At 44.5% G+C, this 117,500-nt stretch overlaps 5 protein-coding genes, 1 long non-coding RNA gene and 1 pseudogene across 11 annotated transcripts; 3 read left to right on the forward strand and 4 right to left on the reverse strand.

Annotated features, from left to right (window-relative positions):
* Nucleotides 1-6,586: 6,586 nt before the first annotated feature.
* On the reverse strand, nucleotides 6,587-19,190 carry tmem200b (transmembrane protein 200B). 3 transcript variants are annotated; one of them, XM_046326625.1, is made up of 3 exons: nucleotides 19,030-19,190; nucleotides 18,701-18,821; nucleotides 6,587-8,636 (listed from the first exon to the last, which is right to left on the reverse strand). In XM_046326625.1, the coding sequence occupies exon 3, from the start codon at nucleotides 8,602-8,604 to the stop codon at nucleotides 7,249-7,251; it is 1,356 nt and encodes a 451-aa protein (XP_046182581.1). In that variant the 5' UTR covers nucleotides 8,605-8,636; nucleotides 18,701-18,821; nucleotides 19,030-19,190; the 3' UTR covers nucleotides 6,587-7,248. The 3 variants fall into 3 exon arrangements, with proteins under 3 accessions (XP_046182581.1, XP_046182579.1, XP_046182582.1); XM_046326623.1 differs by having other exon boundaries at nucleotides 18,701-18,934; XM_046326626.1 differs by lacking the exons at nucleotides 18,701-18,821; nucleotides 19,030-19,190 and adding an exon at nucleotides 10,788-10,985.
* A 1,238-nt stretch (nucleotides 19,191-20,428) lies between these two features.
* On the reverse strand, nucleotides 20,429-32,364 carry LOC124012715 (annotated as a pseudogene).
* Nucleotides 32,365-35,508: 3,144 nt separating this feature from the next.
* Nucleotides 35,509-44,229, forward strand: xkr8.3 (XK related 8, tandem duplicate 3). The gene is made up of 3 exons (XM_046326628.1): nucleotides 35,509-36,217; nucleotides 37,291-37,478; nucleotides 42,227-44,229. The coding sequence occupies exons 1-3, from the start codon at nucleotides 35,895-35,897 to the stop codon at nucleotides 42,973-42,975; spliced, it is 1,260 nt and encodes a 419-aa protein (XP_046182584.1). The 5' UTR covers nucleotides 35,509-35,894; the 3' UTR covers nucleotides 42,976-44,229.
* Nucleotides 44,230-49,681: 5,452 nt separating this feature from the next.
* On the forward strand, nucleotides 49,682-58,895 carry LOC124012719 (XK-related protein 8). The gene is made up of 3 exons (XM_046326629.1): nucleotides 49,682-50,126; nucleotides 55,115-55,305; nucleotides 57,206-58,895. The coding sequence occupies exons 1-3, from the start codon at nucleotides 49,807-49,809 to the stop codon at nucleotides 57,934-57,936; spliced, it is 1,242 nt and encodes a 413-aa protein (XP_046182585.1). The 5' UTR covers nucleotides 49,682-49,806; the 3' UTR covers nucleotides 57,937-58,895.
* LOC124012724 lies at nucleotides 50,725-53,281 on the forward strand. The gene is made up of 3 exons (XR_006834761.1): nucleotides 50,725-51,317; nucleotides 51,658-51,917; nucleotides 53,066-53,281. It is a non-coding gene; the product is annotated as an uncharacterized LOC124012724 (long non-coding RNA).
* Nucleotides 58,896-64,514: 5,619 nt separating the features above from the next.
* Nucleotides 64,515-104,298, reverse strand: LOC124012714 (eyes absent homolog 3-like). 4 transcript variants are annotated; one of them, XM_046326622.1, is made up of 18 exons: nucleotides 102,258-104,298; nucleotides 96,335-96,432; nucleotides 94,485-94,534; nucleotides 91,717-91,811; nucleotides 90,424-90,493; nucleotides 85,122-85,360; nucleotides 82,853-82,999; nucleotides 82,501-82,571; nucleotides 79,171-79,357; nucleotides 78,008-78,177; nucleotides 77,695-77,778; nucleotides 76,170-76,259; nucleotides 75,646-75,704; nucleotides 74,375-74,526; nucleotides 71,849-71,963; nucleotides 69,334-69,455; nucleotides 68,729-68,829; nucleotides 64,515-66,362 (listed from the first exon to the last, which is right to left on the reverse strand). In XM_046326622.1, the coding sequence occupies exons 2-18, from the start codon at nucleotides 96,392-96,394 to the stop codon at nucleotides 66,282-66,284; spliced, it is 1,893 nt and encodes a 630-aa protein (XP_046182578.1). In that variant the 5' UTR covers nucleotides 96,395-96,432; nucleotides 102,258-104,298; the 3' UTR covers nucleotides 64,515-66,281. The 4 variants fall into 4 exon arrangements, with proteins under 4 accessions (XP_046182578.1, XP_046182575.1, XP_046182577.1 ...); XM_046326619.1 differs by having other exon boundaries at nucleotides 71,840-71,963; XM_046326621.1 differs by having other exon boundaries at nucleotides 71,840-71,963; nucleotides 96,335-96,435.
* A 583-nt stretch (nucleotides 104,299-104,881) lies between these two features.
* On the reverse strand, nucleotides 104,882-115,434 carry LOC124012717 (serine/threonine-protein kinase Sgk1-like). Its single transcript, XM_046326627.1, has 9 exons — nucleotides 115,207-115,434; nucleotides 113,227-113,302; nucleotides 110,074-110,146; nucleotides 109,634-109,819; nucleotides 109,229-109,473; nucleotides 107,222-107,441; nucleotides 106,726-106,881; nucleotides 106,303-106,392; nucleotides 104,882-106,074 (listed from the first exon to the last, which is right to left on the reverse strand). Exons 1-9 carry the CDS (start codon nucleotides 115,274-115,276, stop codon nucleotides 105,913-105,915), a joined length of 1,278 nt encoding a protein of 425 aa, XP_046182583.1. The 5' UTR covers nucleotides 115,277-115,434; the 3' UTR covers nucleotides 104,882-105,912.
* Nucleotides 115,435-117,500: the final 2,066 nt, after the last annotated feature.

The following is a 117,500-nucleotide window of genomic DNA, read 5'->3' on the forward strand; positions in this document are numbered from 1 at the left end:
ACAGACAGCAAGGTTTATACAAATCTCCGCTGTTGAAAACTAAATGTTAGTCTAAAAGAAATGTGAGATAATGTCAAGATGCTTTTTATAGTGGAGATCAAGTTTATAAATTGCCTGGCTGGGCTGATGAGATGGTGGATTGCGTAGTCAGACGGAACAGAGTAAATAGGCATTTTAACGTCAAAGATTTAGCCGGTGGTACCAAGTGGCATAGACACCGGCTGCAATGCGGTTTTAACCAATCAGCATTCAGGATTAGACCCACCCGTTGTATAACACTGAGTTCTAACTGTAGTACTTGAGTTACAACCTTAGAAAGTACTCAACAACACGATCTCATTATTCTAAAAGACCTTAGAAACACTACTGAAAGAGTACTTTCTAAGTACTCCTACACACATTTCAGTGCTCTTTCTAAAATCACAAAACCCTGTTCACCCACAGGGTTACATAAATTGCCGTAGTTTCCTCTAGCATGATAAATAGATAATACTAACGAGAGAAAGACTGAGGACTTTGGAGAGCATCGTCTGTGACTAATCAGCTGAAAAGGTGATAGACCGAGGCATCGGTCTGTTGATCTTTAACCCCTGACATCATGCAGACAGCCAGAGAGACCTGGGTTACATCCGAATGGCACCCTAATCCCTACATAGTGCGCTACTTTGATATAGGGATTAGGGAGCCATTTGGGACACACCCTGGATAATCTCTGCTGGCCAGATGCTAATGCATCAGAGGCAGTACCTTGTGCCAATGGAAGACAATTTATATGCATCTTCACCGGACAAATCATATTATGGACGGTTTGCAATATTCTCACTGGCATTGAACCGAATGTAAATTCTTCCAACTGGACTGACAGACAGTTTAGCAGCTAGAAATGTGGAATGTGGCCAAGCACAAAGTGGGCCAGCACAAAGTGGGCCAGCACAATGTGGGCCAGCACAAAGTGGGCCAGCACAAAGTGGGCCAGCACAATGTGGCCCAGCACAAAGTGGGCCAGCACAATGTGGCCCAGCACAAAGTGGGCCAGCACAATGTGGCCCAGCACAAAGTGGGCCAGCACAAAGTGGGCCAGCACAATGTGGCCCAGCACAATATGGCCCAGCACAAAGTGGGCCAGCACAAAGTGGGCCAGCACAATGTGGCCCAGCACAATGTGGCCCAGCACAATGTGGCCTAGCACAAAGTGGGCCAGCACAATGTGGCCCAGCACAATGTGGGCCAGCACAAAGTGGGCCAGCACAATGTGGGCCAGCACAAAGTGGGCCAGCACAAAGTGGGCCAGCACAAAGTGGGCCAGCACAATGTGGGCCAGCACAAAGTGGGCCAGCACAATGTGGGCCAGCACAAAGTGGGCCAGCACAAAGTGGGCCAGCACAATGTGGGCCAGCACAATGTGGGCCAGCACAAAGTGGCCCAGCACAAAGTGGGCCAGCACAATGTGGCCCAGCACAAAGTGGCCCAGCACAAAGTGGGCCAGCACAATGTGGCACAGCACAATGTGGGCCAGTACAATGGCTTGTTGGTGGTGTAATCACCGTGCCCCCCCTAACCCCTCCCACATTATGTCATCCTCCACCTAGTTGTGATTTTGGCAGGAGAAGGCCCTGGGTCTTGCCTGCTGGCTTTATGAGCTGTTAGAGTCGCAGAAGCCATCTTGTAAACAGCCAATTAAATGAGAAGAGATCACGAGAGACTGCATACCTACCCGGAAGGAACCATCAAATCTAATAAGGGGAGAAAAAGTTGGCCTGGGAGAGAGAGGCTCTGCTGAGGATAATTACAGCTGGGGAATTTCTCCTTCCTCCCCCCCCTCAGGAGGACTGCTCCAACACGAGGCTGTGATGTGGGGACAGATCTGATCTACACAGACACACAGAGGAACTTGTGGTTTTGTAGATGTACTGTAGGTGAGTGTTATCTAATTCAAGGTCATAGGATGTCCTCTGTCGAAGTCTTTAGTATAGATTAGAATAATAGTAGATAGGAAAGTGCTTGTGATACGAGAGATTCCTAAATTCTGTTCAGACTTCCATTTTGTTCCATTTGAATGCCTTGTGTCGTGGTAAACCCATGCTGATTGGCTCTGGTGACAACTAGGAGGCTCATTGGTTCACATCCCAGCAGAACATCCTCAAGCTGGGAGGAACAATGAGACGCGAAGCCCCTGTTGAGTGAGGAATAGGGTCATCAGTTTGGCACACAAATAAAGATACCATATAAATACCCCATCCGAAGGTTGTAACCTTGCCAAGGTGAACCAATGAAACCACTGACAACACAAGGAAGTGTTTGTTGTTGTTGCTTTGCCTTATATTTGGAACACAGACATGGTATGTGAGTCTACGGGGTCAGACACAGACAATAATTGTTCTGTCAGACCTACTGATATTACTTGGTAATACATTTAGAACACAAATTGTCACACTGACATGGCACACAAAACAGGCAACACTGACGAGAGAGAGAGAGAGAGAGAGAGAGAGAGAGAGAGAGAGAGAGAGAGAGAGAGAGAGAGAGAGAGAGAGAGAGAGAGAGAGAGAGACAGAGAGACAGAGAGGACTGTGGCATTGAAAATACAATGGCGCCTTCTCTCCACATCAGCCTGTGTGTGTGTGTGTGTGTGTGTGTGTGTGTGTGTGTGTGTGTGTGTGTGTGTGTGTGTGTGTGTGTGTGTGTGTGTGTGTGTGTGTGTGTGTGTGTGTGTGTGTGTGTGTGTGTGTGTGTGTGTGTGTGTGTGTGTGTGTGTGTGTGTATCTTGTCCTAAGGGAACCAGACATGTCTTAATCACGTAGCCCCACACACCCCAACTGCATGCTAAAACATTGATCATTTCATTCCACTAAATCAAACAGACTGAGACAGTGCTGTCCTCCATTCCCTCACCTCTATTGGACGAAGAAAGGGGTGACCCCTCCTCGTAAACATTAGGCCCGTGTCCCAAATGGAACCCTAGTCCTTATACAGAACACTACATAGGGAATAGGGTGTCATTTGGGACGAACACAAGATGCACTCTATGAAGGAAGCAGTGAGAGAATCAACAGGCCGGTGGACAGGAGGGAGGGCTTTCTCCTCACCGCTGATTCCCACTGGGGAATTACCTGGGGATGCATCTCAAACAGCACCCTGTTCCCTATGACAGGATTCCCCAACCCTATTCCCTATGCCAGGACTCCCCAACCCTGTTCCCTATGCCAGGACTCCCCAACCCTGTTCCCTATGCCAGGACTCCCCAACCCTGTTCCCCATGCCAGGACTCCCCAACCCTGTTCCCTATGCCAGGACTCCCCAACCCTGTTCCCCATGCCAGGACTCCCCAACCCTGTTCCCTATGCCAGGACTCCCCAACCCTGTTCCCTATGCCAGGACTCCCCAACCCTGTTCCCTATGCCAGGACTCCCCAACCCTGTTCCCCATGCCAGGACTCCCCAACCCTGTTCCCCATGCCAGGACTCCCCAACCCTGTTCCCTATGCCAGGACTCCCCCCAACCCTGTTCCCTATGCCAGGACTCCCCAACCCTGTTCCCTATGCCAGGACTCCCCAACCCTGTTCCCTATGCCAGGACTCCCCAACCCTGTTCCCTATGCCAGGACTCCCCAACCCTGTTCCCTATGCCAGGACTCCCCAACCCTGTTCCCCATGCCAGGACTCCCCAACCCTGTTCCCCATGCCAGGACTCCCCAACCCTGTTCCCTATGCCAGGACTCCCCAACCCTGTTCCCTATGCCAGGACTCCCCAACCCTGTTCCCTATGCCAGGACTCCCCAACCCTGTTCCCTATGCCAGGACTCCCCAACCCTGTTCCCTATGCCAGGACTCCCCGATCCTGTTCCCTATGCCAGGACTCCCCGACCCTGTTCCCTATGCCAGGACTCCCCGACCCTGTTCCCTATGCCAGGACTCACCGACCCTGTTCCCTATGCCAGGACTCACCGACCCTGTTCCCTATGCCAGGAGTCCCCGACCCTGTTCCCTATGCCAGGACTCCCCGACCCTGTTCCCTATGCCAGGACTCCCCGACCCTGTTCCCTATGCCAGGACTCCCCGACCCTGTTCCCTATGCCAGGACTCCCCGACCCTGTTCCCTATGCCAGGACTCCCCGACCCTGTTCCCTATGCCAGGACTCCCCGACCCTGTTCCCTATGCCAGGACTCCCCGACCCTGTTCCCCATGCCAGGACTCCCCGACCCTGTTCCCCATGCCAGGACTCCCCGACCCTGTTCCCCATGCCAGGACTCCCCGACCCTATTCCCCATGCCAGGACTCCCCGACCCTATTCCCCATGCCAGGACTCCCCGACCCTATTCCCCATGCCAGGACTCCCCGACCCTATTCCCCATGCCAGGACTCCCCAACCCTGTTCCCTATGCCAGGACTCCCCAACCCTGTTCCCTATGCCAGGACTCCCCAACCCTGTTCCCTATGCCAGGACTCCCCAACCCTGTTCCCTATGCCAGGACTCCCCAACCCTGTTCCCTATGCCAGGACTCCCCAACCCTGTTCCCTATGCCAGGACTCCCCAACCCTATTCCCTATGCCAGGACTCCCCAACCCTGTTCCCTATGCCAGGACTCCCCAACCCTATTCCCTATGCCAGGACTCCCCAACCCTGTTCCCTATGCCAGGACTCCCCAACCCTGTTCCCTATGCCAGGACTCCCCAACCCTGTTCCCTATGCCAGGACTCCCCAACCCTATTCCCTATGCCAGGACTCCCCAACCCTATTCCCTATGCCAGGACTCCCCAACTCTGTTCCCTATGCCAGGACTCCCCAACCCTGTTCCCTATGCCAGGACTCCCCAACCCTATTCCCTATGCCAGGACTCCCCAACCCTATTCCCCATGCCAGGACTCCCCAACCCTATTCCCCATGCCAGGACTCCCCAACCCTGTTCCCTATGCCAGGACTCCCCAACCCTATTCCAGGACTCCCCAACCCTATTCCCTATGCCAGGACTCCCCAACCTGTTCCCTATGCCAGGACTCCCCAACCCTATTCCAGGACTCCCCAACCCTATTCCCTATGCCAGGACTCCCCAACCCTATTCCCCATGCCAGGACTCCCCAACCCTATTCCCCATGCCAGGACTCCCCAACCATGTTCCCCATGCCAGGACTCCCCAACCCTGTTCCCTATGCCAGGACTCCCCAACCCTATTCCCTATGCCAGGACTCCCCAACCCTGTTCCCTATGCCAGGACTCCCCAACCCTATTCCAGGACTCCCCAACCCTATTCCCTATGCCAGGACTCCCCAACCCTGTTCCCTATGCCAGGACTCCCCAACCCTATTCCAGGACTCCCCAACCCTATTCCCTATGCCAGGACTCCCCAACCCTATTCCCCATGCCAGGACTCCCCAACCCTATTCCCCATGCCAGGACTCCCCAACCATGTTCCCCATGCCAGGACTCCCCAACCCTGTTCCCTATGCCAGGACTCCCCAACCCTATTCCCTATGCCAGGACTCCCCAACCCTGTTCCCTATGCCAGGACTCCCCAACCCTATTCCCTATGCCAGGACTCCCCAACCCTATTCCCTATGCCAGGACTCCCCAACCATGTTCCTGGAGAAATACCCTCTTGCAGTGAAATCCTACAGGACGGTATCTCTCCAGGAACAGGGTTGGAGTCAAAACCTACAGGAGGGTATCTCTCCAGGAACAGGGTTGGAGTTAAAACCTACAGGAGGGTATCTCTCCAGGAACAGGGTTGGAGTTAAAACCTACAGGAGGGTATCTCTCCAGGAACAGGGTTGGAGTTAAAACCTACAGGACGGTAACTCTCCAGGAACAGGGTTGGAGTTAAAACCTATAGGACGGTAACTCTCTAGGAACAGGGTTGGAGAGCCCTGCCCTATACAGACCACTGCTTTTGACCAGAGCCCTATGAATGCAGGTCAAGAGTAGTGCACTATATAGGGAATAGGGTGTAATTTGGGACACACACTTGGTAATAACCAGGAGAAGGACAGCAAACGGACAACATAGTACGTGAAGGGATTTATTACCCATTCATAAGCCCTACATAACCCATTCATAAGCCCTACATAACCCATCCATAAGCCCTACATAACCCATCCATAAGCCCTACAGAACCCATTAACAAGCACTACATAACCCATTCATAAGCCCTGCCCTACATAACCCATTCATAAGCCCTACATAACCCATTGATAAGCCCTACATAACCCATTCATAAGCCCTACATAACCCATTGATAAGCCCTACATAACCCATTCATAAGCCCTACATAACCCATTCATAAGCCCTACATTACCAATTCATAAGCCCTACATAACCCATTCATAAGCCCTACGTAACCCATTCATAAGCCCTACATAACCCATTCATAAGCCCTACATAACCCATTAACAAGCAATACATAATACTTAATCAATGCTTATGTAGTGTTTATGAATGTGTAATGAAGTCTTTATGTAGGTAACCTTCAAATAACGTGTTATCAACCAGTCATTAACTATGTGTTTATCTGATCCACAGCCAATTAAAACATTATTCTGCATAACTATGTAGATGTAGATTACACATGACATCTGTATCACCATGCACTTGTTTTGGTCTATGGAACATGTGTTTTATTGTACTAGCTGTTATCAGAAGCACATCTGAGGCTCGCCGACAGATTTGAGTAGTTTGGTTTTTAAATAGATTACACAGTGAAGACAGTCCCTCGTTATAATGCGTTTTCCACCTCCCACATTCGGATGTGCTTGTTGTGTCCTGGAAACAAGCAATGCCTTGGCAATGAAAGACAAATTGATTCCTTCAGTGTTGCCAAGTGTCAAGTCTAACTGTCACCCAGTAAACAGACTGGGAAATGTCTCCAACGTATCTTTGACAGTATGGAGTATTGTTCCCCTCTTAAAACAGAATGTCTGCCAAACTGATCCCATTGGTCTGCAGTCCTCCAACGCTTGTGTTTATATATCCACGCCATGGGAAGTCCGAGAAACAAGGTTTCTAAAAGGTTTGTATCTTCAGATTTGGAAGCTGCTCGACACTGTGGAGAGGAATTCGGTGTTGTACATAAAAGGGTTTCTCGGGTTCAGGAGTCAGTGAAAACAGTGTTATAATCCAACAGAAAAAGCTCCTACTCCTGGTCGTCGATATATCAGCATCCATGAGGGTCTTTCTTTATTTATAAGCTGCTTTTAAAAAACAGACAGAGGACCTTGATATGGGGCCATATTGAGATATGGGGCCCTTACTGGGTCTCATTGGAAAGGCCCTGAGCCGAAACTCTTATCCCACTGAGAACACTGCTGCTCCAACTGGTCTAGCAGTCTGTCCACCGAGTCCTCCTTATTGTCCAGCTTCAGGTACCTGCGGGCACAGCCCAGGTCTAACCGGGGCCAGCTGCGATGCCTCTGTTCCTCTACGGGGGTGAGCTCCGGGGTCTCCACACATCCAACCATGTTCACACACACGTCCAAGCTGCGCTCCCTCCGCGTGGGCTTGTGCTGCACTATCTGTGGGTCCGCCCCAGGTCCCCCAGGTCGCATGGCCCCTTCCTGTAGACGTATTACAGTCTGGGGCCCGTGGGGGCCTGGGTTAGTCCTGTAGCTAAGACTGTAGGAGCGCCTGGGAAGCATGGCTGTGACCTCCGACCTCTCCCAGTCGTCCCCTCCCAGAGTGGACATGGAGCTGGCTGACACCAGACAGTTGTGGAGCTTAAAGAGGTGAGCGGGCTGGGGGTCTGGGCTGGAGCCCCCTACGCCTGGCTCACCACCGCCCCACAGCGTGTTGAAGTCTGTCTTGCTGGAGTTGCAGGAGTTGGAATGGGATGAGTGGAGGGAAGGGGTGGAGGCTGACTCCTGGTGGTGTAGAGCCTCCGTCTGTACGGTGGCCTGCTGGTACGTATAGTCAGCCCTCTCCTCCTCCTCCCTGCTGTCTCTGGTCGTCTGCAGCAGGGGCTCTGAGCTGGCCAGCTGCTGCAGACAGAGGATGTTAAGGTGGGTGGCAGGCAGACTGCTCACCCACTGGTAGTGTCTGGCCATGGAGTTGGCTGCTGACATGTCTGAGAGGTCGGCCGAGGGCACGGCCGCCGACACCGAACAGATGACGCTCTGCATCTGGGCCAGCAGCATCTGGGTCTCTCTGTCGCGGTTCTCGTACAGCACCGTGTTGGCACAGATGAGGATGAACAGCCCCACGCCCATGATGACTGGTCCCAGGAGCTTCATCCGCTCACTGTGGATCAGACTGGCTGTGGTCAGGAGTCTCTTAGCCCCCAGGTTCCAACCGGATGACTGGGGCTCAGAGACACCCTTACCTCTACCTCCTGCTGCTCTGTCCACAGAACCAGAGCCTTGTTGTCCAAGTCCAAGGAGCTGTGATGATCGGTGGGACCGGTAGGGCCAGTACCCAGCCACTGCCAGAGCCGTGCCCACCACCACCACAATGAACCCCAGCACTAGGAAGGCTCCTGGCACAGAGCGGATCCGCAGCTTGCCTTGGATCAGGCCCTCCTTCTTCTTCCGGCCCCGCAGGCTGAAACCAGACATCCGTTGGCGTGGGGAAGGAGAGCTTGGCGTTGGGCCCCCGGGGGCCCCGGCCTTCTGGGTCTTCATGGTGCGGCTCGGTCCAGCGCCCTATCGGAACACTGTGGAAGAACAGCAGGTTAATAGAAGAGACTACTAACGTGGCTTCTGCTTCCTGTATAGTTTTATACTGTTGTTGATATTGTTCACCTCTCTCCCTCCCTCCCACCCAACTCCCTCTCCCTCCCACCCACCCACTCTCCCTCTCACCCTCTCCCTCCCTCCCTCCCTCCCGCTCACCCCTCCCTCCCTCCCTCCCTCCCTCCCTCCCTCCCTCCCTCCCTCTCACCCTCTCCCTCTCACCCTCTCACCCACTCCCTCCCTCCCTTCCTCCCTCTCACCCACTCCCTCCCCCTCCCTCTCTCCCTCCCTCCCTCCCTCCCTCCCTCCCTCCCTCCCTCCCTCCCTCCCTCCCTCCCTCCCTCCCTCCCTCCCTCCCTCCCTCCCTCCACCTCAGCCTCCCTCCCAGCCTCCCTCCCTCCCTCTCAGCCTCCCTCCCTCCCTCCCTCCCTTCCTCCCTCTCAGCCTCCCTCCCTCTCTCCCTCTCTCCCTCCCTCTCAGCCTCCCTCCCACCCTCTCAGCCTCCCTCCCACCCTCTCAGCCTCCCTCCCACCCTCTCAGCCTCCCCTCCCTCCCTCCCTCCCTCCCTCCCACCGTCCCTCCCTCCCTCTCAGCCTCCCTCCCTCCCTCTCAGCCTCCCTCCCTCCCTCCATCTCTCCCTCCCTCTCCCTCCCTCCCTCCCCTCCCTCCCTCCCTCCCTCCCTCCCTCCCTCCCTTGTTTCTCTTTTTAATGTAAAGTGTGTTATGACCCCATGTTAAATGCACTTTAAATAAACTTAGACTTGACACTGCGGAAACTGCACTGTATCCTGTAAACAATGAACTCCTTTTCCTCGTAGAGACGATCGTAGGTTCTGTTCTCACTTTCATACTGCGGAAACTTTGTTGCTCTATTGTTCTCCTGTAAAAACAGCTTCTCAGGTTTTTGATATGTCACACAACCAAATGTTTCCCTGTTGAGACACTTTGTTCAAAATGTTTAATATAAGAGGGAGATAAAAGGTATTTCGTTAATGTTTTTATTCCTTTGGAGATTAACAGATTTATTACCACGTTTTGCATCACAGCAACCTTATTTTTTCTCCATTTTAATCTTCACAGAAAATCATCAAAGTTAGATAACTATTTTTAACAAACCGTTCCAAACCTTTCATGTCGTTGGCGAGCTTGTAAATTGTAAAGGTACAAACAAAACCCGGGGAAAACACTTCTCTCTCACGTGGCGTTCTACTTGAGTGCACATATGACCATAAACAAGGTGAAACAGCTTAAAACGCTTTAGCTGCAATTAAGCTGCTAAGCAACAATTCTTTTAAAACCTAGTGTCTCTAGTACCAAGATGATCTGATAACAGTCAAAACACATGAAAGTCAAGTACATTTTTAAAACGTTGATTCCTTGGGCCTCCCGAGTAGAGCAGCGGTCTAAGGTACTGCATCGCAGAGCTAGAGGAGTCACTACAGACCTTAGTGGAGCAGCGGTCTAAGGTACTGCATCGCAGAGCTAGAGGAGTCACTACAGACCTTAGTGGAGCAGCGGTCTAAGGTACTGCATCGCAGAGCTAGAGGAGTCACTACAGACCTTAGTGGAGCACTAAGGTACTTCGCAGAGCTAGAGGAGTCACTACAGACCTTAGTGGAGCAGCGGTCTAAGGTACTGCATCGCAGAGCTAGAGGAGTCACTACAGACCTTAGTGGAGCAGCGGTCTAAGGTACTGCATCGCAGAGCTAGAGGAGTCACTACAGACCTTAGTGGAGCAGCGGTCTAAGGTACTGCATCGCAGAGCTAGAGGAGTCACTACAGACCTTAGTGTAGCAGCGGTCTAAGGTACTGCATCGCAGAGCTAGAGGAGTCACTACAGACCTTAGTGGAGCAGCGGTCTAAGGTACTGCATCGCAGAGCTAGAGGAGTCACTACAGACCTTAGTGGAGCAGCGGTCTAAGGTACTGCATCGCAGAGCTAGAGGAGTCACTACAGACCTTAGTGGAGCAGCGGTCTAAGGTACTGCATCGCAGAGCTAGAGGAGTCACTACAGACCTTAGTGGAGCAGCGGTCTAAGGTACTGCATCGCAGAGCTAGAGGAGTCACTACAGACCTTAGTGGAGCAGCGGTCTAAGGTACTGCATCGCAGAGCTAGAGGAGTCACTACAGACCTGGTTTCGATCCCGGGCTGTATGACAACCAGATGTGATTGGTAGTGCCATAGGGCGACGCACTACTGGCCCAGCGTTGTCCGGGTTAGGGGAGGGTTTGGCCGGGAGGGTCTTTACTTGGCTCTTCATGCTCTAGAGACTCCTTGTGGCGAGCCAGGCGCCTGCAGGCTGACCTCAGTCCGTCAGGTGAACGGTGTTTCCTCCGACACATTGATGCGGCTGGCTTCAGGGTTAAGAGGGCGGGTGTTAAGAAGCATGATTTGGCGGGTCATGTTTCGGAGAAGGCATGGCTCGACCTTCGCCTCCCGAGACCGTTGGGGAGTTGCAGCGATGAGACCAGATCGAAATTGTGGAGAAAAAAGGGGGTAAAACACCAACAAAAATAAGAAAAACGTTAATTCCTTTGTCACATAATCAACATGTCCTGGTCATTTAACAAAACATCTTCTGCATCCCAAATCTTACCGTATTCCATACAGTGTGTTTCTTTTGACCAGAGCCATGTACAGTGAATAGAGAGCAATAGTAATGGCTCTTATTGTAGGCACCAACTCCTTATTGTAGGCACCAACTCCTTATTGTAGGCACCAACTCCTTTTTGTAGGCACCAACTCCTTTTTGTAGGCACCAACTCCTTATTGTAGGCACCAACTCCTTTTTGTAGGCACCAACTCCTTTTTGTAGGCACCAACTCCTTTTTGTAGGCACCAACTCCTTTTTGTAGGCACCAACTCCTTTTTGTAGGCACCAACTCCTTCATGGTTCATTGGACAAAGCCTATGGAAAATGAAAATAGAGTCTTTGTGGCGTTTTTGGGATAAAAAATTAGATCTTATACATTTTCTTTTGAGATCATCTTCATCAGCTAACGTCACTTTCTCTGAATTTTGAGGCATTTTTGTCATTAAAAAAACAAAACACAAAAAGACTTCATTGTCCATAAAAGTCATGTTACGTGACTGGACTAGTCTCATAGAACAAAACGTATAAGATTTCCTAAGCCCGTGTTAACCTCAGACCTTATTTTCTAAGTTTATCCCAAAAACACCATTCTTTCCTCATTCCTTTTCCCCATAGGAATGGCTAAACAGAGGTAACTCCTTTCCATTTTGTTTTTTTTTAGGACCGCAAGCAAACGAGCTTTATAGGGTGTCGTTTGGACTCAGCCTCACTGTGGCCAGATAACACAGAGAAAAACAGCAACGCTGGACTGAAATGGTGGAACTGGCACATGGTGAAGACATGTCTTTTCCACTGTTAGGTAAATATTCATACACAGAGACAGACGGGGGCCATGGGGCCACATCCTTTGGCATGAGTTCATCAAAGCACTTTAGATATGGTTTAGAATGAATGATGAAACCCGGCACAACTTCATAGGCTCCGTACTGGTCTCCCAAAGGACTTCTTTAGTCATAAACTATATGTAAATGAAGTGGCAGAGTCTGGTAGCAGCAGTTGTGATGTGTGTGTGTGTGTAGCATGAATGTGTATGTGTGTGTGTAGCATGAATGTGTATGTGTGTGTGTAGCATGAATGTGTATGTGTGTGTGTAGCATGAATGTGTATGTGTGTGTGTAGCATGAATGTGTATGTGTGTGTGTAGCATGAATGTGTATGTGTGTGTGTAGCATGAATGTGTATGTGTGTGTGTAGCATGAATGTGTATGTGTGTGTGTAGCATGAATGTGTATGTGTGTGTGTAGCATGAATGTGTATGTGTGTGTGTAGCATGAATGTGTATGTGTGTGTGTAGCATGAATGTGTATGTGTGTGTGTAGCATGAATGTGTATGTGTGTGTGTAGCATGAATGTGTATGTGTGTGTGTAGCATGAATGTGTATGTGTGTGTGTAGCATGAATGTGTATGTGTGTGTGTAGCATGAATGTGTATGTGTGTGTGTAGCATGAATGTGTATGTGTGTGTGTAGCATGAATGTGTATGTGTGTGTGTAGCATGAATGTGTATGTGTGTGTGTAGCATGAATGTGTATGTGTGTGTGTAGCATGAATGTGTATGTGTGTGTGTAGCATGAATGTGTATGTGTGTGTGTAGCATGAATGTGTATGTGTGTGTGTAGCATGAATGTGTATGTGTGTGTGTAGCATGAATGTGTATGTGTGTGTGTAGCATGAATGTGTATGTGTGTGTGTAGCATGAATGTGTATGTGTGTGTGTAGCATGAATGTGTATGTGTGTGTGTAGCATGAATGTGTATGTGTGTGTGTAGCATGAATGTGTATGTGTGTGTGTAGCATGAATGTGTATGTGTGTGTGTAGCATGAATGTGTATGTGTGTGTGTAGCATGAATGTGTATGTGTGTGTAGCATGAATGTGTATGTGTGTGTGTAGCATGAATGTGTATGTGTGTGTAGCATGAATGTGTATGTGTGTGTGTAGCATGAATGTGTATGTGTGTGTGTAGCATGAATGTGTATGTGTGTGTAGCATGAATGTGTATGTGTGTGTGCATGAAGTATGAATGTGTATGTGTGTGTAGCATGAATGTGTATGTGTGTGTGTAGCATGAATGTGTATGTGTGTGTGTAGCATGAATGTGTATGTGTGTGTGTAGCATGAATGTGTATGTGTGTGTGTAGCTGTGTATGTGTGTGTGTAGCATGAATGTGTATGTGTGTGTGTAGCATGAATGTGTATGTGTGTGTGTAGCATGAATGTGTATGTGTGTGTGTAGCATGAATGTGTATGTGTGTGTGTAGCATGAATGTGTATGTAGCATGAATGTGTATGTGTGTGTGTAGCATGAATGTGTATGTGTGTGTGTAGCATGAATGTGTATGTGTGTGTGTAGCATGAATGTGTATGTGTGTGTGTAGCATGAATGTGTATGTGTGTGTGTAGCATGAATGTGTATGTGTGTGTGTAGCATGAATGTGTATGTGTGTGTGTAGCATGAATGTGTGTGTGTGTAGCATGAATGTGTATGTGTGTGTGTAGCATGAATGTGTATGTGTGTGTGTAGCATGAATGTGTATGTGTGTGTGTAGCATGAATGTGTATGTGTGTGTGTAGCATGAATGTGTATGTGTGTGTGTAGCATGAATGTGTATGTGTGTGTGTAGCATGAATGTGTATGTGTGTGTGTAGCATGAATGTGTATGTGTGTGTGTAGCATGAATGTGTATGTGTGTGTGTAGCATGAATGTGTATGTGTGTGTGTAGCATGAATGTGTATGTGTGTGTGTAGCATGAATGTGTATGTGTGTGTAGCATGAATGTGTATGTGTGTGTGTAGCATGAATGTGTATGTGTGTGTGTAGCATGAATGTGTATGTGTGTGTAGCATGAATGTGTATGTGTGTGTAGCATGAATGTGTATGTGTGTGTGTCTGTGTATTTCCAGTTCAAGGGTTCAGCAGTCTGATGGCTTGTAGATAGAAACTGTCTCTGAGCCTGTTGGTATGAGGCATCATGCTCCGATACTGTCTGTCTGACGGTAATGGAGAGAACTGGCTGGTGGCTGGGATGTGTGGGGTCCTTGATGATGCTGCGTGCATTCCTCAGGTATCGTTATGATTAGATGTCCTGGGTGGGTGGGAGCACGGTCCCAGTGATGTCCTGGGCCATCTTCACCACCCACTGGAGGGCCTTGCGGTCGTGGAATGAATAATTCTCCTACCAGGCCGTGATGCAACCGGTCAGGAGACACTCAATTGCGCAGTGGTAGTATTTGGAGAGGACCGGGGTGACATCCTGAATTTCTTCAGCCCCCTTAGGAAGTAGAGACGGTGTTGCGCCCTGTTGACAAGAGTGGTGGTATTGTCGGTACATGACAAGTCTTCTGTGATGTGGACACCGAGGAACTTAAAACTTGTGACTCTTTCTACTGCAGTTCCATTGATATGGAGTCTCAGAGCGAGGGTACTGGAGTCTCAGAGCGAGGGTACTGGAGTCTCAGAGCGAGGGTACTGGAGTCTCAGAGCGAGGGTACTGGAGTCTCAGAGCGAGGGTACTGGAGTCTCAGAGCGAGGGTACTGGAGTCTCAGAGCGAGGGTACTGGAGTCTCAGAGCGAGGGTACTGGAGTCTTCTGGAGTCTCAGAGCGAGGGTACTGGAGTCTTCAGAGCGAGGGTACTGGAGTCTTCAGAGCGAGGGTACTGGAGTCTTCAGAGCGAGGGTACTGGAGTCTTCAGAGCGAGGGTACTGGAGTCTTCAGAGCGAGGGTACTGGAGTCTTCAGAGCGAGGGTACTGGAGTCTTCAGAGCGAGGGTACTGGAGTCTTCAGAGCGAGGGTACTGGAGTCTTCAGAGCGAGGGTACTGGAGTCTTCAGAGCGAGGGTACTGGAGTCTTCAGAGCGAGGGTACTGGAGTCTTCAGAGCGAGGGTACTGGAGTCTTCAGAGCGAGGGTACTGGAGTCTCAGAGCGAGGGTACTGGAGTCTCAGAGCGAGGGTACTGGAGTCTTCAGAGCGAGGGTACTGGAGTCTCAGAGCGAGGGTACTGGAGTCTCAGAGCGAGGGTACTGGAGTCTTCAGAGCGAGGGTACTGGAGTCTTCAGAGCGAGGGTACTGGAGTCTTCAGAGCGAGGGTACTGGAGTCTTCAGAGCGAGGGTACTGGAGTCTTCAGAGCGAGGGTACTGGAGTCTTCAGAGCGAGGGTAGTCCCTACTGTGGAATGTAATTTACAACACTACTTCGAATCCCATCCTCATTTAGTTTGGCTTATTTGACCTCAGTGGAGACGCAGGGCTGGTTTTGACAGCCACTACATCCTAAATGGCACCCTAATGCACTATAAATGGAATAGGGTGCAATTTGGGACACAACAAAACAGCAATTCAGTTCAGTCAGAGATGTGGATCAGAATTCTGTTTTCAATGATCGATTTAGGCCCTGTGCACACTCAGATTGTACAACTGATGCACAACACATTACGGCCCTGTGCACACTCATGTTGTACAACACATTGAGGCCCTGTGCACACTCAGGATGTGCAACACATTTGACACAATAATTGTGATGCAACAGAGAGTTTGGTATGAACCACTATGCCTACAAAATAATTGTTTACACAATGTTTGTGTAGGGCCTAATATTTTTTTTGTGTAGAAAAACAACCATTGTGTAAAAAATGAGTTGAACTTGTGTCCAGACCAGAGAGGTACAGGTTCAAATGCCATCTGGGTGATCTGGATAGTTAAAGATGCACTATGCAGAAATCGCTCCACCATTTCCTGGTTGTTAAAATTCTAATAGTTCACCTAATTTTACAAAACTTTGGGTTTTACAAAACCCAAAGTAAAAGACGCAAAAACAAAACATTAGGACGGGAATTGTAGAAATAGAGCACATAGAATAGCTCTACCGCTTCTTAGGCGTGCGTTCAATGCGAATGACAGATCTATAACTAACATTTCTATGTGAATTTGGTCTGGTTGCCCAAAAGTGTACAAATAGCAGCTTTAAAATCATGTACGGCTGCTAATTCCACTCTCACTGAGAATAGTTCCCTGGCTGCGTGAAGAAAGAACATTCCTTCTAGTTGCCTGGCTACCTGGAGCAAGAACATTCCCTCTAGTTGCCTGGCTACCAGGAGCAAGAACATTCCCTCTAGTTGCCTGGCTACCTGGAGCAAGAACATTCCCTCTAGTTGCCTGGCTACCAGGAGCAAGAACATTCCCTCTAGTTGCCTGGCTACCTGGAGCAAGAACATTCCCTCTAGTTGCCTGGCTACCTGGAGCAAGAACATTCCCTCTATTTGCCTGGCTACCTGGAGCAAGAACATTCCCTCTAGTTGCCTGACTACCTGGAGCAAAAACATTCCCTCTAGTTGCCTGGCTACCAGGAGCAAAAACATTCCCTCTAGTTGCCTGGCTACCTGGAGCAAGAACATTCCCTCTATTTGCCTGGCTACCTGGAGCAAAAACATTCCCTCTAGTTGCCTGGCTACCAGGAGCAAAAACATTCCCTCTAGTTGCCTGGCTACCTGGAGCAAGAACATTCCCTCTAGTTGCCTGGCTACCTGGAGCAAAAACATTCCCTCTAGTTGCCTGGCTACCAGGAGCAAAAACATTCCCTCTAGTTGCCTGGCTACCTGGAGCAAAAACATTCCCTCTAGTTGCCTGGCTACCAGGAGCAAGAACATTCCCTCTAGTTGCCTGGCTACCTGGAGCAAAAACATTCCCTCTAATTGCCTGGCTACCTGGTGCAAAAACATTCCCTCTAGTTGCCTGGCTACCAGGAGCAAAAACATTCCCTCTAGTTGCCTGGCTACCTGGAGCAAAAACATTCCCTCTAGTTGCCTGGCTACCAGGAGCAAGAACATTCCCTCTAGTTGCCTGGCTACCAGGAGCAAGAACATTCCCTCTAGTTGCCTCGCTACCTGGAGCAAAAACATTCCCTCTTGTTGCCTGGCTGCCAGGAGCAAAAACATTCCCTCTTGTTGCCTGGCTACCTGGAGCAAAAACATTCCCTCTAGTTGCCTGGCTACCAGGAGCAAAAACATTCCCTCTAGTTGCCTGGCTACCTGGAGCAAAAACATTCCCTCTAGTTGCCTGGCTACCTGGAGCAAAAACATTCCCTCTAGTTGCCTGGCTACCAGGAGCAAAAACATTCCCTCTAGTTGCCTGGCTACCAGGAGCAAGAACATTCCCTCTAGTTGCCTGGCTACCAGGAGCAAGAACATTCCCTCTAGTTGCCTGGCTACCTGGAGCAAAAACATTCCCTCTTGTTGCCTGGCTGCCAGGAGCAAAAACATTCCCTCTTGTTGCCTGGCTGCCAGGAGCAAAAGCATTCCCTCTAGTTGCCTGGCTGCCTGGAGCAAGAACTATCCCTCTGCTCATATGGCCACTGATCATAAATGAGTGAGGCAAACCAGACCTCACCTTTCATTTGCTAGCTGTTTTTTCCACTCTCACTTTTAATGAGTCAGGTACAAGCAGTACTACATGACAGTGGAATAAACTTAATATTTTGTTTAAATTATATAAGAGATGTATTAAGTTATATAATTATCAGGTAAAGTGACTTTGGTCCCAAGACAGCCTCTTATAGCATGGAGAGAATAGGAACGTACCTTTGACAGTCCACTCTCAAAATGTAAGTCACGTGACCGTTTCTGCGTTTTTACTGTTTCTCTTAATTCCCCTCTTGGTAATCGACAAAACACTCAGGGCAATATTCTTCTACTGAATCCTGTTCCTAGGCATGTATGACGCACGGTAAATAATTATTTTGATGATTTCCAAGCTCATTGACTATGCAAAAGAGGTCCACATACTATTTAGGAGTAGGTCCATGCGTCGTGCTTGCAATATCCTTCCGTTATTATCTACATGTTTTATCTGCACTGATTAGCTTACAAATATTGCGTGCAAAAACGCTATTATGCGCACTCCAAATGAACTATATAATACTCGACTACTTTATCAATTAACTGTATAATAAATTGAGTACAATATACCTTGAAGACCCATATTGGGATCATGTTACAGATATCCAACCCCCCTTGCAAATAACGGTTTTATATCGGTCGCGTCATAGCAGGCTACCGGGGAGAAAACGATGGAGCGCTGCTACATTCCTTCAGTCCATTGCCCAGTCTCATTGTGCACTGGTCAGGGTTTGCGGGGAAAATGTAATCTTGTTTTTATTTCCTCTAAATTACAGATCAAATCTCCCAAATATCATACAGTTGAAATAGGCTAATAGGTGAGGGGAAACCAGACAGTGACAGCTTCACTGATTGTCTCGAACTTCAGTAGGTGCACGGTGTCAAAATATTTTTTACCTTCTGACCTACCAGAAAAGTCTACATTTAACGTGAATTGTCTGAAGTTGGCGCTCTCCTCCAAAGATTCCGCTACACTGTAACAATAATCTGTCCACAACCAGTTGAGTGATGATAGCCTACTTTTGAATGTTTATACCGGGTAAAAGTTATAGTCTACTTGCCTTTGACGCAGAATTCTTCGGTTATATTCATTGTCCCCCGACACATATCGATACAGTATCGTTTGGTTTGTTCTGTCATGTAGCCTTAGGATCTTGTCCGTGAAGAAGCAATTTAATTAGCCTATAATTTAAACCAAAACGGAAGGATCAAGGATGAGTGTGGTTCTGCTGCTCGCCGTCTCCTATAAAACTCTCTTATTCAATACGTTTTCTAGATATCCTTGTCGTTCGTTACTGGGGAGAAGAAAAAAAAGCATTTTCAAAAGCATTAGCCAAAAATGACGCTACATGTGGCCGCCCTCCTCACAAGACAGACGGAACATTCCCACCTCTACTTTTCTTTGACGCTTCCATTCCTTCTCCAGCCGTGATGCTATGCGCACTGCACTTCCGTGGAAATGGAGCAGTGGAGCAGGCTGCTCTTCAAGGATTATTCCATATGCGCACTGTTGACTGACTGACCGACGATCTTAATCGTAGCCAACCATTAGAAATGGTCTCAAACATATTTAAATATGGAAGGCTAAACTCATTTATAATTGGTGGTCAAGTTGTTGTGCCTGGTAATTCGATCAGATTTATATGCCAATTCAGTATGGCCCTACAATTTGTAATGAACTTTAATTGCTGCAATTGATGTGATAATTGAAACCAAAACATTGGAAAGGAATATATTTTATTCCCATGGTTACTCATTGCTATTTACCATTGCTAGTGAGGGCATTTCTGTTAGCATGAATACAGGACTGTCAAATTACTGCCATCTTGTGGCTAAGGGGCAATTACCCCAGACCTTTATGGTCCACCATAGAGCCCCACCATGGAGATGTCATAATACCCATAAAACCTAGAGGTCAAACAGGGAAATGATTCCAATCGTTTTCCCACCATTCCATAGAGGATTTTAGAAACACTTAAAATAAGGGCTGTGTTTCATGTAGGCTAACCCTGGCGTGATGTATTGATAACCATGTAAATCTCTCTCGGAGAAGGTGACTTTAATATAATATATTAGTCTTTTTTTACTCTGATTCAAAAGTAGACCATGCAAAACTACAAATCCCTGCACATCAGTTCTGACAAATTTGCTAACAGGTATTTTGTCAATTTTAAACTTGCACCACAGTTCACAGAATTGTCCACTTAAAGAAATTGAGCCAATTTATTCATTACTACATTTTAGATGGTAAGAATCTCTGGATTAACTTTTGACTTGAGTCGGCAGTGTCATCCAGGTCTTGGCATTTCTAATTTATTAATGATAGTCACATTAGCATTTCTTTTTTTTGGGGGGGGGGGGGGGGGGTTGTAAATACAGGCAAATGTTGAAGTCACCCGGTCCTAGAGAGTTACAGTTATAAAAACCGCCACGCCATGTTAAACCTACATGAAACACGGCCCTTATTTTAAGTGTTTCTAAAATCCCCCATGGGGATAATGAATGGTGGACAAACAGTTGGAACAATTTCCCTTAATGACCGCTAGGTGTTATGGTATTATGACTCCAACTGTGGTACTCTATAAAACAGACATTCTTGTTGCCCCTATAGTGGTGTAGAGTTTCTCTGGTCCCACGGTGTCATGTGCTGAGTGGAGGAACATGTACTCCGTCCTGGAGCAGAGGTTGGTTCCAACAGTACTAATCTCAGTACCCAGAACTGCACCAATTTGATCAGTGTGACATGTTCATGCAACCAAACTTATTTTAGAAACCAAAAGTCAACTCCATTTGAGATCAGGATTTTTATTTTATTTTTTAAAAGTGGTAAAAAGGATTTTCCACAAAATGAGAAGATACAACCGAACAAAACAACCCCCATCCTTGCACAACATTGACAGCTCGGTATGCTTAAGTATATCATTAAGGTCAACGCACTTACTACAGCACTTGAAACGTACAAAAAATCTATCCAAGCAAATACCCTCCAACTTAGGTCGCACATTTTCATATTTGTATTTTTACAAACACCTCAATTAAGAGACAACAGTACTGGGAAAAAGATCCAGAATGACAAGCACTGTATATTTAAAAGAATTGGGGAAGACACCTTGAGCATGAGTGCCTGTGCCTGGGTTTTTCATACAACCATTTATCAAAAATACTAAAAGAAATGTGACCAAAAAAGAAAGCTGGGGGGGGGGGGGTTGCTGGGGACGAGAAGAAACAGAGGGGGGAAACGATGGATGGGAGCTGTTGGTATCCTAGCTCAGGACTGTGATCGAGAACGGGAGCGAGAACGAGATGCGGAACGAGATTTGGAGCGGGACTCTGAGCGGGAGACGGAGGGGGAACGGGAACGGGCTTTGGCCAGGGAGGGAGATGGAGATTTGGACTTTGACTTGGATTTAGGTTTGGATTCAGTGGGCGTATGGGAGCGAGAGCGGGGAGCCCCCTTCTCGACTGCAGCTGCCTCGTTGTCACTCTTGGCCGGCTCACGGCTCTTGGAGCCTGACTTCCTGGAGCGATCCTTGGCTGCTGATCTAGAGCGAGAGCGAGAACGAGACCTGGACTCATCCTTCCTGCTCTTCTTCCCTTCTTTCTTGCTGCTCTTTTTGCTCTTACTGCGGCTCTTACTGCGGCTCTTACTGCGGCTCTTACTGCGGCTCTTACTGCGGCTCTTACTGCGGCTCTTACTGCGGCTCTTACTGCGGCTCTTACTGCGGCTCTTACTGCGGCTCTTACTGCGGCTCTTACTGCGGCCCACATCCTTGGCCTTGTGTGCACCGTTGGTGCGCTCCTCCTCTCTGCGGCCCTTGGTCTTGTCCTTGTCCTTCTTGCTGTGGGAGCGACTACGAGAGCGGGAGGCAGCACCCCTGGGGAACAGGAAGGAGCAGACAGACAACCGGTCAACTAAAATGTCATTGAACTACGGCCATGTAAAAATGGCCAACACCCCAAGCAATAGCTGGCCATGACATCTGCTGACATCTGGGTAGGGGGACAAAGTCCACATTGGAGTCAAGAGCTCTGGGTAAGTGGACATTTACTACACAGTGACTTGAGATACAGGTGATGTCCCTCAGAAAACGACTAAGTACAGTCGCAGTAGATAAGGGCAGAAGTAGAGTGTAATAAATGGCACCCTATTCCCTATATAGTGCACTAATTTTAACCTAAGCCCCAGTCAAAAGTAGTGCACTGCATAGGGAATATGGTTCTATTTGGGACACATTAAAGGGGTCAGGGATCACCCATGAGTTAAACGTTGCCTGCGCTCTGGGACTCACCTGGAGCGGGAGCGACTGCTGCTGTCACTGCGGCTGCGGCTCTTACGGGACCTGCGGCTCCTGGAGCGAGACCTGGAGACCGAGGGAGGTGAACAGAAGTTAAAAAGGTAAGCCATGTGCATGAAAGATGCTTGAGGGGTTTAGGGTGAAGTGCAGTCAAATGGAAGTGTGAACTGGTGGGAAAAGCAGTGCATTGTGGGGGAGGGAGCACAACTGAAGAAACCAGTCCTTTGTTTTAATGAATGCATTTTGCTCATCTGATTAAAGATGGTCCATTGAATAATAACTACTCGTTATGATTTGCAGCTCGGTCTCATATACAGTGGAAATCCCATCCTCTTCTAGAAGGCCTACTCAGTGTTGGACACGACCAATCAGGCTTTGTTTACACAGGCAGCCAATTCTGATATTTTGCCCAATTATGGGTAACAGATCCGATTGGTCAAACGACTAATTAGTGGCAAAAAAAAACTAAAGTTCTGTGAATTCAGCCTTAGCTTTAGTCACTGATCAGACTGATCACCTTGCATCAAAAATAACTATGAGACTTGTAAACAATAATACCGACTTAGCTACCTGGAACGGCTGCGTGAGTAAGAGCGCTTGCTGCGCTTGGCCCCGGGGCGGTCCTCAATCAGCCGGATCTTCCTGCCGTTCACCTCTGTGCCGTCCAGCTTCTCCAGGGCTCTCTTCATGTCAGAGTACAGCCTGAACTCTATCACGCCCTCGTTCCTGCGTCCTTTATTGGTGTCAGCATATGTCACCTCACCCGCCTGCCTCATGTAGTCCTGGTGAAGGAAGAGAAAGGGTTGGGATTTGGCCAGCAAACCACAAAGATATTAACGAATTAATAAATATAGGTCATTTTATATGGTATACATTATATACACATTTCATGTTATATATGTATTTTGTGAACGGCTAGAAATGTCTGATTTCTAAAGTTAGTTCAAGCATGACAATTATGGGCATTTAATTCAATGACGAAGGTGCACAAAGATGGCGGATTTCAGCTATGACGTCATTATTTAAGCACTACCCACAGAGTTAAAAAAAATAAGTCTCACGACATGGTAAAACGTCTACAATCTACTGCCGTTTCACGTTTTCCAAATTGCCGCCATCTTGGGATCATGTATACCGTGACAATGAACATACCTAAACAAGCGTCACAGAGAGCAGTACGATAGGGAGAACACAGTAAACTAGGCATGTGTGGTAAGTGCATGGGGACCTCCATCTTTATACACCTCCGCTACTGTAAAACCATTGGGCCTTATGACTAAATGTACATGTAATAAGGCTATAGCATGTTTCTCTCCAAAACATGACCATAGGATGCAGAAATCATAATGAAGAAAGAGTTGTTTTTTAAATCTTTATTTAACTAGGCAAGTCAGTTAAGAGGTGGCAGGGTAGCCTAGTGGTTAGAGTGTAGAGGCGGCAGGGTAGCCTAGTGGTTAGAGTGTAGAGGCGGCAGGGTAGCCTAGTGGTTAGAGTGTAGAGGAGGCAGGTAGCCTAGTGGTTAGAGTGTAGAGGCGGCAGGGTAGCCTAGTGGTTAGAGTGTAGAGGTGGCAGGGTAGCCTAGTGGTTAGAGTGTAGAGGCGGCAGGGTAGCCTAGTGGTTAGAGTGTAGAGGCGGCAGGGTAGCCTAGTGGTTAGAGTGTAGAGGCGGCAGGGTAGCCTAGTGGTTAGAGTGTAGAGGCGGCAGGGTAGCCTAGTGGTTAGAGTGTAGAGGCGGCAGGGTAGCCTAGTGGTTAGAGTGTAGAGGCGGCAGGGTAGCCTAGTGGTTAGAGTGTAGAGGCGGCAGGGTAGCCTAGTGGTTAGAGTGTAGAGGCGGCAGGGTAGCCTAGTGGTTAGAACGTTGGATTAGTAACCGGAAGGTGAATACAAAATTAGGCTACATTAATTAAGTTCAAATCCGAGCTGACAAGGTACAAATCTGTCGTTCTGCCCCTGAACAGGCAGTTAACCCACTGTTCTTCGACAGTCATTGAAAATAAGAATTTGTTCTTAACTGACTTGCCTAGTTAAATAAAGGTAAAAAAAGAACAAATTCTTATTTTCAATGACAGCCTAGGAACAGTGGGTTAACTGCCTGTTCAGGGGCAGAACGACAGATTTGTACCTTGTCAGCTCTGGGGATTCGAACTTCCAACCTTCCGGTTAGTAGTCCAACACTCTAACCACTAGGCTACCCTGCCGCCCCCAACATTCCTGAATAACCCGTCGCCACCATACCTTCAGGTCCTGCCAGCTGCAGCGACTGGACAGGTTCTCAACGATCAGCCGATAGTCTGTCCTTGCCGGTGGGCCATATCTGTCTCTGCCACCACGCCCATACCCACCCCCACCTTCAAAAGTAACAAGGATAGAGCAACAGCAATTAGGGCAAGGGGGCACACCGAGAGGACAGCCTCAACACTAATCTCCAAGCTACATTATGTAAACAATGGCCACAAAAAAAAATATGGGAGAAATTTAAATAGATTACAGATGGGGGAAAGTAATGACAAAAACAAGCTAACCAAAAAGAAACAAAACAAAATCAAATCATGTGTGTAGGTTAATTAATGTAGACTAGAAACCTGCACATTTCCATCAGGAACACTGACATAATCTATTCCTCATCTAAACTACTAAATTATTAACTGATGAGTCACGCTTGGGTAGAACTGAATACAAAACTCTACATAACTTAAAAAATGAAAAGCTAAGAAAAAAAAAAAACTACATAAAAACCTGACTGAAAACAGTACTTACGGTGACTCTAATGTTTAACTTAACTAGCACATCTAAATATATTAGACATTTCACATTTGTTTCAGGCACCTATAAGAGCTCAACCCACATCGGTTCCTAACCCAATGGCATCCTCACCACCCGGCCTGGGACTAATGGGACAAGCGGTCTTCATTCACATTGGCTCCCTTTTTTGGTCTGCCCAGGGGCCCAGAATGGTCAAACCACACTCTTGGTTGGAAAGGGGACACCATGGCCAGGCCAGCAATAGGGGCAGGCAGTCAGCAAAGGACTCTTTCAATTAAAACATTGGAGGTTCTTTGTTAAATCTTTACCTTTATTATTCAACATTCATTTAATTAAAACAAAATAAAAAATAATCCTGAATAAAACAAGCAGATTACACCATTCTCAAATTACTCAAAATAGTTAATTTATTCTAGTCAAAATCACAGAATTTATCAGCAAATGTTCTAAAATGGTAGTGAATCTCAAGCTAGATTCCCCCTGACAATTTGAATGAATACGAGTGCATTTGTTTCCTCTGTGATAGGTTCAAAATCAAGCACGCTGTTTCCCAAGATAACGGCATGTCATTTGGTGGTTGTGGTTCATGTAATTTTAATTCCAATCATCAACTCAAAATAAAAATAAAATCTGTTCTCTACACCCATTATTCAAACAATTACTGTTAAGTACCATAAAAGGGTTTATTTCAGTAGTACTAGCTTGTCCGTGATGTGACTACGTCTGCAATACAATACCGGTGTTGTCTTAAAAAAGGAAAAAAAGAGGATGGGCCTTCCCGGGTGGCGCAGTGGTTAAGGGTTGGGTTCCCGCCCAGGCTCTGTTGTAACCGGCCGCGACCGGGAGGTCCGTGGGGCGACGCTCAATTGGCCTAGCGTCGCCCAGGTTAGGGAGGGTTTGGCCGGTAGGGAAATCCTTGTCTCATCGCACACCAGCAACACCTGGGCCGGGCGCAGTGCGCGCTAACCAAGGTTGCCAGGTGTTACGGTGTTTCCTCCAACACATTGGTGCGGCGGGCTTCCGGGTTGGATTAGCGCTGTGTTAAGAAGCAGTGCAGCTTGGTTGGGTTGTGTATCGGAGGACGCATGACTTTCAACCTTCGTCTCTCCCGAGCCCGTACGGGAGTTGTAGCGCTGAGACAAGATAGTAGCTACTAAAAACAATTGGATACCACAGAATTGGGGAGAAATAGGATACTTTATGTTGTCAATTCATCTCATGGATACCATTTTTCATGCCCGTGTCCAGCAAGCCAATGCTAACTAGTGTTAGCGCAATGCCTGGAAGTCTATGGTATCTGTGAGCATGCACCGTGTACACTAATTGAGACTAGGAGTGACCTAATAGGCCGGATTTAGAACAGAACCCTTGGCAGCCACTCGTCCCAGAAACTAGGGGAAACTACAACAAATAAGTTAAATATGTCCTCTTAAGTCACGGGAAAACAACTTGAGGTGCAACTAATCAAATCATAAAAAGGGATGGAATCCCAAAATATAACGGAACACAATTATATGAACTACAACCCCCAAGGACAAACTCGAGATACGTAGTAGTCTCCTATCCTACATGCCCTGCCATGTTGGCCTCCTCAATCACATTTCAAATCATGTTAAAACACAGCTGCATTGTAAACTTACTTCTTCCACCACCACCACCTCCTCCTCCTCCTCCTCCCCCTCCGCCGCCGCCTCCTCCTCCTGAGCCGTAGCTGCCGTCCCGCCGCGGCCCCTTTGTGTGTTCCACAATAACCCTCTCCCCACACAGGTCTTTCCCATTCAGGTCATACACAGCATCATCTGCATCGCGGGGGGTCATCAAATTCAACAAAGCCATACCTTTACACAGAGGAGACGAAGCATGTTAGGCCAGAGACATGGTACAGATTTGGGATCCAATTATTTGACTAAATCTACTGCCAGACTCAAATGTATATGATACTTTTCCAAAATCACAAAGTAACATTTGAATCGGTCCCACTCAGACACATTGATTTGATAAAAACAGAACATTTTCCCCAATTCCAACGTTCCACCTGCAACTCGCGATGGGCGTTGAGAAGACTGGCAAGTTCCAAGTTGAGAATTAAGCAGGGGTGAAGTGTAAAAAAAAAAAAAATTGTTAAAGTAGATTATATTTCTTCCCAGTACGGGAGCTCTTTGTGAAATATTATTAAATCATAGAATCCCATATAGAATCCCTATTAATTTTAACTTTTAAAAATGCATTACCTTTTATTAAGGTGGCATAAACTAGAGCTGACCCATTTAGTCGACAGGCTGTTGGTTGACCGAGATTTCTTTAGTCGAGCAGACAAATTCTCTCTCTTCTCTTTTTCAAACACTCATGGTGTACAAGACACCCGCCTGATTCACACTGAGTGGACTGATCCATTGTGGAGGCCGTTGGCGGTGGCACAGCCCATCAGTCTTAAAACATGTGCTCCTGAAATTGTATATGGTTATATTACATAAGAACAAAATGGTGCAACACTAATACAAACAATTTATATCAAATGCACTTTCTCCCTCGATGAATAGTGGTCTCTGTCCACGGTTCTGAAACACTTCAGTTCGCCTGTTGAATTGGCGCCTTTTCCTAGACCATATTCCTATGTGCATAATAGCAAAGTTAACCAAGATATTGGTGTTGAGAACAATACAGTGGAAGTAGCAGCAGAATGAGATGAGAAAACAGCCCTTGCCTTATTGTCTAAGAAAAGCGAGAAGAGGGGAAACCAACTTAAGTGTATAAATCAATAGCCTAACTGTTAAAATGTGCCTGGCTTTATAAATCAAAACATCTACAGAAAAAAAGAAAGATCCTGCTTATGTGTGTTTAAAAGCCGACTGATTCCGTGAGCACTAAGCCTCACGCAACGACACGGCAAGTAAACAATTCCACAGCTGTTTTTACACTTTTTTTGCGTTTTGCTGTAGCAAATAAAGGCGTTAGACTTCTTTGTGTTGGAACAGCCTCTGCGGTATTATTGATTTAGTGTTCTTTAACGCGGTTCCAAATTGCCTGGGAAATTCTATAATAATGCTACATTTTCTTGATCTTCTTCTTGCCATTATTATGATCATACGTAACATGGGATACTAAAACGATTTGTCATGGGTCCTGAGATACTAAAAAAAAAGGTTCTACAGCTGCAACATCGAGAGCATGGTTGCATCACTGTATGGTACGGCAACTGCTCGGCTCTGACCGCAAGGCACTAGAGGGTAGTGCGTACGGCCCAGTGCATCACTGGGGAAAAACTGCCTGACATCCAGAACCTCTACACCAGGCGGTGTCAGAGGAAGGCTCCCAAAAAATTGTCAAAGATCCCAGTCACCCCAGTCTAAGACTGTTTTCTCTACTACCGCATGGCAAACGGTACCAGAGTGCCAAGTCTAGGACAAAAAGGCTCCTCAACAGTTTACCTTGTTTATACAGCACCTGTTTGGCACAATATGTACGCAGAGCTGGCTCCTTACCTTTTCCCCTTTACCTCCTGAGCAACCAGTAAACATACCGGTTTCTCGAGTTTGTAACATCCTCTGTAACATCCTCTGCATCCATTTTGCTGCCACGTGTGTTACGGTGTTCAAAGTTGGTTAAAAACCAACTTATTTACGTGATTATGATGCTATAGGTCAGGTGCTATTCAGACGGGATTAGTTTTACAATGGGAGGTTGGGTAATGTAATTATGTGCACATTTTAGTCCCGTCCGAAACTGCCACGTCAGTAATTTTTATAATGGCAGGAGTGTAATAATCCCAGCCAGAATAACCTACTGTTTTTTTGGGGGGCAAACTCCAATACTATCCCTGTGACAGTCGACATCCCTGTGTTTTAAGAGAAATGTCTGAGTATGACCGGTGTTGATCAAGGTTTTCGCAAGAAAACAATAACGGATTTGATAAATTGACATAAGTGCTGCGAATGACACACACACACACACACACACACACACACACACACACACACACACACACACACGTCAGAAGTCTAAATACAGTAAGGTTGGAGTCAGTAAAACTTGTTTTTCAACCACTCCACAAATTTCTTGGTAACTATAGTTTTGGCAAGTCGGTTAGGACATCTACTTTGTGCATGACAAGTAATTTTCCCAACAATTGTTTACAGACAGATTATTTCACTGTATCACAATTGCAGTGGGCCAAGAAGTTTAATAAAACTAAGTTGACTGTGCCTTTAAACATCTTGGAAAAGTCCCGAAAATGATGTCATGGCTTTAGAAGCTTCTTATCGACTCAAATGATCTTAATTAGCCTATTGGAAGTGTAACTGTGGATGTATTTCAAGGTCTAACTTCAACACCAGTGCCTCTGCTTGACATCATGGGTAAATCACAAGAAATCAGCCATGTGGTAGACCTCCACAAGTCTGGTTCATCCTGGGGAGCAATTTCCAAACGGCTGAAGGTACCACGTTCATCTGTACAAAACAATAGTACGCAAGTATAAACCCCATGGGACCACGAAGCAGTCATACCGCTCAGGAAGGAAACGCGTTCCGTCTCCTAGAGATGAACGTACTTTGGTGTGAAAAGTGCACATCAATCCCAGAACAACAGCAAAGAACCTTGAAGATGCTGGAGGAAACAGGTACAAAAGTATCTATATCCACAGTAAAACAAGTCCTATATTGACAACCTGAAAGGCCGCTCAGCAAGGAAGAAGCCGCTGCTCTAAAACCACCAGAAAAAAGACAGACTTCGGTTTGCAACTGCACATGGGGTCAAAGATCATACTTTTTGGAGAAATGTCCTCTGGTCTAATGAAACAAACATAGAACTGATTGGCCATAATGACCATCGTTATGTTTGGAGGAAAAAGGGGGAGGCTTGCAAGCCAAAGAACACCATCCCAACCGTGAAGCACAGGGGTGGCAACATCATGTTGTGGGGGTGCTTTGCTGCAGGAGGGACTGGTGCACTTCACAAAATAGATGGCATCATGAGGTAGGATAATTATGTGGATATATTGAAGCAACATCTCAAGACATGTCAGGAAGTTAAAGCTTGGTCACAAATGGGTCTTCCAAATGGACAATGACCTCAAGCATACTTCCAAAGTTGTGGCAAAATGGTTTAAGGACAACAAAGTCAAGGTATTGGAGTGGCCATCACGAAGCCCTGACCTCAATCCTATAGAAAATGTGTGGGCAGAACTGAAAAAGCGTGTGCGAGCACGGAGGCCTTCAAACCTGACTCAGTTATATCAGCTCTGTCAGGAGGAAATGGGCCAAAATTCACCCAATTTATTGTGGGAAGCTTGTGCAAGGATACCCAAAACATTTTACCCAAGTTAAACAGTTTAAAGGAAATACTATCAAATTGGGTGTATGTAAACTTCTGACCCACTTGAGAATGTGATGAAAGAAATAAAAGCTGAAATAAAACATTCTCTCTACTATTACTGACATTTCACATTCTTGTGGTGATCCTAACTGACATAAGACAGGGAATTTTTACTAGGATTAAATGTCAGGAATTGTGAAAAACTGAGTTAAACTGAGTTGAAATGTATCTGGCTAAGGTGTATGTAAACTTCCGACTTCAACTACATGCATGTATGTATGTATGAATGCTACACGTAGCCCATTTATTTATATGCATTACGCCGCCACTATAGGGAAGATGGTTCAGAAACCAAGCTGGAGTTCAGTGTGGCCCCATCACTTGGACATGTTGAATCTGTCAAATTTGTGTGTGTGTGTGTGTGTGTGTGTGTGTGTGTGTGTGTGTGTGTGTGTGTGTGTGTGTGTGTGTGTGTGTGTGTGTGTGTGTGTGTGTATATATGTGATTCAGCCTGGATTCGAACCACATCGTATTTTGGAGGGTATTTCCACATGTTTAAATCCATTCGTACATTTTCCATGCAACTGACATGTGGCAATGATGTTTTAATTATTGTGATAAGCTAACATTTTACCAGTAGGTCATATCCCCACTATTTATTTAGCCGGTATGGCTTACTTTCCCCTAAGTAGTAATCAGCATGAAACGGTTAGTTGAAAAATTGCTGCCGTTGCTAAGGTGTACCGGCTGTATGGAAGCATGAACTTACCACCGTCACAATATATGGCTATGCTGCTGCTATAGTTGTGATACTTTGCGGTCCTGACTGTGTGTACTAGGGTTGAAGGGTGGGAACCCGGTTACTGAGATTTACCACCCAAAACCACTCCCTTTTCCCAGGATAAATAACGGTGAAATAATATACCTAGACAGTTAAGAACAAATTCTTATTTACAATGCCGGCCTACCCCGGCCAAACCCGGACGACACTGGGCCAATTGTGCACTGCCCTATGGGACTCCCAATCACAGCCAGATGTGATACATTTCATTTAACAGTTGAAAGTGAGGAAGGAAGCAACCATAGAGAAAGAGGTAGGCTAATAACATTTGGGGAAATATTTAGAAAGGTATATAAGCGGCAGCCTACTAATTATACCAATAGGCCCTATTATATTTAACTAGGCATGTCAGTTAACAAATTCTTATTTACAACGACGACCTACCCCGGCCAAACACAAACGATGCTGGGCCAATTGTGCGTATCCCCATGAGACTCCCAATCACGGCTGGATGTGATTCAGCCTGGATTCGAACCAGGGACTGCAGTGCCTTAGACCGCTGCGCCACTCGGGGGCCTGAGTCTGCAATCAATGCAGGGTGCTAACCAAATTCCATCTGCAAACATGGTGCAGTTTTGAGTACAGTTAATAACGTTAGACTGACTAGCCATGTCGAAATAGTGAGCATTTTGTTTTTATAAACCCATGTAATATTAGTAACGGGCTTTGCAAATGGGGTCTCATCTGATCCACCAGACACCAAATATCACCATTAGGTTGGCTTTACAGCAAACTAAGTTACAGAAGAGAGAAAGTGTACACGTTGCCAGCTATGGGGGTAAGTTAACTAGCCTAACGTCGTTAGCAGATAGCTAGCATGCCAAACGTAATTTCAAGGTGCCTGCTAACGTTACCTAACTAAGATGTTGGCTATAAAACATGTAACTAACTACCTTTTATTATTATTATTTTTTTAAAATAGGAAGCGTCTAGTACTCAAAACAATTAGACGCTAACGTTAGCTAGGTGCTAACGACAGCTAACGTTAGCTAAAACTCGTTAACCGAAATTGGTTAACAAACTTTGGTTGTCTAGCAAATATCTTATACATTTACAACCCATACAAATAAATAATACGTCAATCGGGTTGCCAAACTCAAACAATGTACGAGAATTGTCAATAAACGGCGCTTCAACAGGCCTAGCAACTAGGCCACGAACTCAACGCGGTAAGCTAGCGGTAAACTAGCGGTAAGCTAGCGGTTAGCTAGCGGTTAGCTAGCGGTTAGTTAGCGGTAAGCTAGCGGTTAGCTAGCACAGAACAACGACACGGAGAGCGGCGTTCATTTTGTTACCCGTTTTTCAGGTCAACTTCAAGTATCTTCCCATAGCCTTTGAAGAACTTCTCGACGTCCTTTTCCCTCGCTCGATAGCTCAATCTTCCGATGTAAACTCTCGACATTTCCCCTGTGCTGATTTTTGTGTAACAGTCACAGGAACAAAGACACAGTTGCGCGGTAGTGGGAAAAGGCACATATATTATACACGCTATTCTGATCAAGCGCAGAAGTGGGCGTACCATCAATAGTAGGTCCAAGGATCTTTATACTGCTGTTCAAATGTAGCAAGTTTGCAATTACAATTGGTTATGTCTTGTGTGCGCCCTGTTAGTTCATTCACTTTCCAATGTTCAGTCCATATATATATATATATATATATATATATATATATATATATATATATATATATATATATATATATATATATATATGAACAACATTCCATTTTTATTTATTTATTTTTAGGCCATATTGATTGCCATTGGGTCTTTTGTATGTCAATGGTGTCAACATGAATCCCAGTTTAATTCCAGAATGACCTTAACATGTAAATGCGATAACTGTGTGAATAAACAAGGTGAAGTTGACTTGTCTACCTAGTAGTGTCATTGATTTCTATATAATTGAGTAGTATAGATGATTATACAGTGGCTTACGCAAGTATTCACCCTCTTGGCATTTTTCCTATTTTGTTGCCTTACAACCTGGAATTAAAATGTATTTATTTTGGGGGGTAGGGGGGTTCTATAATTTCATTTACAAAACATGCCTACCACTTTGAAGATGCTAAATATTTTTTTGTGAAACAAACAAGAAATGAGAAAAAGAGAACTTGAGCGTGCAAAACTATTCACCCCCCCAAAGTCAATCCTTTGTAGAGCCACCTTTTGCAGCAATTGCAGCTGTAAGTCTCTTGGGGTATGTCTCTATAAATTTGGCACATTAGCCACTGGGATTTTTGCCCATTCTTCAAGGTAAAACTGCTTCAGCTCCTTCAAGTTGGTTGAGTCCCGCTGGTGAACAGCAATCTTTAAGTCACCCCACATATTCTCAATTGGATTGAGTTCTGGACTTTGACTAGGCCTGTAGAAAAGGCCCATAGAGTTGGTGGAATAATCCTTTAATTCATTGCCACTTACTCGGCTGGGCCAGGGGCGCTTTAATTAGGTCAGGTGGGAAATGTCCGACAGATCTCAACTCCATAAAAGGAGTAAATTGCCATCGCCTGATCTCGCTGCTTTCTCTTCCTTAACTCCGTCTGATCCAGAGGTTCTGTGCGTCCATGAATCCACTGACTCTGTTACCTTTCATCTGAACTATCTGTGGCGATCGGGGGAGTGGGCCATCAGTTATTGCTTATAGTTATTACCGCGGAGCGCGGCTTGGAGCGCACGCTTCAAACATATTGTGTAATGTGAATTGTCAATGACCACGGATCCTCATAGACCAATTATGCAATCGATATGGTTAATATGTATTGAAATGAATTATATGTACACATGAAGACAATAAAAGGGTGAAATGAGAAACGTCATTGTTTGCTGACTGATCGACTTTGATACCAAACTAATGGGGATTATAGATTGAATAACCATTCACTATTGTTTTTTTTACTCCATGATTTATGATATAGTTACGAGCCTAAATGACTTATGGATTATTACTATTGACTTCTTAATGAACTGGATTGTTGATTTCCCTAATTATGTTAATCATGAATGATTGTTATGATATCATCTTTGGGATGAGGAATTTGATCAGATACATGTTATTTGTTTCCTTTGTGATGCAGCACAGACTACTAGGTAAATCTACCACTTTATGGTTAAAGGAATTCCTGCCTCAGTCTCATCCATTCCTCTGTCACCTGACACATGACCACCTGTTCACCTTCACTGTCAGTCATCCTACCTGTCCAGCTACCCACACAGATTCTACTAATATTCAAGGCCATTCCAAGACATTTAAATATTTCCCCCTTAAACCACTCAATTGTTGCTTTAGCAGTATGCTTAGGGTCATTGTCCTGCTGGAAGGTGAAACTCTGTCCCAGTCTCAAATATCTGGAAGACTGAATTTCCCTGTATTTAGTGCCATCCATCATTCCTTCAATTTTGACCAGTTTCCCTGTCCCTGCAGATGAAAAACATCCCCACAGCATGATGCTGCCACCCATGCTTCACTGTGGTGTTCTCAGGGTGCTGAGAGGTGTTGGGTTTGCACCAGACATAACGTTTTCCTTGATGGCCAAAAAGCACAATTTTAGTCTCATCTGATCAGAGTACCTTCTTCCATATGTTTGGGGAGTCTCCCACATGCCTTTTGGTGAACACCAAATGTGTTTGGGGAGTCTCCCACATGCTTTTTGGTGAACACCAAAAGTGGTTGCTTATTTTTTTCTTTAAGCAATGGCTTTTACCTGGCCACTTCCATGACGCCCAGCTCTGTGGAGTGTACGGCTTAATGTGGTCCTATGGACAGATACTCCAATCTCCGCTGTGGAGCTTTGCAGCTCCTTCAGGGTTATCTTTGGTTTCTTTGTTGCCTCTCTGATTAATGCCCTCCTTGCCTGGTCCGTGAGTTTTGATGTGCGGCCCTCTCTTTGCAGGTTTGTTGTGGTGCCATATTCTTTCATTTTTTTTTCAATAATGGATTTAATGGTGCTCTGTGGGATGTTCAAAGTTTCTGATATTCTTTTTATAACCCAACCCTGATCTGTACTTCTCCACAACTTTGATTTTTGTGGTGCCACTTGCTTGGTGGTGTTTTAAATTATTTATTTTTTACATTTCACTTCACCAATTTGGACCAGTTTGTGTATGTCCTTTACATGAAATGCAAATAAAGATTCATTTAAATTACAGATTGTAAATGCAACAAAATAGGAAAAAAGCCAAGGGGGATGAATACTTTTGCAAGGCACCGTATATGGTTGCTTAATGCATAGTTGTTCACACATGTGTATTGGGAATAATCTGATATGGGATGGTCAATGCAAAGATAGTTTTCTTTCATTTGTACCCCTAAAGTCATCCATCTTCTCTGGCCACCAGATTAGACTACAATCACCATTGTTGTTTTATCGGGATGCACAGGCACTCCAGATGATTCCTACATGTTGTTGTGGGAGGGGCTTCTATACATTTGGATGCTGATCGTTGTGTGGGACACACGACACTGGCGTCAATTCAAACTGGGCTGCGTTCAGTACGAAGAAACGTACTGCAACATTCAATTCAACGGAAACGGTGCTGTTCAGAACGAACATTTCAAAAACGGGGAATGGCTGAATTGTGGGTTGGGGAACACTGTCAGCATGGCCGCTGCCCTTAAAACACGTCACGCTTTGCTTCAAGCCACACCCACCAACCGGAGCAAACGTACCTCCAAGTCTGTTCAAGAACTTTGAACCTTTTGGGGAAACTTGTCGTTCTGTATAAACCGTTAAGCTACGTAGCAAACGTTCAATCCAACTGAACTCACCTCTTGAGATCAACTTTACAATGGAGATGTGATCGTTAGCTACAATGCCTGTCCTCGCTTCATTGTTGCATTCAAATGTAACTACAAGTTGTGTTCCATGTTTACTTTTCCTAACGGATGCATTGGACAACATGCGGGAGCTGACATTATTCTTTAGACTTGTAAAATTCGACAGCTCATGATAGCGGATAGCTTTCGCTAAAGATGGTACAACAAATGCATGAAGCAAGACAAGCTAACGGAAAAACTTTAGAGAGCGGCGGGACAGGGGGTATTTAGCTATGGATAGCCCAATGTTTTCGAAGTACTCATGGCTCGATTTTATTTTCTCGGTAGTCGGTGTGTGTACCTTCTTGTTTGACGTGGGATCCGACATTTGGGTCGCTACGGAGTTCTACTCGCGTGGGGATTTCTTCTGGTTCGGGGTGTTGATCGGCCTTATGATCCTGTCTTCGGTAGTGGTCCAGATGTTTAGCTGGTTCTGGTTCAAATACGACCGCGAACTGGAGGGCTTCGATGAGCAAACTGCCAAGAATGTCCTCTTTGGAGGCTGCGTCAAACTTTCATTCCTGCTACATGTACTTCAGCTCGGATTCTTTTGCAGGTACTTTTAGTTTGACACTTGATTGCACGCACGTCATTGTCACGTGGACCATCTTTGTTGACTACACCTTGTTTATCACAGTGTACTAGACACAGTCGTCTAAAAATACATCATCTACATCGTTTGAGAAATACATAGTAATTGATTTGTTCTATGGCTACAGTGTAGTGCATCATTTTTTTGGGCTTCATGAAACTATGCATTGTATAATATTTGTATTATTTGGTCATATAATAATTTGGTCATATTATAATTATATATATATATATATATATATATATATATATATATATATATAATTTCCTCAGAAGTTTTTTAAAATGTAGCCTATGAAATTGATTTCCTAAAATGTATAATTTCCTTAGTCTCGTTAATACTGAGAGGCTCGCTGAGCAGCTCATGTACAGCTAAGAACATTAGACTTATGTAGAAAACATCAAGTTACCCAACTCACAGGTGTGTCATCATGATGGAATGGACATACAATGTAATAAGTGCACAGTAACACACATGATAGTTCATTGGGAATTCAAACTATTTGGGCGAAGTACAGGAATGATCCTACAGATTTGTATACTTTTCTCATTGTGGTGTGAATACTGAGGCTCACAGAGCAGCTCATGCACCACTAATAGCATGTGACTTGTGTAGAAACCAATCAAGTTACCACTCCGGTGTGTCAGGTATGTAACCATACCCAGTAGGCTCTGTCTTGACAACCTCACTCCCCACCTACACAGATGTTAAGTTCCTAAGTGGAAGACATTGTTTTGAATGACATAAATAGGCCTATGTCTGCGTCCTGTTCTCTGACAATGATAGGTGTCTTCTGGATTATTGCCGCTTAGTAACACACAAGATGGCAATTCAAACCATTTAAGTGGTATAAGGACCCTACAGCTCATGATGGTGCTCTGTTTCGTCAACTTACTTCCCACCTACACAGAAGATAAGTTAGCTAAGTGGAAGACATTTTTTAGAATGATGCCCATGTGTGTGTGTGTTCTATTGTCCCTGACAGGTGTTTCTGTTGGTTATTGCTGCTCATACTAACAGACAGTGTTTGTTCACAGACACATCTCAGCCATATGGCAGGGCTTCCGTGTGTGGTGGCGACAGGAGCAGGGCTCTGGGTACGCCGTGTACCTGACCCACGACCTGAGCATGCTGCGCCTCATCGAGACCTTCTGTGAGAGCGCCCCGCAGCTCACCCTCATGACACACATCATGCTGCACACCAACAAGGCCAGGACGGTACAGTGTGAGTCACCTCTACACACACCTCTACACACACCAACAAGGCCAGGACTGTACAGTGTGAGTCACCTCTACACACACCAACAAGGCCAGGACGGTACAGTGTGAGTCGCTGTCACCACTACACAGTACACACACCTCTACACCTGGGGTTCGTTCCAATTGGCACCCTTTACTTTAATAAAAACAATACAAACCTTAAAGGGTTCTTCGGCTGTCCCCATAGGAGAAACCTTTGAAGATCCCTTTTTGGTTGGAGGTAGAACCCTTTTGGGTAACATGTAGAACCCTTTCTACAGATGGTTCTACATGGAACCCAAAAGGATTCTCCTATGGGGACAACCAAAGAATCCTTTTTTCTAAGAGTGTATTCCATTATTGTGCACTACATTTGAGCAGGGACCATAGAGCTCTGGTGGAAAGTAGTGGACTAAATAGGGAAGAGTGCCATTTGGGATTACATCCCTGTTATTCTGGACACCGGACTGCAGTAGAAATCACCACTGATGCTGTAGGTCAGGGGTTTACATTCAGTGGATGGTTGAGGGTCAGAAAATAGTTGTAATTAATTTGTGCGCCGCATATTGACGACAAGAGGCCTAAACAGATAGGGAAATACAATCGGACGGAATGTCATAATCACATACTATGCCTCTCTATGTATATGTGTGCGAATACTTGGGAACATATTTCCTAAATTAAAATAATTTTAGATAATCCCCCCCAAAAAAAAAAAATAATAATAATAATAATAACATATTTGCTCAGAATGTTTTTTGCGGAGGGGATGGGGATTCAGCAAATAAAATCACCCGTGACCCGAATTAGGCCCGCAGGTCACCTTTTGGTGAACACTGCTGTAGGCTATTAAAAAAAGAGGTCGACCGGTTAATCGGAATGGGCGATTTAATTAGGGCTGATTTCAAGTTTTCATAACAATCGGAAATCTGTATTTTTGGACACCGATTTGGCAGATTATATTTTTTTATTTACACCTTTATTTAATCTTTATTTAACCAGGCAAGTCAGTTAAGAACACATTCTTATTTTCAATGACGGCCTAGGAACGGTGGGTTAACTGCCTCGTTCAGGGGCAGAACGACAGATTTTCACCTTGTCAGCTCGGGGGATTCAATCTTGCAACCTTACAGTTAACTAGTCCAACGCTCTAACCAGCTGCCTATCATTGCACTCCACGAGGAGACTGCCTGTTACGCAAATGCAGTAAGCCACGGTAAGTTGCTAGCTAGCATTAAACTTATCTTATAAAAAAACAATCAATCATAATCACTAGTTAACTACACATGGTAGATGATATTACTGGTTTATCTAGCATGTCCTGCGTTGCATATAATCAATGCGGTGCGTATTGTTGCTCCAATGTGTACCTAACCATGAACATCAATGCCTTTCTTAAAATCAATACACAGAAGTATATATTTTTAAACCTGCATATTTAGCTTAAAGAAATCCATGTTAGCAGGCAATATTAACCAGGTGAAATTGTGTCACTTCTCTTGCGTTTATTGCACGCAGAGTCAGTGTATATGCAACAGTTAGGGCCACCTAATTTGCCAGAATTTTACGTAATTATGACATAACATTGAAGGTTGTGCAATGTAACAGGAATATTTAGACTTATGGATGCCACCCGTTAGATAAAATACGGAACGGTTCCGTATTTCACTGAAAGAATAAACGTCTTGTTTTCAAGATGATAGTTTCCGGATTCGACCATATTAATGACCTAAGGCTCGCATTTCTGCATGTTATTATGTTATAACTAAGTCTATGATTTGATAGAGCAGTCATTCAAACAGCACTTTTGTGCGTTTTGCCAGCAGCTCTTTCACAAGCACAGCGCTGTTTATGACTTACATTTACATTTAAGTCATTTAGCAGACGCTCTTATCCAGAGCGACTTACAAATTGGTGCATTCACCTTATGACATCCAGTGGAACAGACTTCAAGCCTATCAACTCCCGAGATTAGGCTGGTGTAACCGATGTGAAATGGCTAGCTAGTTAGCGGGGTGCGCGCTAATAGCGTTTCAAATGTCACTCGCTTTGAGACTTGGAGTAGTTGTTCCCCTTGCTCTGCATGGGTAACGCTGCTTCGAGGGCGGCTGTTGTCGCTGTGTTCCTGGTTCGAGCCCAGGTAGGAGCGAGGAGAGGGACGGAAGCTATACTGTTACACTGGCAATACTAAAGTGACTATAAGAACATCCAATAGTCAAAGGTTAATGAAATAGTCCTATAATTCCTATAACCTAAAACTTCTTACCTGGGAATATTGAAGTCTCATGTTAAAAGGAACCACCAGCTTTCATATGTTCTCATGTTCTGAGCAAGGAACTTAAACATTAGCTTTCTTACATGGCACATATTGCACTTTTACTTTCTTCTACAACACTTTGTTTTTGCATTATTTAAACCAAATTGAACATGTTTCATTATTTATTTGAGGTTAAATTTATTTTATTGATGTATTATATAAACTTAAAATAAGTGTTCATTCAGTATTATTGTTATTGTCCTTTTAAAAAAAATGTTTATTTTTAAATCGCCCAATTAATCGGCATCGGCCTTTTTTGGTCCTCCAATAATCGGTATCGGCGTTGAAAAATCATACTTGGTCAACGTCTAATTGAGAACAATCTGAATCCAAGGGCAACACTTAGGGTTGGGATTCTTTACTATACTGTAGTCCTGCTGTATGTCCTTATACCAGGGGACAGGTTCACACTGTCACTGACACTCCGTACAGTGGTCCACATAATACATTTTTCAAGTGTATAAATTACCTTCATTGTGTCCCTCTGTAAGTTTAGCAATAGTTTACACAATCACATAGCTACATATTGTGTTTACACAACTTCCTCTCTATATCCCCTTCCTCTCAGGTTTCAGTTTTCTTTTGATTGTATGCTAGTGTTGAGCGATTAACTGACATTTCTGTTATTTTTTTGTTTTTTTAAAACTAATTGACCGACGTTGGTTCAGTTATTTGAATTATATTTTTTCTGCTCTATGTGCAATTTCTGTAGAGATAAATCAGATAAAGCCTGAACTGTGCGATGTAGTAGGGAGTTGTAGTTTCCAACAGGCCAATATTCTACATAGTTTAGCACAGAAAAAGTGGTAATTAACTACAATGACCATTATCTATTGCGCGTCCGCTTAAACTTGTCTGGTCTGTGTGGAGCAGACATGGAGACTGAGAGAATAGAGAACCGCGATCGAGAGGGATAGAAAGCTGTTGCTTCGTGAGCCTGAAAGTACACGGTCTAAGTGATTGACAGTTGGTATTCAGCAGTTATAATAGTATGCCTTATTTACTTTGAAGAACTATTAAAATAGTGATTTTTGTCAGGCAGCAGCTCTATAGAGATGAGATGACTTGGAATGAAATAATAGTCATCAAATTAAACATATTTTATTAAAGTAAAGTTTATTTTATTTAACCTTTATTTAACTATGCAAGTCAGTTAAGAACTCATTCATATTTACAATGACGGCCTAGGAACAGTGGGTTAACTGACTTGTTCAGGGGCAGAAGGACAGATTTTTACCTTCTCACCAAAAGGCCTCCTGCGGAGACAAAGTATTGTGACTAACTGATGGTTGATAAGCGATAAGTACTAACGGGCAGTCACTACCATCGTGGGACTTATTTGATTTATTTCACCTTTTATTTAACCAGGTAGGCTAGTTGAGAACAAGTTCTCATTTGCAACTGCGACATGGCCAAGATAAAGCATAGCAATTCGACACATACAACAGAGAACTGGAAGGAAAGACGACCAAAGGAGGAATTGGCTTTGGGGGTGACCAGTGAGATATACCTGCTGGAGCACGTGCTACGAGTGGGTGCTGCTATGGTGACCAGTGAGCTGAGATAAGGTGGGGCTTTATCTAGCAGAGACTTGTAGATAACCTGTAGCCAGTGGGTTTGGCGACGAGTATGAAGCGAGGGCCAACCAACGAGAGCATACAGGTCGCAGTGGTGGGTAGTGTATGGGGCTTTGGTGACAAAACGGATGGCACTGTGATAGATTGCATCCAGTTTGTTGAGTAGAGTGTTAGAGCCAATTTTATAGATGACATCACCGAAGTCGAGGATCGGTAGGATGGTCAGTTTTACGAGGGTATGTTTGGCAGCATGAATGAAGGATGCTTTGTTGCTATATAGGAAGCCAATTCTAGATTTAATTTTGGATTGAAGATGCTTAATGTGAGTCTGGAAGGAGAGTTTACAGTCTAACCAGACACCTAGGTATTTGTAGTTGTCCACGTATTCTAAGTCAGAGCCGTCCAGAGTAGTGATGCTGGACGGGCGAGCAGGTGCGGGCAGTGATCAGTTGAATAGCATGCATTTAGTTTTACTTGCGTTTAAGAGCAGTTGGAGGCCACCGAAGGAGAGTGGTATGGCATTGAAGCTCGTCTGGAGGTTAGTTAACACAGTGTCCAAAGAGGGGCCAGAAGTATACAGACTGGTGTCGTCTGCGTAAAGGTGTATCAGAGAATCACTAATGGTTTTATTCTGTGTTAGTGTTCAACCCACATAATGCATAGTGCATTTAAAAAAAAAATCTAAACCAAAATCACATAGCCATGATTATTTTTGAATAATCAAATCAGTACCAAACCGAACTCAAAAAGCATCGCCCAGCACTACTATGTGCTCAACTATCTTTGGCCTATAAACTTCCTCTTTGTCATTTCTCTGATAGTTTTACATCTCTTTTGTAGGTGTGAGTGTCGTGGCGTCAACTACTTCCATAGCCTGGATGGTGGTGGATTATCACCGTTCCCTGCGTTCCTTCCTCCCAGACAAGGCCAAGCAGGGCTGGGGCTCCTCAGTGGTCTACTTCCTGTGGAACCTGCTCCTCATAGCGCCGCGCGTGGCAGCAGTCGCCCTGTTCGCCACAATTCTGCCCTCCTACCTGGCTGCCCACTTCCTGCTTATCTGGCCAGTGCTGGTGTTCTGGGTGTGGCGGCAGGAGACAGACTTCATGGACAGCGCCGGTGGAGAATGGCTCTACCGGGCCACCGTAGGTCTCATCTGGTACTTCAGCTGGTTCAACGTGGCGGAGGGAGGGACCAGAAGGAGGAGCATCATCTATCACTCCTTCATGGCTACGGACGGGGGGATTCTGCTTGTCACATGGTGGTTCTACAGAGACCCGGTCCTGACACAGTCCTACGCCCCCATCCTGCTGGCCACTCTGCCCCTCACCTACCTGATGGGAGTCCTGTTTAAAACACTCTACTACTACTGTTTCCACCCCACGCTGTGGATGCCCTCTGTCAGGGAGGCAGGGTTAGAAGAGGAGCTGCCTGATGGTCAGGAGATGGTGTTCAGATCCATCTCCCAACAAACTGGTACTCCCCGGTTCCGTAACAAGAGGATGGCAAGCCATGCCACTCACTTCTACTCCGAGGAGGAAGCCAGGAAGCCCAGTAAGATAAACGGGCGCGAGGCCAACACTGTTGTCTGACTGGATGTGCTTGAACGAGGCTCTTATTTACATGCAATGATGGAGTGATGGAATGTCTGGTGTCTCTTTCTACACCATCCTGTTTTTCCATGCTGCATTTTTGTATAAATAAGGTGCTGCACAGACTTTGTTTTAATTAGCATATTCTGTGAAACAGTGATAAGGTCACTGAAGTTTTGTCCCAAATGGCACCATATTCCCTATATAGTGCACTACTTGTGGCCAGGGCCTATAGGGATATGGTCAAAAGTAGTGCACGATGTAGAGACTAGGGTGCCATTTGGGATAAAGTCTGAGCAGGTTCCATTGATCAATAATTGGAGTTGTCATGAAACAGCTATTGGGTTATTCAACGAAATTAGTCCTTTTTGGGTTCTGTAACTTAGTGGGAGAAAAACAATGTTTTATTTCACTCAATTGTAACATTCTGTCACAAAGAGCACATGTTCAACTTAATAAAAAAACATATTTTCCCATCTCAAGAGGTTAAATAACATTAAAAAAACTATATTAAGTGGCAAATAAAGTCACAGGATTGATGACTTTATATTAAATCAGCGATAGTTCCCCTTGTGACAGGGGGAATATAAGCTTGTGTGCAACAGGGAGAGGCAATTGAATGCAAGCTTCACAAAACAATTGAAATTGTAAAACATTTCTAGCTTGTCTATCCACGGGTAACAGGGTTGATGTCTTATCCTCGAACCACTCAGTTTTCCACCACAAAACACCAGAAAATGGCCAAAACAAGTAGATTCAGCTCACCTGCTCTTACACTATTAATGTTCAATGTACAAAATAAAAATATTGTTTTCATCATATTAAAATGAGAGTTCAGATCAAGAAACAGTATTGACCTTAAAATGAGGGAAAGAAAAGTAAAAATCTTCCTAGATGTCAAAATGGTTTTGTACTTTCGCAAGTCTTCATTTATAATTAAAGCTCAGAGTTGATAGAATTTTCTATTCGGTCAATATTAAAGGGATACTTTGGGATTTTGGCAATGAGGCCCTTTATCTACTTCCCCACACTTAGATGTGGATACCATTTTTTTATGTCTCCATGTCCAGTATGAAGGAAGTTAGATGTAGTGTCGCCAGCCAATGCTAATTAGCGTTTGTGCAATGAATGGAAGTCTATGGGTATCTTAAGTTAGCATTTGTAAGTCGCTCTGGATAAGAGCGTCTGCTAAATGACTTAAATGTAAATGTAAATTTGCACTAGAGCTAGTTAGCAACTTCCTTTAAACTGCACACAGAGACATAAAAATGGTATCCCACGAGTTTATCTGACTCTGGGGAAGGCGATAAAGGGCCTCATTGCCAAAATCTTGAAGTATCCCTTTAAAGGACACTTAATTTAATATAACAGGCTTGTAAAATTCAATATTGGTGCACAGTTTCTACATAAAATCTCAAAATACCTAATTGCGCGTGAAACAACCCTGCTACCGTTCACGATGCCAAAGGTAATTTGAAGAATAAGTAATGGTACATTTGTATCCGTTATTATCATTGTGTGAAAAGTTTGTATTTTTATTTGGGAGATTTGTTACCCATCTACAGGGTTCTGAAAGTTATTTGACATTGTTGTTTGCTATTTTTGAATGTACGATGAACTATCACGTTCCTTCGCTTTCCTGTTGTAACTGTTGTGTTATTTTTGAAGTCTTTGTCTGTATCTCTGCCGACAGTGCATCCACTAATGTCTGTGATGGTCACTCGTCCACCAGCTTCATTAGTCTTTTTTTCTACACACAGCATCAAATCTATGTAGGCCACACTGTATGTACACATGGATGGAACGTCAGTACAGTGTCCCCTAATGGCACCCTATTCCTGCACTACTTTTGACATTATGTTGTGGACAATGTTCTGGATGTTACGGCTCCCGAGTGGCGCAGCGGTCTAAAGGCACTGCGTCTCAGTGCTAGAGGCGTCACTACAGACCCTGGTTCCATTCCAGGCTGTATCACAACCGGCCGTGATTGGGAATCCCATAGGGTGGCAAACAATTGGCCCAGCGTCGTCCGGGGTTTGGGTTTGGCCCAATGAAGGCCGTCATTGTAAATAAGAATTTGTTCTTAACTGACATGCCTAGTTAAAAAAAAAACTGTATAGCCATACCTGTGGCCTTGTGAAGTTATGTTCCTAGAATGTTAAGATTTCTGTGTGAAACATTATTGGATACTGCAGAATGGAACCAAATATTCCATATTTTAACTGTCATCTCATTCGTTCTGCACATGATTGTTATTACACAGTGTGTTGTGGGGAACCTATTCCCCCGAAGGTCAACAATTCAGCCTTTCTCTTACCTCATCATTTAAAGGGCATGTAATGCTGGGCTATTAAAATCATAAGACCATCACAAAGTTATGTAGTTTCATGACTTATCTTTTGTGTCGTTTATGTCTGTGGTTTCAATGTTATTTTCTTAGAAGTTCCTCAAGTGCTCTTCCGGGGCTTCACCTATTGACATCATCAATACATGAGTATAATATAATCTCCTATGAGTAATGCTCACACATATCTGTCTTCAAACAGGATGTAAGTTAAAGTGTACTAGATAGTATTGCATTGTTGTACCTGAGGACCCATAGTGATGTCAGTAACGTTATCTACCTGAGGACTCGTAGTGATGTCAGTAACGTTATCTACCTGAGGACCCGTAGTGACGTCAACGTTATCTACCTGAGGACCCGTAGTGATGGACCCGTAGTGATGTCAGTAACGTTATCTACCTGAGGACCCGTAGTGATGTCAGTAACGTTATCTACCTGAGGACCCGTAGTGATGTCAGTAACGTTATCTACCTGAGGACCCGTAGTGATGTCAGTAACGTTATCTACCTGAGGACCCGTAATGACTTCAGTAACGTTATCTACCTGAGGACCCGTAGTGATGTCAGTAACGTTATCTACCTGAGGACCCGTAGTGATGTCAGTAACGTTATCTACCTGAGGACCCGTAATGACTTCAGTAACGTTATCTACCTGAGGACCCGTAGTGATGTCAGTATCGTTATCTACCTGAGGACCCGTAGTGATGTCAGTAACGTTATCTACCTGAGGACTCGTAGTGATGTCAGTAACGTTATCTACCTGAGGACCCGTAGTGACGTCAACGTTATCTACCTGAGGACCCGTAGTGATGGACCCGTAGTGATGTCAGTAACGTTATCTACCTGAGGACCCGTAGTGATGTCAGTAACGTTATCTACCTGAGGACCCGTAGTGATGTGAGTAACGTTATCTACCTGAGGACCCATAGTGATGGACTCGTAGTGATGTCAGTAACGTTATCTACCTGAGGACCCATAGTGATGGACTCGTAATGATGTCAGTAACGTTATCTACCTGAGGACCCATAGTGATGGACTCGTAGTGATGTCAGTAACGTTATCTACCTGAGGACCCATAGTGATGGACTCGTAGTGATGTCAGTAACGTTATCTACCTGAGGACCCGTAATGACTTCGGTAACGTTATCTACCTGAGGACCCGTAATGACTTCAGTAACGTTATCTACCTGAGGACCCGTAGTGATGTCAGTATCGTTATCTACCTGAGGACCCGTAGTGATGTGAGTAACGTTATCTACCTGAGGACCCATAGTGATGGACTCGTAGTGATGTCAGTAACGTTATCTACCTGAGGACCCATAGTGATGGACTCGTAATGATGTCAGTAACGTTATCTACCTGAGGACCCATAGTGATGTCAGTATCGTTATCTACCTGAGGACCCGTAGTGATGTGAGTAACGTTATCTACCTGAGGACCCATAGTGATGGACTCGTAGTGATGTCAGTAACGTTATCTACCTGAGGACCCATAGTGATGGACTCGTAGTGATGTCAGTAACGTTATCTACCTGAGGACCCGTAGTGATGTCAGTAACGTTATCTACCTGAGGACCCATAGTGATGTCAGTAACGTTATCTACCTGAGGACCCGTAGTGATGTCAGTAACGTTATCTACCTGAGGACCCGTAGTGATGTCAGTAACGTTATCTACCTGAGGACCCGTAGTGATGTCAGTAACGTTATCTACCTGAGGACCCGTAGTGATGTCAGTAACGTTATCTACCTGAGGACCCATAGTGATGGACTCGTAGTGATGTCAGTAACGTTATCTACCTGAGGACCCGTAGTGATGTCAGTAACGTTATCTACCTGAGGACCCATAGTGATGTCAGTAACGTTATCTACCTGAGGACCCGTAGTGATGTCAGTAACGTTATCTACCTGAGGACCCGTAGTGATGTCAGTAACGTTATCTACCTGAGGACCCATAGTGATGTCAGTAACGTTATCTACCTGAGGACCCGTAATGACTTCGGTAACGTTATCTACCTGAGGACCCGTAATGACTTCAGTAACGTTATCTACCTGAGGACCCGTAGTGATGTCAGTATCGTTATCTACCTGAGGACCCGTAGTGATGTGAGTAACGTTATCTACCTGAGGACCCATAGTGATGGACTCGTAGTGATGTCAGTAACGTTATCTACCTGAGGACCCATAGTGATGGACTCGTAATGATGTCAGTAACGTTATCTACCTGAGGACCCATAGTGATGGACTCGTAGTGATGTCAGTAACGTTATCTACCTGAGGACCCATAGTGATGGACTCGTAGTGATGTCAGTAACGTTATCTACCTGAGGACCCATAGTGATGGACTCGTAGTGATGTCATTAACGTTATCTACCTGAGGACCCGTAGTGATGTCAGTAACGTTATCTACCTGAGGACCCATAGTGATGTCAGTAACGTTATCTACCTGAGGACCCATAGTGATGTCAGTAACGTTATCTACCTGAGGACCCATAGTGATGTCAGTAACGTTATCTACCTGAGGACCCGTAGTGATGTCAGTAACGTTATCTACCTGAGGACCCGTAGTGATGTCAGTAACGTTATCTACCTGAGGACCCGTAGTGATGTCAGCAACGTTATCTACCTGAGGACCCGTAGTGATGTCAGTAACGTTATCTACCTGAGGACCCATAGTGATCAAATTGTATTTGTCACACCCAGTGAAATGCTTACTTTACAAGCCCTTAGCCAACAATGCAGCTTTAAGAAAAATACATATTTTTATTTGTTTAACACTTTTTTGGTTACTACATGATTCCATGTGTGTTATTTCATTGTTTTGATGTCTTCACTATTATTCTTACAAAAAGAAAGAAAGAAAACACTGGAATGAGTAGGTATTCTAAAACATTTGACCGGTAGTGTGTGTGTGTGTGTAATATATACACAGGGCTGTGAAAAAGTATTTCCTTCCTTTATAATATTCTCTAGTTTTGCATATTTGTGATTCGTCAGACCTTTTATTTGAAAAAGGGAACCTGAATGAACAAATAACACAACGACGACATACTTATTTCCTTTATTTCATAAACTAAGTTATGCAACACCCACAATGCCCCTGTGTGAAATGTAATTGCCCCCTTACAAATCAGTAACTGGTTGTGCCACCTTTAACTGCTTCAACTCAGTGACATTTATGGGTTTTCAAGCATGAACTGCTCTTTTCAAGTCCTGCCACAACATCTCAATTGGGATTAGGTCTGGATTTTGACAAGGCCATTACAAAACTTCATATGTGTTGCTTTTTAACCATTTTCATGTAGACTTGATTGTGTGTTTTGGATCATTGTCTTGCTGCGTGACCCAGCTGCACTTCAGCTTCCACTCTCTGACATTCTCCCGTAGAATTCTCTGATACAGAGTAGAATTCATGGTTCCTTCTATTGAGGCATGTTGTCCAGGTCCCGAGGCAGCAAAGCATCCCCAAACCATCACACTACCACCACCATGCTTGACCGTTGGTATAAGGTTCTTACTGTGGAATGCAGTGTTTGGTTTTAGCCAGGCATAATGGGTCCCATGTCACGCCAAAAAAGTTACACTTTCGAATCATCTGTCCATTGAACATTCTTCCAAGAGTCTTGATGATCATCCAGGTGCTTTTTGGAAAACTTGAGTCCACTTTTTGGATGACATGTGTCCCATTAAAGCCCAATTTGACTCCAATGCTTCCCAAAGTTGTATCACGTTGGCTGGATGTCCTTTGGATGGTGGACCGTTCTTAAGACACACGGGAAACGGTTGAGCGTGAAAAACCCAGCAGCGTTGCAGTTCGTGACACAAACCGGTGCGCCTGGAAACTACTACCCTGTTCAAAGGCACTTCAATCTGTTGTATTGTCTTATTCACCTTCTGAATGGCACACATACACAATCCATGTCCACATTGTCTCAACGCTTAAAACATCTTCTTTAACCCGTCTCCTCCCCTTCATCTACACTGATTTAAGTGGATTTAACAAGTGACATCAATAAGGGATCATAGCTTTCACATGATTTCACCTGGTCAGTTTATGTCATGGAAAGAGCAGATGTTCTTAATGTTTTGTATACTCAGTTTAACAGTTTATGACTAGAAAAGGTGTGGACAGCAGTATAGAATCATATAGAATGAGACATGACTAGAATACAGTATAATGTATACTATACATACAAAGTGTGTAAAACAGTATGTTAACATTATTTTACTATCTCATCATGTTGCCTACAACTTGAAATACTCTGTTAATATGCTAAATGTCTCTTGTCCCTCCCCCAAAAGAATTTGGGAGGCGGAAGGAATGAAAACCCGCTGTACTTCTGCCGTTTGCTGACTTTCAGTTTCACAGTGCAAGGGTTCCTCCACAGTGAGGAGACGTCAGAAGTAATGCATTCTTTCTCTCTCGCTCTCTTTCATTGGGTTGATAAGTGCTAGAGCCAACGCAAACGTTTTCAGTTTTACACAGCCACCATGGAGGAGGACGCGGGACAATCTATCCCATTCAAGTACCCCGCCTCTGACTTCTTGTTGACTGTCGGTGGTATGTTGTTTTTTCTCCTGGATGTGGTACTAGACGTGTGGGCGGTGGTGACTTTCTATCAACAAGAGGCCTACGTGTTCATGGGACTGCTGATGTTTTTACTGCTAGGCTCCTCAGCCCTGGTCCAGGCTTTCAGCTGGCTGTGGTACCACTATGACAAGGACAGCACTGAGACCAGGACAGAAAGCCTTGTGAAGAGCCTTCACTCACTCAAGATCCTTCATGTGTTCCAGATGGGAGTCTACCTCAGGTTCAGTTAAACTTTGTTGACTTGATTTGTTGAACCGGGAAAAGAAACAGCCACGGACTGTGTTGATATCATAAGGAACTTGTATCACCAGTGGTGGAAAAGATACCCAATTGTCATACTTGAGTAAAAGTAAATATTCCTTCATAGAAAATGACACAAGTAAAAGTGAAAGTCACCCAGTAAAATACTACTTGAGTAAAATTATTTGGTTTTTATAGATACTTAAGTATCAAAGGTAAATGTAATTGATAAAATATACTTAAATATCAAAAGTAAAAGTATAAGGGCCATTCTGAATCTGTGTTTTTTCTGTCCCCAGGACTTTACATTACATAAATATGCATGACAAGTATCTGTATAATACATTATATTATCAAGCAAAGTGTCTTGCACTTTGTCCTAATTGCAATTTAAAGATACATTTATTTTATTTTTCCTTTATTTTACTAGGCAAGTCAGTTAAGAACAAATTCTTATTTTCAATGATGGCCTAGGAACAGTGGGTTAACTGCCTGTTCAGGGGCAGAACGACAGATTTGTACCTTGTCAGCTCGGGGATTTGAACTTGCAACCTTTTGGCTACTAGTCCAACGCTCTAACCACTAGGCAAGCCTGCCTGTAAAACCTTAATTAAAAACTACCTAGAACACTGAACATTTTTTATTTTTAGCCTGTCCCCACTCTCTAACACTACACTTCACCATGAAATATAAAGATTAGAATCCTTCAGAAATATTTTTTTTTTTAAAGGTATTATGGTGTGACCTCTATTTCCAATTTAGACAAAAAAAAATACATTTTCTCATCGGAAATTCCTAATATGTTAGTTAAAATACACATTTTCGGTGTGTCCCCAGGATTTCAGTCAGTCCTGTTACCCTGACCCCCCTTCCCCCTCTAAAGATGTGGGACATTCCACAAGTCACATGATCAAGTAGCATCATTTGGCATCATTTGAGTTTCCTGAAGGCCAAGGGAAGACCAAGTTTGAGGTCCAAACACTTAAAAGACACACCCTAACCCCTCAGTCCTCAAATTAAGTGTGCACTTTTGATGACGTATAATGACGTCTGACGAGTATAAACTTGAAGGGCGAGGAAGGAATGATTTTTAAGTGGACCGCCCTTGGCCGGAAATTGGCCACTCGTTCATCCCGCGATGATTGTGTTTTCAGCCACCAGTCAATTATGAGTATAGTATATATATATATATATATATATATATATATATATATATATATATATATATATATATATATATATATATATATATATATCATTAATATACGCCTACTGTATGATAACTAGCAAATTAATTAGCTAACTAACGTAACTAACGTTAGCCTGCCTGCTGGAACTTCTGTAGAATATATATTTTTCTTCTTCTACAATTTCCAAAAGATAACCAAATAACACATTTACTTTTTATGATACGTGTTTGTGCAGTCATGTGCATTAGTAGTACAATGTCTAACCTATTTGCATTCGTTTCTACTTACACTTATATTTTGACTTCTCCATTGATGTTTAAGTTTTCGTGGACTTTTCTTAGCGGATGTACAATCATCGCGAATTGAATTCTGGGGGAGTTTCAGACCTCGGAGTGAACATAATTGTACACTCGCAAAGCCGAATAAAAACGAGGCCTGAGGGGCTTACGTTGCAAACTTCCCTTGTTCGGCTAATAATTTGGACCGCCCGCCAAGATGGCAACAGGGATTCCCCCAAGGGCATAAGGCGAGGGAAAGTGGACGAGGGTGTGTCTTATAAGTGTTTGGACCGCACGCCAAAAGTAAGTTATCACTCTTTTCTGTATGACTGAGAATGTCAATCTTATTTCTTGGATGTTATTCTTGTTTTGTTTTTTAAAATATAGTTTTGATAAACCACTTGAAGGTGCTATTAGCGTTGATGCCATGTGGCTACATTTAATGTATTTGCAAATGATATGCTAAAAAAAATTCAGTCCTGTTACTCATATATGAAGGGTAACAGGTGTGAATAAGAATAACAGGAGTGAGAAGTTTGAATGAAATGGCCATTTTTAAATGTGTATGCAACCGGTTCTGTACCGGTACCTTTCTGCGTTTATGTTCTGGTAAGGTGTAGGTGGAAGATGAGGCTCTGGACACAATTCAGCCGGTTGTCTCTCTTTTAATGACTGCATGAAATGCAAGGCAAAAGTTACTGCTGCCGTCTGGACTCCATACAAGTATATGTGCTTCTCCTCATAACGCGCTGTGCAAACTCGGTAGTAAAAACATCAACAATAAAATCCATTGTACATGTTCATATTTTCAAAAGACTCATTTCGTTTTTATAAATGTTGTACACTAATCATTTATTTAAATGTATGCTAAATATTTCTTAAGAGTGTACTATTGTATCGGAGGCATAGTAATGAAGCAACAACGCCTGGGCAAGTAGCAAAATCAACGACCGCTAACTAAAGATTTAGCAGTTGTTTCAGATGCCATTCCCTCAGGCGTTGCTTTATTATTCAGGAACGTGCCAAGACCTGACCCCCAGAGCCTACCTTCTATTGACCCTGTTGACTCATCAGTAGGAAATATTTGTTTCTCTTCTGGTCCATCCAACAACAGAGCGATACGATCCTTGTTTCAGCAGGATGTTGTATCTATACCTTATGTCATGCCTTATTGGAATGGATTTATTGATAATATCTGTTGGAAAAAAGTTTGGATATTGCCACACACATACCTACTTGTTAAAAAAATTAAGGAATTAAGAAAATGTAGAAAATAAATACAATAAAATAATTCACTCTTGAAAGTAATGTAATACATCTTTAAGATAACCTTAATAATAAATTAAAATAAATATGAGGGATTTTTGGTGAAATACATAAAGTATATTTTACACCTGTTATATGTATATACATCGATTAATTATAATACTATTCTCTATTCTCTTTTGCAGTTGGAATTACTGAAGGTGTTTTCAGTTGAACTTTTTGGATGACATGGGACCCACTATGTCTGGCTTGCATAGTAGCGACGGGCGGTGTGTGGCTACCACAGAATTCTGCAGCGATACATCCCATCTGGTTTGCACTTAGTGGGACTATCATTTGCTTTTCAACCGGATAATGACCCAAAACACAACTCCAGGCTGTGTAAGGGCTATTTGACCAAGAAGGGGTGGAATGCTGCATCAGATGACCTGGCCTCCACAGGCCTCCTCAACCCAGTTGAGATAGTTTGGGATGAGTTGGACTGCAGCCAACAAGTGCTCAGCATATGTGGGAACTCCTTCAAGACTGTTGGAAAAGCATTCCTCATGACGATGGTTGAGAGAATGCCAAGTGTGCAAAGATGTCATCAAGGCAAAGGGTGGCTACTCTGAAGAATCTAAAATATATTTTGAGTTGTTTAAAAAAAATGTTGGTTACTACATGATTCCATATGTGTTACTTCACTAAAATGTCTTCACTATTATTCACTACAATGTAGAAAATAGTAAAAAATAAAGAAAACCCTTGAATGAGTAGGTGCATCCAAACTTTTGACTGGTTCTGTGAGTGTACATTTATTTTGCCAAGCTGCACATGCAACGCGAGCGGTGTGATCAGAAGTAAAATAACAACCAAATGTTTATATCCCAGGAGAAATTAGCTAGCAACAGCAAGCTAGATAGCTAATTTGCCATAAATGTTTAATGCTTTTTGACCTGTCCCCAAATTAATATAGTTGGTTCAGAGTTCGTTTTGATATTTCATCCTACGTGTTCTGATCATGTCAGGTGTGGGTGGACAAAATCAGCAAGCGCGCGAGTGGCCTGGTCAGCATGTTAGGCACTGCACGGCAGTGCTAGAGGTGTCACTACAGATCCGGGTTGTGTCGCAGCCGGCCTCGACTGGGAGACCCATGAGGCGGCGCATTATTGGCCCAGCGTCGTCCTGGTTAGGGGAGGGTTTGGGATGGCCTTGTCCCATCTCGCTGTGGCGGGCCTGGCGAAATGCACGCTGACACGGTCGCCTGTTGGACGGTGTTTCTTCCGCCACATATTGGTGCGGCTGTCTTCCGGGTTATGCGGCCAGTGTGTCAAGAAGCAGTGCAGCTTGGCAGGGTCGTGTTTTTGAGGACGCATAGCTCTCGAGCTTTGCCTCTCCTGAGTCCGTACGGGAGTTGCGGTAATGGGACAAGACTAACTACCAATTGGATATCACAAAAAAGGGCTAAAAAAATAAATAATTTACAATTGAAGCATTTGTGTTTATTGAATCTGCTAGATCAGAGGCAGTAGGGATGACCAGGGGGGATACCTAGTCAGTTGTCCAACTGAAATGTGTCTTCCGCATTTAACCCAACCCCTCTGAATCAGAAAGGTGCGGGGGGCTGCCTTGCTCAGGGGCAGAATGACCGTTTTTTTACATTGTCAGCTCGGGGATTCGATCCAGCAACCTTCCGGTTACTGGCCCAACGCACTAACCACTAGATAAGTGCGTGAATTGGACCACTTTTCTGTCTTGCTAACAAGTCGTTTTGGGTGTCAGGGAAAATGGATGGAGTAAAAAGTACTTTTATTTTCTTTAGTAATGTAGTGAAGTAAAAGTAGTCCAAAATATAAATAGTAAACTACAGATATCCCAAAAACCTACTTAAGTAGTACTTTTACTTAGGGACTTTACACCATGGGAACATTAGCAGGCTAGCCTAGTGGTTAGAGCGTTGGACTAGTAACCGGAAGGTTGCAAATTCAAATCCCCAAGCAAATCTGTCGTTCTGCCCCTGAACAGGCAGTTAACCCACTGTTCCTAGGCCGTCATTGAAAAGAAGAATTTGTTCTTAACTGACTTGCCTGGTTAAATAAAGGTAAAAAAATAAAAATTGTCAGAGTGGCACGTTCTTGGAGTAGTACATTCTCTGAATGTTTCCCCGCTCATCTCAAGGCAGAAACACCATTGTAACAACTCTTTTTATAGAATATTTTTTAAATTAATAACTATGTATGTGGCTGTCATTTTAGATATGCTGGTCTTGTGAGGATCTCGATATGTGGCTTCTGCTGTAGAAAGCGTTACATGGAGGGCAACGCCGTGTATCTGACCCATGACCTTAGCCTGCTGCGCCTCATCGAGACCTTCTCTGAGAGCGCGCCACAGCTTGTCCTCATGATTACCATCATCATCCAGAGGGGAGAGGTGGAGCCCATTACAAGTACGTAAAAGCAAACACAGAATTACTTAGAACACAAAGACCTTGAGGTACAGTTGAAGTCAAAGTTTACATACACTTATGTTGGAGTTATTAAAACTCGTTTTTCAACCACTCCACAAACTTCTTGTTAACAAACTATAGTTTTGGCAAGTCGATTAGTACATCTACCTTGTGCATGACACAAGTAATTTTTCCAACCATTGTTTACAGACCGATTATTTCACTTATAATTCACTGTATCACAATTCTAGTGGGTCAGAAGTTTACATACACTATGTTGACTGTGTCTTTAAACAGCTTGGAAAACGCCAGAAAATTCTGTCATGGCTTTAGAAGCTTCTGATAGGCTAATTGACATAATTTGAGTCAATTGGGGGTGTACCTGTGGATGTATTTCAAGGCCTACCTTCAAATTCAGTGCCTCTTTGCTTGACATCATGTATAAATCAAAAGAAATCAGCCAAGACCTCAGAAAAAACATTGTAGACCTCCACAAGTCTGGTTCATCCTTGGGAGCAATTTCCAAACGCCTGAAGGTACCACATTCATCTGGACAAACAATAGTACGCAAGTATAAACACCATGGGACCACTCAGTCATCATACTGCTCAGGAACGAGACGCGTTCTGTCTCTTAGATGAACGTACTTTGGTGTGAAAAGTGCACATCAATCCCAGAACAACAGCAAAGGACCTTGTGAAGATGCTGGAGGAAACAGGTACAAAAGTATATCTATCCACAGTAAAACGAGTCCTATATCGACATAACCTAAAAGGCTGCTCAGCAAGGAAGAAGCCACTGCTCCAAAACCACCATAAAAACGCCAGACTACAGTTTGCAACTGCACATGGGGACAAAGATCATACTTTTTGGAGAAATGTCCTCTGGTCTGATGAAACAAAAATAGAACTGTTTGGCCATAATGACCATCGTTATGTTTGGAGGAAAAAGGGGGAGGCTTGCAAGCCGAAGAACACCATCCCAACCGTGAAGCACGGGGGTGGCAGCATCATGTTGTGGGGGTGCTTTGCTGCAGGAGGGACTGGTGTATTTCACAAAATAGATGGCATCATGAGGAATTAAAATTTTGTGGATATATTGAAGCAACATCTCAAGACAACAGTCGGGACGTTAGAGCTTAGTCGCAAATGGGTCTTCCAAATGGACAATGACCCCAAGCATACTTCCAAAGTTGTGGCAAAATGGCTTAGGGACAATAAAGTCAAGGTATTGGAGTGGCCATCACAAAGCCCTGACCTCAATCCCATAGAAAATGTGTGGGCAGAACTGAAAAAGCTTGTGCGTGCAAGGAGGCCTTACAAACCTTACTCAGTTACACCAGCTCTGTCAGGAGGAATGGGCCAAAATTCACCCAACTTATTGTGGGAAGCTTGTGGAAGGCTACCCAAAACATTTGACCCGAGTTAAACAATTTAAAGACACTCAGTATTTGGTAGCATTGCATGTTTGACTTCTGACCCACTGGGAATGTGATGAAAGAAATAAAAGCTGAAATAAATCATTCTTTACTATTATTCTGACATTTTACATTATTAAAAAAAGTGGTGCTCTTAACTGACATGACAGGGATTTTTTACTAGGATTAAATGTCAGGAATTGTGAAAAACTGAGTTTAAATGTATTTGGCTACGGTGTATGTAAACTTCTGACTTCAACTGGATATCTGGATATAAGTTATATAGCTTGTAACTATGCCCCAGAATTTAATGGTCTGGCCCTACTCATAATTTAAGAGGTGACTGACTCCAGACCTGATGATACATTTTTATAATTCCTTTCATTGACAGTTAACTTGATTGTCTGTTATTTAACATCACAAGTTCATTGACAGTTTTACCTGATATAATATCCTGAATTTGTTTTTTTTTCTCTCCCTCAGTCTTGAAGGCACTTGGTTCAGTGTCTGCCATCGCCGTCAGCGTGACCATGTATCACCGCTCCCTGCGTTCCTTCCTCCCAGACAAGGCCAAGCAGGGCTGGGGCTCCTCAGTGGTTTACTTCATGTGGAACCTGCTCCTGATTGGTCCACGTGTGGCAGCAGTCGCCCTCTTTGCTTCGGTCTTCCCCTGCTTCATCGCTGCCCACTTCCTGTCTTCCTGGATGATTCTATTTTTTGTCGCCTGGCAACTGAAGACAAACTTCATGGACAGCGGCGGTGGAGAATGGCTCTACCGGGCCACCGTAGGTCTCATCTGGTACTTTAGCTGGTTCAGCATAGTGGAGGGGCACACCAGGCGGCAGAGCACCATTTACCACACCTGGATAGGAGTGGATATTGGGATGCTTTGTGGTTTTTGGGTGTGGCAGATGATGAAGAACCCTCCATATTTTAAACTGCCACTAGATCCCTATGTCATCTTTGTCATTATGATCTCACTCTACATAGCTGGACTCTGTCTCAAGGTGACATACTACAAGTTCTGTCACCCAAAGATTACAAAGCAGGGAGAAGTTGAGTGTCATCTCGAGCTGATGTCGGAGTCGGTGGTGGTCCCCCTAAATGGGGAAGATGTGGTTGACTTTAGGTTTATGGGTCATACAGAGCGTCCAGAACCGTCGGTCAGGGTCAATAAAAGGATGAGGAATTTAGCCGGTAATTTTTACTCTTAATCCAGATTATCAGATGGCTCCTACACATTGAGAAGACTGTATGGGCTTGTTCAACATTGCAGCCGGTGACCCAGCCAGGCAACTGCCAACTGACTGATCTACAAATGACCTTGGCTCATAAATAACTACTCATTATTTATTGATCAGTCACAATTTAAACACACAATGAGTGAAAGGTCTGTCTGTTTTCGATCCATCCTTGTACTTGATTGATGAATTAAGGTCAGTAATTAGTAAGGAACTCCCCTCACCTGGTTGTCTAGGTCTTAAGGGAAAGGGAAAAACCAAAAACCCACACTCAGCTCTCCGTGGAATAAGTTTTACACCCCTGCCCTACTTAAATGAACCAGCTCTATAGCTTGAAACACTGAGAAATGTTGACGCATTCATTAAAATGACTGGAATGATTTGTTCTATGAAGACGAGGATGGCGATACGAGACAGTTCTGTTTGGCACTGTGCATTTCTAATATGAAGGTAAACATTACAGTAATGTTTATCGTGGTCATGAACTTCTTATTAATATGACCTCGTGAGTACAGCTGATCAGGGTTACTTATTGACAGTGGTGGAACAAAATACTAAATTGACATACTTTAGACTTTAATAAACGTAAAGATACTTTTACTTGAGTAATTTTCTATTAAGCTGAGTCACCCAGTAAAATACTACTTCAGCAACTCTAGAAGTATTTGGTTAGAAATATACCTAAGTATCCAAAGTAAATGGAATTGCTAAAATATAGTTAAGTCAAAGGTATAAATAATTTCAAATGAATTGTTAAGCAAACCAAACAATGTATTTATTTATTTATAGATAGCCAATGGCACACCAGCATTGTTTAGTGAGTCCGCCAGATCAGGTAGTAGGGGTGACCAGGGATGTTCTCTGTTTAGTGAGTCCGCCAGATCAGGTAGTAGGGGTGACCAGGGATGTTCTCTGTTTAGGGAGTCCGCCAGATCAGGTAGTAGGGGTGACCAGGGATGTTCTCTGTTTAGTGAGTCCGCCAGATCAGGTAATAGGGGTGACCAGGGATGTTCTCTGTTTAGTGAGTCCGCCAGATCAGGTAGTAGGGGTGACCAGGGATGTTCTCTTGATAAGTGTGTGAATTGGACCATTTTCCTGTCAAAATGTAACAGGTACTTTTGGGTGTTAGGGAAAAAGATACCACAAAACAACCATTTTTTTACTTAAGTACTTTACACCACTGCTTCCTGAAATGTTAGCAGAGTGTGGACTCTGTCAGGACTAGATGGTAAATACCTTGAGGGGATGTGAGAATGTAACTTAAATGTAAATGTAATTTTAACAGTGCAGTTGGGGTGGCCAGTTCTGAGTGAATGTGCCAATGTCCTGTCTTTCGTGTGCAGTGTGCTGGACTGTCTGGTTTCATGTCTGTGACGCGAATGTGATCCTTTTTGTACAGTGATGCCAAAGGCAAAAAATAAATAAAAATGTCCATACAGGTGATGTCGAGGTTCTGAAGCACTTTTTGGTGATGTACAGTATGTCTTATTGTTAATTTACAGCAGAGTGTGTGCAATTGCAAAACACTGACAATGAAACCAGGCACCTTCAAAGTACTTTAATTTGTATTTACACTACCGTCAGTGTTAATGTACACAGGACAACCTTATTGGGCCTTCAACAGTGTTTCCAGTCCCATTAAAAAAAATGTGGGGTTTGAAAACACGAGTCAGTTATACACTACAGGACCAAAAGTATGTGGACACCTGCTTGTTGGTCCCCCCCCCCTTTGCTGCTAGAACAACCTCCACTCTTCTGGGAAGGCTTTCCACTAAATGTCAGAACATTGCTGCGGGGACTTGCTTCCTTTCAGGCACAAGAGTATTAGTGAGGTTGGGCAATTAGGCCTGGCTCGCAGTCGACGTTCCAATTAATCCCAAAGGTGTTCGATGATGTTGAGGTCAGAGCTCTGTGCAAGGCAGTCAAATTCTGCCACACCGATCTCGACAAACTATTTCTGTATGGACCTGGCTTTGTGCACAGGGGCATTGTCATGCTGAAACAGGAAAGGTCCTTCCCCAAACTGTTGCCACAAAGGTCGAAGCACAGAATAATCTAGAATACTGTAGTGTTAAGATTTCCCTTCACTGGAACTAAGGGGCCCGAACCACAAAAAACAGCACCATTATTCCACCAAACTTTACAGTTGGCACTAATCATCCGGGCAGGTAGCGTTCTCCTGGCATCCGCCAAACTCCGATTCGTCTGTCGGACTGCCAGATGATGAAGCGTGATTCATCACTCCAGAGAACGCGTTTCCACTGCCCCAGAGGCCAATGGCAGTGAGCTTCACACCACTCCAGCAGACACTTGGCATTGCGCACGGTGATCTTAGGCTTGTGTGCGGCCATGGAAAACTATCTCATGAAGCTCCCGACAAAGAGTTATTGTACTGACATTGCTTCCAGAGGCAGTTTGGAACTCGGTAGTGAGTATTAAACCGAGGACAGACGATTATTACGCGCTACACTCTTCAGCACATTGGTCCTGTTCTGTGAGCTCGTGTGACCTACCACTTCGCGGCTGAGCCGTTGTTGCTCCTAGACGTTTCCACTTCACAATAACAGCACTTACAGTTGACCAGTGCAGCTATAGCAGGGCAGAAATTTGACAAACAGACTTGTTGGAAAAGTTGGCATCCTATGACGGTCCCATGTTGAAAATCACTGAATTCTTCAGTAAGGTCATTTTACTGCCAATGTTTGTCTATGGAGATTGCATGGCCGTGTGCTCGATTTTATACACCCGTCAGCAACAGGTGTAGCTGAAATAGCTAAATCCACTGGATATACAAATACTTTTGTATATGTATATATATATATATATATATATATATATATATATATATATATATATATATAGTGTGTTTCATCGTCTTGAGTAGAGCCAAATACATCCCTACAAGCATGAACAAGTTGAGCCAGATATATCCCTACAAAGCATGAACAAGTTGAGCCAGATATATCCCTACAAAGCATGAACAAGTTGAGCCCTACAAAACTACGTACATTCATAGCTCATTGCATTCGACAGGTGAAATAGTACAACAAAATGCACTTCAACAAAAGGTTTGTTAAGAGTATATGAAATGGTACATAGTTCCTGGTCTTTAATACAAACTGAAGGGATACATTAAACAGTCTTAAGTAAAATATACAAAAAAAATAAAATCAAATGTATAAAATGAAACGTGCAGAATCACACTTTGTTAGTAACAGTACTTAAATTATTATTATTTTTTTAAACATCACTGATACAAATACTGTAAACAGGACTACAAAAAAAAAATCAATCATACCAACCAAAAGGTGTGAAGCAACACTATAGACATGATCAGCATGACAATCAGCAATAACAGATCAAATGTTTTTGGCTGGGGTTGATTGATTCCATGATGTTAGATATTGAAGATGTGCATCAGAGGATCAAGCTTGTCTGATCTTATATTCAAAAAAAAAACTTGTGGAAACAGATTGTAATATGAATGTGCAGTCAGTCAATTAAAAGACACCGGTCTGTCTTGTCAACTTTACAAAATTCCATGTCCAAGATACCTCTTCCATTCCAAAGCATTTTACAATGCTTACTATTTCTCTCATGTCCCATAGTGGTACTGTTACAGACTACTTTATATGTTCCACCAGGGGAATGATGGATCTGGACCCCAAGTGATTGAGATGTGATTGTCTAAGCAGTGAAACCAAGACACAGCGACTCAACAAAAACAAACTTTAAAAAGTCAAATAAACTTAATGGTGACGGCAGGTTTCAACATGGAAAAGGATGCTCTGACTTAGTGGACAAGGCTGTGACTCGTCTTGAGAGCAGAGCATTTCGGCTGCGACTCGTCTTGAGAGCAGAGCATTTCGGCTGCGACTCGTCTTGAGAGCAGAGCATTTCGGCTGCGACTCGTCTTGAGAGCAGAGCATTTCGGCTGTGACTCGTCTTGAGAGCAGAGCATTTCGGCTGTGACTCGTCTTGAGAGCAGAGCATTTCGGCTGCGACTGGTCTTGAGAGCAGAGCATTTCGGCCATAACATGTATGTATCGGCAGGACAATCAAAACAAGAAATAAAAATCTGAACTAAGGGAGAGAATTTTTTTTTTTTTAAAATCACATAGCAACAGAAATGGTTACTGATGGTTAAAGATTAAAAAAAGTTTCAGCAGATGAATAGCGGTATAAAAAAAAGTAGACACTTCAACTCAAGTGTGTAACAACCATGTTTGATCATGTGTTTAACACATCTGAAGTATTTCCTGTAGAGATGACACACATATGTATATATATAATAGAGAATGTTGATAAAAGGCACAGTATGCATATATACAGACACACAAAGAAATACACAAGATAAACATTCTTACTGGTCAAGCCGTAAGTGTCAAAATGATCGGCATCATCGGGCTCAGTATTGTAATCTCACATGGACCAGGGATTCATAACATCAACCCTCTAACCACCTCTCGACCAGCTACATGCTGCCTGCTCCCCCCCCCCAGAAACATTTCCCATTTATCAATGACAACACGTGATCTTTGTGATGCAAATTATCTGTCGTGTTGTGAGGAAATCTTGGCCAGACAAATCTCCCGTGACTTCTTGGTCTTAACATCATTTCCAGTATTGAACAATAACAGATAACAATTCCACTGTATCTAATATAACGTGTGTGATTGTGCCATCCCTTCCAGCCAACTGCTTTTAAAAATCCTCATTGTCAAGTTAAGTCTCTTTTGCAGGAATTCAAAGAAATGTAGGGTTGTGTTCTGAGGGACTGTTACTCCAAGACATGTAGGGTTGTGTTCTGAGGGACTGTTACTCCAAGACATGTAGGGTTGTGTTCTGAGGAACTGTTACTCCAAGACATGTAGGGTTGTGCTCTGAGGAACTGTTACTCCAAGACATGTAGGGTTGTGCTCTGAGGAACTGTTACTCCAAGACATGTAGGGTTGTGTTCTGAGGGACTGTTACTCCAAGACATGTAGGGTTGTGTTCTGAGGAACTGTTACTCCAAGACATGTAGGGTTGTGCTCTGAGGAACTGTTACTCCAAGACATGTAGGGTTGTGCTCTGAGGAACAGTTACTCCAAGACATGTAGGGTTGTGCTCTGAGGAACAGTTACTCCAAGACATGTAGGGTTGTGCTCTGAGGAACAGTTACTCCAAGACATGTAGGGTTGTGTTCTGAGGAACAGTTACTCCAAGACATGTAGGGTTGTGCTCTGAGGAACAGTTACTCCAAGACATGTAGGGTTGTGTTCTGAGGAACTGTTACTCCAAGGGGAAGGTGTCTTCCACAGGTTATGTGGACATGTTCACACATTCACATCAGCGTCATGCTGATGAAGATGCACATTGTTTTGAAGGCCCATCCTTGGTTTCTTAGATGTAAATGTATAGAAAAGGCCTGGTTCGGCTGTTTCTCACAGAGAGGCCTGGTTCGGCTGTTTCTCACAGAGAGGCCTGGTTCGGCTGTTTCTCACAGAGAGGCCTGGTTCGGCTGTTTCTCACAGAAAGGCCTGGTTCGGCTGTTTCTCACAGAGAGGCCTGGTTCGGCTGTTTCTCACAGAGAGGCCTGGTTCGGCTGTTTCTCACAGAGAGGCCTGGTTCGGCTGTTTCTCACAGAGAGGCCTGGTTCGGCTGTTTCTCACAGAGAGGCCTGGTTCGGCTGTTTCTCACAGAGAGGCCTGGTTCGGCTGTTTCTCACAGAGAGGCCTGGTTCGGCTGTTTCTCACAGAGAGGCCTGGTTCGGCTGTTTCTCACAGAGAGGCCTGGTTCGGCTGTTTCTCACAGAGAGGCCTGGTTCGGCTGTTTCTCACAGAGAGGCCTGGTTCGGCTGTTTCTCACAGAAAGGCCTGGTTCGGCTGTTTCTCACAGAAAGGCCTGGTTCGGCTGTTTCTCACAGAAAGGCCTGGTTCGGCTGTTTCTCACAGAAAGGCCTGGTTCGGCTGTTTCTCACAGAAAGGCCTGGTTCGGCTGTTTCTCACAGAAAGGCCTGGTTCGGCTGTTTCTCACAGAAAGGCCTGGTTCGGCTGTTTCTCACAGAAAGGCCTGGTTCGGCTGTTTCTCACAGAAAGGCCTGGTTCGGCTGTTTTTCACAGAAAGGCCTGGTTCGGCTGTTTTTCACAGAAAGGCCTGGTTCGGCTGTTTTTCACAGAAAGGCCTGGTTCGGCTGTTTTTCACAGAAAGGCCTGGTTCGGCTGTTTCTCACAGAAAGGCCTGGTTCGGCTGTTTCTCACAGAAAGGCCTGGTTCGGCTGTTTCTCACAGAAAGGCCTGGTTCGGCTGTTTCTCACAGAAAGGCCTGGTTCGGCTGTTTCTCACAGAAAGGCCTGGTTCGGCTGTTTCTCACAGAAAGGCCTGGTTCGGCTGTTTCTCACAGAAAGGCCTGGTTCGGCTGTTTCTCACAGAAAGGCCTGGTTCGGCTGTTTCTCACAGAAAGGCCTGGTTCGGCTGTTTCTCACAGAAAGGCCTGGTTCGGCTGTTTCTCACAGAAAGGCCTGGTTCGGCTGTTTTCACAGAAAGGCCTGGTTCGGCTGTTTTCACAGAAAGGCCTGGTTCGGCTGTTTCTCACAGAAAGGCCTGGTTCGGCTGTTTCTCACAGAAAGGCCTGGTTCGGCTGTTTTTCACAGAAAGGCCTGGTTCGGCTGTTTTTCACAGAAAGGCCTGGTTCGGCTGTTTCTCACAGAAAGGCCTGGTTCGGCTGTTTCTCACAGAAAGGCCTGGTTCGGCTGTTTCTCACAGAAAGGCCTGGTTCGGCTGTTTCTCACAGAAAGGCCTGGTTCGGCTGTTTCTCACAGAAAGGCCTGGTTCGGCTGTTTCTCACAGAAAGGTCTGGATTGGCTGTTTCTCACAGAAAGGTCTGGATTGGCTGTTTCTCACAGAAAGGCCTGGTTTGGCTGTTTCTCACAGAAAGGCCTGGTTTGGCTGTTTCTCACAGAAAGGCCTGGTTTGGCTGTTTCTCACAGAAAGGCCTGGTTTGGCTGTTCCTCACAAAGGCCTGGATCGGCTGTTTCTCACAAAGGCCTGGATTGGCTGTTTCTCACAGAAAGGCCTGGTTTGGCTGTTCCTCACAGAAAGGCCTGGATTGGCTGTTTCTCACAGAAAGGCCTGGTTCGGCTGTTTCTCACAGAAAGGCCTGGTTTGGCTGTTTCTCACAGAAATGCCTGGTTTGGCTGTTTCTCACAGAAAACGCCTGGATTGGCTGTTCTTATGATTAACTACATAGTAACCTGGCGTCCTTGATACCATGCAGTGGAATACAGGTTTGTTAGGGTCTTCATTGAGTCATTCTGACCACACATCAGTTTGTCAAAAAGACCACAGAAGTCAGTTAGGCTGTTGAAGCCCGTGACACAGTGGAGAGGTCAGGACTGCGGAGGTGTCTATGGAGAACACGTCGGTACTGTTAGTGAACTAAGGGAAAGGTTACATCCAGAAGGTCAATTGAAGGTCATTCTTAAGTAGTCATCGAATCATATGCTTTGAAAAGACGAAAATTATTACCGACCCTCATCAATGATACCTCAAGTCATTTGGAACGCAAAACAACCTTTTAAAAATACAAATGATAAAAAAAACATTCGAAGTGACATTATACTTTCATGAATAGCTACCCTACAGAAAGAGAATTTGGAAAAATTGTAAAAAAGTGTAAGGTCTAAACAACCAGAAGGGTCCGTCCGGGATGCCAGACCTTTTGCTTTAGTCGATCCACTAACAAGAGGCGACGTCCCAAATGGGACCCTTTTCCCTATGTAGTGCACTATTTTTGATGAGAGCACTAGGCCCTATCAAATGTAGTGCACTACATAGGGAATAGGGTGCCATTTGGGATGCAGGCCAGAGAGAGAACAGAGGAAAACAGCCTGTGGGTTGTGGAGCCAGAGACGACAGACACTGCAGAGAGAGATATGGGAATGGTCTTCTTCATTTTAGTCATGTCCTGCCTGTCGGCGTCGGTTGGTCGGTCGCTGCTGCTTTGCCCCAGTGATCAGGCTCAGTCTTTGGAGGATAGCTGCCATACGGAGAGTGTTGCTTGGGAGGAGCTCTACATCAGAGAGTAGGTCTGTCTGTCCAGTCTGCTTCCCAGCCACTGCCACCCCAAAGTCCACCTCAGATCAGTCCACGGCCATCACACAGGGAAAAGAGCGACACACTACAGCCAGCAGGTGTGTAAAGGGTGTGTGAGTTTGAGGGCTGGTGTGGAGCTGAGGACACTCAGCTTATAATGTCACTCCACAAGCGAACAGAAGGGTTGGGGACACACACACACACCAAGTTTCCCTTTGTGTCTTAACCTCCATTCCTTCCGTTCTACAGGAAGTCTAGTTCCAGGGCTTGATGGAGGGATACCAGGTCCCCGTGGGTGGTGATACGCCAGAAAGGCATGTTGTGCTGCAAAGAGAGCAGGGAGAAGGCATGAAGAACCACGAGTCAAATCAATACTCCCAAGACTTATTTACTGCAGTGCGGAGTGTAATTGGTGAATAGCAGAAGTACATGGGCCCTGATTCCGGGCCTGAATATAAGTGCATGGAACATGGAAAATGGAACATAATTCTCTCTTTTTTTTCTCTTTGTTTTATTCTGACCTTGAATTTAAGATTGAGACTAGCATACTATGCACCCGCTATCTGTTCAGGGTCGGAGATCTAAGAAATGTGGTGTGAGATGTGTCTACAGATATACTCTATTCTGACCGCGACTTCATTTCATTATACATTCCAGCGGCTTCATGCGCGAGGAAACCATGAATCGGGTTGAGCGAACCTACCGGCTCCAAGTGGAAAAAGGCATCTACTTTATGTTTTTGCGATACAAATAACAGCATTCTCCATGCGCGGTAATGTAGAATAGATAAGAGTTATTGATAAGACCTAGATGAGTAAATCCATTTGGAGAAGGGGGATTGTAAATCCATTTGGAGAAGGGGGATTGTAAATCCATTTGGAGAAGGGGGATTGTAAATCCATTTGGAGAAGGGGGATTGTAAATCCATTTGGAGAAGGGGGATTGTAAATCCATTTGGAGAAGGGGATTGTAAATCCACAAAGCAATTGTTTTAGATGATTTGTCCTGATGATTCCCCGGAGATGAATGTGAAACCATTATTTTTTTTATTTGACCTTTATTTAACTAGGCAAGTCAGTTTTAGAACAAATTCTTATTTTCAATGACGGCCTAGGAACAGTGGGTTAACTGCCTGTTCAGGGGCAGAACGACAGATTTTGTACCTTGTCAGCTCGGGGATTTGAACTTGCAACCTTTCGGTTCCTAGTCCAACGCTCTAACCGCGAGGCTACGCTGTATTGCAGATCCTTTTCCACTGTGAAATAGGCTATAAAATAGCTGTGCTGTTACTCAGAATTGTAATTGTGTGCCCTCGTAATTTGCGTGGATTAAATTTGGACACCCAAACTATAGGATTCTGTAGGGATAAACCTGCTGAGTTGATGTATACACATTACAATGTTTAATTATTTTTCCAATTTGTATCATGTTAAATATTAGCCACTATCGGGAGCCACCATCAGTAATACCCACATACATTTATAACTGCCACTTTAGTGTTAGTTTTTAAGTTTGTAGCTTACATTTAGCATCATTCCATTCCGTTTACCTTCCCTTCCTCTGTGTAGTTGTTCCTGAGGGTCGCTAACGTTAGATCATGTTAGATCATGCTAGGCTACCTGTTCCAAATGATTGCACATCGGAATCATTATGGAACTGAGACCACATGTAACAGTTTAAACCTGGAATCGGGGCCTTGGTGAATAGCAGAAGTATTTGGTGAACAGCAGAAGTATTTGGTAAATAACAGAAGTATTGGGTGAACAGCAGAAGTACTTGGTAAATAACAGAAGTATTGGGTGAACAGCAGAAGTACTTGGTGAACAGCAGAAGTATTGGGTGAACGGCAGAAGTATTTGGTAAATAACAGAAGTATTGGGTGAACAGCAGAAGTATTTGGTAAATAACAGAAGTATTGGGTGAACAGCAGAAGTATTTGGTAAATAACAGAAGTATTGGGTGAACAGCAGAAGTACTTGGTGAACAGCAGAAGTACTTGGTGAACAGCAGAAGTATTTGGTAAATAACAGAAGTATTGGGTGAACAGCAGAAGTACTTGGTGAACAGCAGAAGTACTTGGTGAACAGCAGAAGTATTTGGTGAACGGCAGAAGTATTTGGTAAATAACAGAAGTATTGGGTGAACAGCAGAAGTACTTGGTGAACAGCAGAAGTATTTGGTGAACAGCAGAAGTACTTGGTGAACAGCAGAAGTATTTGGTGAACGGCAGAAGTATTTGGTAAATAACAGAAGTATTGGGTGAACAGCAGAAGTACTTGGTGAACAGCAGAAGTACTTGGTGCAGAAACAGCAGAAGTAGTAAATAACAGAAGTATTGGGTGAACAGCAGAAGTACTTGGTGAACAGCAGAAGTACTTGGTGAACAGCAGAAGTACTTGGTGAACGGCAGAAGTATTTGGTAAATAACAGAAGTATTGGGTGAACAGCAGAAGTACTTGGTGAACAGCAGAAGTACTTGGTGAACAGCAGAAGTATTTGGTGAACGGCAGAAGTATTGGGTAAATAACAGAAGTATTGGGTGAACATCAGAAGTATTTGACATACTGTATGCAACAAAGACTAAAATACTCCCAGCTGTTTATTCCGTTTTAATAAGTTGCCAACGTGCTTTGATCGTACCCCTGAGAATATGCAGTCCTAAAAGCGGTTCCCTAATGCACTAAGCCTACCTGTTTTGCCGCGAATTCCTCATCACGGCCGTCTCCAATCACCACATAGGTCACATTCTTCCCAAAGCGAGAGACGATGCGCTCGAAGCAGCTCTCTTTCCCTACGGAAGGAAAGACCACAGGAAAAGCAACTGGAGTTAATATAGTTCATCCTATTTGGATCAAATATAAATACTTCAAAAGGTATACTTGGGAATTTTGTCAACGGGGCCCTGTATCGACTTCTCCAGAGTCAGATTCACTTTTGGATACAATTTTAGAGGTAGTTTCGCAAGCCAATGCTAACTAGTGTTATCGCAATGACTGGGCCACATTGTGATTTTGGCAAAGTATCCATTTAAACCCAACAGCTAAGTTAAACATCTGTTAAGGGCAGTGTGTGTGTGCTGTGTGTGTGTGCTGTGTGTGTGTGTGTGTGTGTGCGTGCGTGCGTATGTGCTATGTGTGTGTGCTCTGTTTGTGTGTGCTGTGTGTGTGTGTGCTCTGTTTGTGTGCTGTGTGTGTGTGCTGTGTGCTGTGCGTGTGTGTGCTCTGTGTGCTGTGTGTGCTGTGTGTGTGTGTGCTCTGTTTGTGTGTGTGTGTGCGCTGTGTGTAGTTTAGTTTACCTATCTTGGTGGCGCTGTAGATGTTCTCTATGGAGAAGACATCCCCAAGACCATAGAGCAACACTTTGGCCAGAGCAGGCACCAGCTGGGTGGTCGTCACCAGGACATTCATACACTTACCCCTGTGGACACACACACAGACACGTGAGAGAAGGGGAAGAACACACACACACAGACACACACACGCGAGAAGAGGAAGGACACACACACACACGTGAGAGAAGAGGAAGGACACACACACACGTGAGAGAAGTGGAAGGACACACACACGGACACGTGAGAGAAGAGGAAGGACACACACGTGAGAGAAGAGGAAGGACACACACACACACGGACACGCGAGAGAAGAGGAAGGACACACACACACGTGAGAGAAGAGGAAGAACACACACACACGTGAGAGAAGAGGAAGAACACACACACACACGTGAGAGAAGAGGAAGAACACACACACACACGTGAGAGAAGAGGAAGAACACACACACACACGTGAGAGAAGAGGAAGAACACACACACACACGTGAGAGAAGAGGAAGAACACACACACACACGTGAGAGAAGAGGAAGAACACACACACACACGTGAGAGAAGAGGAAGAACACACACACACACGTGAGAGAAGAGGAAGAACACACACACACACACGTGAGAGAAGAGGAAGAACACACACACACACGTGAGAGAAGAGGAAGAACACACACACACACGTGAGAGAAGAGGAAGAACACACACACACACGTGAGAGAAGAGGAAGAACACACACACACACGTGAGAGAAGAGGAAGAACACACACACACACGTGAGAGAAGAGGAAGAACACACACACACACGTGAGAGAAGAGGAAGAACACACACACACACGTGAGAGAAGAGAAGAGGAAGAGAAGAGAGGAAGAACACACACACACGTGAGAGAAGAGGAAGAACACACACGTGAGAGAAGAGGAAGAACACACACGTGAGAGAAGAGGAAGAACACACACGTGAGAGAAGAGGAAGAACACACACGTGAGAGAAGAGGAAGAACACACACGTGAGAGAAGAGGAAGAACACACACGTGAGAGAAGAGGAAGAACACACACGTGAGAGAAGAGGAAGAACACACACGTGAGAGAAGAGGAAGAACACACACGTGAGAGAAGAGGAAGAACACACACGTGAGAGAAGAGGAAGAACACACACGTGAGAGAAGAGGAAGAACACACACGTGAGAGAAGAGGAAGAACACACACACACACACACGTGAGAGAAGAGGAAGAACACACACACACACACGTGAGAGAAGAGGAAGAACACACACACACACATGAGAGAAGAGGAAGAACACACGTGAGAGAAGAGGAAGAACACACACACACACATGAGAGAAGAGGAAGAACACACACACGTGAGAGAAGAGGAAGAACACACACACACACGTGAGAGAAGAGGAAGAACACACACACACGTGAGAGAAGAGGAAGAACACACACACACACGTGAGAGAAGAGGAAGAACACACACACACACGTGAGAGAAGAGGAAGAACACACACACACACACGTGAGAGAAGAGGAAGAACACACACACACACACGTGAGAGAAGAGGAAGAACACACACACGTGAGAGAAGAGGAAGAACACACACACGTGAGAGAAGAGGAAGAACACACACACGTGAGAGAAGAGGAAGAACACACACACGTGAGAGAAGAGGAAGAACACACACACGTGAGAGAAGAGGAAGAACACACACACGTGAGAGAAGAGGAAGAACACACACACACACGTGAGAGAAGAGGAAGAACACACACACACACGTGAGAGAAGAGGAAGAACACACACACACACACGTGAGAGAAGAGGAAGAACACACACACACACGTGAGAGAAGAGGAAGAACACACACACACACGTGAGAGAAGAGGAAGAACACACACACACACGTGAGAGAAGAGGAAGAACACACACGTGAGAGAAGAGGAAGAACACACACACACACGTGAGAGAAGAGGAAGAACACACACACACACGTGAGAGAAGAGGAAGAACACACACGTGAGAGAAGAGGAAGAACACACACGTGAGAGAAGAGGAAGAACACACACGTGAGAGAAGAGGAAGAACACACACGTGAGAGAAGAGGAAGAACACACACGTGAGAGAAGAGGAAGAACACACACGTGAGAGAAGAGGAAGAACACACACACACACACACACGTGAGAGAAGAGGAAGAACACACACACACACGTGAGAGAAGAGGAAGAACACACACACACACGTGAGAGAAGAGGAAGAACACACACACACACGTGAGAGAAGAGGAAGAACACACACACACACGTGAGAGAAGAGGAAGAACACACACACACGTGAGAGAAGAGGAAGAACACACACACACACACGTGAGAGAAGAGGAAGGACACACACAAAAAAAAACTATATACAGTCTGACCTAAATAAAAAATATCAAGTTAAAAAAAACTGGAAGATGAGAATAAACTCTCTAAATGTCAAACTCACTGTGCTGACCTGGACTGGATAAGCAGCAAGGATTTGAGTGCTGTGCTGAGCCAGGCGTCCGTCATATTCTCCATCTCAGACTGGAGCCGGAGGAGCAGCTCCCTCTTCATGGGACTCAGCAGGCCTGGGGGAGAGAGGTTAGAGGCGTTTCTATCACAGCATGCCTGGAGGAGAGAGGTCAGAGGCGTTTCTACCACAGCATGCCTAGAGGAGAGAGGTTAGAGGCGTTTCTATCACAGCATGCCTGGAGGAGAGAGGTTAGAGGAGTTTCTATCACAGCATGGCTGGAGGAGAGAGGTTAGAGGCTTTTCTACCACAGCAGGCCCGGAGGAGAGAGGTTAGAGGCTTTTCTACCACAGCAGGCCTGGAGGAGAGAGGTTAGAGGCGTTTCTACCACAGCAGGCCCGGAGGAGAGAGGTTAGAGGCATTTCTATCACAGCATGCCTGGGGGAGAGAGGTTAGAGAAGTTTCTACCACAACAGGCCTGTAGGAGAGAGGTGAGCACGATGCAACGTGGAGTGCCTGGATACAGCCCTTAGCCATAGTACACTATATTTACAAAAGTATGTGGACACCCCTTCAAACGAGTGGATTCTTCTATTTCAGCCACACCCTTTGCTGACAGGTGTATAAAATCGAGCACACGGCCATCCAATCTCCATAGACAAGCATTGGCAGTAAAATGGCCTTACTGAAGAGCTCAGTGATTTTCAATATGGCACCGTCATAGGATGCCACCTTTCCATCAGTCCCAAAGTGGTAGGCCACACAAGTTCACAGAACGGGATCGCCGAGTGCTTAAGGGCGTAAAAATAGTCTGTCCTCGGTTGCAACACTCACTACATAGTTCCAAACTGCATCTGGAAGCAATGTCAGCACAAGAACTGTTCGTCTGGAGCTTCATGAAATGGGTTTCCAGCCGCACACAATACGCAATGCCAACCATACGCAATGCCAAGCATCGGCTGGAGTGGTGTAAAGCTTGCTGCCATTGGACTCTGGAGCAGTGGAAACACGTTCTCTGGAGTGATGAATCACGCTTCACCATCTGGCAGTTCGACGGACAAATCTGGATTCAGAACACCTGCTCGAATGCATAGTGCCAGCTATAAAGTTTGGTGGAGGAGGAATAATGGTCTGGGCCTGTTTTTAATGGTTTGGGCTAGGCCCCTTAGTTCCTGTAAAGGGGGAATCCTAATGTTCCTAGGCCATCATTGAAAATAAGAATTTGTTCTTAACTGACTTGCCTAGTTAAATAAAGGTAAAATTAAAAATGCTACGACATTCTTGAACAATTCTGTGCTTCCAACTTTGTGGGAAGGCCCTTTCCTATTTCAGCATGGCAATGCCACCTTGCACACAGCATGGTCCATATAGAAATGGCTTGTTGAGATCGTTGTGGAAGAACTTGACTGGCCTGCACAGAGACCTGACCTCAACCCCATCAAACACCTTTGGGATGAATTGGAACGCCGACTGCGAGCCAGGCCTAATCGCCCAACATCAGTACCTGACCTCACTAATACTCTTCTGGCTGAATGGAAGCAAGTCCCCGCAGCAATGTTCCAACATCTAGTGGAAAGCCTTCCCAGAGGAGTGGAGGCTGTTATAGCAGCAAAGAGTGGACCAACTCCATATTAATGCCCATGATTTTAGAATGAGATGTTCGATAAGCAGATGTCCACATTCTTTTGGCCATATACCACAAACCCCAGAGGTGCCTTATTACTTTTATAAACTGGTTACCAACATAATTAGAACAACACCCTTTCAGCCAATCAGAATTCAGGGCCCGAAACACTCTGTTTATAATTGTTTTTACCACACCTGGATGGGAAACCAGACGCTTCTGGAAGTGGTGTTGACGGGCGACAAATATATAAATCCCAATGCCCCAGGGCAATGATTGGGGACATTGTCCTGTGTAGGTTGCAGTCTTTCGGATTGGACGTTAAACGGTTGTCCTGACTCTCTGTGGTCACTAAAGATCACATGATACTTATCGTAAGAGTAGGGGTGTTAACCCCTGGTGTCCTGGCTAAATTCCCGATCTGGCCTTTAAACCATCATAGCCAGCTAATCATCCCCAGCTTCCAATAGCCTCTTTCATCCCCCCTCCTCTCCCCTGTAACTATTCCCCAGGTCGTTGCTGTAAATGAGTGTTCAGTCAACTTACCGGGTTAAATAAAAAAATAAGGATTTGATAAGATTACTAGATAAATGTCTGGATAGATTCTAGATTCCAGTAAGCAACTAATACAAGTATGTTATTCCTTCAAATAACACGAACACTCTTCCAGGAAATATGATGACAAACAAAAGCACACAGAGGCACGTGTTTTTTATTTGATTTGAACACATAATTTGCTAACTAACATCTCAAATAGTCACAAAGTAGATAAACATTGTAGCAACTATTTAAAAATGTAACTCGTGAGGACTGTGTACATCACGCCATAAGGGTTTTCCCAGCAAGCCCCAGTCAGGTGATTATTTAGAAGTTGAACACAAATACAGAGTTGACACGGATCTCACCTCCCACGTTCCCTTTGTATCCGTTGTAGATCTCCTTCAGGCGACGATAACGGAAGGCCAGTTTCCTCATCCACTCCACCCCGCCCTGGACTCCTGTGGCGGCGCCTACACCACTGGGGTTGTGGAAGCCATCCGCTAGGAAGTTGTAGGCGCTGATAGGAGGAATGAGAGAGAGAGAGATGTGGCTAGTTAGGAGAGAGATGTTTTGTATGTTGCTAGTTAGGAGAGAGATGTTTTGTATGTTGCTAGTTAGGAGAGAGATGTTTTGTATGTTGCTAGTTAGGAGAGAGATGTTTTGTATGTTGCTAGTTAGGAGAGAGATGTTTTGTATGTTGCTAGTTAGGAGAGATAGATGTTTTGTATGTTGCTAGTTAGGAGAGATAGATGTTTTGTATGTTGCTAGTTAGGAGAGATAGATGTTTTGTATGTTGCTAGTTAGGAGAGATAGATGTTTTGTATGTTGCTAGTTAGGAGAGATAGATGTTTTGTATGTTGCTAGTTGGGAGAGATAGATGTTTTGTATGTTGCTAGCTGGGAGAGATAGATGTTTTGTATGTTGCTAGTTAGGAGAGATGTTTTGTATGTTGCTAGTTAGGAGAGATAGATGTTTTGTATGTTGCTAGTTAGGAGAGATAGATGTTTTGTATGTTGCTAGCTGGGAGAGATAGATGTTTTGTATGTTGCTAGTTAGGAGAGATAGATGTTTTGTATGTTGCTAGTTAGGAGAGATAGATGTTTTGTATGTTGCTAGTTAGGAGAGATAGATGTTTTGTATGTTGCTAGTTAGGAGAGATAGATGTTTTGTATGTGGCTAGTTAGGAGAGATAGATGTTTTGTATGTGGCTAGTTAGGAGAGATGTTTTGTATGTTGCTAGTTAGGAGAGATGTTTTGTATGTTGCTAGTTAGGAGAGATGTTTTGTATGTTGCTAGTTAGGAGAGATAGATGTTTTGTATGTTGCTAGTTAGGAGAGATAGATGTTTTGTATGTTGCTAGTTGGGAGAGATAGATGTTTTGTATGTTGCTAGTTGGGAGAGATAGATGTTTTGTATGTTGCTAGTTGGGAGAGATAGATGTTTTGTATGTTGCTAGCTGGGAGAGATAGATGTTTTGTATGTTGCTAGTTAGGAACGTAGGGACTGTGTTGGTGGACATAAAAGCATTATTACATTGGACTATCATCATCATCATACAGAGAGGTTTGTATGTGACCTCCTAACAAAGGAGGGTATCTGAATGTCTTGGTTGTTGACAGTAGCGTCACAGACACACCTCAGATCCTGTCCGTTGTCATCAGAGGCTACGTCTTCAACATGAACCTGATCACACTCCTAAGAAGAGAAAAGGAAAAGTGTGTGGGGGGGGTGTCAACCATTTAGTCGAAAATCGTCCCCATTCAATCCAACATTCTGTCAGGGGCGGCAGGGTAGCCTAGTGGTTAGAGCATTGGACTAGTAACCGGAAGGTTGCAAGTTCAAATCCCCGAGCTGACAAGGTACAAATCTGTCGTTCTGCCCCTGAACAGGCAGTTAACCCACTGTTCCTAGGCCATCATTGAAAATAAGAATTTGTTCTTAACTGACTTGCCTAGTTAAATAAAGGTAAAACATTTTTTTATTATTATGTGACACTATCACTAGCTCACACCAACAACAGCTAAACTAACTGCAACAGCGTTAGAACTTAATTCAACACACAAAGTTGCTAGCTGCCACATGCCTAGCCTCTTCTGACTGTTAAGCTCTTTCGAGACAGACAGTGAGTCGACAGAGAAGACTATCACTGCAGGTAGCTACCTCCAGGTCATTGAAGAAGAGGTGTGTGTCCGCCAGGTCAAAGATCAGCTCCTCCATCTGAAGGCCCAGGTTCAGCACAGTGTCGGAGTCCTACACAACCCCAACATTTATATGAATACAAATCAGATCACCCATCAATAGAGAAATGTATCTCTATTATACAGATGTCAGTACAGAGGCTGGGTCCTGCACAACCCCCAAATATAGAGGTTAGCAAGAATGGAAAGCCATCTGATCATATTTAAACTACAAATTAATCTTAATAAAAATACAAAGCCTTTCGGGAATTATTCAGACCTATTGACTTGTTCCACATTTTGTTACGATTACAGACTTATTCTAAAAAATGTCAAAGCGGAAACAGGTTTTTAGATTTGGGAGAAGGGTAACAAAAAAAACATTTCTGCAGCATTGAAGGTCCCCAAGAACACAATGGCCTACATTATTCTTAAATTGAAGAAGTTTGGAACCAGCAAGACTCTTCCTAGAGCTGGCAGCCGGTCCAAACTGAGCAAATCGGGGGAGAAGGGCCTTGGTCAGGGAGGTGACCAAGAACCTGATGGCCACTCTGACCGAGCCCCAGAGTTCCTCTGTGGAGATGGGAGAACCTTCCAGAAGGACAACCATCGCTGCAGCACTCCACCAATCAGGTCTTTATGGTAGAGTGGCCAGACGGAAGCCACTCCTCAGTAAAAGGCACATCACAGCCCACATGGAGTTTGCCAAAAGGAAACAAAAGGACTCTCAGACCATGAGAATCAAGATTTTCTGGTCTGATGAAACCAAGATTCAACTCTATGGCCTGAATGCCAAGCATCACGTTGGGAGAAAACCTGGCACCATCCCTAAGGTGAAGCATGGTGGTGGCAGCATCATGCTGTGGGGATGTTTTTCAGTGGCAGGGACTGGGAGACTAGTCAGGATTGAGGGTAAGATGAACAGTGCAAAGTACAGAGTGATACTTGATGAAAACCTGCTCCAGAGCGCTCAGGACCTCAGACTGGGGTGAAGGTTCACCTTCCAACAGGACAACGACTCTAAGCACACAGCCAAGGCAATGCAGGAGTGTCTTCGGGACAAGCGTCTGCTAAATGGCATATATATTACAAGTCTCTGAATGTCCTTGAGTGGCCCAGCCAGAGCCCGGACATGAACCAGATCGAACATCTCTGGAGAGACCTGAATGTTGCTGTGCAGCAACGCTCCCCATCCAACCTGACAGAACTTGGATCTGCAGAGAAGAATGGGAGAAACTCCCCAAATACCAGTGTGCCAAGCTTGTAGCGTCATACCCAAGATGGTGCTTCAATGAAGTACTGAGTAAAGGGTCTGAATACTTACGTAAATCTGATATTTCAGTTTTTGTGTGTCGATTGATGAGGGGAAAAAAAACAACTATTGAATCCATTTTAGAATAAGGCTGTAACGTAACAGAATGTGGAAAAGGTCAGAATACCTTCCCGAATGCACTGTACTGCCTTGAATAACACAATGGCTCAAAATATGACAGATGATTTGGATATACCTTGCCAAACTTCTGAGAGAAGGACCCAGTGAGCAGAGAGTGGAAAATGATGATTGTTTCATCCAGATCCCACAGAAAGATTCGCTGAAAGAGAGGGGAAGAGGACAAATGGGGTCAGTAACTAAGGCATTAATCAGAAAACCATTTTCATGATTCCAGGATCTTATAAAATAACATGAATATATTAAACAAGAACGCATTTTTAGTAGAGCGGAGACCTAAAGAGAATCACCGGAGTAGCTGATTAATGTGTTAGTCTGGAGCTGTATGAAGGACTGGTGTATATCTGTGTTCATGTGAGCCTTATCGTTACCTCCAGGTCAGCGTCAGTAGGCTGGTTGCTGTCTGATTTCTTGGCCTTCCCCTTGGCCTTCCCAGCAGGGTTCCTCCTCCCCGCCTCATCCTGGTCCAGGGCCCCCATGGGAAGGGCCACACCTGTAGGCAGGGCTACGCCAGTCGGGAGGTTCTCACGTGGGCATGCATCTGAGGTAGAGGGCACAGACATGTTGAAGACTGACAGTTGAAACACTGCACACATAAAGACGTTAAACTCTCCATGTTTCTGAAAGTTGAACACAGGCTATATATGGCCTAACAAGCCCATAATCAAGGCAATGTAGAGAATCAAAAACAATTTTAACTTCCTACTTGATCCCACAGTGCTACCCATCCAGGTATATGTACACATGCAATGAATATGGAACTGGCATTCATACAGTAAGACAGAGTGAATCCTATAACGGGAGGTATCAGAAATACCTGGATGGTCCTAAGGTAAGACGATACTAGTACCACAGGTAACTAGTAGCTATGGTAACTGGTACCAACGGTAACCAGTAGCTATGGTAACTGGTACCCCAGGTAACTAGTAGCTATGGTAACTGGTACCAAAGGTAACTGGTACCACAGGTAGCTAGTAGCTATGGTAACTGGTAGCAATGGCAACTAGTAGCTATGGTAACTGGTACCACAGGTAGCTAGTAGCTATGGTAACTGGTACCAATAGTAACTAGTAGCTATGGTAACTGGTACCAACAGTAACTAGTAGCTATGATAATTGTTACCACAGGTAGCTAGTAGCTATGGTAACTGGTACCACAGGTAGCTAGTAGCTATGGTAACTGGTAGCAACGGCAACTAGTAGCTATGGTAACTGGTACCAACGGTAACTAGTAGCTATGGTAACTGGTACCAACGGTAACTAGTATCTATGGTAACTGGTACCAACGGTAACTAGTAGCTATGGTAACTGGTACCAACGGTAACTAGTAGCTATGGTAACTGGTACCAACGGTAACTAGTAGCTATGGTAACTGGTACCAACGGTAACTAGTATCTATGGTAACTGGTACCAACGGTAACTGGTACCAACGGTAACTAGTAGTTATGGTAACTGGTACCAACGGTAACTAGTAGCTATGGTAACTGGTACCAACGGTAACTAGTAGCTATTGTTATGAGGAACGGCTGAAGTACCTGTAGTGCTGGGCAGTCCAGCCAAGGCACTGCCCTCTGTCTTTATAGCCGGATACCCGGCCACACCCATACTGGATCCATTCTCTACGCCATTGGGCAGCCCGGCAGGGAGGTAGCTAAGGGGCGGGGCGTAGTACTGAGAGAACTGGGTCTGGCCCAAAGAGTTGACGTTATAGCTGCTGAACTCCTGCAGCAGGACAAACACACAGAGACGAGACATGAAGATCAGTGTGAAACAACAAGGGTGCATCCCAAATGAGATCCCTTTTCCACAATTCCCTCTACACTGAGTGGACAAAACATTAAGAACACCTGCTCTTTCCATGACAGACTGACCAGGTGAAAGCTATAATCCCTTATTTATGTCACTTGTTAAATCCACTTCAATCCATGTAGATGAAGGGGAGGAGATGTAGGATGATTTTTAAGCCTTGAGACATGTATTGTGTATGTTGTGCCATTCAGAGGGTGAATTGGCAAGACAAGATTTAAGTGCCTTTAAACGGGGTATGATAGTAGGTGCCAGGCGAACCAGCTTGTGTCAAGAACTGCAACGCTGCTGAGTTTATCACGCCCAACAGTTTCCTGTGTGTATCAAGAATGGTCCACCACCCAAAAGACATCCAGCCAACTTGACACAAGCATTGGAGACAACATGGGCCAGCATCCCTGTGGAACGCTTTCAACACCTTGTAGAGTCCATGGCCCGGTGAATTGAGGCTGTTCTGAGGGCAAAAGAGGGTGGTGGTGGGGGGGGTTACTACAGGGCTCTGGTCAAAAGTAGTGCACTATGTAGGGAATAGGGTGCCATTTGTGACGCAAGCCCGCTCCACTAGACAACGCCGCTCCACTAGACAACGCCGCTCCACAAATTGGTGAATGCACCAATTTGTAAGTCGCTCTGGATAAGAGCGTCTGCTAAATGACTTAAATGTAAATGTAAATGTAGACAACGCCGCTCCACTAGACAACGCCGCTCCACTAGACAACGCCGCTCCCCTAGACTAGACAACGCCGCTCCCCTAGACTAGACAACGCCGCTCCACTAGACTAGACAACGCCGCTCCCTAGACTAGACAACGCCGCTCCACTAGACTAGACAACGCCGCTCCACTAGACTAGACAACGCCGCTCCCTAGACTAGACAACGCCGCTCCCCTAGACTAGACAACGCCGCTCCACTAGACTAGACAACGCCGCTCCACTAGACTAGACAACGCCGCTCCCTTAGACAACGCCGCTCCCTTAGACAACGCCGCTCCCTTAGACAACGCCGCTCCACTAGACTAGACAACGCCGCTCCACTAGACTAGACAACGCCGCTCCACTAGACTAGACAACGCCGCTCCACTAGACTAGACAACGCCGCTCCACTAGACAACGCCGCTCCCTTAGACAACGCCGCTCCACTAGACAACGCCGCTCCCTTAGACAACGCCGCTCCACTAGACAACGCCGCTCCCTTAGACAACGCCGCTCCACTAGACAACGCCGCTCCCTTAGACAACGCCGCTCCCTTAGACAACGCCGCTCCCTTAGACAACGCCGCTCCCTTAGACAACGCCGCTCCCTTAGACAACGCCGCTCCCTTAGACAACGCCGCTCCCTTAGACAACGCCGCTCCCTTAGACAACCGCTCCCTTAGACAACGCCGCTCCCTTAGACAACGCCGCTCCCTTAGACAACGCCGCTCCCTTAGACAACGCTCCCTTAGACAACGCCGCTCCCTTAGACAACGCCGCTCCCTTAGACAACGCCGCTCCCTTAGACAACGCCGCTCCCTTAGACAACGCCGCTCCCCTCCCTTAGACAACGCCGCTCCCTTTTAGACAACGCCGCTCCCTTAGACAACGCCGCTCCCTTAGACTAGACAACGCCGCTCCTTAGACTAGACTAGACAACGCTCCTTAGACAACGCTCCACTAGACTTAGACAACGCCGCTCCACTAGACTAGACAACGCCGCTCCTTAGACAAGACTTAGACAACGCCGCTCGCTCCCTTAGACAAGCTCCCTTAGACAACGCCGCTCCCTTAGACAAGCTCCCTTAGACAACGCCGCTCCACAACGACTTAGACAACGCCTCCCTTAGACAACGCTCCACTAGACTAGACAACGCCGCTCCCTAGACAACTTAGACAACGCCGCTCCCTTAGACAACGCCGCTCCCTTAGACGCGCTCCCTTAGACAACGCCGCTCCCTTAGACAACGCCGCTCCCTTAGACAAGCTCCCTTAGACAACGCCGCTCCCTTAGACAACGCCGCTCCCTTAGACAACGCCGCTCCCTTAGACAACGCCGCTCCCTTAGACAACGCCGCTCCCTTAGACAACTCCGCTCCCTTAGACAACTCCGCTCCCTTAGACAACTCCGCTCCCTTAGACAACTCCGCTCCACTAGACAACGCCGCTCCACTAGACAACGCCGCTCCACTAGACTAGACAACGCCGCTCCACTAGACTAGACAACGCCGCTCCACTAGACTAGACAACGCCGCTCCACTAGACTAGACAACGCCGCTCCACTAGACTAGACAACGCCGCTCCCTTAGACAACGCCGCTCCCTTAGACAACGCCGCTCCCTTAGACAACGCCGCTCCCTTAGACAACGCCGCTCCCTTAGACAACGCCGCTCCCTTAGACAACGCCGCTCCCTTAGACAACGCCGCTCCCTTAGACAACGCCGCTCCCTTTAGACAACGCTCCCTTAGACAACGCCGCTCCCTTAGACAACGCCGCTCCCTTAGACAACGCCGCTCCCTTAGACAACGCCGCTCCCTTAGACAACGCCGCTCCCTTAGACAACGCCGCTCCCTTAGACAACGCCGCTCCCTTAGACAACGCCGCTCCCTTAGACAACGCCGCTCCCTTAGACAACGCCGCTCCCTTAGACAACGCCGCTCCCTTAGACAACGCCGCTCCCTTAGACAACGCCGCTCCCTTAGACAACGCCGCTCCCTTAGACAACGCCGCTCCCTTAGACAACGCCGCTCCCTTAGACAACGCCGCTCCCTTAGACAACGCCGCTCCCTTAGACAACGCCGCTCCCTTAGACAACGCCGCTCCCTTAGACAACGCCGCTCCCTTAGACAACGCCGCTCCCTTAGACAACGCCGCTCCCTTAGACAACGCCGCTCCCTTAGACAACGCCGCTCCCTTAGACAACGCCGCTCCATTAGACAACGCCCCCCCTACGTAACAGTATAGTGACTTCACCACGCACCGCACGGGAAGGCTCTGTATAGATATTTTGGTGCGTGCCTTAGACAGTTCACTTCACATAGGCTCCAGTGACATTTCCCTGTTCCAAGCCAGCCGGCCGGTCCTTACCTGGTGAGCCTCTGTAGCTGCGGAAGCAGGGGGGATGTTAGTGTACACACTGGATGTAGTGAAACTGGAGCCTGGCGGAGAAAAAACAGACACGTCAAAACACTGGAGAACAAAAACAACAACAACAAAACCAGACTGGAATCAACACTTCAACTCATTCTGACTATTCAAGATCCTTCCCTCAAGGGGTCGCAGTAGCATCAGTAGTGAAAAGTGCAAGAACACATCTGTTTAAATTCTAGCCCCCCGATAGTTGTGTCCAGTAAACTGCCTGGTTCACACTATGGGACCGATCAGGAATGTGCTGGCACCGATAAGTCTTTTCCAGCACTGAGTGAGATAGATTGCTTGCCTTGGCTTGGGTATGAGCAGTGCACATGGCCTGGGTCTGGCTGGGTTGGGGTATATGCTGACCTGAAGCTGAGGAACCCAGGCTGGCCAACAGAGGGTGCTGCATCAGGCAGCCCAGTCTCTGACTTAATACCTGGCCACATAGCACCTGAGGGAGGGGAGGGAGGGAGCGAGCGGAGGTAGAACGGGAAAGAAGAAAAGAGATGTAGAGAAGGAAACAAGTTAGAAATAAAACTTTTCAGTCAAGCAAGTTGAAACGTATTTGTTGCAAGACGTAGCTGTCTAGCTTCAAGTGTAATAAACCAACCAAAGTGTTATGTTGGGTTATTATACAAGAGATGTTAGGAAGCATTAGGGGGAAGTTTCCCCTAGGTACAGAACCAGAATCAGCTTCCCCTCGGTACAGAACCAGGATCAGCTTCCCCTCGGTACAGAACCAGGATCAGCTTCCCCTCGGTACAGAACCAGGATCAGCTTCCCCTCGGTACAGAACCAGGATCAGCTTCCCCTCGGTACAGAACCAGGATCAGCTTCCCCTAGGTACAGAACCAGGATCAGCTTCCCCTCGGTACAGAACCAGGATCAGCTTCCCCTCGGTACAGAACCAGGATCAGCTTCCCCTCGGTACAGACCAGGATCAGCTTCCCCTCGGTACAGACCAGGATCAGCTTCCCCTCGGTACAGACCAGGATCAGCTTCCCCTCGGTACAGAACTAGAATCAGCTTCCCCTCGGTACAGACCTAGGATCAGCTTCCCCTCGGTACAGACCTAGGATCAGCTTCCCCTCGGTACAGACCTAGGATCAGCTTCCCCTAGGTACAGACCTAGGATCAGCTTTCCCTAGGTACAGACCTAGGATCAGCTTCCCCTAGGTACAGACCTAGGATCAGCTTCCCCTAGGTACAGACCTAGGATCAGCTTCCCCTAGGTACAGACCTAGGATCAGCTTCCCCTAGGTACAGATCTAGGATCAGCTTCCCCTCGGTACAGATCTAGGATCAGCTTCCCCTCGGTACAGAACCAGGATCAGCTTCCCCTCGGTACAGAACTAGGATCAGCTTCCCCTCGGTACAGAACTAGGATCAGCTTCCCCTCGGTACAGACCTAGGATCAGCTTCCCCTCGGTACAGACCTAGGATCAGTTTCCCCTAGGTACAGACCTAGGATCAGTTTCCCCTCGGTACAGAACTAGAATCAGCTTCCCCTCGGTACAGACCTAGGATCAGCTTCCCCTAGGTACAGACCTAGGATCAGTTTCCCCTAGGTACAGACCTAGGATCAGTTTCCCCTAGGTACAGACCTAGGATCAGTTTCCCCTAGGTACAGACCTAGGATCAGCTTCCCCTAGGTACAGACCTAGGATCAGTTTCCCCTAGGTACAGACCTAGGATCAGCTTCCCCTAGGTACAGACCTAGGATCAGTTTCCCCTAGGTACAGAACCAGGATCAGCTTCCCCTAGGTACAGACCTAGGATCAGCTTCCCTAGGTACAGACCTAGGATCAGCTTCCCGTACGTACAGACCTAGGATCAGCTTCCCCTACGTACAGATCTAGGATCAGCTTCCCCTAGGTACAGAACTAGGATCAGCTTCCCCTAGGTACAGATCTAGGATCAGCTTCCCCTAGGTACAGAACTAGGATCAGCTTCCCCTAGGTACAGAACTAGGATCAGCTTCCCCCAGGTACAGACCTAGGATCAGCTTCCCCTAGATACAGATCTAGGATCAGCTTCCCCAATCCCAACCTTAACCATTAGTGGGGAAAATGCAACAAGAGTCTAGCATCTTTGATTGGGGAGGGGGGGCACAATTTGAACTGTGAGCAACACATTTTAGCAGCCTCCCCCATTGACAGCAGGGAGAAAATTAACATACATTTTAGGGTTCATCTCCTGCAATTCTACACATTTTGCCATGGGGCGGAGAGAAGATTTTGCGATTCTATAACAAATTTTCTGCAATTCTACACATTTTACTATAAAGGTGGAGAGAAATGTTTACAGTTTTTAAATACGATATCTGAGTGAGAGCGACTAACTCACTAGACTAACTTAGCAGTCAAAAATGTTTTAGCTGACATGGGCTAATTGAGTGTGTCATTGACTAACATAAGATGCACAACCATGTTTCCATATTGCACCATGTCTATTCTACTATTCTAACCCCCGACTGAGCTCCTAAATCTGCAGGCCTATAAAAAAAAATGGGGGGGGGGGCCCTCCATTACCCATTTCTGCTTTACAACTTAGAGCAGCATGGAGGGACTGACCAAATGGTGGGAGGCCGTAGGTCTGTCCTGCTTGGGGGAAGGCAGTGTAGACTGTAGCCTGGGTCTGTCCTGCCTGAGGGAAGGCAGTGTAGACTGTAGCCTGGGTCTGTCCTGCTTGGGGGAAGGCAGTGTAGACTGTAGCCTGGGTCTGTCCTGCCTGAGGGAAGGCGGTGTAGACTGTGGCCTGGGCCAGAGGAGGAAAGGCACCCTGGCTGGTGGTGTAGGATGTGACTGCTGGTCTGTGGGATAGTCGGGGAGAGATGCACAGACATACTGAAGTAAGTTGAAAAATTCTGGAACCTTCTGGAACCTTCCCCAAATGTTTTATTTATTTCTCCTGCTTATTCCTTCCTGAATCTTCCAACAGGGATTTTTTTGGGGGGGGGGGAACTTGGACATTTTGGGAAAGTTACCAGAATTTTGCAATAAAGTTCTACCCAATAGCATGCAATGGAGAACTTGGCCCGCATTTATCAAGAGTCTCAAATTAGGAGCCCTGATTTCAGATCAGTTTTGCCTTGTTGATCACATGGCATCACATTATTACGCAGGTTGGACCTGATTCTAGATCAGCACACCTCATTCTGATACATATGCCTCCCTACCAAGCAAAAAGGCAGTAACTTATACTTCCGGGTTGGAGCGAGCGGTCGCATCCGCACTTCGCTCCGCAGGTAGTATAACTTTTTCATTACATTTCATTATAGTACAACGGTTTGATTTGTCTAATCTTAGCAATTTCTTCTTAGCTAGCTACATAGCCGTCTTTGTATCAAAGATAATTGCGTAATTATCGTATTTCGTCGTCCTAACGTAGTCTTTACTGCTATTTGCCCAGCAGCTAGCCAGCTAGCAAACGTCCACCGAATAGCTGCACTGTAGAAACTATTACACTCAACTGAACGACTTGATTAGTGTAGTGTTAGCTAGCTACATAGCTGTCTTTGCTGTCTTCGTATCCAAGATAATTGTGTAGTTTAGAGTGTGTAGTCTTAGAGTGATTATCTTAATTTACCGAGGTTAGCTAGCCAGCTACTTGTCGTCCTTAACGTAGGAGACACTGCTAGCTAGCCAACAGCTAGCCAACGTCTACCGAATAGAACAACCCGGTCGCATTCCGCTTCGCTCCACAGGTAGTATCACATTTTCACTTCATTTCATTACAGTACAACGGTTTGATTTGTTTGATCGTAGCTAGCTACATAGCTAGCTACATAGCCGTCTTTGTATCAAAGATAATTGTGTAGTCTAGAGCGACTTTCTAGGTTAGCTAGCCAGCTATTGTCGTTCTTTTAACGCAACGTAACGTAAACAACACTGCTAGCTAGCCAGCTAGCCCCCGAATAGCAGCACTGTAGAAACCATTACACTCAACGGAACGACTTGATTAGTGTAGTGTCAACAACGCAGTCACTGCCAGCTATCCTACAAAGTCAACAACGCAGCCACTGCCAGCTAGCCTACTTCAGCAGTACTGTATCATTTTAATCATTTTAGTCAATAAGAGTCTTGCTACGTAAGCTTAACTTTCTGAACATTCGAGACGTGTAGTCCACTTGTCATTCCAATCTCCTTTGCATTAGCGTAGCCTCTTCTGTAGCCTGTCAACTATGTGTCTGTCTATCCCTGTTCTCTCCTCTCTGCACAGACCATACAAACGCTCCACACCGCGTGGCCGCGGCCACCCTACTCTGGTGGTCCCAGCGTGCACGACCCACGTGGAGTTCCGGGTCTCCGGTAGCCTCTGGAACTGCCGATCTGCGGTCAACAAGGCAGAGTTCATCTCAGTCTATGCCTCCCTCCAGTCCCTCGACTTCTTGGCACTGACGGAAACATGGATCACCACAGACAACACTGCTACTCCTACTGCTCTCTCTTCGTCCGCCCACGTGTTCTCGCACACCCCGAGAGCTTCTGGTCAGCTGGATGGGTGGTGGCACCGGGATCCTCATCTCTCCCAAGTGGTCATTCTCTCTTTCTCCCCTTACCCATCTGTCTATCGCCTCCTTTGAATTCCATGCTGTCACAGTTACCAGCCCTTTCAAGCTTAACATCCTTATCATTTATCGCCCTCCAGGTTCCCTCGGAGAGTTCATCAATGAGCTTGATGCCTTGATAAGCTCCTTTCCTGAGGACGGCTCACCTCTCACAGTTCTGGGCGACTTTAACCTCCCCACGTCTACCTTTGACTCATTCCTCTCTGCCTCCTTCTTTCCACTCCTCTCTTTTGACCTCACCCTCTCACCTTCCCCCCCTACTCACAAGGCAGGCAATACGCTCGACCTCATCTTTACTAGATGCTGTTCTTCCACTAACCTCATTGCAACTCCCCTCCAAGTCTCCGACCACTACCTTGTATCTTTTTCTCTCTCGCTCTCATCCAACACTTCCCACACTGCCCCTACTCGGATGGTATCGCGCCGTCCCAACCTTCGCTCTCTCTCCCCCGCTACTCTCTCCTCTTCCATCCTATCACCTCTTCCCTCTGCTCAAACCTATCTCCTGATTCTGCCTCCTCAACCCTCCTCTCCTCCCTTTCTGCATCCTTCGACTCTCTATGCCCCCTATCCTCCAGGCCGGCTCGGTTCTCCCCTCCCGCTCCGTGGCTCGACGACTCATTGCGAGCTCACAGAACAGGGCTCCGGGAAGCCGAGCGGAAATGGAGGAAAACTCGCCTCCCTGCGGACCTGGCATCCTTTCACTCCCTCCTCTCTACATTTTCCTCTTCTGTCTCTGCTGCTAAAGCCACTTTCTACCACTCTAAATTCCAAGCATCTGCCTCTAACCCTAGGAAGCTCTTTGCCACCTTCTCCTCCCTCCTGAATCCTCCCCCCCCCTCCCTCTCTGCAGATGACTTCGTCAACCATTTTGAAAAGAAGGTCGACGACATCCGATCCTCGTTTGCTAAGTCAAACGACACCGCTGGTTCTGCTCACACTGCCATACCCTGTGCTCTGACCTCTTTCTCCCCTCTCTCTCCAGATGAAATCTCGCGTCTTGTGACGGCCGGCCGCCCAACAACCTGCCCGCTTGACCCCATCCCCTCCTCTCTTCTCCAGACCATTTCCGGAGACCTTCTCCCTTACCTCACCTCGCTCATCAACTCACCCCTGACCGCTGGCTACGTCCATTCCGTCTTCAAGAGAGCGAGAGTTGCACCCCTTCTGAAAAAACCTACACTCGATCCCTCCGATGTCAACAACTACAGACCAGTATCCCTTCTTTCTTTTCTCTCCAAAACTCTTGAACGTGCCGTCCTTGGCCAGCTCTCCCGCTATCGCTCTCAGAATGACCTTCTTGATCCAAATCAGTCAGGTTTCAAGACTAGTCATTCAACTGAGACTGCTCTTCTCTGTATCACGGAGGCACTCCGCACTGCTAAAGCTAACTCTCTCTCCTCTGCTCTCATCCTTCTAGACCTATCGGCTGCCTTCGATACTGTGAACCATCAGATCCTCCTCTCCACCCTCTCCGAGTTGGGCATCTCCGGCGCGGCCCACGCTCGGATTGCGTCCTACCTGACAGGTCGCTCCTACCAGGTGGCGTGGCGAGAATCTGTCTCCTCACCACGCGCTCTCACCACTGGTGTCCCTCAGGGCTCTGTTCTAGGCCCTCTCCTATTCTCGCTATACACCAAGTCACTTGGCTCTGTCATAACCTCACATGGTCTCTTCTATCATTGCTATGCAGACGACACACAATTAATCTTCTCCTTTCCCCCTTCTGATGACCAGGTGGCGAATCGCATCTCCGCATGTCTGGCAGACATATCAGTGTGGATGACGGATCACCACCTCAAGCTGAACCTCGGCAAGACGGAGCTGCTCTTCCTCCCGGGGAAGGACTGCCCGTTCCATGATCTCGCCATCACGGTTGACAACTCCATTGTGTCCTCCTCCCAGAGCGCTAAGAACCTTGGCGTGATCCTGGACAACACCCTGTCGTTCTCAACTAACATCAAGGCGGTGGCCCGTTCCTGTAGGTTCATGCTCTACAACATCCGCAGAGTACGACCCTGCCTCACACAGGAAGCGGCGCAGGTCCTAATCCAGGCACTTGTCATCTCCCGTCTGGATTACTGCAACTCGCTGTTGGCTGGGCTCCCTGCCTGTGCCATTAAACCCCTACAACTCATCCAGAACGCCGCAGCCCGTCTGGTGTTCAACCTTCCCAAGTTCTCTCACGTCACCCCGCTCCTCCGCTCTCTCCACTGGCTTCCAGTTGAAGCTCGCATCCGCTACAAGACCATGGTGCTTGCCTACGGAGCTGTGAGGGGAACGGCACCTTAGTACCTCCAGGCTCTGATCAGGCCCTACACCCAAACAAGGGCACTGCGTTCATCCACCTCTGGCCTGCTCGCCTCCCTACCACTGAGGAAGTACAGTTCCCGCTCAGCCCAGTCAAAACTGTTCGCTGCTCTGGCCCCCCCAATGGTGGAACAAACTCCCTCACGACGCCAGGACAGCGGAGTCAATCACCACCTTCCGGAGACACCTGAAACCCCACCTCTTTAAGGAATACCTAGGATAGGATAAAGTAATCCTTCTACCCCCCCTTAAAAGATTTAGATGCACTATTGTAAAGTGGCTGTTCCACTGGATGTCATAAGGTGAATGCACCAATTTGTAAGTCGCTCTGGATAAGAGCGTCTGCTAAATGACTTAAATGTAATGTAAATGTAACTGCTAATTTGGTCAAAAATGAGTTAAGTGTCATTATTTTGCTACATTAAATACATGCTTAATCATGTGGACAAGTATCCTGCTTCTATTGTGTTCTGGAGAAAATGGGGGTCATGTTAGCAGTAACTGTATAAAGTTACTGTGAAAACCAAGGTAAATAAAAGCCCTTTTTTTCTCAGTTCCCCGCTATGAGCAGTTACTGCTTTTTAACTTGGTAGGGCAATATGGGTCCTGAACAGCTATGCTCAATAAAATGGTCTCTACAGACTTTACACAGATACAGTCCTACATTAGCATTTATACAGTAGAACTAGAATCATCATAACACCGATTACATCTGGCTGCACCATGCTTATTCCCCTGTGGGAACAATAAAGTTTTAATTGAACAGGCATGCAAGTCTAAACATACAAGGTGTTTCCCAATCCTGGTCCCGGGGACCTAAAGGGGGGCACATTTTGTTTTTTTGTCTTAGCACTATCACACTTGATTCAACAAAACAACTCATCATCACGCCTTAGATTTTCAGGCGTGTTAGTGATATTACAAACTTGTGCACCCATTTGGCTCCGCAGGACCAGGAAACACTGAATAACCAATCACAGCAGAGGGATATTCACCCGCTTCCTTGGTAGATGTGGGAGTTATATTCAGAGGCTGTTGTTGTGGTGAGCGCTCTGCTGGCCACCGCTGGGGAAAAAAAGAACAACGGTAGCTAAGCTTAATTGAATGGTTTTTTTTTTACAAAACATTCTCTCATTATGACAAATGAAAAGGGAGTGTAGACCCAAGGAGTGTGTTGCTCGTATCGATGTGTGTGTAGGGTGTGGTGTTTGAGTGGTGTGTTGCTGGTACTGGTGTTTGTAGGGTATGTTGCTTGTACCGGTGTGTGTGTAGGTTGTGTTGCTCGTACCGGTGTGTTGCTCGTACCGGTGTGTGTGTGTGTGTAGGGTGTGTTGCTCGTACCGGTGTGTGTGTGTGTAGGGTGTGTTGCTCGTACCGGTGTGTGTGTGTGTGTGTGTTGCTCGTACCGGTGTGTGTGTGTGTGTGTGTTGCTCGTACCGGTGTGTGTGTGTGTGTGTGTTGCTCGTACCGGTGTGTGTGTGTGTGTGTGTTGCTCGTACCGGTGTGTGTTGCTCGTACCGGTGTGTGTGTGTGTGTGTTGCTCGTACCGGTGTGTGTGTGTGTGTGTTGCTCGTACCGGTGTGTGTGTGTGTGTGTTGCTCGTACCGGTGTGTGTGTTGCTCGTACCGGTGTGTGTGTGTGTGTTGCTCGTACCGGTGTGTGTGTGTGTGTTGCTCGTACCGGTGTGTGTGTGTGTGTTGCTCGTACCGGTGTGTGTGTGTGTGTTGCTCGTACCGGTGTGTGTGTGTGTGTTGCTCGTACCGGTGTGTGTGTGTGTGTTGCTCGTACCGGTGTGTGTGTGTGTGTTGCTCGTACCGGTGTGTGTGTGTGTGTTGCTCGTACCGGTGTGTGTGTGTGTGTTGCTCGTACCCGTGTGTGTGTGTGTGTTGCTCGTACCCGTGTGTGTGTGTGTGTGTGTTGCTCGTACCGGTGTGTGTGTGTGTGTGTGTTGCTCGTACCGGTGTGTGTGTGTGTGTGTTGCTCGTACCGGTGTGTGTGTGTGTGTGTTGCTCGTACCGGTGTGTGTGTGTGTGTGTTGCTCGTACCGGTGTGTATGTGTGTGTTGCTCGTACCGGTGTGTGTGTGTTGCTTGTACCGGTGTGTGTGTGTGAGAGTTATGAACTCGTCACAAGCCCAAGGCCTCACTCCTCCTCTGTCTGAACCAGACTGAACCAACAGTCAACCATCTGTACCAATGAACCACCACATATGTTGTCTATTCAACAGACAGTATGATTCCATCTGATCTTCACACCCCAATAGATAGACATCTTCTCTCCTCCACTCACCTCCATCAAGCTGGGCATTAGACAACGTAGAGTATGAATTGTCCTGATCTCCTGAACCGAAGAGAGTAGGAGGGATCTGGTCATCACGTAGTCCCCTAAAAAAAACACACATCGACATCCATGTACCAAATATCACAGCCTATTTCCTACCCACAGCACAGTCAGAACCAGAATATGTGAGCGTCCTTTTCAACTGCTCCGCTAAAAAAAAAACTGCCCTGCAGTCAACAGGGAAATAAAATGCAAATAAATAAATAAAAGTGTAAGAAGCTCACCATTTTAAATAGGCTACATGTCATATTAAACAGCATATAAACACTCTAAATAGGTCAGGAGACAGACAGAGTCTAAGAAGGAACTACAATTTATTATTTAGGCTGTAATTCATGGCTGTAGCCTACAAAGTAATACATTGTGAAGCATTTGTGAGTGCAACACAATAGGCTGGTAGGGACATAAAGCACTCAGCACTTAAAACATTTCATTTGAGTCTATATAAGTTTGGACCACTACGCATTTCAGAGTTTTTCTTGATTTTTTACTTTGTTCTACATTGTAGAATAACAGTGAAGAGATCAAAACTATGAAATAACACATATGGAATCATGTAGTAACCAAAAACATGTAAAATATATTTTATATTTCAGATTCTTCAAAGTAGTCACACTTTGCCTTGATGACAGCTTTGCACACTCCTGGCATTCTCTCAACCAGCTTCAAGAGGTAGTCACCTGGAATGCATATCAATTAACAGGTGTGCCTTGTTAAAAGTTCATTTGTGGAATTTCTTTCCTTCTTAATGCATTTGAGCCAATCTTTTGTGTTGTGTAAAGTTAGGGCTGGTACAGAGAAGATAGCCCTATTTGGTAAAAGACCAAGTCCACATTTATGGCAAGAACAGCTAAAATAAGCAAAGACAAATGACAGTCCATCATTACTTTAAGACATGAAGAAAAAGTCAATGCAGAAAAATTTGGATACTTTGAAAGTTTCTTAAAGTGCAGTCGCAAAAAACCATCAAGCGCTATGATGAAACTGGCCTTCACGAGGACCGCCACAGGAAAGGAAAACCCAGAGTTACCTCTGCTGCAGAGGATAAGTTCATTAGAGTTACCAGCCTTAGAAATTGCAGCCCAAATAAAAGTAACAGACACATCTCAACATCAACTGAGACTGCATGAATCAGGTCTTCGTGGTTGAATTGCTGCAAAGAAACCAAAAAATATGTCCTTTGATTGGATGAGTCCAAATGAGAGATTTTTGGTTCCAACCGCCATGTCTTTGAGAAATGCAGAGTAGGTGAACGGATGATCGCTGCATGTGTGGTCCCCACCGTGAAGCATGGAGGAGGAGGTGTGATGGTGCTTTGCTGGTGACACCATCAGTGATTTATTTACAATTCAAAGCACACTTAACCAGCATGGCTACTACAGCATTCTGCAGTGATACGCCATCCCATCTGGTTTGGACTTAGTGGGACTATCATTTGTTTTTCAACAGGACAATGACCCAACACACCTCCAGCCTGTGTAAGGGCTATTTGACGAAGGAAAGGGATGGAGTGCTGCATTAGATAACCTGGCCTCCACAATCACCTGACCTCAACCCAACTGAGATGGTTTGGGATGAGTTGGATCACAGAGTTAAGGAAAAGTATATTTTGATTTGTTTAACACTTTTTTGGTTACTACATGATTCCATATATGTTATTTCATAGTTTTGATGTCTTCACAATGATTCTAGAATGTATAAAATAGTAAAAATAAAGAAAAACCCATGAATGAGTAGGTGTCCAAACTTTTGACTGGTACTGTAGGCTGAATTAAATACAAATTACATGGAGAAAAAAAACATCTTATTTGGCTCAGTCTACAGTGCCTTTGAATTAATTTCTAGAAGCACGAGTTTGTCCAGTCTGTGGCTTCAGGCTCATGCGATTGTGCCTGGAGTCAAGACAGCAGTGGAGAATGTCCTCCGCGCTTGCAGTCACTGGGGATGCTCAACACACTTTTGGCCTCTCTTGCCAGGCTGGGCAGAAATGCAGAGGTTTTCACGCAAAATAACCCTATTATAACAGAAAGCACTTTAAAAGTTGGAATATGCCAGGCCTATTGGGCCAAAATTAATAATGGCCTATTGTCCTATTTGTAAGTCGCTCTGGATAAGAGCGTCTGCTAAATGACTTAAATGTTAAATGTTAAATGTATATAGATAGTAAAACAAACATTCTGAGATCTGATTTTTTTTGTTTATAAATACTTTGCTACAATGACACACTTAATTATCTACAAACTTCATTCCTTTCTTTTAGCATGTGCACCATCATGTTTTGGGGATATGTCTCTTTTCAGATTCCACAACGATTCTTTAGTTGAGAACGTTACATCACCACACTCCCTCTCTTGGTCCTCATCTTTGTAAGTCACCTTGTTTTAGCACCTGTGTGTTTTATCAGTTTCTTTAGGAAAATATTTAGCGAACTGCAAGACAGAGAGTCCAATCAAAACAGACCATCAAACTATTCAACAATCCGCACTTATCGGTCTAGCCCTCAACGGGAGAATCTTTGAAAGACCACTAACAGCCACAATACGAAAGAAGAAAAAAATCCCTCAAGAATCTTCTAATGTGTGAGTGACAAAGCTGACTGACCCCTGTCAAACGTCTGCTCCTGTAGGTCACATCAGAACATGCATCTTATTCATTCTGAGTGACTTTCCATTTAAAAAAAACATTGAAGGTTAGAAAATAAACAATTCAAAACTGACCGTGGCTCTTGGTTCAGTCCAACGTCCAGCTCATGTCTGGCCTTCTTGGTCTGTAAAAGTCAAACACATAGGTTTACATCAATGACGTCAGCTCTTCTTTTCGTCTCCAAACACTTACAAGTATCATACCACCAATTAGGTGCCTTTTTGAGCAGTTAATTTAGTGAATTTTTATTTCACCTCATTTTAATATTCTGTCATAGAGCACATTCAACTTAATAAAAAATGTTTTCCCATCTCAAGAGGTTAAATACCTTTTTGTTGTTGAAATACTATAGTAACTGCCTATTAAGTGCTAAATAAACACAGAAGACCATAACAGGGTTGACGATTTCATCTTAAATCATCCATTAAGCCTCTTGTGATAGGGGGAAATAGAAGCTTGTTGTGTGCATCAGGGAGGGGCAATTGAATGCACGCTTTACAACAACAACAAAAAAGTTAATGGTAAAAACATTTCTAGCCGGTCTCTGGGTAACTGAGTTGACATGTTATGCTCGACCAGCTCAATTTTTCCTCCACAAACACCAGAAATAAAAGCGAGTAAAACCAGCTCTTTATCTGATCTTTATCTGACTATTAGTTGTATTGTGTTTCTGTTCAAAGACCATAGACGTTTCATGTTTCTTTAGAGTATTTTCAAGTGACATTTTCACCATATATATATATATATATATATATATTTTTTTTTTACGTGACAATGATTCAATCACTAACCACATTAAATAAACAATACATTTCAGAAATTACTGTCAAAGCAAAAAATTAACTAGGGTTTTACAATGATTTGTGAAAACACGGAGAAATGGTGTGTTTAGGTGGGTCAAAATCATCATAGACAAACAGAATTTTTATTTAATAACCCGTTAGTTCTAGTAGCTATGTTGACTATGACGTTAGTTGATATGGTGATAACGATGTAAGCTGTGTGTAGCGGTTAGTGGTTATGATATAAAGGTATGCCTTGGAAAGTTGTTTTTCACCTGGTCACACACAGCCAATGTGTTGTGCACTGAAGTCCACAAGCGAAGGGAAAAGGTGAGAGGAGGAGAGTGTGTAGCTGCGAGAAGGAATTACACAACGAGCAAGTTGTATCACAAGCTGTATCATAACCGGCCGTGATTGGGAGTACCCTAGGGCGGCGCACAATTGGCCCAGCGTCGTCCGGGTTTGGCAGGTGTAGGCCGTCATTGTAAATAAGAATTTGTTCTTAACTGACTTGCCAAGTTAAATAAAGGTTACATTTAAAAATGTTTAAAAAATAAAAAATTAAGTGAACTGTGATTGCGAGTGATCAGGGATTTAGTCATTCCGCCGAATCTGTTGAAAAACAATTCTTAAACTGAAGCAAGTGAAACGGGGATAAACATACCTGAATATGTCCAATAGAAACTCTCATTTTGCAACTGTTGGACTAATGACTACACCCTAGATCAGCTATATGCAGGCAAGAGTGTGCAAGGCGGTAATGAATGTGTCACCGTCTATCACCTTGATTATTGATTGATTATTGCCCCTCCCTATAATTTCTGTCAATCTGTGTGCACCTACGCTGCAAACTCTCATTCATACGCTAGGTTGTAGCATCCTCATGATGGGTATAGGGATAATTAGAGTATCATGCAGTAATCTAAACCTATCGCTGTTACATTGAACTGGGTGAATGGAATCTAAATAACAGTCATCCAATACGCTGTAATAGATAAGGTCATGCTCATCAAAAAATAAAAAAAAAAAATTGCATCCTCCCTAATATTAAAACGTCACCAACCGCCACTGGTGTAAACATTAGTGTATGTTAAGGTGTGAGTTGATAGTAAGGTAAATGTCAGGGTGACGTGTGAACTCACCGGCAAGTCAGGCAGGTCCTGCGAGTCGTCCATATGCGCTAAGCCACTTCCTCCTGACATGTCTCTACTCTCTACTTCTTGGGGAGGACGTCTGGACACTGCTTCACACAAACGTATACAGACAGACAGACAAAAACACAGTATGTACAGAGTGAGTGGACAGGACCAGTGCTTTAAGTAGCCTCCCTTTTGACCAGCCGTGATCCCTCCCCTGACACATCTCCAGTTCAACCCCCGCCCTCCTTACTATCGTAGGATTTGATCAACAGAGGCACGATATCGCCCCACCGGGGAGGGGGGAGGAGGTTGTGGGGCACAGTTTGTCTAATCACCCGCACGGGAGGGCAGGTGAGACAGGTGAGACACGTGCAGCACTGACGTTGCACCGTGACCCCCACCACTCCAATGTTTACAGTTAAGTGGATTAAGGGGAGTGTGCCTCCTTACATGTGACCTAGCCTACATTGAGGGAAATGTATTGTCTGTGGATTATATCAGAGGCATTAGGTGTTCAGGTGCAAGCTGTCGTATCAATAGGTGGTCTGCTGGATAAGATCTAACCTCATTTTCAGCCACCAACCGTATGTTTACGGTGCATTCGGGAAAGTATTCAGACACCTTGTCTTTTTCCCCCCACACGTTTTATTAAACTCCAGCCTTATTCTAATATGTATTAAATAATTGTTTTACCTCAATCTACATACAATACCCCATTATGACAAAGCGAAAACAGGTTAAAGATGTTAGCAAATGTAATAAAAATCAGAAATACCTTATTTTACATAAGTATTCAGAACCTATGAGACTCGAAATTGAGCTCAGGTGCATCCTGTTTCCATTGATCATCCTTGAGATGTTTCTACAACTTGATTGGGAGTCCACCTGTGGTAAATTCAATTGATTGGATATGATTTGGAATGGCACACACCTGTCTATATAAGGTCCCACAGTTGATAAGGCATATCAGAGCAAAAAAAAACAAGCCATGAGGTCAAAGGAATTGTCCATAGAGCTCAGAGACAGGATAGTGCCAAGGCACAGATCTGGGGAAGGGTACCAAAACATTTCCGCAGCGTTGAAGGTCCCCATCATTCTTAAATGGGAAGAGCTTGGAACCATCAAGACTCTTTAATTTACATATACATATATATACATATATATATATATATATATATATATATTTCACCTTCATTTAACCAGGTAGGCCAGTTGAGAATAAGTTCTCATTTACAACTGCGACCTGGCCAAGATAAAGCAAAGCAGTGCGACAAAAACAACAGAGTTACACATGGAATAAACAAACGTACAGTCAATAACACAATAGAAAAATCTATGTACAGTGTGTGTAAATTTAGTAAGATTAGGGAGGTAAGGAAATAAAAAGGCCATAAAGGCACAATAATTACAATTTAGCATTAACGCTGGAGTGCTAGATGTGCAGATGATGAAGTGCATCTAGTGATACTGGGGTGCAAAATAAAAAATATAATGATAATAACAATATGGGGATGAGGTAGTTGGTTGGGCTATTTACAGATGGGCTGTGTACAGGTACAGTGATCGGTAAGCTACTCTGACAGCTTATGCTTCAAGTTAGCGAGGGAGATAAAAGTCTCCAGCTTCAGTGATTTTTGCAATTCGTTCCAGTCATTGGCAGCAGGTAACTGGAAGGAAAGGCGGCAGAGGGAGGTGTTGGCTTCGGGAATGACCAGTGAGATATACCTGCTGGATGGAGCATGTGCTACGGGTGGGTGATGCTATGGTGACCAGTGAGCTGAAATAAGGTGAGGCTTAATCTAGCAAAAACATATAGATGACTTGGAGCCAGTGGGTTTGGCGACGCATATGTAGCGAGGGCCAGCCAACGAGAGCGTACAGTGGTGGGTAGAATATGGGGCTTTGGTGACAAAACGGATGGCACTGTAATAGTCTGAGGATAGTCAGTTTTACGGCGGTATGTTTGGCAGCATGAGTGAAGGAGTGTTGGAAAATAGGAAGCCGATTCTAGATTTGATTTTGGATTGGAGATGCTTTATGTGAGGTGCTCTCCCTACATCTGGCCTCACGGCCAAACTGAGCATAATAAAATATATTTTGATTTGATTTGTTTTTGGTTACTACATGATTCCATGTGTTAATTCATAGTTTTGATGTCTTCACTATTTTCTCTCTCTCTAAAGAAATGAGTAGGTGTTCTAAAACTTTTGACTGGTACTATATACAGTGGGGGGAAAAAGTATTTAGTCAGCCACCAATTGTGCAAGTTCTCCCACTTAAAAAGATGAGAGAGGCCTGTAGTTTTCATCATAGGTACACTTCAACTATGACAGACAAAATGAGGGGACAAAAATAAATCCAGAAAATCACATTGTAGGATTTTTTATGAATTTATTTGCAAATTATGGTGGAAAATAAGTATTTGGTCAATAACAAAAGTTTCTCAATAATTTGTTATATACCTTTTGTTGGCAATGACAGAGGTCAAACGTTTTCTGTAAGTCTTCACAAGGTTCACACACACTGTTGCTGGTATTTTGGCCCATTCCTCCTCTGTAAGAAGTTACAGGTCTGTGAGAGCCAGAAATCTTGCTTGTTTGTCGGTGACCAAATACTTATTTTCCACCATAATTTGCAAATAGATACAATAAAATGTATTTGGCTAAGTGACTTATATATAAGGAAACACACTATTAGATACTATGCCTTCTGTAAACGTTTTAAAAACATTCCAAATGACAATCCATAATGCCTCCTATGTCTCCAACATGCCAATATTTAGAAGCCCCCCAAAAAAAAAGGGGGTACTATATTCAGATTAAAAGACAAATTCTCTGAAAAAGGTCCATTCTCTGAGACATTCAAAGTTGTGATTTGTGCCTGCACATTCCCATCATCTGCAGTGCAGGGTAACACATATATATATATATATATATATATTCTTACATAGGAATTTAAAATAAGATGGTTTAAAAGGTTTGCAAATGGACCTGACCTGGGTATTTTCTATTGAATTTAGGACTATTGTGAATCTGGCCTCTAACCTAATACGCCGTTAAGATCTGGCTCGTGAGACTATTGTGAATCCAATACCATCTCTGTCTTGAAAACCATACATAAGCTCCACCTAATCCTGGCACCTGCTGTTATGTAGGTAACCTGGAACTTGCAGTGCTCAGTGATTCCCTGATATTACGCTATGATGTAGCCAGTTCTCAGATCCTTCACTAGAGAAATTCCTAACGTAAAAAAAAAACATAAAAATAGCCTGTGTCACTTTGTGGACAACAGGGGGAGAAGGTACTATTTCATACCATTTAATTGTTTTACTATTTTCTACATTGTAAAATAATATTGAAGACAACAAAACTATGAAATAACACATATGGAATCATGCAGTAACCAAAAAAAGTGTTAAACAAATCAAAAATATGTTTTATATATTTGAGATTCTTCAAATAGCCACCCTTTGCCTTGATGACAGCTTTGCACACTCTTGGCATTCTCTCAACCAGCTTCACCTGGAATATTTTTTCCAACAGTCTTGAAGGAGTTCCCACACATTCTGAGCACTTGTTCACTCTGCGGTCCAACTCATCCCAAACCATCTCAATTTGGTTGAAATCAGGGGATTGTGGAGACCAGGTCATCTGATGGGGCACTCCATCACTCTCCTTCTTGGTAAAATAGCCCTTACACAGGCTGGAGGTGTGTTGGGTCATTGTCCTGTTGAAAAACAAATGATAGTACCACTAAGCGCAAACCAGATGGGATGGTGTATCGCTGCAGAATGCTGTGGTAGCCATGCTGGTTAAGTGTGCCTTGAATTCTAAACAAATCACAGACAATGTCACCAGCAAAGCACCCCCACACCATAACACCTCCTCCTCCATGCTTCACGGTGGCAAATACACATACAGGGATAATCCGTTCACCCACACAGCGTCTCACAGACATGGCGGTTGGAAACAAAAATCTCCAATATGGACTCCAGACCCAAGGTCAAATTTTCTTTGCTCGTTTCTTGGCGTAAGCAAGTCACTTCATCTTATCGGTGTCCTTTAGTAGTGGTTTCTTTGCAGGAATTAGACCACGAAGGCCTGATTAAAGCAGATTAAAGCAGTCTCCTCTGAACAGATGTGTCTGTTACTTGAACTCTGAAGCATTTATTTGGGCTGCAATTTCCGAGGCTGGTAACTCCAATGAACTTATCCTCTGCAGCAGAGGTAACTCTGGTTTTTCCTTTCCTGTGGCGGTCCTCATGAGAGCCAGTTTCATCATAGTGCGTGATGGTTTTTGCAACTGTACTAGAAGAAACTTTTAACGTTCTTAATTTTCGTATTGACTGACCTTCATGTTTTATAAAAGTAATGATGGACTGTCGTTTCTCTTTGCTTATTTGAGCTGTTCTTGCCCTAATATGGACTTGGTCTTTTACCAAATAGGGCTGTGTCTGTATACCATCCCTACCTTGTCACAACACAACTGATTGGCTCAAACGCATTAATGAAAGAAAGAAATTCCACAAATGAACTTAACAAGGCACACCTGTTAATTGAAATGCATTCCAGGTGACTACCTCATGAAGCTGGTTGAGAGAATGCCAAGTGTGTGCAAAGCTGTCATCAAGGCAGAGGGTGGCTACTTTGAAGAATCTCATATAAAATATTTTTATTGAACCCTTTTGGGGTTACTACATGATTCCATATGTGTTATTTGATAGTTTTGATGTCTTCACTATTCTACAATGTAGAAAATATAAAAAATAAAGAAACCCTGGAATGAGTAAGTGTGTCCAAACTTTTGACTGGTACACACACACACACACACACACACACACACACACACACACACACACACACACACACACACACACACACACACACACACACACACACACACACACACACACACACACACACACGTATATATATATAAGGATAGGCGAATGAGTGATAATGTATGTTTCATTAAGGTTGGCTTCTTAGCATTCATAGCAATGGTTATCAACTGTACCGCAGAGATGGAACATAAGTCACATAAATAGATGTGGGGGTACGAGATTTAACTTCAGAATAGTTACAGGGTGTGTTAAGTGGTAGTGTCCCGTCCTCTCAGGTAGGGTTGCCCATTTGTGGGTACTAACCCTAAACACATTGGCCTATCCCTCAGCATCCTGTACATATTCTGCACTACTCTGACCCTGGCCACCTCAACCTGCCTCTCTCGCACCGGACACCTCCGATTCCCAACGAAATGGCAACCCTACAGTTGACTACTTTTTCCACCGTAACTACACATAGCTTTGTCCCATGTCCTCCTGCATACCTGGAATCTCTCTTCCTACACACTGCTGCGACATGCCCATAAAAGTGACACAGCAAATCCAAGTTCCATTCTATAATAATTAGCCGGGGGGCTTTGACATAGATCATTTAGCACGCATGGCCAAAACAGAAGTGTGTGTGTGTGTGTGCTAAGTTAGCCAACGTTACACACATTAGCAACAACACTGAATGTAAAATCATCCGGTTCCACATAGCTAAAAAAAGTTATTTTCATGAAATAAAAGGTGCTAGTGATGTCACGCTAGCTTCCCGAAAGTGAGGTCCAGTTAGCAAATAAGAGACAAATGACTATTTAGCTGCGTTAGGTGGCTTCTCGTTTAGCTAAATGAAAACAAAGAGGCATTGGAGATATTTAAATCTGCATTTAATTGCAATAACCCAGGTAAGTTTCCGGGGCTATAGCTAGAAGTTGGTTAGAAAGTGTTAGCTAGTTCGCGTATTGTTTTTAGCTACGTTAGCTGGCTAGCTAGCCAACTGAGTGTTGTTACTTCACTTCCAATGTTTCAAAAACAATTCACCAACATAGATGTAGACTATATAGCTAGGTATATGATTAGAGTTAGTCAAATGTACCTTACCATTGGGGTAATGTGTTTGTTGTTTGTTGTTGTTGTTGTTGAATGGCTTCGTATTGATTCCACACCGCTTTGTCTGTTGTTAGGGACCACTATTTGGCAGGAAGTGTTTACTGTTTATGGCACGCCGTTCGCACGCGTGTGGTTCACCCTGAGGATTCAATCTGGACTGGGGCCCGGCTTCACAAAATGAACTTGCCTGGCCTTATTAAGATGCTTTTGGGAGAACCGGGCTCAGAGCTATACATTTTTTGAGTTTTGTCCATTTTTATACACTTCTCTGGTCTAGACTACACTCTAAAATGTAATAGAAAGTTGGGGGTCATGTAAAGAAAAGTTTGGGAACCCCTTTGAAGTAGAGGCTCTGTTGTGATCTCTATTTGATGCAGTTGTCCTGGTTTTACCACTGAACTTGTTTCTACATTAAAACATGTTTATGAAATTATATGGAATATAATAATTGAATGTAGCCTATTTTTCCAAAAGAGCAACACCAATAATCAAAATGTACCGGAACATTAAAAAAAAAAAATGTTCCTAAGAATGGTACTTACTCAGGTCAAATGGACTACTATTTTAGCCTACTACTTACCAAGGCTCATCATTTCACACATTTTCTAAATATATATATTATTGTAACTCCTTGATTCAATATCAAACTGGCCTCCAGAAATCACTTGGTTAATACATTCCATTTGAATTGTCAATACATTTTATTTACCATTTTGAAAAGAGATTACAATTCATTATTTAATTGATAAATTCTAGTAATTTGTCCTCTGGTCTTTAAACATACGGTACACTATGTGTCATGACATATACATAGAGAAAGCCTGTGTTTTTATTACACTATTCATGGCCATCAGTAAATGAATGCCTGTAAGCACTATCTACGAAGAGTCATTTCAGTCTAAGCTCTCAACATTGCAGCAGCACAACTTTTCAGGTTGTTGTCTTGACCAGGGTTCCCCCCCCCACCCAACCAGGTTTTTGCCCTAGCACTACACAGCGGATTCTAATCATCAAAGCTTGATGAGTTGGTTATTTTAAATCAGCTGTGTAGTTCTAGAGCAAAAACCAAAACGTGCACCTGGGGTGGGGGGTGGGGGAGGCCTCAGGACTGAGTTTGGAAAACACTGATCTAGACCAGGACTTCCTATGCTAACACGACTGAGACAGACAGGCACACTTTACAAAATGACAGACATTCAACAGTTCCTTTCTATCAGTCTAGCTGGAGTTCTGTACACGATGCAAATGGTTACACATAACAATATAATGGATTCTCTAGTGTTTCGCCAGCAAAACAGCAATCACTTTCACTCACAAGAATAACAATGATTGATATGTGCTCTTTACAGCAGAAGACCTAATATTGTTTACCCCATCTTCTCTATTTATGACACAAATATATTACGTCTAAAAACAGCTTGTCAACACAGTCTTAGGAGCGTAAATGTGTAAAAGTGCAGGCATGAGACGAACAAAGGTTAGAAAAGAATACATTTTTCCCCACTTAGGGAGTACATTTCTTTTTAGATGTATAAATAAGTTTAACATATTTAGAGCTTGGTAATATATTTATATTTGCTTTCTGTTAAGGAGTCGAGTGGGGGAAAAAGTGTTTTTAAAAGACTACTTTGTGATTACTCTGAAATATAGTCGTAAGATGAACAGTACCTGGAAATGGAAAACCAATGGACTTTTTGGTCAGATACAGATAATATAACATGAAATATTATTGCAGATTTCTTGTAAAATACAATATTTTGTGTATGCTTTCTATACATTGTCATTTTTGGGCTTTCAACATTGTCTGCATGTGGAGAAAAAGTGGTGACCAGCAGAATTAAGGTCAGATGGTACAATGATACCTTATTTGATCCAAAACAAACTTATTTCACGTTGATCATTTCTGGTGTTTTCCTACTTGTTTAGCTAATATATTTTGATGGTGAAAAGATGTTACTATTGTGATTTTGAGGGTGAACAGAACAATAGTATGATTTTGAGGGTGAACAGAACAATAGTATGATTTTGATGAACAGATTTGTATGATTTTGAGGGTGAACAGATCAATAGTATGATTTTGAGGGTGAACAGATCAATAGTATGATTTTGAGGGTGAACAGATCAATAGTATGATTTTGAGGGTGAACAGGAACAGATCAATAGTATGGTTTTGAGGGTGAACAGATCAATAGTATGATTTTGAGGGTGAACAGGAACAGATCAATAGTATGATTTTGAGGGTGAACAGAACAATAGTATGATTTTGAGGGTGAACAGAACAATAGTATGATTTTGAGGGTGAACAGATCAATAGTATGATTTTGAGGGTGAACAGAACAATAGTATGGTTTTGAGGGTGAACAGATCAATAGTATGGTTTTGAGGGTGAACAGATCAATAGTATGGTTTTGAGGGTGAACAGATCAATAGTATGATTTTGAGGGTGAACAGAACAATAGTATGATTTTGAGGGTGAACAGAACAGATCAATAGTATGATTTTGAGGGTGAACAGATCAATAGTATGGTTTTTGAGTATGGGGTGAACAGATCAATAGTATGGTTTTGAGGGTGAACAGGTATGGTTTTGAGGGTGAACAGATCAATAGTATGTATGGTTTTGAGGGTGAACAGATCAATAGTATGGTTTTGAGGGTGAACAGATCAATAGTATGGTTTTGAGGGTGAACAGATCAATAGTATGGTTTTGAGGGTGAACAGATCAATAGTATGGTTTTGAGGGTGAACAGATCAATAGTATGGTTTTGAGGGTGAACAGATCAATAGTATGGTTTTGAGGGTGAACAGATCAATAGTATGGTTTTGAGGGTGAACAGATCAATAGTATGATTTTGAGGGTGAACAGATCAATAGTATGGTTTTGAGGGTGAACAGATCAATAGTATGGTTTTGAGGGTGAACAGATCAATAGTATGGTTTTGAGGGTGAACAGATCAATAGTATGGTTTTGAGGGTGAACAGATCAATAGTATGATTTTGAGGGTGAACAGATCAATAGTATGGTTTTGAGGGTGAACAGATATGCAGCTGGATATGAGACAGAGTGGATGCTTAAACAATGCAATCACCCTTAATGCCTCAAGTGCAATCCAGCATTCACACAACAAACGACAACAAATGCCTTGTGACATGTAAGTCTTCAGTATATATACAGAATGATCAGGAAGGCAGGACCCTCTCCAGTCTGTGTTTGATGCAGCCCAGCCGTGTCAGGCGCAGTACTGCTCTCGGGTTTTCGCTGCCGTGAAACTTCAGCCACTTCACTCTTCTTTCCGACAGTGGTCGTGGTCCACAGCGATTAGAGAGAAACGTCCTTTCTCCCTGTAGCACGAAACAACGTCCCACCTTGGCACACTTTGCATCAGGTAAGTAGGGTCATTGGTATTGAAGATTGGAGTCCCATGTGATGCACACCTCTCATGCAACAATCCCAGGAGATCTGGAGTTCTAAACCCCCCCCCCCCTTCCCCCCTTTTCCTCTCAGGCATGTTCAGGAGTCTTGTTAACAGACCATGAACACCTCCCACACCACTCATACAGTACATGGTGCCTGTCTCTGCCTGTGTCTCTATTTGTTCCCATCCCCCTCTCATCATCAACAGAGGTGATGAAGATGGAGGAGTCCCTCACATGAATCTGTCAGCGGGTCCATAGGAGAAGCCTGGGAAGGCTCCAGCTGCCTCCTTGATGCTGCTGGTCACCAGCAGGCCGTCCGTGTTGCACAGCGACGAGGTCACAGGGAGGTGGGTGAACTCTGGGTCAAAGTGCCTGAGGTCCGTGGGCCCGCTCTGCGAAAGCCAACCGACCAGAGGAGTGTATTAGAGATGGGCTCCGAGAACACAAATCATCAAATTCATATTTCACACATTATAAAGGTGAGTGTCGATGTCTCCTTTCTCCTGAAGTGTGCACTTGTTCACTACTTCCCACAAACTAAAAGCATTGGATTGGTGGAGGCGTGGACTAAAAGGAGTTTCCCCATCTACAGTATACAGTCTTCTGATAAATGTACGTACCACAGAGGGAATGTAGGGTGGTGTGATCTTCCTGGCCATCAGGTCATCCCAGTTGATGGGTGAGAAGAAGGTGTGGCACTTCAGCTCCATCTACAGGTGAATAGGAACACTACATCAACCCACTGGTACAGTACAGTAGCACTAGTACAGAACAACCTTACTGACACCTTGTTAGTGTTGTTTTATGTCTTGTATAGTACATTGATTCTATATTAGGCTGCTGAGGGGAAGCAGGCTCCTAATAATGTCTGGAACGGAGCAGATGGAATGTCATCAAACACATGGAAACCATGGAAACCATGTGTTTGATGTATTTGATACCATTCCACCTATTTCGCTCCAGCCATTTCAGCCATTACCACGAGCCGGTCCTCCCCAATTAAGATGGCACCAACCTCCTGTGAGATATATATATATACTTACAAAATCATCTTTCACTCCCAGCCTCTTGGTGCGGTCCTTTTGCAGGAGCCCCTCCAACAGTTCCCTGCCTGAGTTGGACACGTTGGGCTTCAGTATCAGAGGCTTGTTCAGGATATTGTTGTACATCTCAGCTGTGTTACGACTGTAGAAGGGTGGCTATGGAGGGAGACCAAGAGCAAACATGTGTACATGCTAACTTAGTCAAACTCCTAACACACCAGGCACCATGATTGTCAGTGTACTTGTGATTTATAAATTACATTCTCTATATTGAACTGACATAGTGAAAAGGGATGTATCCCAAATGGCACCCTATTCCCTTTATAGTGCCCTACTTTTGACCAGGGTCCATATGGCTCTAGTCAAAAGAAGTGCACTACATAGGGAATAGGGTGCCATTTGGGATGTATCCATATTGAATAACACATTTAGAGGCATTGTGAAAACTGAAAGATGATGAAAAAAATATGTAAAAAAAAGCATATGGATGACTCACCAGTCCGTAGAGCATCTCGTAGAGCACCGATCCCAGGCACCACCAGTCCACTGTGCGGTCGTACGCCTGCTTCTGCAGCACCTCGGGGGCCAGGTACTCTGGCGTTCCACAGAAGGTTGTGGTGGTTCCAGTGGGTGCCAGGCCCTCTTTACAGAGGCCAAAGTCTGTCAGGACGATGTGTCCCGTTGAGGCGAGCAGGATATTCTCGGGCTTCAGATCTCTGTGAGGGGGAAGAGAAGGGGGTTATGAAACAGGCACCAATATAAATACAATATTTACATTTTTCTTGTCACATTCATTTTCTAGTATCCCTTAGCATTCGGTCGTTTTATCACTAGCTATGTTTACATCCAATTGTATGGACAGATTTTCATGTGAATATTCTAAAATCTGCATAAAGACAACATGGGCATTCTCCCACCAGCGGTGTTCCCACCAAACAGACTTGATGCAGATAAAAATCAGTGCGTGATGACGTAGCGCACACATCCTGTACTTTTTTAATTACGTTTTCATGTACGGAATAGACATCTAAAGTTCAATGTATCGTTAAATAGCAAATGTGTCTACTGTTGGCACGTATGCTCTAGCCAACAGCTGGCAGAAATACAGTTCGGGTAGACGAGTCTACATGATTATTATGGATAAGAGCATTGCTTCATTTTAGCCAGATCCTACCGGAACAGAATCCGGCACCTCTCCGTTTTGGACTGTTTCGTTCCAGAACCTATTTGACCAGATGCGTTTTTTTGCCATGTAAAAGTTATAATAAACACTATCAATGTTCATTTGAGTTCTTCGTTAATTGTCCACACGCTTCATAATGTATTTTCTTATATAGCCGCGCAAGGTTCTGGACGAGCTACAACACACCTGATAAATTGAAATAATAATAATAATATAATAATAATATATGCCATTTAGCAGACGCTTTTATCCAAAGCGACTTACAGTCATGTGTGCATACATTCTACGTATGGGTGGTCCCGGGGATTGAACCCACTTCCCTGGCGTTACAAGCGCCATGCTCTACCAACTGAGCTACAGGACCAAAATTACTGCCTTCTGTTCAGAAAGAAATGAAATAATTCAGAATATCATACAACACCGCAAGAAAGCCAAACACGTTACCACAGAGGACAAATAGCTTGTTTTAAAAAAATAGCCTAGATGTGGAGTGTAGTGGAATAACAAGGCATATCCTACAGTCGGGAAACGCGGCAGATCTGTCAGCTGTAGGATACCAAAATACTTCATCAACAACCAAATATTGTGTTACAAATTAAAAAGAGAGAGGCTTTGGCACGAGCGCATAACGCCATCACCAGCGAGCTGCATGCTCATCATTGGGTGTGTCAGTAAAACTGGAAAGCATTTTTAGGACTATAATTTCCTCATACTGTAGCATAAAATAAGTCTGCACACTCCTAGGCTATTGATGGATTCAATACAAGGTAGTTTTTGTTGATCTAGGTGTGTCAGTGTCAAAGTATCCACTCAATTCGACCAAGTGTGTTGTATTATGGGGCTTTCAAGACGACAGGGAACTCGAAAAAAATACTGTGTTGAATCATGATGTCAGTGATCTTCAGGTCGGAGCTCTAGAAAGAGGCCAGCTCCCCACTAGGAATTCAGAGTTGGATGACAGTTCAAAACCAATTTCCCAAGTCAGAGCATTTTTTCCCCCTTCAGATTACTCAGTTGTCTGGAACGCTCTGAAGTAGGCTATTTCCCAGCTCCGAGTTCCCAGTTTTAAAAAAGATCACTCCTAAATCTCCAGTCATATAAAATGACGTAGAATTTCATTTAAATTAGTTTATAAAAAGACCAAAATGTCCCATGTGTGCAACTTTTGTTAAGTGCCACTACGCAAATGTGATGATATGAATTAAATGCCTTATTTTAAAAGTGATTTGACTACACGCTATGAGTGGTATTTTTCCGGGCATGTGCTATTACATATGGCCACCACCAGGGGGTGGTGTAGGATAGCATCTTAGTTCGTACCTGTAAACAATATGCAGGGAGTGGAGGTATCCCAGAGCACTGGCGATCTCTGCAGCGTAGAACCTGGCTCTGGGTTCTAGGAACACCCTCTCTCTCTGTAGATGGTAGAACAACTCTCCTCCATTCACGTAGTCGAGGACAAAGTAGAGTTTGTCAGTAGTCTGGAAGGAAAAGTGCAGCCCCACCAGGAAAGGATGTTTGATATTCTTCATCAGGACACTTCGCTCCGCCATGATATGCTTTTGCTGAATGAGGGAGGAAGAGGAAGAGAGCACACCCTTCACGATAACAGTAGTCCAAAAAAAACCTCAGGGCAGCTGAGTGGTTGTATGTATTTGTGGCTATTTGCAGTTTGCTCGGAGTATTGATTGTGTGTTTTAATAGCAAAGACCAGTAAAGACTCACCTCTTTCTTCTTCAAGATGATTTTCTTCTGTAGAACCTTGACGGCGTAATACTCGTTGCTGTCCCGGTGACGAGCCAGCAGCACCTTCCCAAAGCTCCCTTTGCCAATGATTTTCAGGTAGTCAAAATCACTTGGTTTGATCGCCAACTCCTCCGCTAGAGAGCTCCTGGGGAATGCCAGGCACATCTGGAAAAAAAGGAGCGGAGAGGAGAAAGGTAAGAACAACCATCTTGGCTCTGGATTAAATGATCTATTCACACCCATGTGAATCTTACAGTATGTGTCCTAAATGGCACCCTATTCCCTATATAGTGCACTACTTTTGGCCTGAACCCTATGAGCTGTGGTCAAAAAGCAGTGCACTATGGGGGGCATATGGTGTCATTTGGGTTGACCTCTTTCTGTCTGCCCCAAGGGGCCAAGCCAAGTGTTGTGCTCACCGGATTCAGAAGTTCATCATCGTCCAGCTCTTCATTCTGGTTCTCATCGATCTTGAGGAAGTCAACTTCAGAGCTGAGGAAGGAACAGAGAGAATGTTCACTTTAAGACGTTAAAATGGAATCATCCGCCGTCCTCTGACGTCATTTTGACTGATACATTAATTTGCCACTTTGTGATTTTAGGGATGACATGGTATTTTCTAGAGTGTATAAATTATAATATTAATACTTGGTTTGGCATTGAAAGACAGTATTGCAATTACTATGATTGGTACCCACTTTGGAAGTTGGGACATTGCGATGCCTGTGACTGTTGGTATTTCAGGTGAACAAGGCTGAGTTTTACAGTGATTACATTTAGCAAATAGATGGAGAAGGTTCCATCTGTCATTTAAGTTAATCTGACCAATGAGGACAAGCAGGCTAAGCCTTTCAATAATGGTCTCTACTAACTACTCATAGACAATAAGGGTCTCTTCTAACTCCTCATAGACAATAAGGGTCTCTACTAACTCCTGATAGACAATAAGGGTTTCTACTAACTCCTGATAGACAATAAGGGTCTCTATTAACTACTCATAGACAATAAGGGTCTCTACTAACTCCTGATAGACAATAAGGGTCTCTACTAACTCCTGATAGACAATAAGGGTATCTTCTAACTACTCATAGACAATACGGGTCTCTACTAACTACTCATAGACAATAAGGGTCTCTACTAACTCCTGATAGACAATAAGGGTCTCTACTAACTCCTGATAGACAATAAGGGTCTCTACTAACTCCTGGTAGACAATAAGGGTCTCTACTAACTCCTGATAGACAATAAGGGTCTCTACTAACTCCTGATAGACAATAAGGGTCTCTACTAACTCCTGATAGACAATAAGGGTCTCTACTAACTCCTGATAGACAATAAGGGTCTCTTCTAACTACTCGTAGACAATAGGGGTCTCTACTAACTCCGGATAGACAATAAGGGTCTCTACTAACTCCTGATAGACAATAAGGGTCTCTTCTTACTCCTGATAGACAATAAGGGTCTCTACTAACTCCTGATAGACAATAAGGGTCTCTTATAACTACTCATATACAATAAGGGTCTCTTCTTACTCCTGATAGACAATAAGGGTCTCTACTAACTCCCGATAGACAATAAGGGTCTCTACTAACTACTCATAGACAATAAGGGTCTCTACTAACTCCTGATAGACAATAAGGGTCTCTTCTAACTCCTCATAGACAATAAGGGTCTCTACTAACTCCTGATAGACAATAAGGGTCTCTACTAACTACTCATAGACAATAAGGGTCTCTTCTTACTCCTGATAGACAAGGGTCTCTACTAACTCCTGATAGACAATAAGGGTCTCTACTAACTCCTGATAGACAATAAGGGTCTCTACTAACTCCTGATAGACAATAAGGGTCTCTTATAACTACTCATATACAATAGGCGTATCTTTTCTGAGAGATAAGGAAGTTGTTGTTGACTCACTAAATACAGCAAGCCAATTTGAGTAATTTAGCATATGCTCTTATCCAGAGCGATTACAGAAGCAATTAGGGTTAAGTGCCTTGCTCAAAGGTACATCAGCAGATTGTTTACCAAGTCGGCTCTGGGATTCGAACCAGTGACCGTTCGGTTACTGGCCCAATGCTCTTTACAGCTAGGCTACCTGCAGCACCATCTGAATAGTCGTTTTAAGCAGGCCTATCAACTTCCATTGCAACATGACAATAATATGACCAAACAACATCAGTGAAAGTATAAATATCTATCAAATAGTCCTGGATATCTTATTGACAAGTTTGCAAACATTAAGCCTCTCTGTGTGTCAGTTCATCTGCTTCCCATGTATCAGACTTGTCTATAGCATGAACAGCCCCGATTCAGACTGCTGTAAGCATGTACATCTGGCCAAGGTAACCCATTCAAATAGATGGTAACAGACTTCATGTTATATTATCTATTCACACAGCTGTCTGCTACCTGAGGGGATTTCACAGACACTGTGACACAGTCCTAATGCTTTGTCTAAATGCAAATATGTCACGCACGCCAATGTAACTTTCATATAGGCCAGAACACATTTTGCTAATACAAAAAATATAGACTTACTGCACGCAGTTTAAGGAAAATTGCACCCGGCTGTATTTTGAGCAACACATGAAATGTGGACTAGAATGGTCCAATGGAATTCCGAGCACAAGGTGAGAGAATGTGTTGTAGCCGAGGAAACGGGTGTAAACAGCCGGGTGCCACTTTGCTGAACTGCACACAGTAAGTGTACCTTTTCTATTTGAAAGATTATTTTTTGCTTTATATAAAAGTTCATTTATAAATGTTTCCAAAACCGTATCGCAATTGAGGCTTATTTGTGTTTCCACAGAGCGACAGGATTAAACAGAACACGGGGATTGTAGTTCATGAGGGAGCCAGCTGTTATCAGTACCATCGGCTGAGAATCCTAGGAGGGGTCGGCTGTAAAGCTGGGTATATCCCACTTGGGTTCTTGAGAGCTACTGAAGAGGGTAGACAAGGTGCTTGGGAATTTTCCACTGAGCCAGACCCCCACCTGGCCGCTTGCCAGGCTGTTGAGAACAACCCATATTATGTGGTGAGTGCTTAATTGTATTAGCCAGCATCCCCGTCTAGGGGACACTGGGGATTTGCAGAAAAGGTGCTTAGGCAGCGGAGAGGCCATTGCAGGAACACACTTGACATGAAATAACTATTCTTACACTGGCTTTGCTTGCTTGTCCCCAGATTACTGCTTTGATTTAGAATGCACGGACAGAACTCTCAATGATAGTTATGTCACGTCAGGCTTATTGGATTGGAAATGGACAGTACAATGACTAGCCTGTGGGTAAACCTATACAATTATAAATAAACACATTGGCCTAATGTAATGGTGTGTGAAGTGGATGTACTGATGCACACATTGGCCTAATGTAATGGTGTGTGAAGTGGATGAACTGACGCACACAGAGGCCTGTAATGTAATGCAGATATTGACTATTTGATAAATATTTCTACTTTCCCAAAAAGTGATTAGTTGTATTATTGTCATGTTGCGATGGAAGTTGGCCTATATAATATCCAAACATCGCCTTTTTGGACACACAAGTGTTTCACATAATACTTACTGATGACAGATATGTGGGGTTGACACCAGCTTTGAGATTAAGTCATTCAGACCCATTTTCCTCTCCTTGATAAAAGCTGCAATACAAACAGAGGCATTTACGTCAGCTGGGTGCCTGGAGAATACATCGTCACTGATCAGACTGAACATTGCATTTCAATATACACTACATGACCAAAGGAATGTGGACACCTGCTTGTCGAACATCTCATACCGAAATCATGAGCATTAATATGGAGTTGGTCCCTCCTTTGCTGCTATAACAGCCTCCACTCTTCTGAGAAGGCTTTCTACTAGATGTTGGAACATTGCTGCGGGGACTTGCTTCCATTCAGCCATGAGCATTAGTGAGGTCGGGCACTGATGTTGGGCGATTATGCATGGCTCGCAGTCAGTGTTCCAATTCATCTCAAAGGTGAGGTTGAGGTCAGGGCTTTTTGCAGGCCAGTCAAGTTCCTCCACACCAATTTCAACAAACCAGTACTCTATGGACCTCGCTTTGTACACTAGGGCATTGTCATGCTGAAACAGGAAAGGTCCTTCCCCAAACTGTTGCCACAAAGTTGGAAGTACAGAATCGTCTAGAATGTCATTACATGATGTAGCGTTAAGATTTCCCTTCACTGGAACTAAGGGGCCTGAACCATGAAAAACAGCCCCAGACCATTATCCTCCTCCACCTAACTTTACAGTTGGCACTTTGCATCGGGGCAGGTAGCGTTCTCCTGGTATCCGCCAAACCCAGATTCATCTGTCGAATGCATTTCCACTGCTCCAGAGTCCAATGTCGGCAAGCTTTACACCATTCCAGCTGACGCTTGGCATTGCACATGGTGATCTTAGGCATGTGTGTGGCTGCTCGACCAAGGAAACCCATTTCATTAAGCTCCCAACAAACAGTTATTGTGCTGATGTTGCTTCCAGAGGCAGTTTGGAACTCGGTAGTGAGTGTCGCAAACTGAGGACAGACAGTTTTTACACGCTACGCGCTTCAGCAATCTGCGGTACCGTTCTGTGAGCTTGTTTGGCCTACCACTTCGCGGCTGAGCCGTTGTTGCTCCCAATTTGTAAGTAGCTCTGGATAAGAGCGTCTGCTAAATGACTTAAATGTAAATGTAAATGTAAATGTTTCCACTTCACAATAACAGCACTTACAGTTGACCGGGCAGCTTTAGCAATGCAGAAATTTGATGAACTGACTTGTTGGAATGGTGGCATCCTATGACAGTGCCACGTTGAAAGTCACTAAGTCTACTGACAATGTTTGTCTATGGAGATTGCATGGCTGCGTGCTCGATTTTCTACACCTGTTAACAAAGGTGAAATAGCCAAATCCACTTATTTGAAAAGGTGTCCACATACTTTTGTATATCTAGTGTACCTATAGGCTATACCTGTTGCAAAACTGGGACAATGATACCTGGGAAACCATAGCCTACATTTCGTCACACAGGTCAACATAAATATCTAGCCATGCTAAAACTGTGCAAAATTATCATGTATTTTTTTCGGAGCTGCAAAATGATGCTGGAAAAGATTCCGTTATAACGCATCAGCTGCATAATCTTATCGTTACGCAACACAATGTCACTGTGTATAGCCTTACCCCTTTAGGCGACCCTACGCGTCGCATAGTGAAATATATCGCTCAAATCCTATATCACATAGGCCTAAATAGTGCGACAAGTGAACCATATATAAGGGCAGCTCATTATCCATTGAGATATGTGCGCAATCCCATGTTTAATTTAGTGCATGCACTCCCATTCCCAGTTTAGCAAGTTTTAGATCGAAGGCATTGTCTCGTGTATGCGGTAGACTACAATAACAACCCACGAAAGAATATACACCAATAGACTATTCATCAAAAACTCACGATCCAAAGCATACCGATGCATAATTCCATTCAACAGCACAATGCAAGCCCATAACCTAAATCAAAACATTGAACTCAATAACAGTAACAAAACAAAATGCCTACCAGTGAGAACTGACACGATTCCCCTCATCTTGCAATAAGACAAGTCGCATGGAGCCTCGGTAACAGCCATAGTGAACAAGAAGATAAATCCACTTGGGAAAAGCAGCTGAGATAGAGACCTCCGTTATGGAGAAGACACGCTGGTTGCCCTAGAACCAATTGCTCCACTTCATGCGTCCAGAGAGAGTCGTGCCCGCGGAAACGATCCGTCTTAAACACCCACCCAGTGCGCTGAGCAGCCAGTTATTATGTACGGAACACGTGGTTTGAGGAGGAGAGGCACACTGACATCACTTGGTTACCAGGCAACTGTCAGCTTCAGTGATGTAACTGGATCCCGCAGCTCCATATCGTGCCTGCAGGAGGCGAGGGATGACGAGAGGTGTGTTGCGCTCCATGGGTGGTGAGCAATGACTGTACCGTGGAGCGCCAGATTGAACACCCCACTTCTAAACCCAATCTTTTATTTAATCAATGGAAAAATACTGCTGGCCATAATCTCCCCAGAACCTATAGGATTACTAGCATTCCGGATCGGTTTATAATGACAATGGATATAATCACAAGTAGCTTGCATTGACACACGAGTGCTGAGCAATTAACCGAAATGTCGGTTTTTTTTCCCGTTTAAAAAAAAACTTCATTGACCGAGGTCGGTTCAATAATTTGAATAATTTAATTCCATTTTTTCGGTCAGCTGGATGTGCGGTTTCTGTAGATATTCAGCAGATGAAGCCTGAACTGGGTGATGTAGGGGCGCAAGGTAGCCTAGTGTTTGGACGGTTGCTGGCCCATTATAAATCTCCGAGATGACAAGGTAGAAATCTGTCGTTCTGCCTGAATAAGGCAGTTAACCCACTGTTCCTAGGCCGTCATTGTAAATAAGAATTTGTTCTTAACTGACTTGCCTAGTTAAATAAAGGTTGTAGGTTCCAACAGGCCAATATTCTACCTAGTTTAGCATAGAAAACATGGTAATTAACTACAATTTCCATAATCCATTGCGCACCCGCTTAAACCTGTTGGGTCTAAGGACAAGCGATTGAGCGGGATAGAAAGAGGTCGCTTCACGATCCTGAAAATACGTTATCTAAGTGTTGGTGTGTTATTGATTTATTGAAGTCATAAAATAACTACTAAAATATAGATTTTGTCAGACAGCATAGGCAGCAACTCTACAGAGATGATGACTTGGAATGGAATAATAAGTCAACAAATAAAACAAAGATTTTATAAAAGTAAAGTAATGTGAGAACTGATGGATAGTGATAAACAGTAATGGGAAGTCACTACCATCGTGGGACTTGTATTAATTGTTTTTATTCAGTGTTGTTACAGCATCCAACCCACATAATGCATATTGATTTTAATGTCAAAATAAATAAATAGAAAACCGTGATTATTTATTAATAATCGAACCGACTTCAAAAATGTAAAAAAGTTCTCATCGCTTAGCTCTACCCATCACTGACTTCTGCTACCAGCTTCATACAACAATGAGCTCAATACAGGCTACTTTCACCAATGCACGGTATTCCTTTATACTGTATTAGGATAGAGAAATGCATTTCATGATTAAAACATTTCAGTTTCTGCAGCCAAAATTCCCTGATAGCATCATCAGCAAATATCCAATATGTGGGATGGAAGCAAGTCAACGTAAAAAAAAAAAAAATGCAGGTTCAACAATAAAAAGTTATTTTCTATTACATTCTGCAAGCAATATCCCACTGGGCACAATTCAACATCTACTCCCAAGTTGGTTTAACGTAATTTAATTTAAATGACGTGGAAACAACGTTGATTCAACCAGTGTGTACACAGAAGATCATTTTTCCTGCATTATATTCTATAATACACCAACACATCTGAAAACAGATGTCTACAAAATGCCCTTAACCTCTATCCTGACATAAGGCCCAGTTGTGGACCTGTGCTTGAAGTGACTGTGCTGGTCGAGGTTGTGAGGTTGTGAGGTGACTTGCCCCAATGTATATTACATAAACTGTAAATTATAAAGGACATGATCATCTTTAAGCTCAGGGATCTATCTAGCAGCAGCCATAGATGTGGTCCACTAACCCTGTATGTTATATAAGTGTGTCATAACACTGCCACTAACTCTCCTCTGCTCTGGTATGCTAGCTAAAGCCTGGGACAGATAGTTGTCTTTATGGTGGAGCAAGCCCTGCTAGCTAAAGCCTGGGACAGATAGTTGTCTTTATGGTGGAGCAAGCCCTGTTAGCTAAAGCCTGGGACAGATAGTTGTCTTTATGGTGGAGCAAGCCCTGCTA

The sequence above is a fragment of the Oncorhynchus gorbuscha genome, linkage group LG24 (assembly GCF_021184085.1).
Source record: "Oncorhynchus gorbuscha isolate QuinsamMale2020 ecotype Even-year linkage group LG24, OgorEven_v1.0, whole genome shotgun sequence".
NCBI lineage: Eukaryota > Metazoa > Chordata > Actinopteri > Salmoniformes > Salmonidae > Oncorhynchus > Oncorhynchus gorbuscha.

Bases quoted from the DNA above. Each gene is read 5' to 3' on its own strand.
- tmem200b (XM_046326625.1), bottom strand. From the start codon at position 8,604: ATGAAGACCCAGAAGGCCGGGGCCCCCGGGGGCCCAACGCCAAGCTCT.
- xkr8.3 (XM_046326628.1), top strand. From the start codon at position 35,895: ATGGATAGCCCAATGTTTTCGAAGTACTCATGGCTCGATTTTATTTTC. The intron at 36,218-37,290 runs GTACTTTTAGTT...GTTTGTTCACAG, and splicing joins CAGCTCGGATTCTTTTGCAG to ACACATCTCAGCCATATGGC. The intron at 37,479-42,226 runs GTGAGTCACCTC...TCTCTTTTGTAG, and splicing joins CAAGGCCAGGACGGTACAGT to GTGTGAGTGTCGTGGCGTCA.
- LOC124012719 (XM_046326629.1), top strand. From the start codon at position 49,807: ATGGAGGAGGACGCGGGACAATCTATCCCATTCAAGTACCCCGCCTCT. The intron at 50,127-55,114 runs GTTCAGTTAAAC...CTGTCATTTTAG, and splicing joins CAGATGGGAGTCTACCTCAG to ATATGCTGGTCTTGTGAGGA. The intron at 55,306-57,205 runs GTACGTAAAAGC...TCTCTCCCTCAG, and splicing joins AGAGGTGGAGCCCATTACAA to TCTTGAAGGCACTTGGTTCA.
- LOC124012714 (XM_046326619.1), bottom strand. From the start codon at position 96,394: ATGTCAGGAGGAAGTGGCTTAGCGCATATGGACGACTCGCAGGACCTG. The intron at 94,535-96,334 runs GTGAGTTCACAC...TGACTTTTACAG, and splicing joins AGGACCTGCCTGACTTGCCG to ACCAAGAAGGCCAGACATGA. The intron at 76,260-77,694 runs GTATATCCAAAT...GGGGTTGTGTAG, and splicing joins TCTCTCAGAAGTTTGGCAAG to GACTCCGACACTGTGCTGAA.
- LOC124012717 (XM_046326627.1), bottom strand. From the start codon at position 115,276: ATGGCTGTTACCGAGGCTCCATGCGACTTGTCTTATTGCAAGATGAGG. The intron at 109,474-109,633 runs GTGAGTCTTTAC...TCCCTCATTCAG, and splicing joins TCATCTTGAAGAAGAAAGAG to CAAAAGCATATCATGGCGGA. The intron at 106,882-107,221 runs GTGAGTCATCCA...CTCCCTCCATAG, and splicing joins ACGAGATGCTCTACGGACTG to CCACCCTTCTACAGTCGTAA.